Source organism: Macaca thibetana, chromosome 20 (assembly GCF_024542745.1).
Source record: "Macaca thibetana thibetana isolate TM-01 chromosome 20, ASM2454274v1, whole genome shotgun sequence".
Lineage (NCBI taxonomy): Eukaryota > Metazoa > Chordata > Mammalia > Primates > Cercopithecidae > Macaca > Macaca thibetana.
In genome coordinates, this window is record NC_065597.1 from 6,373,194 (window position 1) to 6,517,372 (window position 144,179).

Genomic DNA, 144,179 nt, shown 5'->3' on the forward strand with positions numbered 1-144,179 from the left:
CTTTATATTATCAATATTCTATATACTTAAGTGTGTGTGTGTGTGTGTGTGTGTGTGTTTTTAAATGTAGTCTTGCTCTGTCATCCAGGCTGGAGTGCAGTGGCACAATCTTGGCCCACTGTAACCTCTGCCTCCTAGGTTCATGCCTCCTGAGTAGCTGAAATTACAGGTGCCTGCCACCACACCCAGCTAATTTTTTAATTTTTAGTAGAGATGGGGTTTCGCCATGTTGGCCAGGCTAGTCTTGAACTCCTGACCCCGTGATCTGCTTGCCTCAGTCTCCCAGTGTGCTGGGATTACAGGCGTGAGCTACTGTGCCCTGCATTAAGTGTGTTTTTGTGGTGTACGGTAGTGGTCTTTCATGTGCATATTCAGCATTCCCTGAAGTACCTCTTGTAAGGCACGTCTGGTGGTGATGAATTTCTTTTAGCATTTGCTTATCTGAAAAGGATCTTCTTTCTCCTTTGGTGTTTTGCTGCATATGAAATTCTTTTTCAGAGCTGTGTGGGTTTTTGTTTTTGTTTTTATTTTTTTCTGTAAGAATGTAGCATACACGCTGCATTCTCTTCTGGCTTGTAGGGTTTCTGCTGAATGACCCACTATTAGCCTAATGGGTTTTCCTTTGTAGGCCACCTGTCCTTTCTCTCTAGTGGCCTTTAATATTTTTTCTTTCATGTCGCCCTTGGGGGATCTGAGGATTATGCAAACATTCTCTGCATCTCCTGAATTTGAATGTTAGCCTCTCTAGTGAGACTGGAGAAAGTTTTATGGATAATATCCTCAAATACATTTTCCAAGTTGCTTGTTTTCTCTCCCTCTCTTTCAGGGAATTCAATGAGTCATAGATTTGGTCTCTCTATATAATCCCATATTTCTCAGATATTTTGTTTATTCTTTTTTATTCTTTTTTTCTTTATTTTTATCTGAGTTACTTCGGAGAACCAACCAATCTTTGAGGTCTGAGATTCTTTCCTCAACTTGGTCTATTTTGCTTTTAATTCTTGTGATTGTGTTAGGAAATTCTGGCAGTGTGTATTTCAGCTCTATCAGACCAGGTCATTTCTTTCTTATAATGGCCATTTTGTGTATCAGCTCCTGTATCATATTACTGTAATCCTTAGATTCCTTGGATTAGGTTTTGACTTTCTCCTGACTCTCAGTTATCTTCATTCCTATCCTTATTCTGATTTTTATGTCTGTCATTTCAGCCTGGTTAAGAACCCTTTCTGAGGAACTAGTACAGTCATTTGGCAGAAAGAGGACACTCTGCCTTTTTTGAGATGCCATAGTTTTGCATTGGTTCTTTCTCATCTGTGTTGGCTGATGATCTTGTAACTGTGGCATAATTTGAATACAGTCAGTTGACTTCTTTTATAGATATTTTCATAGGGCCAAGCCTTTATGCAAGTCTTTATTTGTAGCCAAATTCATGTCCTTGATTTCATAGGAGGGTATGTTAGCAAAATATTTTTTAGTGTTGAAGTTTCGGCCATGATCCACAGATTAAGCATAATGGCTTGTAGGTAAGCTCTTGCTTAGCCATGTGGCTCCTCTGTATTTCCTCACATTTGTAGCTGTGCTCTCTCTGAATGCTCTGAAAGTGTGAGCTCCTCTCCCACTACAGTCTTGGCTGCAGATCTTGACTTGGCAATCCTGGGCTGCACACAGCAGCCCTGGGGCAGGCTCAGGCTTTTTGTTCCTTCCCCATTGTGGAAGCAGCAGGGGAAGGGACCTTAGCAGTGGCTGTCACAGAGGACCATTCACTTGTCTGCTGGAGTTCCACTCCAGAGAAATGTAGAGCTACTGCCAATCAGCACGACTGGCCTTGAGTGGGGCAGCTGTGTTGTGGTCCCGAGCCAGAGGGCTCTGCTTGGTGAAAAGCAGGAGAGGTGAGTTGCTTGCTGGGGAGACAAACTGTCCTCTTCTTACAGTGCCTGTGGTTTGCTGGAGGTGTGACTAAAGCACTCAGGGTGTTTGTTTCTTTCCCAGTACAAGGGCAGCAAGGGTAAGCAGTGGCAGAGGGGCTCTCAGTTGCCTCTGGGAACTGCATCTTAGAGAAACACAGAGCCTTGGCTAATGGGAATGTTCAGCCATGGGGTGGGGTTGCTGAGATGCTGGCCTGAGCTGAGGGTCTTGCTTGGTGAAGAGCTAGAGGTTGAGAGCTCAAATGCAAGAGATACTGGGCTCTTCCGCATGGTGGTTGAAGCATGCTGGAGGTGCCAGCATAGCAACCATGCTTTGTTCCTTCCCCAGCCCAAGGGCAGTAATGGCAGTACCACAGCAGCTACAATGTCAGAAGCGCTATGGGTTGTCTCTGGGATTTCCTCCTCAAAGAAATGTGGAGCTACCACCAACTGAGGTGTTCGGGCAGGGGCAGAGTGCTTGTGCTAGGGGCCCAGATGGAGAGGCCATGCCCAGAGAGGAGTAGTGGGGGTGGGGACCTGCGTGGAAGACAGTCTGGCCACTTTTCCTGAAGGCAGCTGTGGGTCCCTGTTAGTTCCTAATCACTGCACTCCATCCCAAGTCTGAGGGCAAGAGGAGCAAGGGCTTTAGGGCAGCAAAAATAGCGGCCCGCCTGCTACCTCTGGGAGCTCCATCTCACAGAAGGGCAGAGCTGCTACCAGCCTGACACCTCAGGTGGGGTTGGGGTAGCTAGCTGCACAGGGTCCCAGGCCAGTGGACCTTATCTGGTGAGATGCAGTGGAGGTGAGGCTTGCCATCTGTCCATTGCTCAGCCCTGTGGATTCCACCTCCGTCTTGGAGTCATATGAGGAAGCCATGGCTGGAGCTGCAGCCTCTGGGACTGGGGATACCTGGGGATCCAAGGTTCCTGGGACTCTGTGTTTGCCTGAGTGACGGCTCTGCTCAGACTTCATATAGCTCTCTGTCAGTCTGGAGGCCCTGGTGGAAGGAGGACACTGGGGATCTTCTGAGTCCAGGGTTGCAAAGTCCACAACAGAAGTGTGGGTACCCATGGAGTCTCAATCACTCACCATTTTTCCATAATGGAGGGCCTCCACTGGCTCTGTGCCATTCCTGGGTGGGTTGGTCAGCTGTCCTGTCTTGCTCTTCTCTGTTCTCTGTGGGTCACATTGCTTCTTTGATGAATCCCAATGTGTCCACCTGGATACCCAGTTGGAGAGCTGGTGTTTACTTGCCACTCTTCTCTCCTGTGAGCAGAGAACACCAGCTCCTTCTAATTAGCCATCTTGAGTGTAACCACTTTGTAAATTTTCCAACACGACTTTTCACAACTCCTCCTAATGATATTTATTCCCTAGATAGCACATGCCACATTCCTAAATTTATGAATGACATAGTCATAATTGGTTCAAAGAAGAATAGTATGTTTGTCCCAAAAACTAGAGTAAAAATTATAATTCTTTCAGCAACTAATTGTGCAACTTTGAAAAAGATATTGTGCCTATCTTTACATCAGTTTCTTCTTTAATAATTTGTTAACAAGACATTTGAGGATATATTGTTGAGATTCTAATTGAAATATGTGTATACCCAGCATGTAGTAGACTATTTCTAATGCCTGGTAATAAATAATCATATTAAATACCCTGACTTCATCACCATGCATTATGTACATGTAACAACATTTCTCATGTACTTCATACATTTATACAAAAAATCATATTAATAATAAGTATCAGTCTTTGTATGAAGAAACCACCATTTAATGTCAGGCTAATTTTTTTTTTTTCTTGAGACAGAGTTTCTCTCTGTCACTCAGGCTGAAATGCAGTGGTCCAATCTTGGCACGCTGCAACCTCCCTCTCCCAGACTCAGGTGATCCTCCCACCTCAGCCAACCAATCTCAGTAGCTGGGACTACAGGCCTATGCCACCATGCTAAGCTGATTTTTGCTTTTTTTTGTAGAGATGGAGTTTTGCGATGTTGCCCAAACTTGTCTTGAACTGCTGGGCTCAAGCGATCCACTCACTTCAGCTTCCCAGACTGCTTGGACTACAGGTGTGAGCAACCACACCTGGCCCAGGCTAAATTCCTTATATGCATAAATATCAACATGGGTGATATTACATATATTAACTCATTTTACATTCATTGTGACACTAGCATTATGTCTGATTGTTTTAAATAGGTACCCACTAGTTCTAGAAGGTGATATATTTATAATAGTAGCTAGTGTTTTTAGAGAATTTTAGTTTGCCAAATCTATGGCAAGTGTATTACATGAAAGATCTTGACCAAAATTTGCAAACACCCTTGTGTTAGGTGCAAATATTAGTACCATTTCATGGATGGTTAACCTTTGCTACCGACATTTTTGTTGAAATTTCCTTATTTCACAGAGCTTGATCTGATATTTAAACTCAGATCTGCCTAAATCCAGACCTTCTGTGTTTAAATACTATGCAAACTGTTAAACAAGAGCATTTTCCTTCTTCTATAATTACTGTGGGGTGCAAAAACATTTTAATAAAGTTTTCATCAATTAGTATGAAAGAAGGGAGATTTGTAGTTTAATCTCAGGTGACACAATATTATAAAGGAAGATCTCCTGTTGTCTGAGGATTTTGTTTAATCAACGATTTTTCTTTCCGTCTCTGTTCTGTTAATTTAAGAGTCTCAGCTCACTATTACAATTCTTTTCAGAAACTAAGAGAAAAACAGGCTATAGAGTGGAATTTGTTTATGGAAAAGCATTCTGCAATGCTGTCAGCTCAGCCGCTTGAGTTGAAGAACTTACTATGTGAGTGGGAATTTAATGCTAACACTTTGGGACTCATTGTCCAACCGTGGGTTTTGTCAGGCAAACATATGCAGCCACTGGGAGAATGCATGTACTTTAGCAAGAACTTTTTAGAGTCATAGTTTGAAACTTACACGAGTCTAAAAATGTCTTATTGCCTTCTCCTGTATTGCTCGGACAGCAGACATAATTCATTCATACTTGCTGCAGCACTCATTCATGATTTGTGTTACATTCGGTCGTAAAGCTTCTGACATACTTTTTATTGGACTTAATATAAATTTCTCAGTAAAGATTACACTCAGATTGCGAGATGGTAAACATATTTGGTCAAGATACCCATTTGTTCTTTTTGCTTTCTGGTCTGGTGTTTATTATTATTTTCTGCCTGCTCAAAATAATTTTGCCAATGAATATTTTATCATGCTATATGACTATGCATATCTTGAAGACAAAGACCAGGTGAGCATCATACATGAACAATGACTAGGAAGAAGCTAATAAGAATTCAACAGAGAAGTAAAAAGCAAATCAGTCTTGGATGGAGGGGACCTTAGATTTATGTTTAACTCAACCAGTAAGTAGATATGTTATCATATGGATGTCATTTTTTCTCATGATACCTTAGTCACTCCTTCTGTCTCCTCCCTCCCAACTATAATACAGACACTGATTGAGGTTATACTTTCCTAAATATGTCAAATAAAAGTGCTGCTACATCTTATCTCACTATTGCCAAGGTTCTTCTGAGGTTGTCTATGCATTCTAGCAGTCTTATCTTCTGATTACAAAAAACTCCTATTTCCTAACTCTACTGAATTCTTATTTTTTTGTCTTCGACCTCTCCTTTTGTGTCTTCAGCCTCCCCATCTTTTTATTAATCCAAAGGTAGAACCCATGCCCTTTTCCTGATTTCCACAGTAAAACAATAAGAGAAACAACATCAACAACAAAAACATAAACTTCAACAATAGATGGAAACATAATTTTTTCATTGCACAAATGTTTATAATGCCACAAAGTTTTTTGCAGGAGAAGATATAAAATTCACATCATTAAAAACCAACAACACAGAAATAGAAGTTAGGCTAAAATATTAGATAATCCTGTGCTTAGAAATCAGCAGAAAACATGCGGCAACAACTATCAAGTAATTTATCTACTTAATGGTATTTTCTCTGTAATTTCTCTTCCCCCGCAATTAATTTCTTTACTTTTTCTTGTTTCACCCCTCACCAGACGATGTATCTTACGTTTCTATATTCCTCCCTCCCAACTCTTTTCCCCACAGCATTAGTTACTTCTAAGATAGCACATAATTTATTCATTTTTAATTAGATTTATAGCTGTTATGTCTTCAATTCACATAGCTAGTCAAATTTAAGTTACAAGAAGACAAAGCTGTTTGTCTTTACATTTTATTGAAGGACCTAACCACCTATGGCAATTTTTTACATAAAATAGTCATTCAAGAAACATTTATTCAATAAAAGAAGAAACACTTTGATATTGGAAACTAAATTATTCTTCTACACAGAACAATTCAACACACCAATATACTCCATTAACATTGAAAATCCTCTTTTATTTCTTTCTTTGCGTTTTTTATGTATTTCCTTTTTTCTCAAATGTCGCCATTGTTAAAATTCTGCTTTGTTCTGAGTAAGTTTTTTCTCTCTTTATCCATTTCTTGTTTGTTTATTTGGTTGGTTGGTTGATTTTTGGCTATTCTATGTGTAGTATCTGCCTTGATCCATGATTTTGTTTTCAGGAGGCAGACACTCACCTCGTGTGTATCAATATTTACTTATACCTAAGCACGATTTCTTCTAGAGTACTTTCCCTAGAGGATTGACCACTTTCTAACCCACACACTGATAAGAGCTGGTTTCTCTACTCTTGCCCTGTTTTGCTTCTTTAGTCTCATGTGAGACAATACAACTCTTCAAAGAAAGAAGTAGATATTGCAGAACCAGAATATGAAGGGAATTCCACATGTATTGATCACCTATGCTGAAAAGTGGACTTCCAGCAAGAACCTCTCCCCTCCACAGAAGACAATGCTGAAGACCTCATCCACAGTCAAGCATGCTTCCATTATACCACCAGCATATTTCAAAGCACATTCTGTACCACCTTCATACATCTGTGGGCACTAATTGATTTGTTTTATGCGACCACCAGAGCAGGCGCCAGAGAAAAGGCAAGTAGGCAAGGTAAAAAGAAACTTTATTAGCTAGCCAATGTGAAGGAAGAAAGGGCGAGGCTCACCGGTCTCCGGCGGTGGAGGCTGAGGAAGTCGCTCCTGCATTCTCGGGCGAGGTTCCTAGGTCCGCATATGAGGAGGGGCCGAGGAAGTTCGCGCTGCGCACCTGCCGGGAGCAGCTTTTCTGTCTAAGGCTTGGGAGTGGGAGGGCAATAGGCGGGACAGGGCGTGTTGGGGGCGTTCGGTAGGTGCAGCCAGGTAAGTTTCGGTTTCCTCGATCAGACGCCATGTTGCGCCTGCGCAGTTGGTCTATTTTTCCTGGGTGCGGGCTGCATTTTCCCACATATTGGTGATGAAGAACCCGGAAATGCGCCATCTTAGTCGTCTTTGTCCTCTCCCCTCGTCCGGTCATTAATAAAGTTGTCTCGCATTTTTAAATTATCTGTTTCCAAAGACTGTAGTGCAGTGCTTAGGAATATGGGTTTTAAAAATGAAAAAAAAGTTAAAATTCTGTTTCTGAAACCTTGTTTTTAATTCTATATCAAAACTAGTGTAAATTGAGTATTACTTATCTGTGTGCCATTTCCCTAAAACATAATATAAGGCTAACAATGCTGCTTATATCAAGAGATTTTGTAAGAAATATGGATGAGACAACACATGTAAATTTCTTAGTGAATCACTTGCCATAGTAAAATCTCATTAAATAAAATCTACCACTTTTGTACATATGCAATGACCCCTCTGCATACCATTTTCAAAGCAGAGGTACAAATTTTATTTTGAAGTCTATCAGTAATTTAAAATGAGGAATCTGCCTCTTTGCAGCAAACGTGTGTGTGTGCACATACACACATGACAAAAACATCACCAAATTTTCTAAAATCTATTCTTAAAATTCCAATAGGCAGAAAGCAGAAGACCAGAATCTTGCCTATTTTTGACAAAATTTAAAAACTTAGTTCATGTATTAGAAATAATACATTTCTAAGACTTATATTTTAGAGGAGAAGATGAAGGATCACAAGGTACAGCAAATGGTCCAAGGCCGCAAAGTAAGCTGGAGGTATAGGCCTGTTTGTATCACAGTTTTTCCCAGTTGAGGCAAATTTCTCTTTGGTATCTTATTCTGAATCAACCTGATAAATAATTAATAGTTTTCTTCTCCTGTCCCATTCTGCCTGTGAAGTTAGTGTTTTAGTAAACCAATGCTAGTTCCATTAACCATTGCAGTGACAGTAGTAGGAAAGCTTCTTCCCCTTTGCAGTCTGGGAGGAATCCTTGGGCTTCTCTTATTTGTGAAAATGAGTTAACGTATGTAGTGTGCCTAGAAGAGGACCAGCCATATAGACAATAATGAGTAATATTAGCTATTAATGTGGTATATTTTGATATCTGGCATGGCAAGCTTCCCTGTCTTAGTATCACATTATTTCAATTAAAAATTGAGTATTCTATTTTCTTTTTATTTATATGAAATGTAACAATGTATTCAAGTGTCTTCCAAATCCCATTAACCCTTCTGTGATTTTCAGTGGAATTATATTAAATCCATGTATCAATAGTGAAGAGTACACTTTTAATTGCAATTAATTACCCCCAAATCTAGCAAGAAATATAGTGTAACTGTCAATTTATTAAAATCATTTTAAGGTCCCTAAACACATTTTATATTTCCTTTATACATGCTCTACATATTCTTTGTTATTTTTAATATATGTTTTACTTTTGCAGAAAAGTCTTTTTATTGTTTCCAAACCAATCCTTGTGGATGTTCAGGAAAGCTATTGCTTTATCTTTCTGTGTGTTATAAACCCTAAACACTCTGAATTTCATTTTCTTAATATAATTGGTTTCCAGTTGGTTCAGTGACATCCTCCAAGAGGATTATCATACCATCTACAAATATTGAAATTTGTCTTCTTTCCCTAGTTCTGTAATTAACATCTATTTCTTTCCTCACAGCAATTTAGAGTGTTAGAATAATGTAAATTAAAGTATATACCTGTATTAGCTACCATCCATTTTACCCCAATTCCAATATAATTATCCTGAGTTTTATTCCCCCATTGAATAAAACACAGAATTTCATCACTTGGTGTGCCTTAGAAATAATACATTTCTAAGACTTATATTTTAGAGGAGAATATGAAGGATCACCAGGTATAGCAAATGGTCCAGGTCACAAAGTAAGCTGGAGGTATAGGCCTGTTTATATCACAGTTTTCCCCAGTTGAGCCAAATTTATCTTTGATATCTTATTCTGAATCAATCTGATAAATAATTAATAGTTTTCTGCTCCTGTCCCATTCTGCCTGTGAAGTTAGCGTTTTAGTAAACCAATGCTAGTTCCATTAACCATTGCAGAGACTAGTAGGAAAGCTTCTTCCCCTTTGCAGTCTGGGAGGAGGCCTTCTTGGGCTTCTCCTAATTGTAAAAAGAAGTTTTATATAGTTATTGTTATAAAATGTTTTATAAATAGTGAAGTCTTAGGAATTTTCACAGTCTCAGTTGGTAAATTAAGATAACTCAAAATCTAAGGATTTAAAATGATCTTCCTCCCTGGGAGATAGAACAAGTTAATATAGTATGTGGTTTCCCTATCCAATAAACTTGGAAGGGCTTGTTGATAGTTAAAGACAGATTGTTTCATATGGAAGAGAATAATTTGATATCCCACTGATTTAAGTAAAGTACATTGGCTATGTCATCTACCTGAAGAGTGTGGCTATTACATAAATCAGAACAACGGAGGATAAGACATCTTTCCTTAAACAAACAGCGGAGGAACATAGTATTATCTATTAGTTCTTAGAGAGTTTCCAACTGATGACAAAAAATGATTTTTGGAAGGTAACCTATTAGTTTTTATTTGTGTTGATGATTGAGAAGACGGGGAAGTTTTGCTCCAAGGATACTTTTTAAATAATTTTTTTCTTATTTTTACCTTCAACCAACTCACCCCATGAAGGATACTTTTGTTTAATAAATCAAAGTGTACCCTTCAGAGCTCATGAGATGGCTTCTAAATATGTAGAGCAAATTGAGCCAGCTCAGTGCAATGAGTCTTTAGGGCCAACAGACTTATCTGAGATTTCCTCAGGAAATTGTACATAAAGAAAATGAGTTAAAAGTTGTAATATTTTATCCCTCTCAAATTCAAATTATTTAGTTGGCATGGAACTTTTTTCCCAAAAAATATTTGAAAATCCTACTATATGACATGGGCTTCTTTCCCCCTAACAAAGTGGGGGATGAGGGTTAGGAAAGTGATTTGACAGTTGACATGTCATCTATTAAGCCTGTGGGACTCCAGAGATTCATGAATACAGGATAGTTTGCCATGGATGCGGATATCCCATGCATGAGATAATATGTCTTCTTAGATGTATTCAACTATCCTATTCCTCTGACATAGACATATAAATAGCCACTCCAACCCTCAACTACAGAGAAAGGGGCAAAATAGAATTACTCCATGTAGGCAGTCTCTTTTTGTTGTTATTGCTATTTTTAATTAGGAATTTATTTTTCTTCCATTAGAAGCATTGATTAAAAAAAGGAGATTACTAAAAAATGCACTGCCTACTTACTACTTTTTTTACAAGATTGTCAACTTTGTGATGTTGTATTTATATCTTTGAATTATGAGAGAGAATGTTCTCCGAGAGATTGATAAACTCACTCCAGCAATGAACTTTAAAGTATTACAGGTGTCTGGATGAAGCAGAGGGTTCCAGACAGAATGATGTTCAAGTCTTTTTGGCGCATGTGCTTTCTGTCTCCATCTAGTTAAAAATGCTTGCACTTAACAGTCATTTGCATATTATATAGACATTTCCCTTGATATTTTTAATCTTTGACACCTCCTATCATTATTAAACCAATCACCATAACACCTACTTCAAAAATGATACATTATATCCCCTGAGTTTATCAATCATAAAACAATCTCAGTCCATCATCACATGAATTATTACAAAACTGTTTGATATGTGTACCAAAAAGGGAAAAGTAGTCTCTTGTCTTTGAACTTTCAAGACAATCGCATTAAGGGCTGAACTGTACAGCACTCTCATGTCAATTATAAAGACATTATTCAATGGCTTTACTCAATCCATTTGACTTACAGTTAACCCCACAACTTTCACTATTAACTTTCCTTTCTACTTCTTTTAATATTTGACACTTACACATCCTAAAAGAGTGGTAGGATCTTTGAAATAGAAGTAGATATTGACTACAGTCGTACAGAATTTGCCTGAGTGGGGAATGTAAAACTAGGATGTAAATCAGAGTGATTTTTATCGAAATAAGAGATGGTTTTAGACAGTATGCTGAAAAGGCAATAATTAACCTTGAATCTTATAGTGAGAAAGTTATTCTCATCTCAACTTTCTTTCATTCCCTCTGGATACATCAAGGAGAATGAATTAGTATGTTGCTAATGGGTCTTTAACACAACTTCAACACCTGCCATTGTAACCAAGATAGAGTGTATCTCAGGCTCAAAGCCTTTAATAGAGCATGACAAAGGTATATATTTTGTTCTTTCATTTAATTTTAGTATCTTATATTTAAGGTAAGTGAGGCAGCTTTCCATTTATTGTAATGATAAAAATTTCTTTTTAAACATATCAAGTTAAGCAAGGTTTTGATTGTAAAATATCAACAAATAATCGTTGATATAGTATGTAGAAGTAGCCCAAATCATAATGACAGTTTGCAAACACCTAAAGTTTGGGAAATACTTAAGTAAACAGAAAAAATCCTTTAATACTTGGTTACATTCCTTAGACTCTACCATCAATAATGCTACTGAATATCTACATATTGGTAATATTAACACATGTGAAGAGTAGGTGTATCTAAAACTGTTTTCAAATGTGTAATATAAGTCCATTAAGAAGTCAATAGATTTGTATTTTTCTAAGTTTTAGTGTACAATTTAAATGTACACACTATCAATATGGATTGGGAATATATGTACATGTGTGTATAAATGCATATGTATATGTGTATGAATATATGTGTGTGTAAGAAGTTCAGTGGCATAAAGTACAGCAATAACTTTGTGTGTGTATATATATGTATATATGCACACACACACACACAGTTTTACAAAATCATAGTTTTTTTTTCCCGACATTTATTATGTGCTTCACACTAGATGTTATACATAAAATTTTGCTTCATTTCCTCAACTATCTGTGAGGTTTTATGTGCACTATTCCCATTTTACAAATGAGAAAACTAAGTCAGAATTAAGTATCTTGCACACAGTTATACAGATACTAAGTAGTAAAACTTATATTCAAATTCAGAAAAAAAAAACATTCCTTAAATACAGTGAAAGCAACCAATGCATATTAACACTCCTGGGTTAACATCGTTTTAATAATAAAAATATAACAATGAAAAATTTGAAAATTTGTAGACTCTAATGTTGAAACATTTTCTTAGAACTCTAAAATGATCTCATATGTAGGGATGACAGACCTACATTTTCAGATATAATTCGTTTTCTCAGTCCATGCTGTTGTGCTGCTGTTTCCTGCTCTCTAGATGACAGTTCTTAGAAATTAAGCAGATAAATGGAAGCATCAGTCTTCAGTTTGAAAGTTATTAAGGAATAAAAAGATAAATTGAAAATTGTGTGCACCAGATGGATTTCTTGAAATCTGGGTTCCAATCCCGATGACACCATTTATTATCCTGTGTCTTTGGAGAGTGACCTTCAGTTTTCTCATATTAAAAACTGGCAATAATTGCTAATGAGATATTTGTGTGATGAATAAATGAATTGCTGTTTACTAAATGTGAAAACAAAACAAAGCAAAAGCATATTTTCTGACATACGTGTCAAGGACTCTAGAAATTTCTGGTATTTTCATGATTTCATACATCTTTCAGTGACTTCACAATCTCCTCATTTAAATTATGCTTGTATGTTTGGCAAGACTAATTGCCTCTTAATGTAGACACACTGCCAACATGGAGGTAACACATCAAAAGACACAATAAACCTTAAACTAAAATCACCTCTACCCCAACAAGACTTGCCCAGCAGCTACTTTTGTATGATTTTGGACAGATTTCTGCTGTCCCAAATGAGACACATAGCATTTAAAACCTTTGCCAACATTTGCTCACAATGTATCTTCTTTTGTTTTTCAAATCCACCATAGTAGTCAAACACTATATTTCTTAAAGCAGGAAGCATGGTATATCAATAAATTATTAGAAATACTTCAGTCAACTGGTTAACTGTTGCTGCCAGGGTGTTAGAAGGTATTCTTTCCCTTACAGAAGGGAGGAGTTCCCTGGCATAAGGTGTAGCAATAACTTTGAGGTGGTTTCACTTGAGGAAACATGATGGACCAGAAAGAAAATAGTCTTGGAGAATCAAGAACCCTGGGTTCTTATCCAGACATAGTTCACGGAATGATGAGGGCAAAAGGGAAATGATGAGGCCCCTATTGTTTAAGAACACAGGCTCTGAAGTCATGTTGCCTGGGTAATGTGTTGCTTCACCTTCTCATTATTTCTACGATTTTGATTAAATTCCTTAAAATTTCTGAGTTCAGTTTCCCCATTTAAGAAATGAGGATAGTTGATAGTACCCTCCTCATTGGTGTTTTGAAAGTCTAGAAAGCAACAATGGTTATAAAAATCTTAGGACAGTGCCTATAACAAGGGTATCATTCCATAAATAATAGTTTAGGTTGTTGCTCTTAGTATTATGGTTATATTTCAATTCTACTTTCTTTAAAATATGAAAGAATTGGGTTTAATAATTGCTGAGATAATTTGCCGCTGTCATATATTATGACTTCATTAATTTTTGCTATAGATTTTTATAAAAATCTTCTTTTAGTTAGCAGAATCATTGACAATGCATAGTAACTTGTCCTGTTTATTGATTATTTTCAGCCCTGAAAAGAGAATCTGGTTATGTGTTCAATGAATATTAATTGTATGACTACAACTTCATGAGCATCAAGTAGACCTAATCAAATCAGAGTCTCTGGGACTGAGATACAGGATTTTGCTTTTAAAAAAAAAAAAGTTTTAAATACAGTAAAAGTGTATTTTTAGGCTGTACTAATGAGTTTAATCTGTGGACTATACTTTGAAAAACATAGTTTTAGGAAATATATAGAGGTGATTAGAGTGCCCATATAATGTGTTGTCAAAATTAGGATAATTTTATCAGTAAACTGTGATATTAATAATAATTATGACAACAAAACTGACATGGATTTGGATTTTATTGATCAGTGGGGAAAGGTAGACACCCTCAAAAGAACAGTGCTGGAATGCATCAAGGGAATGTCTGATACCCAATTTTTGACTGATCCCCAGGATATGCCTGTATACAGGATTTTTGGAGGATTGTTTCCCTGGGCTGAGGTTTTCGGAAGCCAGTGGGCTTGCAAAGTTATAAGACCCTGATTTTGACCCAGAGAAGAGAATTCGCATATTACATTTATATTCAGGGAATATGTTGGATGATAAAAAAATAATAACGAATGCCAGGAAATTCAACCAATTATGTAAATTTAAACTAATACGAGAATTACTTTTTTCCAAAGTAGGATTAAGGATACAAGATTTCCAAATACCAAGAACTATTCATATAGATATGTGAACTTCCAAATCCCCACCCAGCATTTCTGAGAGTTTATTGTCCTACTGGCCCTTAGGCTAGAATAATAAATGTTTTCTGCAGTATACTCCCCTCACCATCAGAACCCATTGATGCCTTTGAAACTGTTTCTTGCTTGACACTTCTCTAAATACATTGGAAGTATCATCAGTCAAGTTACAAACTGTTTTCCTTCATCGGTCTTCATAATCTAGTCTTACCTAAAAAGAGGATTGTTCAGGTATTGACATCAGATGTAGTACTATATTAGTTATCCATACTATAGAGAAGATGCACTGGAGGGTGATACAACACTGCATTTACGGAAATCACCGAGTCAAGTCAAGCCTGGCATTGGGTTCTAAGTCAAGTGCTATTTATTTTTAATGGCAAGACAAAGGCAAAAAAGATAGGCAAATACAGGCATAAAAGTTCAAAATTGAGTCAGCATTCCAAAGACACTCTAGAATGTCTAAGATGTACACAGTGAGTTGGCCAGATTTCTTGCTGTTGGATATTGTTTACGTCGTGTGTGTGTGTGTGTGTGTGTGTGTGTGCGCGCGTGCATGCAGTGTGATTACTTTGGTTTCCTACAATCTTTCTTAAGAAAAACTGTTTCAGTTTTTCTGCTCTCAAGACTGTATTTCACAGTGAGCCAAAATAAGCATGGAGAGAAGGTGTTTTTATGCTCATGAAGCTGAAAAGAAAGAAGTGAAAAGTAAAGCATACTACATAAGGCAAGACACTGTGTGATACCAGGCGAGGCAGGGGTGATTGTTGGCCACTTCAGGAATCTGGATGTTCAGTGTTTTCAAATAGAATCATCATTCCTCTGCAGAGCGTCTCTCTTTATCTAGCAGTTACAAATGGATCCAACAGTTGCCAGAGTTTCTGTCTTCTCATCTCATTATACAAACCACTAAAATGAGAAAAAGAATAACTCCCAAAAGCTTTCATGTAGTTAATGGCAGCAGGGTGAAGTTTGCCTTTGATATTCACCTGTTCAGCACACCTAACTTATTTTGTGCTTTTCTATCAAAAGCAACATCACAGGGGTGTTATTGGCTGGTTTCAGTGTGTGTGTGTGTGTGTGTGTGTGTGTGTGTGTGTGTGCGCGTGCGCACTTGTACACGTGGGCACAAGAAAGAGAATTTAAAATAATTCTGACTTTTAGGACAAATATTGTTGTATTTGAAAAATCAATACTGAAATAAAACAACAATGTTGTTCAAAAACATAGGAATACATTCTGTGTACACGATTATGTATAATGAATTATAGATATACATATGCATAGATGTGCCTAAACACATAGAAATAGAGTTTCTGGGTGTGTAATGGAGTGCTGGGGTCAACCATCAGAATTAATTTTATTTTATGGTCATACATTTAATTATTTAACAAATAGTTCTTGTATTCTTAAAATTTGCAGCACCCTGTTGAAGAATGGAGTGAAAGTAAATCAAGAACTACACGAAAGTGTAAAACAAAAGTAGTCCGTTTATTATTGAATAGCTTACAACTGAATAGAGAAACCCTGTCTGCATGCAGCTATGATGAAAACTAGGATGAATAATTCCAACTATGCATCGAGGACAGTAGGATAATTCTAACTGGAAGTGGAAGTTAGAAGACAAAGAAGTTTTCTTTGCTTTTCAAAAGCAAAAGAATTATTGGGCCTTCATTACACATTCTGGGACTTGGCTTCCTGTGAGAACGTAATTTTTCATTTAGTCATCCTTTTCAAGTGCCAGGTATCATTTTACATCATAGCTAACAATTTCACCAGAATTGAAAGAACAAGTAAATGTGGCAAAAATACTAATACTAATACTACTACTACTACTAATAATAATGATGATGATGTGAGGGAAGAACAGAGATGCTAAAAAAATAGGTGTTTCTGCTCCTCTCAGTACTTCTGAGCATTTGCCAGATGTCAAATACCATTAATGAACTGAGTGGGTGCTTCTTGGTACTTTAATATTCAGCAGCCTTCTTAATTGTTAATAATTCCTAAGAGCACTGGAGTGAAATATGAAAGGGGTGGATGGAAAAAAAAATCAAGTTCACACTAGGAAGCCAAATCTCAGCATACTTAGTGAGGATCCAATAGAATGAAAGGCAAAATTGTAATTTAAAAGTTACATGAAATTTATAGGCTATTGATGCCAAACAGAGAATTACAAAAAATATTATTAGCAGTGCCTAGTACAAATATATAGTTTCTTTAGGTTCAGGGGTCTTTGTAATGACCTCAAATATTAACCCATGCTAGCCTTAAAATAAAGATGATGATGATGATGATGATATTTGTGACACTAGTTTCTATACTGTTGATACTTTAAGAGAGTTCTTTATATGAACATGAGATGCTGTCAATAACTGTATGAGGTAGATGTTATTGTTAATGTCTCTATTTCACTGATGAGAAAACTGAGGCACAAAGAGATTTCGTAATTTGCTGAAGACTTCATAGCTTTTAAGTTCAGAACCTGGAAGAAACGGGATTAGAATTTACATAGTCTGGTTCCAGACCATGCGTTTAAATCATATGCACTGCTGCTCTCAGTGGATGTAACTATAGGGATAAATGGGTGAAAAGTAGCTAACAATATAATGGTAGCTGAGATATAGGTAGTTGGTATATATGCCAGGCAGAGTGCTACAAATTCCACACACATTAACATATTCTATCTTCAAAATGAAACATTCCCTCTTCTCCTCCTCATTCATTATTCTCCCATCCTATTCATTAAGCATATGAGGTAATTGAGGCTCTGAGGCTCAATAATTTGCCCACGAGAAACAGAACCTATAGGATACACACACACATGTTTGAATATGCATATATATATATATGCACAAACATGTACATAATATATGCATATAAACATATAGGGCATACCTGTACCATGGTGTTTTGGTGACTATCGCCATATAGTATTTGAAGTCAGGTAATGCGATGCCTCCAGATTTGTTCTTTTGCTTAGAGTTGCTTTTGCTATGCAGGCTCTTTTTTAGTTCCATATGAACTGTAGGATTGTCTTTTCTAGTTTTTGAAGAATGATCTTGGTGTTTTTACGGGAATTGCATTGAATTTGTAGATTGCTTTTGGCAGTATGGTCATCTTCACAATGTTGATGCTACCCATCCATGAGCATAGGATGTATTTCCATGCATTTGTGTCATCTATGATTTCTTTTAGCAGTGTTTTGTAGTTTTCCTTATAGAGTCCTTTCACCTCCTTAGCTAGGTATATTCCTAAATATTATATTTATTTTATTTTATTTTTTGCAGCTATTGTAAAAGGGGTTGAGTTCTTGGTTTGGTTCTCAGCTTAGTTGTTGTTGGTGTACAGCAGAGCTACTTAATTGTGTACATTAATTTTGTATCCTGAAACTTTGCTGAATTCATTTATCAGTTCTAGGAGCTTTTTGGAGGAGTCTTTAGAGTTTCCTAGGTATACAATCATATCATCAGCAAACAGTGACAGTTTGACTTCCTATTTGCTGATTTGGATGCCATTTATTTCTTTCTCTTATCTGACTGCTCTGGCTAGGACTCCTACTACTATGTTGAATAGAAGTGATGAATGGGCATCCTTGTCTTGTTCCAGTTCCCAGAGGGAATGCTTTCAACTTCCCTCCCATTCAGTGTTATGTTGGCTGTGGGTTTGTCATAGACAAATGGCTTTTATTACATTAAGATATATCCCTTCTATGCCATGGAAAAAAATAGAGAACCCAGAAATAAGGCCAAATACTTACAGCCAACTGACATTTGGCAAGGCAAACAAAGACATAAAGTGGGGAAATAACACCCTATTCAACAAATGGTTCTGGGATAATTGGCAAGACACATGTAGAAGAATGAAACTAGATCCTCATCTCTCACCTTATAAAAAAATCAACTCAAGATGGATCAAGGACTTAAATATAGGATCTGAAACCATAAAAATTCTGGAAGATGAATTGGAAAAACTCTTCTAGACATTGGCTTGGGCAAAGACTTCATGAACAAGAACCCAAAAGCAAATACAACAAAACAATGATAAATAGGTGGGATTTAACTAAACTAAGATATGTCTGTAGAGCAAAAGAAACAGTCAGCAGAGTAAACAGATAACCCACAAGTGGGAGAAAATCTTCATCTGATAGTAGGAGAAAATCTATACATCTGATAAAGGACTAATATCCAGAATCTACAAGGAACTCAAACACATTAGCCAGAAAAAAACAAACAATCCCATCAGAAAATGGGCTAAGGACATGAATAAACATTTATCAAAAGGAGATATATAAATGGTCAGCAAGCATGAAAAAATGTTCAATATTACTAATGGTCAGGGAAATGCAAATCGAAACCCCAATGCGATACCACCTTACTCCTGCAAGAATAGCCATAATCAAAACACAAACAAACAAAAATAACAGATGATAGTGAGGATGCAGTGAAAAGGGAACACTTTTACACTGCTGGTGGGAATATAAACTAGTACAACCACTATGGAAAATAGTGTGGAGTTTCCTTAAAGAATTAAAAGTAGAACTATGGTTTGATCCAGCAATCTCACTACTGGGTAACTACCCAGAGGAAAAAAAAGTCATTATGCAAAATGATACTTGCACACACATGTTTATAGCAACACAATTTGCAATTGCAAAAATATGAAAGCAGCCCAAATGCCCATTAATCAATGAGTGGATAAAGAAATTTTGGTACACACACACACACACACACACACACACCATGGAATACTTTTCAGCCATAAAGAGGAATGGAATAATAGCATTCACAGCAGCCTAAATAGAATTGGAGACCATTAGTCTGAGTGAAGTAACTCAATAATGGAAAACCCAAACATCATAAGTTATCACTCATAAGTGGGAGCTAAACTATGAGGATGCAAAAGCATAAGACTGATACAGTGGACTTTGGGGACTTGAGGGAAAGGGTGGGAGGGGGGTGAGGGATAAAAGACTACAAATTGGGTACAGTGTATACTGCTTGGGTGATGGGTGCACCAAAATCTCTCAAATCACCACTAAATAACTTACTCATGTAACCAAACAACACCTATTATCCAAAAACCTATGGAAATAAAGATAAAATAAAATTTTTAAAAACCAAACATAAAGAGCACATATAATATATATGTATACACATATACTCATATATATAACATTAGCATGCATGGTGTATATATATATACACACTATGAGACATATATACTCTATGAATCTACATATTTATATAAATATCTGTCTATATATTTATATACATAAATAAATTTTGTATGGGGTTATGTGATTACAGAAGCTAAGTCCCACAATCTTCCATCCGCAAGCTGGAGACCCAGAAAAACTGGTTGTGTAGTTCAAAGTCCTGAGAGCCAGTTAATGGTGTAGATTCCAGTCTGATTATGAAGGCCTGAGAACCCGGAGGGTTAAACACAAAGGATGGAGGTCCCAGTTCAAACAGGCAGAGAGAGTGAATCTTCCCTTCCTCCACTGTTTTGCTCTATTTGAGCCCTGAACAGGTTGGATGATGCCCTCCCACACTGGGAAGGTCACTCTCACCTACTACATCTACCAGTTCAAATGCTAACCTCTTCTGGAAACACTGTCACAGACACAGCCAGAAATAACAACTAACAAGACCTCCTGGCACTCTGTGACCCAGTCTGATTGACACATAAAATTTGCTATCACTTATCATAACTTTTCAGAGTAAAAGAAAGGATTGTCACAATTTCTTCAGGACAATAAGCATACTAGATAATGCAGAATGTGTATATTTTCTTCATATTGACTGAACCCTAGTTCTTTAGATCTTTGTTAAAATAACTCACACTTAAAACCTGTGAGAAAGAAGTCATTCAAAGCTAGATTCATTTTTTTTTTTATTTGGATCCTAATGTTCTCCCCTGACAAGAGTGGGATGGTGTGATTACAAGTATGTATTTTTCCAGGCCCACAAATTCTTCTCCGGGAAGCCTTTTCTAAACTTTCCCTTTTCTTTCTCTTATTAGTCCCACACATCCTCTGCTTTGCTCTGTTCTAGCTTGAATCAGACAGTATTCTCGTTTTCTGGTTACTTGTTTGTCTTTTCTGTTAGACAATGAAGTTTGGAGTACAGGCAATGCCTATGTTTTCCTTTCTTCTGCCTAATGCAATGCATGGCATAGAGTAGGTACCCAAGGCAAGTTTAAATGAGAAAGGGAAGGAGTAAGTTTTCTTGGTACTAAGATTATTTTAATACATTAGCCAATTTTATTTTCAAAATTTGGAGTCAGTTTCCAAAGAGATTTTCTGATTAAGGAGTAAAAGTGCCATACCTTAATTTATTCAACTCTTCATTCATTAGGTCACACTCAGAATGACTGCTTGAAGGCTTTCAGGCAGTAAATTATAGAATTGATTAGTGAACACAATTTTGATTAATAAGGTAGTTTAATTTCAGAACGTGGTAGTGAATGTATCCCAAACTATCTGTGTTTGCGAAAAAGTCTCCAATCTCTTGGATAAAAATGTCATGATCCAATTGGCTGGGTCACTGAAATGACATTAAAGGAAAACTCTAGAAAAATGTTTAAATGAGGTAATACATTGAAATAAGTCTGCAGCCTCCCCAGGCACCTGTTTGAAAACAGCAACACTCATTTGGCTGTATAAGTTCTGGTCTATTTGTTTAACAATTAGTGATATTACGTTTCCTCATAAACTGTATTAGACCCCATTCAGGCATTTAATCAATGTGTGCTTAAAAAAGAGTATCAGGAGATTATGTACTGTTGCATGGCCGCTCTGGGGGTGGGACTGGCACAAGGCATCCCCCTAGGTATTCAGGTGTGTCCTTTCTTGATAAATGATTAGTCCTCATAAGACTTTTCAGTTGGTTGTATGAGTTAAAAAGCAACCACTTGCACATGGTTAAAGTCTCTTAAAAAGTTGTCTTCCCGGGGGTTATGAGTACCATGAGAGTATAAAGTAGTAATTTCACTTAAATTATTCACAGATACTAACATTTAAGCAAATTAGACTATTACTTCAACTTCCAAATTAGAGAAGAACTTTCCTTTAAAGTCAATAGAAAGTTCTATTTGTTTCAGATAATATAGTTAACTCGTTATCATCAGTTCTTTCTTTTAGTCATGTTGAATAGCTGAATCCAATAACACAAACACCTTTAAAATTTATTCCAAATGTCCAATGAGTAAATAGTTTAGGCATTCAGATTAATTTTTCTATTCTGTAAATTTAGCTTTGCTTTTACTTTTATTTGTATTTGTGAGGGTTCATTTTTATAGAGAAATCTCCTGCTCCCTCCCATCAAATCCACTATGTGCTTTAAAATTCTAGCAAATTAAATTTGTGCTGGCAAGTAGATAAAACAAATAAATGGCTTAAAAACATCACAATCAAGTATGATAATAGCAAAGTGTTATACTTTTAATAAGTGATTAGGAATGGTTGTAATGCAAAGATTTATTTCACAGAACAAAAGCACTTAAGCAGGAGTTGATATTACTGCTATGCTTCAGTGATGATAACATTGGGACTTCAACCTGCATAGCTACAATGATTAATTAAAGGCCTTGTTCGGGATGAGTGAGCACCATTATTGTTCTTAAATAGGAAAAGGCAGGTAACCATTACTGATTATTCCTCAATTCCCAGTCTTGTTAAAAACTAAAGAATACCAAAGTAGGTTGTACAATTTCCAAGCTGCTATGAGAAGTAGAAAATAACACAATTTCCATACCATATATAAGTGAGAGTTGGATTAGTTGAAAGATTTTAAGTTAACAACCAGATTTATCCCTGATGGTCTGAATATAAAATTTATGATGGTATGTATATAAAGTTCACTTATATCAGTAAGATATGAACATCTTTATGGGGAGGCAATATCCCAATATACGCTTCCAGCTATATATCTCTGTCTACAGCAAATACCCCTCATCAAAGAAAAAAGAATATACATACATATGAAAAAAATTTACAGATCAAAAGAATCACCATTAAATATCTAATGAAAGCATCTTAATGCATTCTGAATAAACAAGAACTGTATTATTTTTATTTTTCTAAGGCATAAATTGTGTCAGATTACGTCATTTGTTCTTTCTTTTTAAAAATCATACCACCGTGCTATTTTTCTAATATAAATAAGTATTTTTGAGTGTACTTGATATTTGGAGACAGTTTATTTCTGAATACTGGAAATACTTCTACCAAATCTTCTCTGCAAATATTCCTACCAATTTGAAGATATGAAGCAAATACTTTGGAAAATGTTCCAGGAAAAACATTATCGTTGAGATTCTGTGGCTTGGAAGACATATCGTTTGTAACAGTTTAATGTTGCCAATAAGCCCTGAAATACCTCTGATTTGAGATATTCCCTCTCTTTGTCTATTCCATCTATATCTTCTTTGGAATATACTGCAAAGAAGTATGTCTTTTGCTTTTGACCATCAGGCATAGCAAGGGTTAACTATAAGGTGAAGAGCGTTATTGTACTCTATACATTCCCTGAATTACAACAAGAATTCTGACTCGATACTACCAGAATACTCAGTAAAAAGACTCCAATGGGCAGAGTTTGCTTTTATTTTTTAAAATCATTCTTTCACTATGCTACTGCTATTTTGGGAGAGCTTATTTATACATTCATTTTGTTTACAGTGCTTACGCATGTATTAAACCATTTGCAGATGAGGGAATGGATACCGGGAGAAATCAATTTTCTAATGTTGTACAGTCAATAATGAAACAAGACTTAAACTTATGTCACCTTCTTAAAGTCTAAGATGAAGAATATGTTTTTCTTTTATATTACATGATATATCCAGAGAGGAGATATTTGTTATTCAAAAACCATACTCTCTTTAGTTTTAAATTTTTAATTGTTTTTTATTTTTTGAGAAAGAGTCTCCATCATCCCAGCTGGAATGTACTGGCACAGTCTCAGCTCACTACAACCTCCATCTCTGGGGTTCAAGCGATTCTCCTGCCTTAGCCTCCCAAGTAGCTGGGGTTACAAGCATGTACCACCACTCCCAGCTAATTTTTTTCTTTCTTTTTTTTTTTTTTTTTTTTTTTTTTTTTTTGTATTTTTAGTAGAAACGGGATTTCACCATGTTGAACAGGCTGGTCTCAAATTCCTGACCTCAAATGATCCTCCCGCTTCAGCCTCCCAAAGTGCTGGGGTTATAGGCATGAGCCACCATGCCCGGCCTTCTAAAAGTCATACTCTCTTTAATTCTAAAAAGTATCAGAAACTAATTGTAAGCTATGCATATTAAATAAAAATGTTGGCTATAAAAATAGCAAAGATTTCAAAACTCTTTAACTAGAATAATTTTTTTTTTTTTTTTTTTTTTTTTGAGACGGAGTCTTGCTCTGTCGCCCAGGCTGGAGTGCAGTGGCTGGATGGATCTCAGCTCACTGCAAGCTCCGCCTCCTGGGTTCACGCCATTCTCCTGCCTCAGCCTCCCGAGCAGCTGGGACCACAGGCGCCCGCCACCACACCCGGCTAGTTTTTTGCATTTTTTTAGTAGAGACGGGGTTTCACCGTGTTAGCCAGGATGGCCTCGATCTCCTGACCTCGTGATCTGCCCGTCTCGGCCTCCCAAAGTGCTGGGATTACAGGCTTGAGCCACCGCGCCCGGCCTAGAATAATTTTTAGAGGAATAGTTAATTCACCAGTATTCATGAAATGGAATTTTATGTCAGCATTACAAGTAAAGAAGTACATCCACATATGTCAGAATATAAAGATCTCACACATCTGAGGCATGGCCAGAAAAGCAAACTGCTTGATGAGACTGACTGCACAATCATGTTTATGTACTGTATTTTTCCTGCGTTTGTTTTGGTTTTTTTTTTTATATTTGACATCAAACTGGTTAACTATAGAATGATAGTGGAATGGGCCAGGGCTGTGAGGTTGGAAAGAGTAAGGATCGTTAGATTTAAGTCCACCTTCTATATTATTTGCATCTTTAAAAACAGGCACTTGTTTGTTTTGTTTGTTTTTTTTAACTTCTCTGTAAGAGACAGTTATGGTACAGAATAAAAGTGAGTTTACTTTCTCATTTATCCAAAGAAGCTTTGTGCCATTACCCCCTCCTCTTTTTCCTCCCTCCATTTCTGGCTTCCCCTGATTCAGTACTTAATGTGTAGTGCATTTTCCATATTACCAAAGTGAAAACTTCCCATAAACCCAGAACACTGTTGTAGGATTTCTGGCCAGCACATGAGTTTTCAGAACCAGCTGAAATAAGTCATTAAGAAGTTTGACCTTTGTCTACCTGGTCTGCCTCCCTACCATTGCTTTGCTAATGATATTGTGGGTATTGACCAATGATACCCAAGTTTGGCCATGCTTCAGGTTTATATGTATAAGGCTTATGGGAGCTACTAATTGTTCTGAGTACTTAGTAATTTAACTTTCTTACTGGAAGGACATTTTGAAATACAGGATTTTTTTTTTCTTTTTGAATACATCCTGAAATTCATTGCCTTTAAATTATCTGAGGAACATCAGATTATCCCCTTCAATCACTCAATTTGACAGATATTAAAAATGAGGTTCAGAGCAGTTAAGTGAATTTTCCAAGGTCACAGAGCACATTATTGGAAATCATTGTTGTATCTATCAGGATATTCTCCTGCCTTGTTAGTGACAATGTAATCAGTAAAATTTAATCTTCTTGTGATCCTTAGGGCTTTTGCTAGGACTGCAATTATTGTGATGAACATCGGTGATTAGCATGTACGAAAGTAAGCTGAAAGATGGGTTAATGGTTGGCATATTCTTCTTGTTTTTTTTTTTTTTTTCTTTTAATATTTAGGAGAAGATTTACTTTCCCTATAGCTACTTATTTGCTACTTACTCCTCTTGCTATTTTACTTTTTTGCTCAAAAATAAATAAAGTTTATAATGGACCATGTTCTAGAAATTTGAAATTCTACTCCTTATTTCTTTTCTTTTTAAGGTAGAGGCTCGCTCTGTCACCCAGGCTGGCGTGCAGTGGCGCAGTCTCCACTCACTGCAACCTCCGCCTCTAGGTTCATACAATTCCCTGCCTCAGCCTCCCGAGTAGCTGGGATTACAGGTGCCCACAACCACACCCGGCTAATTTTTGTATTTTTAATAGAGATGGGTTTTCACCATATTGGCCAGGCTGGTCTTGAACTCCTGACCTCATGATCCACCTGCCTCAGCCTCCCAAAGTGCTGGGATTACAGGCATGAGCCACCGTGGCCAGCCAATTCTACTGCTTTTAAATTCAAGTTCATAGAATTTAGAATCATCAGGTATTACATGAATCCGTAAGAATTTGCTCGGTCCTTTCAGCTCTTCCTCCTTCAGATTCTCTTTTCCAATCTTTTCCCAAATAATTAGTCTGTTTTTCTAGCACTCCCCTAGAAGTGCTATACATATTTGCTTCAAGCAGCAACAACGATCAGGTTTCGAAAGCAAGTTGGTTGAATCAGGAATGCAAGTCCTGACTCTAACTTGGGTTCTCTGCTAGTCAGAGAAGTCTTATGATCCCATAGAGTGAATTGCTATGGGAAAGTTTATGGCTTAATTTTGTTTGTTCAATAAGGTTTGTAATTAATTTTTCTAGATTATACAGAAGAGGAAAGGGCCAAGCAAATTTATATGAACGTATCTTTGAAAACAAGTTGATACTGTCTCTGCTTGGGGTCTCTGCTAGTCAAAGAAGTCTTGTGATCCCATAGAGTGAATTTCTATGGGAAGGTTTATATCTTACTCTCCTATTTAATTTTTCTAGATTATACAGAAGAGGAAAAGGCCAAGCAAATTTATATGAACGTATCTTTGAAAACAAGTTGATATTACCAGATACACGTGGAAGTTAATATTCAGGTGTATATCACTTACCTCTATTTGCAGGTACATGCTGCTAGTTGCAGAAACAAATGCTCAAAGTTTTAAAAGCACAGGAAATGAGTGTTAATGGTGTGTTTTATTTTCATTAATTATACAAATAATCTTCTAGGGCTGATATTCCAGAGCTAATCAGAGAAAGTGGCAGTCCGATGGGAGGATCGCCTCAGAGATGCACAGGCCAGGGACTTAAGTGCCGAGTGTCCAGTTTCCTGGTCCAGCTGGCGCTCATGGTCATCTGGCAGTTGGGTGCATCTTGACTGGGCCTTGAAGATGACAGGGTGAAGAATCATCAAGGCTCTTAGAAAATTTCATTCCACTTCTGCTCAACGTTCTCTTTGGTCGATAGGATGTTCTGTTGCATCTCTGTGTTCTTTAGTTTGGCCTTAGGGAAATGTGAGTCTTCCTCATATTGTTTGTGTGCCATTTTATAAAAGCAATCCGTGGTGTCTCACTCCATGCTCAGGTTCCTGGTCCTCCCACTTGCATTGACGCAACAAGAGACTCAATGAAAAAAAATATAATATTGGGCTGGATGTGGCTTGCGCCTGTAATTCCAGCAATTTGGGAGGCCGAGGAAGGCAGATCACTTGAGGTCAGGAGTTCAAGACCAGTCTGGCCAACATGGTGAAACCCTGTCTCTACTAAAAATACAAAAAGTTAGCAACCAGTGCATGGTGGGGGACACCTGTAATCGCAGCTACTTAGGAGGCTGAGGCAGGAGAATAGGTTGAACCTGGAAGGTGGAGGTTGCAGTGAGCTGAGATCATGCCATTGCACTCCAGCCCGGGCTACAGAACAAAACTCCTTCTCAAAGAAGAAGAAGAAAAAAAAAAAAAAAAAATATATATATATATATATATATATATTTATGCACACACACATATATATACACACACGTGTGTGTGTGTGTATATATATATAAAATCTTGTAAAACAGCCTCGTATTTTGCTGAAGTTATATTGGTTTTTGTCACTGAACTTTACACATTATTTTTACATTTTTAATTAAAAATCATTTATCTGCTGGGCGCAGTGGCTCACGCCTGTAATCCCAGCACTTTGGGGGGCTGAGGTGGGCGGATCATGAGGTCAGGAGTTCGAGACTAGCCTGACCAACATGGTGAAACCCCGTCTCTACTAAAAAATACAAATATTAGCTGGGCATGGTGGCATGTGCCTGTCATTCCAGCTACTCAGGAGGCTGAGACAAGAGAATTGGTTGAACCCGGGAGGCAGAGGTTGCAATGAGCTGAGATTGCACCACTGCACTCCAGCCTGGGTGAATAGAGTGAGACTTCCCTCTCAAAAAAGGAAAAAAAATCATTTATCTTTCCCATTATTGATTTTTTTAAAAAAAGATATATTTGTTTATATATATCTGAGAAGACCTCATCTACCAAGTCTCAGATAGTTTGCCAAATGGGCTGATAAAGTCTCACACCAACTGAAATAAGTAGGTATAAGGAACCTATAACCATAAACGCAACTTTCTCTTTCTCTCACAGTCCCACTTCTCTTTAGATTTTAATTAATCCCCACCTCCCTCATTCTTCCACACTATATACATTCTATAATTGTTATGATTATTATGTATGAGTACAAGCTTTGTTCAGGACAGTGGTTTGTGTGCTACATGAGACACACAAGAGAGCCAGGAAACCACAAAGCAAGGTTTCCCACCTCTAAGAAGCGTGTGAGCATTATTTGGTTCAAACTCAGGATGGAAATTAAGAAAGCACACTTTTTTTTTCCATCTCTCAAACTGTGTGATTTCTCCTTTCTTTGTCTTCTTTGCCTGTCAAGAGGAGGTGATTATATAAGGCAGTATTTAAAGACAGATTCAACTCTGAAAACTAGTCCATAGAAATACACTCTAATTTAATAGTACTTATGCTGTCTAAATTTTTGCCCAACTGCAATTAATGGACGTGAGTCAGTTTGAGTATTTTAGCAGTGACAATCTTGATATGTTAATACCCACACTTGCTACTCAGCCCCTTTAGTCTGTCCATTTAGAGTCTTTGACTCACATGTTATAGTTTTCACACAAAGGACGGTATTAGAGTAAATTAGATACTTATACTGTCATGAAAAAAAGTACTATTTAAGCTGCCTTTTAGAATTGGACATACTGGAGTTTGGTGCAGTTGCCAATGGAGAATGTTCGCTAAAAAACCCAACAGTAAGTAGGCAGGAGACATTCTATGGAAGATTGATTACCCCAGAATCTAGGAACTAGAAAAATCCACCTGCAAGTAATGGCCTTGGTCTATTTTTCTTTTACATTATCCGCTTATAAATCGCAGCATTCTAATCAGTGGAGAACAATGAGCAATTGTGCCCAGTGTACAGTGGTGATGGGATGAACAGGTCTGTGAATGAATAATCAGTGATGTTACCAACACCCACAGAGCATGACACAGATGGAGTGGCTGGGTCTCCAGGCACTGATTGCTGTGACATCCTGTTGGTCTGAGGATGCTCAGGCTGAGCTGTTTCTTGCTTATTTATATGCTTTAGCATGTAAGGTTTTTAAAGTGCTAATTCACATGTCAATATACTATATCATTTTTTCTTTCAATTTAGAAAATGAAGACAGAGAAAGAGATACATGATAACTCACCTAAAAAGTAGGATTCTGCACCAAATAATTTGATCATGGTGCTCTTTGTGAGTTAAACACTCTGGGAATAGTATTGCTCAGGCACAGGTCTGCTTTTATTGTCCAGGTAAACTATGTGAGTAAGACAGACAAACACATCCTCCCAGAATCCTCCGTGAATGACTCCTCCTCTGAGATTTAGGAAAACATCCCACGTCTTGTTTTTGAAACTAAGATATAACTTTGGTTATGGACTGCTACAGGCATTTGATTACTTTCTTCTTTTATTGTGTTCGAAAGGCAATCAGAAAGACTGTCTAGGCCGGGCACAGTGGTTCACACCTGTAAATCCCAGGATTTTGGGAGGCCGAGGCGGGTGGATCACCTGAGGTCAGGAGTTCTAGACCAGCCTGGCCAACATGGCGAAACCCCGTCTCTACTAAAAAAATACAAAAATTAGCCAGGCGTGGTTGCGGACACCTGTAAGCCCAGCTACTTGGGAGGCTGAGGCAGGAGAATTGCTTGAACTTAGGAGGCGGAGGTTGCAGTGAGTTGAGATCGCACTACTGCACTCCAGCCTGGGGGGCAGAGCAAGACTCCATCTCAGTAAATAAATAAATACATAAATAAATAATAGAGACTGTCTAATGCAGAGGCTAAAGGCATGAGCTTTGAAACTACTTCCGCAATTGGTTGTGTGACTTCAAGTCAATCTCTTTACATCTCTGAGTCTCAATTTTGAGATCTATAAAATTGGAAGTGGCTATCACATACAAGTAGGCATAGCGGCAATGGTGTGGAAATCAAATGACACTTATCACATGGGAATACCAACTCCACATATGCTACTATCATTATTGTTTTCATATTTTTACCACCTAAATAAAAGCGTTCATCTACCTCCAGTACTTCTGGTAACTTCCTGCTCCTTATTGGGAAAAAAATGACATTGACTATGTTTTTCAGTTTCAGTAAACTGAGCCTGAGTCATGCTTTTGTCAACCAACACAGCATTAATTATGGTCCTTGTATATATACTTATCACATCACATGCCCCCCGTCCCTGCATCTGGTACACATTCCTTTCATGTCACATGTTTCACATAGCAATATGTGAGATACAGCTATTGCATGTAACAATACTTTATAAGTATTTTTCTCTGCAATAATGATAGCTTCTGGGGGCAGGAGACATTTCCTTTTGTCTCTTTGGCATGATTTATTTAGCAAAGTTTTGAGCTCATAGTAATTACTGAATAAGTTCTATTGACTAATGAATGAATTTTAGTCTGTTTCCTAGACTGCGTGTTAATGGTACTGGGACTCTGGCTTGGATTTTTAGAGATAAAATAGGCCTAATCAGCATGGTGTATATCTTAATTGGAGTCACCATCTATTTTTAGTTCGGAAACTTATTTCATAGGAATAGGGACAGGCCACCTACCTTCTTTAGGTCCCATATAACTAACATAAAACAACGGAATTTTGCTAGACCAGGGTTAATACATGGTTTAAAGTATATGCAGACACTCATCCACCTTCCTTTCTGCATTGGAAATGAATTTTGATCCCAAATTTTGCCAATTGGGAGAAATATATCATGAAAAAAAAAATACTGGTGTCTGTCCTGGGAAGGAAAGAACACAGCAGCTATGCAGATGCTACATCTTTTTCAGTCCTGACTGTTTCTATTTCAATAATGCTATATTTCTAGTGTTAAGCTGTTTCTTTTAAAGATGACAAAAATTGGACTCCCAAAGATTAAACCTCTTGGGGAAAGTTACCTATGGAGTATGTAAGGATGGAGTTCTATATATATGGAGTATAACATGACATTTTTTTTTTTAAATTAACTGTTACTCTTTCTTTTATGAAAGAAAAGACAATGGTATTTTGGTTTTCCATAAATAATAAAATATTCATATTCCATTTTCTAAGGTAAACAGTAATAGGTGAAATGATGTAACAGACATAACAGCTGTGAAGAACACAGGAAAATATATTAATAGGAAAGAAATGTTACTTTTCCAAAACAGATCTTAAATGAAATGGTGTAATTAGATGAAGGGTTATGTGAAACATGGCAATATACACAAGCAAAATCACAATGCAGATCAATTCTGTTACTTTTACATTTTACTCTGCATATAATATATTGAATAATATGAACTGAACAATGAGATCACTTGGACTCAGGAAGGGGAACATCACACACTGGGGCCTATCATGGGGAGGGGGGAGGGGGGAGGGATTGCATTGGGAGTTATACCTGATGTAAATGACGAGTTGATGGGTGCAGCACACCAACATGGCACAAGTATACATATGTAACAAACCTGCACGTTATGCACATGTACCCTACAACTTAAAGTATAATAATAATAAATAAATTTTTTAAAAAAAGTTCAAATTCATTAATAAAAATGTAAATTACATCAAAAAAAAACATTGATTTTGAGGAAATCTTGATATCTTATTGAATTTAGATTAAACATGACATTTTTTCAGTTAGAAACAGTCTTTTTTTCCCCAACCATGGGTCAGTTATTTCTACCCTTCCACTGTACACATCACAAATAAAAAGAGCATCAACATAATTAGAAATGCTATTAAGACTATTTTTAAACATGTTCCTTAATTTGAAAACAAAGGTAATGAGAGGAGAGTAGGAATGAAAGGTGATCCGAATTGGCCAAGTGAATGCCTTTTAAAATATAGCTTCCTGCAAATTGGCAAGAGTCAGAGATACAAGTGTGGAGCTGATGCCTCAGGTTGGAGCCCTGCACTCACGCTATGAGTTGGAGTTTGTGACTGCTTAGCTATGAATCAGCAGCACCATCTAGAGGTGAGCCGGAATCCTGCACATGGAAGAAACAAAAGAAGGAAGCCCACCTGTTTAATTTGATCAATGACAAAATCATTACTTCACTTTTCAATATATAACCCCTTACAGGATATCTGAAAGGAATTACTTTCTAATCCCATTAAGAGACGACTGCAGAATTCGTTACTGGCAACATTCAAGACTTCACTTCAGTCCGGGAGCAGTGACACACGCCTGTAATACCAGCATTTTGGAAGGAAGAGAGTGGTGGATCACCTGAGGTCAGGAGTTCGAGATCAGCCTGACCAACATGGTGAAACCCCATCTCTACTAAAAATACACAAAAACTTAACCGGGTGTGGTGGCGCGCACCTGTAACCCCAGCTACTCCAGAGGCTGAGGCAGGAGAATTGCTTGTACCTGGGAGGCAAAAGTTGCAGTGAGACGAGATCATGCCACTGCACTCCAGCCTGGATGACAGGGGGAAACTCTATCTCAAATAAACGAACGAACAAACAAACAAAAAAGACTTCCTTTCAGAAGCCAAAGCTTACCTCCTCTACTTCTCTACTGAGAGGAAAGTCACTGATTTCCAAATCCCTTAATTTTTCCCATTCATTTTGCTGGATACCCGCCATGCCTCAGGCTTTTGGGCAAAGCACTAGGGATACAGACAGGAGTATATTATGATCTGTCCTCTACCCCAGCCCATGTATCCAGACCTAACCACATGTCTAAGTCTTCCTCTGTCTTATCTTTTTCAACAGTTTCTGGGTAGTGAGAACAGACCTGTCAAGGCAGCCACTGGATTTTCAAATATTTGTTCTCGGTGAAAACATTTTCATTGAAATCATGTATTCCAATGATTTTAAAGGGATAGAGATTCTTGCAATCTTAGAGTAGTCACTATCAAACTTGGGAAACTTGGACCTACATGAAAATTGTTACCTGGTGATATGGTTAGGCTTTGCGAAATGTGAGGACACGAGATTTGGGTGAGGCCAGAAGTAGAATGATATGGTTACGCTTTGTGTCCCCACCCAAATCTCATCTTGAATGTGTTTAGGGAGAGACCTGGTGAGAAATAATTGGATTATGGTGGCAGTTCCCCCATGCCACTCTCAGGAATTTAGGAGTGAATTCTCACCAAGATCTGAGGATTTTATAAATGGTAGTTTTTCCTGTGCTCATACATGCTGTCTCTAACCTATTGATATGGAAGGGAAGTGCTGGGTAGAGGAGGGCATGGTCCCTGGCTAGGGCTCCACACCTGGGCCTGGGCCCACGGACCTAGATGAAGACAGGCATTTTTGTTTTCCCGCCCAAATGTTGCACTTCCCAAGACCATTCTGGCCTGCCACGCCCCCATCTTGTGCCTAAAAAAACCCGAGACCCTCACGCCTGTAATCCCAGCACTTTGGGAGGCTGAAGCGAGCGGATCACTTGAGGTCAGGAGTTCGAGACCAGCCTGGCCAATATGCTGAAGCCCCATCCCTACTAAAAATATAAAAATTAGCTGAGTGTGGTGGCAGGCGCCTGTAATCCCAGCTACTCTGGAGGCTGAGGTAGGAGAATTGATTGAACCCAGGAGGCGGAGGTTGCAGTGAGCTGAGATTGCGCCACTGCACTCCAGCCTGGCGAGAGAGCGAGACTCCTCTCAAAACAAAAACAAAAACAAAACGCGAGACTCTAGCAGGCAGACACACAGGCAGCTGCACGTGGAGAGGAACACATCAGCGGAGAAACACACAAGCGGCTGGAGGTCTAGAGGAACGCACCAACAGACACTGGCACGCCAGGAGGCCACGACAGAGAGAAGGATGCAGAGTTTGGCTGAGGCAGTCGGAGGAAAGCCCAGGCCACTGAGCAGCCCGACTCCAGGGGAAAACCTTCCCACCCCATCCCCTTCTGACTTCCCCTATCTGCTGAGCGCTACCTCCACTCAATAAAACCTTGCGCTCATTCTCCAAGCCCAGGTGTGATCTGATTCTTCCAGTACACCAAGGCAAGAACCCAAGATACAGAAAGCCCTCCTGTTCTTGTGACAGAATAGAGGGTCTAATTGAGCTGGTTAACACAAGCCACCTATAGATGGCAAAACTAAAGGAGTACACGGTAGCACACGCCCACTGGGGCTTCGGGAGCTGTTAACATCCTGCCCAAGACACTGCTGTGGGGTCAGAGCCCACGCCCGTCTGTATGCTCCCCTAGAGGTGTGATCAGTGGGGCACTGAAAAAGCGAGCAACGCCCCCTGCCACATGCCCTGCGAGGGGGAACAGGGAACTTTTCCCATTTCACTGCCACCATGTAAGACGTGCCTGCTTCCCCTTCTGCCATGATTGTAAGTTTCCTGAGGCCTCCCCAGCCATGCAGAACTGTGAGTCAATTAAACCTCTTTTTTTATTACCCAGTCTCGGGTATGTCTTTATAGCAGTGTGAAAATGGACTAATACACCTGGTTTACTTTTTTAGTGTAATACAGATTCCCAGTTTCCAAACCCCAGGTTTCCCAATACTTTAGACATGTAGGATTATGGATTATATTTTAATATGTTTGTTTGGGTTTCATGATTGACATGAACAACATTTCAGGCTTTAAGAGGGGAATGTTCTAATTTGGACTCATCAAGGCAACTAATCCCAGGATTATAAATTAGAAGTATCTGGTTTTTTTTTTTTTTAATCACTTCCTCATTTAAATACTTCTGTTTAATTTTTAGACTAGGTGATAGCTAAGAACTGCACCAATGCTACATCACTGTAGTGCCAAGTATTTAAAATAGCAATCCCTTAACATCACATGAAAAAAAAATTAGATTTAATTGTCACAACTTTGTCATGGGTACATGTTTAATTAGAATAGCTTTAAGAACCATTCTGTGAAAATATAGACCCCTAAGTTTACTCATATCCATATTTTCATCTAAGTTTTATTAATATGAAAATACACCATGCAAGGATGTTTGTTTAGTGAGCCCCTTGTTACATTTAACTGGGAATCCATTATATTAGCAAATTCACAGCTGTGAGGCTGTGTAGGTGCAAGGAAGCTGAAAATTAGAAACTTGAGTGGATTTCAATACCTAATTCCACAGCAAACGTAGGAAAATTAGAGCTAAAAAAGAAATTCTTCTCAGTTGAAGGTAATTTAGATTTCATTCTTTCTCATTTTAACAGTCCCTGTTTTAAAAGATGCCCAATTGTACATCTGTGAAACAAACAAAAACAAAAAAAAAAAAAAACAAACTGAACTTTTTGAAACAAACTCATGTTCAACATCCTTGACAATAAATATCTTTTATATATTTTCTATTCTGTTCTTCCATTCATTATCATGGAAAAGGGCCTCTTTACATCTCAGTTGAACTATTATACTAGTCTAACAATGAAATACCCTGATGACATTCTCACTTCCTAAACTCTCCAAATTTAATTTCCATCCCTCCACCAGGGAGATCTTTCTAAACTTTTCATATGACTGCTACTTGTGTAAAATCTTCCAACAATACTTAACAACAGAGTCCAAATTTATAACATTCATGTGTGATTTGGTCTCTTGCCTAGTTCATGAATTTCACCTCAAACTCAAATTTCAGATACTCTGTATTATCCAACTCTCCAACTCCTTGACACTTCCATGACTTTGCAAGTGATGCTTTATCCTGCTGGATTGTGGTTTGCCATCATTTCCTGGGTAATTCAGCTAAGTAATGACCTGCCCTCTGAAATTGATTTTTTTAACTCCCCAGGCTGTGCTAGATGTGCCTTCTCTGGGGTTTTTGAAAACCCTATACATTCTACTATCATAGCTGCATAGCATACAAGAAGAAAAAACAAGACACAGGTCCTTTCCCTACTAGTCTTAAAAACCGCAGAATATGTGATTCCTACCTGTAATTATCATCAGAATGTGAGCCTCTCAAAAGCAGAGAATACAATTAATGTTGTATTCTCTAATTTTAATCTAGGTAATCACTTGTTAAATGTGTTCACGAATGTGTCCATTTAACTCTGTTTGCCCAACCACTAGTAATTCTTAAACAATTGAGATGATTTTCTAAAGGGTCATACTTGTTAATCAAATAATTTGATCTGTGACTGTCATCTATAATTAGTTTTGATAAATTGAGTACCATAAATACAAATTTAGGAAAAAAGTAAAAGAAAAAAATCCCTCAGGGCAATATTGAAATCACAATGAAAGAAAGACATTTTAATGCCTCCCGTTCCCCAAAATAAAAATGTATAATTGGCGCTATGTTGTTTAATTATTTGTTTTGTGTTTTTCAGTTTTGAAAATTAAAGTATAATTAAAGGCCATCATTTTTATCTTTATTGGGGCCATTTGTGACAGTAAAGAAATCAGTGTTTTGATGATTGCATCAAGGTTCAATTATTAGAATGTTTGATTGCACTGAGCTACCAAAACCAGCCTGAACACTGGTGGAGTCATTTGTACACATCTTGTGCGAGATGAGCCAGCATTTTGTTAGTTAATTTCAGCCCTGTTTCAAATGCATCTCAGTGAAACATACAGGTAACCTTTGTGTTGAAGGGTTGAAAGCCAGGAAATTCCATGAGCCTACACCTCAGTAAACACAGGATGCCAAACATGGGCTGTCAGGGATCTCTTCTCTGTTGTAGTTGAATGCCATGTTGGCAATCCTTTCACTCACTTTCTTTAAAAAAATATGTCTCAAATTTAAAAACCTTACACACTTTATGTTCTCTAGATTCTGGCTGGCTATGAATTTAAAATGAATGCTGATGGATATTTTCTAATTATTTTTCTAAGTCTTTCTGTACTTTAGTCCTACATTTACTGTCAAATTTCTTAATCTATATCCTGTCTTTTCCTTGCCTTTCCCATATTGCCTTTCCCTCTGAAACGCCCCTTCTCTTGAAGGCTCCCAACTATGACTATTGCATTTGCTGAAAGCAATTTAGTAATATATATTAAGATATTAAATATGTCCATTTGCTTTTTTAATATGCAATTATCAGGAATATATTCTATTGTAATAAAATTGATACAGAGAAGCTTTCAGTAAGAAAGGTATTTTTACGACAACTTAAATTATAATACGTATTATTTATAATTTGGAAACAACAAAAGGGTAATAAGTGAATTAAATCACTGTCAATATTCAAGATAGAAAATTATACATTTATTGTAATCTTATCAATGAAAAGTTTTTTTAATAAAATTGCCAAACACTAAACTGGAAAAAAAAAAAAGACCAGATGTAGGAATATCTAGATCAACAAAGAATAGAATATAGAAATATGCAAATATAAAAAAATAAACAGAGCAAATAAAAAGCTCATAAAATAAAGTGTTGAAAATGTAACAGTGGTTATGAATTTTTTGAAAATCTGTAAGTTTGCCTTCCATCTCAAATTTTTCCAAAATTTGCCATATTGAGCATTTGTAATTCTTGTAATGATTGAAAGGAAAAAAAAGAATATGTGATTATGAAACTAAGAACGTAGAGACATGGGACTTTACTGTAGGGTAAGAACACCCAAATTAATGCCACACTTTTTCAGGCTCTAGAACCTAGAATGATTTGAGGATTTTAACTATCTATATGTCTATGTAATAGATATACAGATCTCCAGCCATCCTCTTCGTACCTGTCTTTCTGTACCATTTGTCCATTAATTTAACCATCAATTATGCCATTTCTTAAAACACTCATTATTTTCTCGGGCTGGTGAATTAACTTGTTTGTTAGTTGTTTTACAGCATATTTAGGATGTGCCATATCCTAGTGGAAAGTGCCTGAACTCTGGAATCATTGAACTCTTCCATTTATTAATATGTCTATATGTAACTTGTTTTATCTCTCAGAGCTGAAAATTTGTCAGCCAAAGATGAGAAGGGATAATGTATTCTACCTCATAATATTATAGAGAACACAGGTTAAAAAACAAAACAAAACAACCAGTGCACGCAGGTGAAAGTTCCTGTATGGAAATATTGCATTAATGAATGAAAGTAACACCCTCTTTCTCATTGAGCCCAATGTATATTTAGGGTCCAGGGTCCAGTGTGTATTTTGGTAGGCAAGTAGAGATCAGGCAGCTTCATCATATTTCATATGCTGATCGTTAGGAATATTTGACATTATTCTTGTTCCTTTATTTTCATTTTATGTTCCCTCCTTAAGAGTAACCTGATGTCGTGGAGATACAAATGAGATTATTTGAAGGTTTTTTTCCTCCTGAGTTTAGGATGTTATTCCAGTCCTATCATATATCTTTCAGAATCATCCAAAACAAGAAATTAATAATAGCAAAAATTGAAGGGTTGGATTTGTAAGTACTTTGTTAGAGTCAGAGAACTTGAAATAATGTTATACTCACTTTTTATTTTCATCCTCAAAGAAATTGTGTAGGGAGAGCAATAAAGATTTAAATGCCCATTATGAGGTGGGAAAACAATTGATCTATTGAGTACTCACCAGCCAACTATGGTGGAAGTAATAGTAGCTCTATTAATAGTAGTAGTAATAATAATAATAGCAATGATAATAGTAGTAATAGTAGGGATGGTAAGTAAAATTGAGTGCTTACTATTTGCTAAGTCCTGTTGCAATAATTTATTATGTATTAATTTATTTAATACAGGCAACTTTATAAATTGTGTGCTATCATGATTTCCACTTTGCCAATGACTAAAGCACAGAAAGCTTGACTGATATACTCAAGCCTTACTAGTTCATAAGTACTGGGTCTGAGATTTAAAACCAAGCATTTTGATCCTACATCCTCCGCTATGTTGCCTCTCTCCAGAAATGACAGGGTTAGAATAAAACTTCAATCTAAAGCACAATGGATGTTAAAGTGGAATCCAACTGCAAGAAAGACAGTTTAATGGATATGAGTATGAGTTGTGGAGGCAAACTTCATAGTTTTGAAATCAAGGGATTTCACATTTATTAAGATATCATTGACAAATAAGAATTGTATATATTTATGTTATAAAATGTGATGTAATATCTATATACATTTGTAAAATGGTTAAATCAAGTTAACATCTCCATTAGCTTATATACTTATGATTTTTTGTGGTAAGAACATTTAAGATCTACTGTCTTAGCAATATTCAAATATAGAATAAATTATTAACTATAGTCACCATACTGTACACTAGATCTCCAGAATTTATTCATCCTGTCTAAAATTTTGTACCCTTGATTAACATTTTCCCATCCCCACCTCCACACCCCCCGGAGCCCCTGGACATCTCCATTCTACACTCTGATTCTATGAGTTTGACATTTTTATATTTGCATTACTCTGTGACTATATACAAATGGGTCTATTTATTGGAACTTTAGTTTCCTCATCTGTAAAATGGAGATTAATATCACAAACTACTCTATAGGAATGATGGGAGGTTCAGGTGACATAATGCACATTAAGGACTGACATAAATTAAATAATCTATGTATTTCAGCAGCTATTATCGTAATTAGTGTACATAATTAACCCAAGACCAAGGCCAATATGGCTTTTGTATTTTCTGTTTGTTTTTGCCCATTCTTACTGAAAGCACATAGTCAATGCTAAGTACAAAATAGATGGGTGCTATAATTCCTTCAACTGGAGAAGAGACTACTCTAGCAATGGCTGCAGAATTTATTGAGATTGTGGAAGAATGCTCAATTTAGGCCATATGCAGAAATTGGAAGACAAGCAACCAATAGCCTCTGGAGGGCTGCAGTCATGTAAGTTTTGAACTATGCAACAGACAAGTCTATCAGATTTGGGATACCATGGTATTGTCTTATAGGGTCTTGCATTTCTCCTATCATGTCAATCATTTCACTTTATTGTAATTGTTTGCTCTTGATCTTCCTCACTAGACACTACATGAGGTTACTGATTAGCATTTTGCCTAAGACCAAACCTACCCTTCACAGGAATTCCAAAATAAATTTTATAAAACATGTAAATGGATTAGTGCACCCTAAGATGAAAAGTATAGTTACAGCCACCAAAAGCTTGGGAAGCACAGGACAAGGCTGCCTAACATAGCACCTGGGATACTCATCACATACTTCCCAGAGAAAGTGACTCTAGGTTGAGTTTGAAAGAAAGACGGAAATTAGTCAGGTAAAAGGAAAGGAGAGATATTTGCATCATATTGCAGGCAAAGAAGAAACATGTGACGTCGTGGAAGGTGGAAGATGTAGAGTCTGGTGTCAATCTGCATGTCAGTGTGGCTGGAGTGTGCAGTCTACAGTGGAAACTCAACAAGAGGCACATGTGCAGCCGAGGAGAAGAATAAGCACAACTAAGCTGTGAAGACACAGATGAGATTCTGGAAAAAATACCTCTCTTGATTAAAGGAAGAAGGCCATTCCTCAGTCCCGGAAACTTGCTAAAACAAGCCCCACCCCGGCATATGTGGGTGGAGCAGGCAAGAAAATGGCCGGGGAGCTGCATTTTTGTTTTAAAAGTTTATCAAGTGATTCTGATTGAAACTGTTCAAAGATCACAGTTTGACAGGCACTGCCTGGTGAGATTTTTAAAAAGCAATTATTAACATTAACTGGTTAGTCTCTCTTTGGATATTTTGGAAATACAATCCCAACCCTTGCACACATTCACAATTAATCTTTCTATTAACTTATATAATTTGTTGTGTTTTTAATGTATTCTAGGGACTATACACTAAGATTCCTTTTATAATTCTCTTTCCACTTGCATAATTCCTTTAACATAAGTGATTCTTTTTCTTACCAAGTTACCATAAGGAAAACCTTGACTCTTTTTTAAATTTCCCACTCTCACAGCCCTTTGACTTATCTCAGCTTTCAAGTTTCAATCGAACTGGGCCCAAATGCTATCTCTGCAAATAGCCTGACCTTGCCAATCACTCGTCCTCCTTTTGGATAACATGTGGCACTTTCTCACATCTCCTTACATTTTGCCTTTGACAGGCTCACCAGGGGTTTCCCTTGGACTTTTTTCCACAACCCAGAAAGTCCCCCATCTTGCACTTCTTGCATTTCCCAAAATGAAAAGCACTCTTTGCTACCTGACTATATTAAGAATAAGATGGTCTCCACTTGAAGAGACACATTGATGGCATGACATTAAAGTGAATACAGATGGTGGAGGCAAAGCTTCAAAGATACAGTCCAATTGGCATATCTCCTTGACAATGTAGGTTACTGAATCAAAACAAGGTTAGAAACCCATTTCTGTTCTGGCAGCTGTAACATTCCTTAATAGACATATTAAGATGTGTTTCTTATTTAAGCATTGAATTTTCATTGGGGGCACATATGGAGAAAACGTGTTTATTTATGCTTTATTTTTCCTAAGGCAAATTATATTTATGTAGGACTTAGAATAAGAAGAAAAGTAGAAGAGAGAGGGAATTAATATTGAATAATACTTATCTCTGTAAAATTTAATATTGTGACTAGCTGGAATATAAGTTCCTTGAAACAAGGACATTATCTGTTCTGTTCATTGCACTATTCCAAATTCCTGGATTAATGCGTAAGAGTGTCCTGTAACAAATATATGTTGAATAAATAAATGAATTTAAAAAATTGCAAGTCACATATGTAGATTACCTATTAGAGTGCTTGCTTTATGTCAGATCCCCAAATGTCAGCCATTGTTCTTACCATAACTGAGACTAATAATAATATATAAATATCTGTCTATATGATGAATACAATATATCTATATGTAGATATATCAATAATAATATAGATATTTATACAGGCATATTACAGTATATGTATAACCTACATATCTGAAATATAATAATCACTGCTTCTTTGTTTGAAAAATAAATAAAAAGCAGTTCATAGTAACTTGAATACATTGTAATAAGTAAAAAAAGGATGTATGGGAGAATGATCAAGTACATGATATTAAAATAATAAAAGAAAATTTATATCAAGGTAAAACTATATAAGCTTTACTTTGCAGCAATGAAAACAAATTTACTGTGTATGCGTATCTTAAACATGTGGAAAGCACAGGAGAGGTATGCATAATAAAGATCACACTAGCAGTTATAAGGAGGAAGGAGGAGTAGGGCATAGTAGAGAAAACGGGACAGAGACGGAAGGGCACACTGAAGTCTGTGAGTCTGTGATAGACCAAGTGAAAGAGCTTATGAAAACTGAACCAAAGCACAGGGAGAAAACATTTACTTTGCATTTGAGTTTCTAGATAATATTTCATGTTATTTTTACAACTAATAATAAAAATATTTTCAGTCTTGCTATTTGCATAATCACTGGTAGAATAGAAACAAAGAGTGGCAAATCTTTTTAAATGGAAGCTCTTTACACACAGTTTATGCTGTTATGTGGCTGGTTACCACTTACAGGCAGATACCCAGCTGAATTGAGTCAGTCATGACTTGTTTTGTTTTGTTTTGTTTTTTGTTTTTGAGATGGAGTCTCACTCTGTCACCCAGGCTGGAGTGCAATGGCACAATCTGGTCTCACTGCAACCTCCGCCTCCTGGGTTCAAGTGATTCTCTTGCCTCAGCCTCCTGAGTAGGTAGGATTAGAGGCGCCTGCCACCATGCCCAGCTCATTTTTGTGTTTTTAGTCAAGACAGGGGTTTCACAATCTTGGCCAGGCTGGTCTTGAACTCCTGACCTCGTGACCCACCCGCCTCGGCCTTCCAAAGTGCTGGGATTACAGGCATGAGCAGTCATAACTTTTGTGCCAAAAAATTCATGCAAGTTTCTGAAGGTAGGTAGGCCCTCACATTGTAAATAAGATTTAACAATTTCATCAGAATTATACACAGAAACAAATTATGCTATTTCATCTCTAGTAATAGGTTGCTCAAAATTCAGCTTTATAAAGCAAAGGAAGGATCTTAGCATTCAATTTTACAGGAGCACACCTTGCCCAAAACTTCCTTCCAGTAATGGCATCAGCTCTACAATATCCAATAAATAAAAACATGTAAAGTCTCCTTGAATATATTCAGGGGCAGAGAACTGACTATTATATCGTTGACTATCTCTCCATATAATAATGACTCTGACATACTGAGTTGACATATGTCTCCTTGGAAATTCATCTCATTGTTTCTATTCTCTCTTTAAAAAGGCCTGCTTTCCCCTTGGTCTCTTTTTCAAGAGTAAACACGCCCCATTCTTTCCACAATATTTAAATGGCAGTGATTTCTGCAGCCTTGTCAAACATGCGTGCCCTTCTCTATTTGTACTCCACGTTGCCAATATGGCAGTCAGTGAATGAAATGTCACCACTTGGAATGTTTCACTCTTGCACCTCTATAATCTCTGTTGCATAAAAATCAAGATATTCTTCTGAAAACGTAAATCCTGTCATGGTACCGTCCCACTAAAATTTCCCTTAGTCACATCACATTTTCTAGAAGGACCTAAATCTCTCAGTGGCTATGCCTTGTCTTTTTCTTCAGCCAATTTTGCAGCACTGGTCCCTTTGTTTGATACATTGGGATCACATTGATCGTTTCTATGCCTGGAATGCATCCAGCTGTTTTTCAATCCAACACCTTTGCACCCACCCTTGTTCTTTCTACCTCTAATTTTCTTCACTTCGCTTTCATGTTGTCAACTCTTAAGCCTGATCTCGACAACAATTTCCTGGGCACCACTGTTTGAGTTGTTATCCTGTTTTACAGTGCCTCCCGTTAATCCTTAGTACTTCAGATTACAATTAAAATACAATTAAAAGTATTCTTAGTACTTAATAATTTTTAAATGTAGTTCTCACCTACTGGACTGATACACTTTATAAACATTAGAATTATGTGTATTATTTCCCACACAGCACCCTCAGCAAGAAACATAATCCCAAATGCATAGCAGGAGTCAGAAAATATTGATTAAATTAAATATATAAGTTAAAATTATTTTCCCCATATAACACCCAAATCATTACTTGTGAGACAGAATAGCATAATGCTTAAGACTTCAGGCTAGGGATGAAATTTTATCCTCCACCCAAACAGGTGTGTCATTTCAAGAAAAGGTATTTAAACATTAAATCTTCATTCTCTTCTTATACAGAATGGGGTTAATAATCCTTTCTCTTGCCTAACCATAGTGTGACAATTAGAAGAATTACACGTAAATCACTGAGCACAATTCCTGCTTGAAATAAACTATGATTCGCTTTGATTATTCGTCTTGCAGAAGCCCTACAGGTATTGGAAAATATTAAGTACTTGCTAAATGGTTGTTGGAATGAATGGATCCCAGTCACAATGTACTGAAGCGCAGGGAAAACCCTCTGAATCAAGGGCCAGACTATTTGTATTCAGTTCTGCTCCCTCCAAGGAGTGTCTCTGTGCTACCATGTAATAGCACTAATGATTGAATAAGCCTCAGTTTCTTCAAATATAACAAAACAAAATTAGAATAGAATCTTTCTTTCCTCTCTTTCAGTGTTGAAATATTATGGGTCAAATATGCTTTGTAGACAAGACCTCAAAATCTGTAATATTATTTGAGGCACGTTTAGAGTACCTGCTAGTCTCACAGTTGCCCTAAGGCTCTGTTTATGCAGGCAAATTGAAGAGGAGACATGAGGCTATTATAGAGTAGAATCTGGGAAAAGGGGACTCATTTGACCTAAACTGTCTCCATTGATACCTTTCCCAGGGTGATTGCTCAACTCTGAATTTGACAGTGTAGACAGAGCCTGAGGAAGGTTTGAGGGCAAATACAGATTGAGATGGTGAAACTTGCAAAATATATGCTCACTGCAAACTGTTTGATGATAAGGGACTGTATGCTGGCTGAGAGCGTCATGTTTTGATGTAATGTAGTGTAATTTCCTTGACTCTACTTAGCTGGCCATATCTGCCAATAGTTTTGATTACACAATCAAAATGAAAGTTTGCAAGAAAAGCACCAGATTGATGTGTGGAATACATGAAAATGTAAAGTACCTTTGAGTTCCAAATTTTTTCTATGGCATGTTGCATAAAAAAGAAAAATAGTTTTACGAATTAACAAACCATAGCTACGGAATGGGACTTAAAGGACCTAGTTTTGAAATAAGGTCTTACACAGACTGGCCTTTGCACTCATTACCAATATATTCTGATAGTATCCACCTATCTCAAAACTCTCAAGCTTTCTTTGTCTTCTTACACTTCTTCAATTATGTTGTCTTCCTTACAATTTGCAGGTTTGACATTGCTTTCTCTCTCTGCTTAGACTACGTTCCTATCATTCACTCAAGTTTTTGTTTTTCTTTTGTTTTGACCTACCCAATTTCTATTTAAATTTTAGGTTTTTAGGTGTATTTAAATTTTAGTTCAACTGTCGTTGTTCAAAATTAGCTTTTCATAATCTTTAGGCCTCCTCTGGCAACCCCCTTCATATCTCATTTCAACTTGTAATTATTTTTTTAAAACCTACCATAGCTATAATTCATAAGTAGATATTTACTCATAAATGCATCTTTACTCTTTCTCTCCTTCAATTAGACAAAAGATACTGTGAGCACAAGAATTATTTCTACTTTGTTTAGAGCTATATTCCCAGCAAAACACAGATGAGGCATTGATATCTCTGGTTCCTAATGTACTGGGGGATATGTTATGTGCAAGGCCCAGAGTGGGTCATCAATAAAACAACATTTTTTGAAGGCATGACGTGGGGAAGTCATTCTCCTGAATCTAAATTTTTGTTTCCTAGTATCTGAAAAGGAAGTTGAATGGAAAGATTCCTCACATTCTGTTATTATAGAGGCTGAAGGGGTGTTGTCTTCTGATTTGTGAAGAACTATTTTGGGTCTTTAACAGATTGCCTTCTATTCTTATTGTCTATTTACATCCTGCTCAGGTCTCTAATCCACTCACAAAAAAATCATTTAATCTAATCATTTTTCTAAATTTCAAAAACACGGAACAATATATTAGAAGATGTTCTATTCTGAAAATTAGGAAATACATTTTCTAAACTCGGTTCTGCCCCAAATGACTATTCAACTCAGATAAATTACTCGGCATCTTTGGTGCTTAGATGAAATGCATTCCATCACATGTAAAATAGAGGTGATAACAAAGGCACTGTTTCTTGCTCTAAAGTTCCCAAGTCTCACATTGTTTTGTAACTGGAGCAATCAGGCAAGAGAGAAAACACGAGCTTGCTTATGGTGACCGGGCCTTTGGAAGTGTCAGAGGTAATAGGACCTATTGCTAGTTAGAGGTTGCTCCTGGCAGTGCCATGCCTCTGGGGAACAGGGTGGAGGTTGAATATTATCATGGGCAATACTTGAATTTGGTATATTGCAGGGTGAGTGGGAGCGGGGTGCTGTCTAACATTTGTGCATCTGTTTTCTTCTTGAGATTAAAATGTTCCACTGGTCTATCACCTTCATGTTTATTTAATCATGGTATAACTTAAATATCTTAGAAAAGGCAGGTAAATCACATCCTAAACTAATGTGACAGCAAAGACAAATTACACATATCTGAATATTAAAGCTTTTTCTGATGAGGCAAGTTGTATGCAAAAATGTAAATTTGTTTATTCTTTAAAGACATAAATGTGGCAGCTTAATGCAAATTAAGTGAAAGAAAGTCCCATATGTAAAATCACAAGATTTTATAATTCTACCTACATTTTCCTCAAGAGAAGGGATGCTTTAAACAAAAACCCTTTAGTTAATTTAAGTGTAATGAGAAATGAAGAAAGATACCAATGTTCACTGCAAATTCCATTCTAATATTTACATTATAGAATAATTTGCTGCTGTAACAAATTTAAAAAAAAATCGGAATGAGTGGGTGGCCCTACTACTTTTTACACTGTTGGTTTTCCTGAAATTCAAGAACCAAACATTGGAGAAAGAGATTGCCCTGGAAGGCACCCAGAATTTAAATTTACTTATAGAAGCATTGTTTCATTAAAAAAAAAAAAAAATTATCTTACCTCACAGAGCTGTCTTGAAACTCTCCTGATGGAAGCAAAGAAAAAAAATGAATTGAGGCTTACTTATAAAGAGAGGAAATACTTACAGGTTTGAAAATGGCTTGTGTCTTACTCCATTTCAGTGTCCAACAAGCTCAGTTAGGATGTAAATGCAAGTCCTGGTGAGTAAATTAGAACAACAGTACACCAGTGAGAAATGAGAGAGATGGTCATTGCACACAGACCTGAGAATTGCAAAAAAGATGGCGATTGTTGTGCTAATGTTTGCCAGAGGTGTCCCACAAGCCTGAGTAAAGTGAATTTCACCTCTTGAAGTCTATTCTTTAATTGACACAAAATGCAAGTCCCTGGAATGAGATTTGGCTGCTACCTGAAGGGTCGTGGGTCCTTTATCTTAATGTTTTATTGATGGAATTCTGCCATGCCCATCACTGGGACAGCATCAGGAGACTCATTAGTGCAAACAGCTCTCACTTCCAAAGTTCCTTTACCAATCTTTTTTGCTGGTTTAAAAAACGCTAAAGAGAAAGGGAACAATTTGAGCATGGCTAAAGGACTGTTTACTACAGCGAGTCATAAACTGCTTTTGGCATTCCCCTTTTGTAATTCGTATTTTATTTCATTTTCTACTTTTACCTGTGGTTCCCCAAGAAGGAATTCTTGTACAAATTGAATCTCCTAGACTTAACAGGCTTCTTTCTAATTTTTTTTTTCTTTTTGGCCGCTTAAGCTGTGGCTAGTGTACACTGTGACTCAAATATTCCACAGACTTATAACATTCTGAATAATCTACTTTGTCATGTAGGAGTAGTATTCAAAAATGTAGACCAGGAGGGTTTTATTAATGACATAAGTTTTATATCCCACATATTCTGTAGGTATGTGTCCCTAATTTTTTTGGGGGGGGCACTTTTCACCCAATAAACATAGATAATTTTTGAGGATACTTTATTCAAGTGTCCTTTGACCAATATAATTTTGTAGGATTCCATCAGGACAGTTCAAAATTGAAAAATAAAATCCTCTTATAAGCCATTTCCAGAATTTTACTTCTAAGAAAGTTTTCATACCACAACATTGTACATAAATACCAATATATTTTAAAAAGGACCAGCCGCGGTGACTCACGCCTATAATCCCAGCACTTTGGGAGGCCGAGGCAGGTGGGTCAGAAGGTCAGGAATTCGAGACCAGTCTGGCCAACATGGTGAAACCCCCATCTCTACTAAAAATACAAAAATTAGCCAGGCCGGTGGTGGGCACCTGTAACCCCAGCTACTTGGGAGGCTGAGGTGAGAGAATCACTTGAACCCTGGAGGCAGAGGTTGCACTGAGCTGAGATCGCACCACTGCACTCCAACCTGGCGACAGAGTAAGGCTCCATCTCAAAAAAAAAAAAGACAACACACACAATGTACAAAGACATTAAGAACCATAAAATTATACATATATATACACACACTATATATATACACATACACATATATATGTGTATATATCTTTGGATTAGTGTTCAAGAAATGTTTATCACCGGGTGTGGCGGCTCATGCCTGTAATCCCAGCACCTTGGGAGGCTGAGGAGGGTGGATTACAAGGTCAGGAGATCCAGACCATCCTGGCTAACATGGTGAAACCCCGCCTCTACTAAAAAATATAAAACATTAGCTGGGTGTGGTGGTGGGCGCCTGTAGTCCCAGCTTCTTGGCAGGAGAATGGTGTGAAACTGGGAACCAGAGCTTGCAGTGAGCCAAGATTGCGCCACGGCACTCCAGCCTGGGTGACAGAGCGAGACTCCATCTCAAAAAAACCAAAAAAAAAAAAAAAAAACCCCCAAAAAAGCAACAAAAAAACCCCCAAGAAATGTTTATCAATATATTACCTCTATGTTGGCTAGGTAGCCATTGACAGCCAGGGTAGTATTTTCTCAATTAAATATGAACTGTTACCTACTCACTATTTTTCAGTGTTCGGGCGTTTATGAGCAAAAGGAAATGGAAAATTCATTCAAAGTATTTAGGGCCTATTGGACCACTCTGCATGTAACTCTGCTGAGGGTATTTGTGTTTCCAAGATTCATTTTCTCTCCACACTGAACACTGCACATGCTTGCTATAGGGCTTTATTCTTTTCATATTGCATAGAACATACTGATTAAGGGTAATAATTCTCATGATGTTGATTTCGTTTATTTAAAACTAGTCAAAACTTTGGCCGATGTACGTACTCTCTATGTCTTTCACTGTCTTGGTCTATGTTTATAAAATGAAAATAATAATATTGTCTATTTCATAGTGTAGTGGTAAGCGCTGATAGAAATAGTCATATTTTTATATCAGTGATTGACACATAGTAAGCATTACATATAGTATTGGTTGTTACCATGATTATTGTTACTGTCAATATTATTTATTATCATTGCTTACACATCCTTTCTTCAGACATTGTTTAGGCTTAATCTTTATTTCATGATCTGTCAAAACTTGTTAGTTTTTTTTTGTCTTCATTAATCTCTTTTAATCTAGAATATATTATTTCAATTATGGTATGTAACTCAAATGTTTACTAAGCTCCATTTCCTATGTGTCCTGGTTTTAGGTAAAATCACTCTAACAGTTTGTCCCAGGACTGCTGGAATGATAATAATGTCTTTGTGCTAATGATGGATAAAAACTCAGGGAACATATCTTACGTTGTGATTAAAAATTTTTTTAAAACAAATTATCTACTACAATATGTCCTATTCATATGAGCCTCATTATTCTATTGTGGGTTTTGTATCTTCAAAATTGCTTGACAAATAAAAAAATAACCATATGTGATTACTAATAAAATTATTTATTTTATTTTATTTATTTTATTTTTTTGAGATGGAGTTTCTCTCTTGTTGCCCAGGCTGGAGTTCAATGGTGCGATCTCGGCTCACTGCAACCTCCGCCTTCCCAGTTCAAGTGATTCTCCTGCCTCAGCCTCCCGAGTAGCTGGGACTTACAGGCATGCACGCACCAACATGCCCAGCTAATTTTTGTATTTTTAGTGGAGATGGGGTTTCACCATATTGGCCTGGCTGGTCTCGAACTCCTGACCTCGTGATCCACTCGCCTCAATCTTCCAAAGTGCTGGGATTACAAGCATGAGCCACCACGCCCAGGCCTGAATTTTTTTTTTTTTTTTAATAGTGTGTTCAAAGGGGAACTTCTCAGTGAGTTAGAATTGTGTTTCAGCTCTTGCTTTGCCAGCAAGTAGCTTTCCTATCCTGGAAAATGTTACTTCATTTCACTGAATCTTAGTTTGCTTATTTGTAAAGTTTATAGCTGGTAATTCTAATATCTGTCTAATATAATTTTAAATAGACTGTGAATAAAATTTAGAAATGTTAGGCATAGACCAGACCCCGTAGGAGTTTGATCCAAGTCAAAAAGTATTAGAGAAATGATCAAAGCATTTAAGAATTAGCAAAGGTATTGCCAATATAATTTGTAGTGGAACTGGTTTTAAAAAAAGATACACATTATGGAATGCGATATTTTGGAGTTTAAATAATCTCGAGTATCAACTCCAGGCCCGCACTGACTTCTCCTTCATAATTTACATCTATTATCAGATTCAGTTGACTTTCCATATTTGCAGGTTCTACATCCACAAATTCAATGAGCACAGATAATATATACTCAGAAAAAAATAAAAAATAAGACAAATAAACACATAACAACTATTTGTTTTTTAAATGCTATTAAACATTAATAGTCTTTATATTGTAGTAGGTATTATAAATAATCTAAGATAATTAAAGTACATGGGAGGATGTATGTAAGTTACATGCGAATAATACATAATTTTTGTATGAGAGACTTGAGCATTTGTGAATTTTGGTATCTGTGGGCGTTCTGAATATTCCCCAATTGTCAAATCTTACAAATATGTATTATCTCAAATTTAGAGATAATAATATTGAATTGACTCTCAATTTAACTAATTGTGCAAGCTAGTAATTGGTAGTGTTAAATTTTAAGCACTAATCTGACTTTGAAAATCCACATTTTTTTCATTTTTGCTGCAGTCTTATAAGTGATGAATCAATATGAAGAAGCAGTATGAAAAATCTCAGTACTATACCAAGTTATGAAGGCAAAGAGAGAGAAAGAAAATAGTTGAAGGTTATATTTTTTCAACTAAAATATTTCTGACACAGGTGTGCAAGAAAATATGTGACTCAGTAGTTATCACCTACCAAAAAATCCCATCTTTAAGATATTCTCCTTCAACATATCTATCTTGAGAAATAGCCCTCATCTTAAAAAAAAAAAAAGCGTGGGGGGTGGCTGACATGCTGAGAAGGTGTACCTAAGGAAGCAAATAATAGCACTCTGAGATTTTTGGAGAAAACGACTCAATTTGCATGAAGTCTTAACAGTGTCATACTTAAAATTTGATACCTGCAGCATATAGAATTTTTTAATGGAAGTTAGAAAAAGATGGTTTAGAAAGGAAACTTAAGAATATTGGCAAAGACTTTTTCATCCTCTTTTCAGTAAGAATTTTGCAGTAGAGCTGATTATAATAGCTCTACATAGATTATATTTATTTACAATAAAATGTACTTAATCTTCATTGGTGGACATATGATTCAGGTATCTTCACTTAATAATTATAAGGTATAAATAAAATTTGAAGATAAAGGATGCTCTAGTCATTGTGAAATATTTCTAGGCACCTGGGCTAGTTGTGTCCAGACTAATTTGCTCGCAAAATGTTGTCTAATGATAAGAATGGGTAAAATCTGGTAAACTGTTTGACATAGGGTTATATCTATATATAGGACCTGTGTTACAGGCAGAATATTGTTTCCCCAAGGATAATCACTTCCCAATGTCCAGAACCTATAAATATGCTACGACAAAAGAGAACTTTCCAGTTAAATGAAGTGTACAGATCTGGAGATGGGGAGATTACCCTAATAACATGAGTTTTTAAAAGGGAAAAATGATGGAAGAAGAAGAATGTGATATGAAATAGACTGGACTTGCTATTGATCACTTTGAAAATGGAGGAAGGGCAATTAGCCAAGGAGAGCAGTGAATGGCCTTCATCTTACAAGCAGCAGGAAAACTGTGGACCTCGTTCCCACCACCCTTCCAGAACGGAATTATGCCAACAGCTCAATGAGCCAGAAACAGATGCTCCTCTACAGCCTCCAGAATGGAATGCAGCTTGCTGACAGGTTGATTGTATTGCAATGCGGTATGAATCAGACCTCAGACTTTCAGAACTGTAAGATAATAAATGTGTGTTGATTTCAGTCAGTAAATTTGGCGTAATTTCTTATGTGGCAATAGAAAACGAATACAGCATGTTATGTATTTCACTTGTCTTGTAGGATAGACCTTACACAGTGTTTTCTGAATACCCAATGACAGAGAATTTTAATAAATTTCTACATAAAAATAAAAGCATAGACATGAAATACTGTTTTCAGACATATAAATTATTCAAACTGATAGGGTTTGAAGTATTGAATTGGGATAGAGTTTTCACTCTTAATTTTGTTTTGCCTTGCAGCCTATGGGTCAACTATTAGAACAATAAACAATATTTTCAAGTCAAGAAACAGAACTACAAGAAAAGTTAATTATATTGAAATACAATTATTGAAGTATTTTTATAATGATAAAAAAGTGCTTCCCCATTAATTAAATAAAATATACTTGTAGCTTTTTTCTTATTATTATTTTCTTCATTATCGTTAGTTTCTTTATTATTATAAGTAATATTTCAATGTATTTAAAACAGTATAATAAGATTGAAAAATATTTTTGGTGGCCAGAAATGGCAAATTGTATTGATAATGATTCTATGATTTGTTTCCTACGTGAAGCATAAAAAATGTTAAATTAGGTGCACTATTTCCCCCTTTTGAAGTTAGGGTCCCTAGCACATACTCATGGATAAGAATTCTTTCTCTAAGTCAATAGACTTATTAGGTTCCAAGTTTACTGGTGAAAAGTAACCTGTTCAAGAGAAGTCAAAGAACAGTGTGTTTTAAAGACTATTTACAATTTACCTCTGAGTAATAGTGAACCAGATTACATTCCTATGAACAGCTGGAATACTCATTTTCCTCAACTCTTACAGAAACAGTAGATTCTTCTGTGATATCAATAGATTAAGCAAAATGACACCTTGTTTTGCTTCTTGTTGTCATTGCTAAATTGCATTTTGAAAACATTAATGATCTTTTTTTAAACACCTGATTTGAATCAAATAAATAAGTGTCCTAAAATTGACAATGGAACAAATAAAGTTGCTGTCTACTATGACACATACAATAATTGCACTCAAGATGCTTACACATTTAAGGCAAATGAAGCATGATAAAGAAGTAATTTATCATAGAGCAGGTAAACAATGAGAATACTGGATTTGGTGTGTGGGGGGTGAGGAGTCGAATAGACAGAGGAAGCCAGGAACAATCAGGGTTGCTTAGGTGAGATTAGGGACTTCAGAGAAGAGGCAATGGCTGAGTTGGTTTCTGAAAACTACATGTTTTCTAGATCAAGGATTTTCATTTTCACACTGTTAACATTTTGGCCTGAGTAAGCCTTTGTCCTGGTTGACTCTGCTGGCCATTGTGAAATATTTGGCAATATCTCTGGCCTCTATCTACAAGATGCCAGTAAGAACCAAAGTTATGACACATAAAGTATCTTCAAGTATTTCCCAATGACACTGGGGAACAAAATCACCCACTGATTGAAAACCAGAGCTCAGAGACCATGCTACTCAAAGTGTATTACAGGTCTCAGCAGTATTCCCATCACCTAGAAGATTGTTATAAACACACAGCCTCAGGTTCCACTCCACAATTACTAACTCCAAATCTGCCTTTTAACAAGACTCCCCCCGCTAATTTGCACACAGAGATCTTGAGAAACACCTGGGCAGTTGAAGCATCTTGGAAATGGAAACAACCTACACATTCTCAAGAAGGAATAATACAGAGAATTTCAAGTGGTCAGAGGGCAGGGTAGGAATAAAACACAAGACTGGAGAATCAAGCAAGAGCCAGAAGATAACACACCTTTACAAGCTCATAAAGCATCAAGATGTTCTCTGGGCAAAGGACTTCAGTGAAGATTATTGATTAGAGAAGGAATGAGATATGATCAGATTTGCTTTAACATAATTTTATGTTTGTGCAATTTAATTGTCACTCTAATTGAATGATTAAAATAAGAAATGGGTAGTTAGTTTGTGAATTTATTTCATATCACCCTCCATATGAGTAACTGGCCATTTTCTGGTTAATTTGAAAATACGACCTGTTCCTCAAATCAAAGAGAAACCATAAGTCTACAAGCAATTGTCAGGGGAAAATGTATATATAGCATTCAATATTTCTTTAAGAAGAAAGTCATGTGTAATGGCTGGAGAGGCATCAAGTTAAGATTAAATCTTTATATCATATTTAGATAGGTTTCCTGCTGTTCTAGAAATTAATTTGAATTAATCATGATCTTTCCACCCTTTGTCATCTTTTATTCCATAGCTGAATTAGTCCATAGCACAGCAGCCTCACAAACTTGGAGGCCTGATTTTTTTTTGGTTTGGCCTGGGGATAGGAAGTCAAAAGCTGGCAAGAGACAAATGCTTTGCAGAAGTGACAAATTTAGTTTCCTGGAGAAAGTTGCTGACTGCAATGTTCCAATTGGAACAGCTTATCTGCTCCTCCAGATGTTGAAATAATGACAGATGCTCGCAGAAGCCTTGACAAGAGAAAGAAAAGAGCGCACTGAAGAGAGCAACCTGTTTGTATGAGAAAAATACCAGTAACACTTATCGAGATCCCCATTCTGATGAGGCGTGTATACATATTTACAGCCAAAACATGGTACGACTGTATGCAAATTCACTGTAGGAAATTAGAGGATTTTGTGCTGTTGGAGACATAGACAAAACAGAATTATGACTCTTTTTTTCACAGGGTTTATAAATCATGAGGTCACTTTATGAAATATGAAATGACCTCTGGGTACCTGAGCTGAATGACAGGACACTGGTTTATAACAACTAAAGGTGAATGATTGCATTTTCTACATTTGTGGCAGAGGGATGAGTATTCTATTATGTGTGACATTTCCATCAATTCATATTGAAGATGTGTTTTAAAATCATTAACTTATTACTTTCTAAATAAGGAATATGAATTAACACTTACCAAGCAAGGAAAATAGCTAATCTTTAAGCAACTTGAAATTTTGTACAGTAGCACAAAAACTCTCAAGATATTGATCTTGCTGGTACTAAAGAGTGACTAGGTGATATATTAAAGAGTGCATAATAATGAGTGATTAAGGGTCGTTTAACTTATTTGACACGCAGATAATTATATTGTGTTTGAAATGTCAAAGACAACTTACCTGATGTATGTGTACGTAGGAAAAACAAAAAGCAAAATTGTGGTATTTTGTGCATCTATGTCTTTTTTTGTCTTTTTGTATCTTTCTTTGTTTCTCTCTCTCTCTCTCTCTCTCTCTCTGACTTTCTTTAAATGAGGTCATTAATCTCCTGTGAGAGAGTTTACCAGAGGAAAACTACCCTATTGTAAAATATGGTTTGCAAGATGAAAGAAATGTTTCTCCAAACACTTCACCTTCCCTAAGAGATTTCTTTGCATCTTACTTGGACTGCTGAAGAAGCATTTTCACAGTACCCTTTGCAATAACTTCCCTTGCATAGTTGAAAAGCACTTATTATGAAATTATTTCTGCCTTCAGTTGAAATCTAATTCTTGACTGTGCACTCTGAACCACACTCCTCAAGTAAATCACTCTATGATTGAATCGGAAAGTTGTAAGCCAGCTGGATTTTTAGATGTACCAAAGGGGACATGAGGAACTCAGGAAGACAGAAGCATGCCGGAGTTGTCAGAGAACAGGCTGTTCACACAGAGCCTTCCATAGCTTCCTACCGGTGTCCTGGAATGTGACACACCTCTCAGTCTACTCTAAGTAGAGTCTAAACAAGCCATCGAAGAGAGATTATGTTTACATTACACACGTTTACACACAGCCCTGCTTTGAATGATTAACAAAAATAAGCTAGAACCCCAGAACTTCCATGAGCATGTAGCAAAGCCACAGATATAATTCTTTCAGAAATTCTTAATTTAGCATTTAAGAAACATCCAGGCATTCGAGTCTTCTGAAGATCCTCATGTAGTGAGTAATAGATAAACAAAATGATTCAGGTTTTTTTTTTTTCTGATGAGCAAACCAAAGAATATGCTTGTGCATTCTCTCTGCTGCTGATTATTTACATCATTGGAGGGAAGATAATATATGAGTTATACAAACTGATGATACATTTAAAATGATAGTATCCTTAGGAATATTTTAATTGAAGAATCCATATTCCAAATTTGACCAGTGAAGAAATCACATTTCCAATCTTTACATATGCCATTATACCTGTTTTAATATGTTGCATTTTTTTTTTTTTTTTTTTTTTTTTGAGACGAAGTCTCACTCTGTTACCTAGGCTGGAGTGCAGTGGCGTGATCTCGGCTCATTGCAACCTCTGCCTCCTGGGTTCAAGCGATTCTCCCTGCCTCAGCCTCCCGAGTAGCTGGAACTACGGATGCACACCACCACGGCTGGCTAATTTCTGTATTTTTAGTAGAGATGGAGCTTCACCATATTGGCCAAGGCTGGTCTCGAACTCCTGATCTCATAATCTGCCTACCTTGGCCTGCCAAAGTGCTGGGAGGCCAATATTGCATATTATTGGCATAAATAATGGAAAGTAGCATGGGGTTTCTTTAAAAAAAAACCATATTGCATATTATTTGGCAAAAATACATGTTTTACATTTTATACTTTTTGAATAAACAAATACTTAAATCCATTTTAATAATGATTATGTTTTTCTCTTTTTTAGTTTATAAAACATAATTTACCAATGTAACCATGTTAAGTGTACATTTCAGTAGTGCTAATGTATGCTCATTGGTGTGCAACATATCTTTGGAAATTTTTCATCGTGCAAAATTGAAACCCTGTATCCACTAAACATGAACTCCCCATTTCCCTCTCTTCCAGACCTTGGCAGTCATCATTCTACTTAATGTTCCTAAGAGTATGACTACTTTAAATATCTCATGTAAGTGAAATCATGCAGTATTTGTCCTTTTGGGACTGGGTTATTTTACTTAGCGTATTGTCCTCAAGTTTCATCCACGTTGTAGCAGAATTCCTAATTTTTTAAGGCTGGATAATATTTCATTGTATTAATGTACCATATTGTCTTTACCCATTCATCTGTGGATGGACATTTACATTGCTTTTACTTCTTGGCTATCGTAAATAATGCTGCTGTTTAGAAATATCACTTTTAGATCCTATTTTTGGCTGAGCACGATGGCTCATGCTTGTAATAAACCCAGCACTTAAAGTGAGACCTAGGCAGGCGAATCATGAGGTCAGGAGTTCGAGACCAGCCTGACCAACATGGTGAAACCCCATCTCTACTAAAAATACAAAAATTAGCTGGGCATGGTGACATGCGCCTGTAATCCAAGCTACTGAGGAGGCAGAGGCGGGAGAATCACTTGAACCCAGGAGGTGGAGGTTGCAGTGAGCCGAGATTGCACGACTATACTCCAACCTGGGCAACAGAGTGGGCGCGGTGGCTCAAGCCTGTAATCCCAGCACTTTGGGAGGCCGAGACGGGCGGATCACAAGGTCAGGAGATCGAGACCATCCTCGCTAACACGGTGAAACCCCGTCTCTACTAAAAAAATGCAAAAAAACTAGCCGGGCGGGTTGGCGGGCGCCTGTAGTCCCAGCTACTCGGGAGGCTGAGGTAGGAGAATGGTGTAAACCCGGGAGGCGGAGCTTGCAGTGAGCTGAGATCCGGCCACTGCACCCCAGCCTGGGCGACAGAGCAAGACTCCGTCTCAAAAAAAAAAAAAAAAAAAAAAAAAAAAAAAAAAAAAAAAATCCTGTTTTCAGCCCTTTTAGATACACACACAGAAATAAGATTACTGGATCATTGGTGATTATATTTTTAATTTTTTCAAGAAACCCCATGCTACTTTCCATAATGGCTGCACAATTTTACATTCTCACAAAGATTCCAATTTTCCCACATTTATGCCAACACTTGTTATTTTTTTGGCATTTGTTTTTGTTGACCATCCTAATGGGTGTCCAGTGATTCTTCACTGTGGTTTTATCTTGCATTTTCCTGATGATTAGTAATGCCGAACATTTTTTAATACGTCCTTTCGTCATTTGTGTATCTTCATGAAGGAAATGTCTATTTCACTCCTTTACCCACATTTTAATCAGATTAATATTGTCATTGTTGAGATGTAGGTGTTCTTTATATATTCTGTATATTAACCCCTTATCAGATATATCAGATATATGATTAGCAAATATTTTCTCCTGTTCTACATGTTGCCTTCATTTTTAATTTTGTAGTATATTATACTTTAGGAAGCATGATAATAAGCTTTTTCCCAAGCTTTTGTGTGCTGCCCAAAGAAAGTATAATCTAGTATCAATGTAATAAACAAAATCTGAAATCTTTACTTATCACTGTTACTTACAAACTGTGAGACTTAGAAGAGTTAAACTTGGCGAGTTACTTTATTTACAAAGCAAAGAATTTGGGTAGAAATGTATTTGTAGCCAAACAGCTCTGTGTGTCAGTTATAACCCTAGGCCTTGGCCAGGTCCTTGGCATTCAAATGCTTATAGGCTAGATGTGGAAGAAACATAAATAAATATATAAATAATTCTGAAATAATTAACCAAAGTAAATGTGCTTACTCTTCCAAAGAAATCGAGTTTAGGGGGCTGTGGCTTTCTGTGGATGGCAGGTTACAACAAAAGCCTGCATAATGGGGAGTACCAAGCTTCCTGGCTTAGCAAAGTGACAGTTGCACTACAACAAAATAACATGTTTAATATTGACATGTTTCTCCCCGGTAAGCAAAGCCAGCTGGGGTGAAGTCAGGGTGTTTGTCTAGCGTCCAGTGCCTGAGGACAGTTTCACACCCAGAGAGGAAAAATAAGAGCCGCAGACATGCTGTGGGAATTTGACGTAGTTACATTGCCTCTGTTAATCTCAGTTACCTCACCTTTCAATTCAAAGGGTTGGTGTGGTTGGATATTATTCGGCAAAAGAGAGGCAAACGACAACAACAAAACAACGACTTGCACATGAGCCTACTTCGTTATACCAAGTGACAGATGCCACACTCAAATGACGAAGCACTGAAAGATTTCGTTATCGAAAATATCCAGAATAGGCACATCCATAGAGAGAGAAGGTAGATTAGTGGTTATTGGGGCTGGGTGCGGAAATTGTTTGCAAATACACATGTGGAATCTCTGGGGTTGATTGAAAGGTTCTAAAACTTAACTATGGTGATGATTGTAGAACTCTTTATATTCACTAAAAATTATTAAGTGAGACAAACGAAATTGTGGATTGTATGATATGTCAATTCAAATTCAACAAAGCTGATAGAAAAAATGTATTTTAAAAAAACCCCTTGAACATGTAGGGATAAACTCTCAAAGGCTTTTCTCAGGTTGTAAGTATGCTGATTCTGTGATCTCAAGTATACTTTTTGTAAATTTGATTTTCTGTATTTTCTTTAACTTTTCAATTAAATTTAGATATTCTTTTTCTAAGGTCCTGATCCACACAAAGACGTTTATATTGCTGTTCTGTTGAAAGATGTGCCAAATCTTTATGCACTTTATATTGTCCTCGTATCCAGCTCTGAAAAGGCTCTTGGTAGTCATCACACTATATGCCACACAGTTCATTCTGAAGTTTGGCCAAAGAAGCATTGTTGTTAGAGATATAGAATTTGACTCGAACCAATCCTTTCCAATGCTCTACATAACACAAGTCTTGAAATGTTGGCAGGTTTACCCTTCTAAAATGACTTATATGCATCTACACCTTTTAAGAAAGGGATAATTTAGCCATTCCTACTTTGCTATTCCAAACAGAAAGGATTCTGCTCTATTTCACAATAATCAGCTTCCTCTAGGGAACAAACAATGAGAAACATGGATTATTAGTGTCCTTAGCAGAAGTTATTTTGCCTGTTAAACATATGCATCTTAGTTAACATCACCCTCTTAATCAGATTATTAAGACTTCTTGTCAGATCAGCCATAAAGTAAAAAAAAATACGTAAAGAGCTAATGGGTGGATTTTACAGTAAACTGCGGGTACACACACACACACACACACACACACACACACACATGTTGTTGGTTCCTCAAATGCTTCTTTCATTTATTAAATAATGTTTGAAATCCCTTGTTACCTGTAGTAAATCATAAGATATAAAAGTGAACATAACCTTGGTGGAATAGATAATTGACTTCAAGTTTCTTTCTTTCTCCCTGCGTTCTTTCATTGTTTCCTTCATTCTTTCTGTAGGTAAAGAAGTGTAAACTGTGAGGTGAGGGATGGGGTAACATTTTACTTTCCATCATCTTCCCAGCAGTTATCCACGAGCCTTGCTCAATAGATATTATGAGTGAATGAGTGAGAAAGAGAGTGAGCAGTCTACCCCAACCGGTTCACAGTAATGGATTCCAAAAAATAAAACTGTGTCTATCCCAGTACTTTGGGAGGCCAAGGTGGGTGGATAACCTGAGGTCAGGAGTTTGAGACCAGTCTGACCAACATGGTGAAACCCTGCCTCTACTAAAAATATAAAAAAAAATTAGCCAGGTGTTGTGGCGTGCACCTGTAATCCCAGCTACTTGGGAGGCTGAGGCAGGAGAATCGCTTGAACCTAGGAGGTGGAGGTTGCAGTGAGCCAAGATCGTGCCATTGCACTCCAGCTTGGGCAACAAGAGCAAAACTGCGTCTCAAAAAACAAACAAAAAAACTGTGTCTAAGTTAGATCTGGTTGCTGTTATTACGTGTCATAGTAAGGGAGACAAATATTAAACAAATAATTATGCAGGTGAAGATCGCAAAAGAGAGTAAATAAAACAGGTATCTACTCTCTTCAGTTACTGTTTATAGTTTATACCAGTGATTCTCATTCATAATATTAGAAATTTATTAGAAACTATGAGGAATTTATAAGAAAAATACCAAGGACTTACATGTGGGCATATTTAGAATCACTAGAAATATGTCCAGGACATTGGTATACATTTTAAAATATATTTTCAGATAATTATAATAGGCAGAAAATCTTCTGATTTGTAAATTGATGATAATGTCATCTGGACAGGGGTGCAGACATCTCTGCTCTCCTACAAACTCTGATAGGCTGCTAACCTGCTGGTTTACTCCACACAGGTAGGAACCTGACCCTTTACATACCATACTTCCCTGCCCCTCCTACAGACCTTTCATGTGGTCCTCAATAAAAAGCTTTAATGAACGAGCATATAACTTAGCAAATGCTGCTGCTATCTGCCTAGTCTTCAAAGTTATAAAGAAATGTCTCTGATTTCTCTCTGTCTACACTGATTTGCATAATGCTTTTAATCCCACCATATTTATTTTTCAAGTCATTTTTCCCAATCTCAACAGCTATGGTGAGACTCCATAATCTATGACCTAGTGATTGTATTGGTGTCCTAACTATTGTTTTTCCCCCTCTATAATTTATTCCACTTGCTCCTAGAACAAAGTTATCTTTCTACAATACAGATCATGTTATTCTCTGTTTGAGAAAAACAGTGAGTAGAGAAAAATTCCTTCAGAAGAGTCAAGTGTAAAAATTTTAGATTCTTTAAGATTTCAAAGACATTTTCTTACATAGCTTACAAACAGATATCTGTGCCATAGAATGGGGTATTTTTAAGTGTATATACAGTGTAATCTGTGGAAAAAGTTCATAGGTGTATATCTTGCAGTGGAACTGTCGAAGGCATTTGAACCGGAAAACTCCATCTTGAGTAGGGGCTGGATAAAGTGAGGCTGAGACCTAGTGGGGTGCATTCTCTTGGGGTCTGGATTCAGACCCCTTTCCAGTAACAGAGATGTTCTTATGAAAGATTATTATCTCAAATATTCATACTCATGCGTCTTTGTGAGATGCTGTTCTTCAACACTTTTCCAATCATTGTGACTGAAGAATATACACTATGTAATTACTATAGACAATTTACTAATGTAGTTAGAACTGGAGCTTTTTTGGTACCCGATTTATAACTTAAGGAGCCACTGAAACTTTTAATAAGCAGGAAGTCCACATATTATAAGCAACAGTCACTGTGAAAAGTCTGGGAGATAAGTGGTAGAAATGTAGTTTCCTCACATAATAAAGCAGATTATTAAATTTCCTAAAATAAGTAATCCCATAAGAATGGTCATATAACTTCATGAGTCACCCTGAAGACTCACTTCTATTTAGAGAGTGAATCTCCTGGATTAGAAGATTTGCATTTAAATGGTATTTTCCCCCCTTGCAGCTACAGGTTTCTGCATTGGATAATACTGCTTTTTCTTTGTGTCGCACATCCATAAAGGGTCCTAATAAATCCCACCATTGTGATGAACCTTGAGTTTGTCAAAAGACTTTCAAGCTGTTCTAACAGATGCATTTGAAATAGGGTTTTCTGTATTTCCTTTTGGGAGTTTTTAAGGATCTTTAGGATAATTAGCTATTTCCCCACAGGCCATTTTTATAAATTAAAAAAATAAAATGCCACCCATCTTCTTAGTGAATTAAAGAAAACAGGCATTTGAAATCTAGCCACTAATTTCAATAGCAAAATGGGCAATAGTTTAACAATTATAAAAATACTCTTCCTAATATTGTAAGCCTTTTAGTCCAAAGTATTTGAGAAGTTAAGTAAATAATGAACTAAAGAGAACATTACCAAGAATTGTGGTGTTGAAGGATTCTCATTTAACATCACAGAACTCAGGTTATTTGGTATAACATCTCCATTTTAGAAATGACTTGTCCAATGGCAAAAAGGAAGAATCATGGCTAGAATAATGTAAAGGATGTGGTAACATTTGTGGTAGGTTGTAGATATTTTGTCAATATCAAATGTTTTCTAGAACTGTCACAGACTTAGTTCAATGTGCTATTCATTACAACAAAAGACACATGTAATGGAAATGCCTATTTGAGGTAGTTGAGAGAGAGATGTAGAAAAACTTTGTACATATTTAAGCCCCTTTTACAAAAATCATGACAGAAAAATCTGACATAGGAAAAGTATGAAAGTCAAAGAAACGTGACCTAACTGATTCAATCTTGTTTCTAACCTCCAGGCTGTCCTTGTTCATTCCTGGGCATAGGCCAAGCTAATTATGGGAGGAAGTTACTTTATAGCTTAACTTTGAAATAAAAATGGTAACAGCCCCTCTCCCAAACTAACTCCCTCCTTGCTTGGGGATCAGACTGCCTTTGAAAAACAAACAGATTAACCACAACATTATAAATTATGTTTCGGGGGTCAAGCAGCCAGAGGCCACAAGAATCCTAACCTCCCCAGTTGCTCCTGTAGATAACATTATTATTGTGAAATCTATCATTGGTGTTTGAGGTATTTTCAGACCCTGCATTCTGATGGACCAGCTGGTACCACTCAGACCAGTTAACTGGCTCATCTGGTCTTCTGGCCTCCACCCAGGAACTGACTCAGCCCAAGAAGACAAGCTCCGAGTCCCTCTGATTTCATCCCCAAGCCACCCAATCTTTTGTAGACCGTTCTACACTTCCCATTCTCTAGGGCCTTGCCTACCAAACTACCCTTAGAAAGACTTAGCCTGTGAATTTTCAGGGAGCCTGACTTAAGTAATAATAGAACTCCAATCTCCCATGTAGCCTGCTCTGCACTTATTAAACTGTTTCTTTATTGCAATAACAGTGTCTCAGTACACTGGCTTTTCTGGGTGGTGAGTAAGATAAGTCCATTGGGTAATTACACATATCATATCTCCATATTCTACGTGTGCAGTATGTAGCATAAACCACTCTTGAAATACACAAAAGCAGACTTGAGCCAATGGAAAGATATGCCCCTTGCTCTTGGTTGAAATGTCTTAAAACATCACAATTTTAACTCTCCCTAATTTGGTTTAATTTATGATTTTATTTTGATTCCATTAAAAATACAATCAATACTTTTTTTTCTTTAGGGTAGTAAATTGATACTAAACCACACTTAGAAGAAATAAGCACACAAAAACTTTTAGAAAAAAATCTGCATAGAATAATTAATGGTGGATCCTGTCACATAGTAAAATCTGCTGGATAACTTGTTCAAAATAAAATAAAATTTAAAAAAAGTAGTATTTTCACAAAAGCAGACAAAACTGTGAAACAGAATACCATCCAGAAGAATACATAATGGTCTACAAAATCCAGCATAGCTAAATATCTCAAAGCACTGACTCAAAGTGGAACTTTTAAAAATAGTGCTGGAGAGCAATTAGAAAAATAATTAAATTCAATCGATTCCTCACATTATGCGCAAGAAAAAACCCTAAATGAATCAGAGACCTAAGAGGAGGAGGGGAAGGTGGCGGGGAAGGAAAGAGCAGCAGAGGGCGAAATTTTTAAAAACTTGGGAAAAAATGAAGAGAATGACAAGGACAGAATAACCTTAATATATAAAGAACGGTTAAATATTAAGAAATCAATAGCTCACAAATCATATAGAAAAGTGGGCCAATAACACAAACAAGTCTCAGATAAAGATATTACAACGAGCATTAAACATATGAATAGATAAGACTTCATATAGAATAAGAGAAATGCAAATTAAAACATTCATATACTGCATCTCACCCATTGGTTTGGCCAAACTAAAAAACTTGACAATGTACTGTCTTGTCTAGAATGAGAATCTGCACTGTTCTCCCACATGTCTTACCTGCAAAATGATAAAACACTTATAGGAAGAGTTTGTCAACATTTAACAAAGCTATATGTTCATTTGTCCTTTGCCCAAGCAATCTACTGTCTAAGAATTTATCCTGAAGATACACTTGCAGCAATATAAAACAAAATTAATATATATATATATTTTTATGTAATATAAAGCATAATACATTTTAATACATATAATACAATATACAAAATAAAAAAGGACAGTGTACAGTTATTATCTGCAGTATTATATGTGAGTGCAACACATTGAAAATAACCTAAATGCCCAAACATAAGAAATTTGTTGAACAAATTATTTCTATACACCATGTATTGTACACTACGTAGTACAGTGCTGCTTTGAAACTAATGAGAATGTCTATTTACTAATATAAAGTGTTTTCTAAAATGCATTGTTCAATTGAGAAAGAAAAGTGCTCAAAATTATGTATTGTATGCTGCCTTTTCTTTATAAAAGAAGAGAGGGAAAAAAGTAAAAATTAATGAGGAAAAAATCCTCTTTAAAAATGAATTTAAAAAATGTTCACTTTTCTTACTATGCTTAATTTTTATAATTTGGGGGGTATAGGAATTTGGAAACTTCCTTCAAGTACTGTACAATTGAACTAATGAGCTAAAGAATTGTTGTTAAAAGCTGTGGTTCTTACTGAAGAAGAAAATATCTGTGTCTACAAATACATAAAATCATGATTATGTGTGTATATATTATGTATGTGTTTAAATTATCTATGTTGCATTTTTTTTTTCCTATTCACTGAAGTGGCTTAGAAGCAACCCTAATTCTAGTAGTAATGAGCAAATCTAGTTTTCAGAAGTTGGTTTCTAAGAATCACTACCAAAAGAAACCAGAAATCCTCAAGACATAACAGATTGTAGACCGAGGACACCGAAAGTGCAAAATGAGCCTGGGACATCTAGTTATGCCAGCGGATCCAGAAATGATGGGGACATAACAAAAAGACACAAGAGATGCCTTGAAGGGGCCTCTGTAGCCAAATCTGAATAATTTTGTCATCAAAACAGATAAAGAAGATGACAGATTTTAACTGCTTAAATAAAAGGGGAATGTGTGATTTTGCTTTGACAATAAGCAGATAGATATAAAGATTGATAGATAAATCACATATAAGAAAGGAAACAATGAAAAAGAGAGAACACATTCTGACAGTGGCATTTCAGCTCTTCAAGGTGATGGGAGAAGAGGAGGTGGAAAATTGCTACTGTGCAATTCTCATGATTAAAATTGTACCAGGTAATTTTCGTGGGGAGTGAGGGTTGATGATGGTAGTACGGCCTCATCTCAAAAAGTTTCCCTGGAGATTGCTTATTATGTCGAAAGGCAAATATAGTTGTATGCAGTGGAGAAGCCTGACAATGACTTGAGGATCATGATAAATGTCACTTTGAGTGACAGCCAGATACCATCTACTCCTGAATGTGTGTGATACATGAGAAATGATTCTGGCTCATTTGTACCATAAGATGGAGAGGGATCCACAACTTGAATCTCATCCCCAGAAGCACCAGACAGCTCCAAAACTGAGGAACAGTCTGTAAGATAATTGACCTGTACTTTTCAAAGTGTCACTGTCATGAATGGTGCAGTAATCCTGAGAATCACTTTCAGATTAAAATACATCTAAACATACTACACAGCTAAATGTAAAACATGTCCCTAAACTATATGCTGTATCAGAGGGGCAATGCTATAATAAAACATTATTGGAACAATAAGTATCTAGCAAAAAAGTGGAAAATGTGCAGATTGTTGTGTCAAGATTAAGAATGAAGTAGTGTCCTTTGCATCACCTGGACCTGATGTAATATATGTAGTTGACCTAATAAGTGATATTCACAAAATGGAGAAACATGTACACATAATTTCTGTTATAATTAAATGCTTGCCAGGAGTCATGCTAGGCACTTCACATCTATCATTCCAGATAATCTTTATGATTGACTTAAGATATAGATACTAAGGGGAAACAGAAATATATAAATAATGCATCCAAGTGCCTGAGGTTCTTTCAAAACATCTTACTTTAGATAATTAAAGAAATTTTTAATTTCTACTTTTATACTGATGATTAATTTTCTCCTAATGAATATTAAAACCCAATGTTTTCACGTGGTATTAGAAAATTGCTTTAGAAAATTGGTCAATAGTTTATATCTGACTCATTTGAAACTACCTTTGTTATGTTTCTTATTGTTGCTCAAATATTTCTCACTCGTACCGAAAAATAAATCATTTCAATAAATGCATACTTACACCACAGGAATTCTCTTGAACTCTTGATGTGAAACACAACACATACACGACTTGTAGAAAAAATAATTTTAAAAAGCATATTTATAAAAATGAGACAAAGTCAATTTTTGATATAGTTTGTAATACTGATAGAAAAGACTTACAAAATGTGTATTTTAAATATGAATAAAGCATATGTCTTTATTTGATTGGAAAAGTAACCACCTATCACATTTTGAGTGCATTATAATGCTCTTTACATATAGAGAGATTTAAAATCTGGTTTAATTTCCAATAGGGTATCTAATTTGAAAAAATTAAACAATTATAGTTTATAGAGTCCAAATCATTCATTTTGAAAATTGTAAACTCACTTATTTTGACTTTCCTGTCAACCTCTAGGTGAAATGTTCCAAAAGTTTGCCTAGTGATTTTCCCATTAAAATGCAAATCAGTTTTCCTAAATGACAAATATGAAATTAAAACCCTCATACAAAGTGAAGACATGCCTTAATGACTGCAAATTTAAATCCATTCTTGTTAAGATCTGAGTTATGGGGTTCTATCATGAATAGGAGAAAGTTTGCCAAAGTGGTTTCTCACACTTTCTCATACTTGATAATGTGATGTTGACTGTTCAAGAAAGTATTTCCAATGGGAACAGATTTCAATTGATAATACTAACAAATTACTAATAAATAGACATTGAATTAATTATGTGACATTTTAAAATTGTATGTCTATGCTCAAACTTTGACAAGCATCAAATAATTTGGCACTGAAATCTCATATTTCTGTGATGAAAGGAACCTGAGATTTTGGATATGGGCGGTGTTAATAATACTACTTTACTATGATATCTTGTACCTGTATGGTATGAATGTATTTTGTAGTATTCTTTAAAAGCTCAATTATTATAATATGGTAGTCTGGATTGGATTCTGGTATAGAAAAGACACTGGTAGAAAACTTACAATATCCAAGAAAGTCTAGACTTTAGTTAATAATAATGTGTCAATGCTTTAATAGCCAGAACACTTGTGATTGATAATTTCTGATACTCAGCTCAGAGTTCTAGGCAAATAGAGTTATTATTGACTTTATATCAATGGGAAAATCAGATATGGTTTGGTAAAAATTTCCTTTCTTCCTTTCTTTCTCTCTCTCTCTCTCTCTCTCTCTCTCCTTTTCATATGTTTTTTATCCTCTAACATTACTATTCCAAAAAAAAAAAATTGTCTGCATTTCACTCAGACTGCCACTGTCAGCTCCAGCTTCAATACTTCTCCATTTAACATTCCAAGAAAAAAAAAAAGAAACTTTTCCCTTCTACAATGTCTATGTATTAAAATTGCTAAGGTACTAAAACCTGTTTTGGTTACTTACACCGTCCTTAACATGATAGTAATCAAATGAAAGACTGCTCATTTTTGAACAACCCAAGTCATGTAAGCTAACTAATACCAAGTTAGACTATATGAAAAAATATGTTTTCTTGGGAAAACCAAATCTAAACAAGCACATCACCAATACACCTGATCTCAAACATGAGATCTTGCACCGTGCTTCCACAGTATAATTTATATTCTTCAATCAAATTATTCTGAATCATTACAAGTCTGCCCTTCTTTACATTACTGGTGACTTAAGAAATCATGCATGATTATCTTTCTATCTCCATGTTTACCTGATGTTTGTAACTACAAAATTCTTGATGAACAGAAATAGAAAGACAATGAAATCAATCTGAGGCAAGTAAGGGAAATTTGGAGTTAAGTATGTGATAGGGTGATATTCATTTTTACTTGCAATATGTGATGCTCAGTCTTTGTCTTAGTTCCTGGATGCTAGATTTTTTTTTCTATATTAAAAAATGATTTTATAGATACTCTCCAACAAATATAGGGTCTAAAGTAATTGGGCTCTATAGTAATTTTTTAGGGATAACACGACAGGAAAACTTTCCTTTTACCCATTTTTATCACCTACACACACACACACACACACACACACACACACACACACAGAGTCTTTGTCTGTCATCAAATATTTAGCCTGGTATTCATCTGGTCCCAGGAGAGCCACTGATTGATAGATTGACTTGACTGTTTGTATAAAGGTCACTTTGGGCTCTGCTCTAGACCATTTTTGCTTGTATGTTTGTTTGTTTCCTTTGGGGAGACTAACTTTTATCTTTGGTAACATTTTCTCCTTCTACACCATTAGTTTCCTCCAGGGCTCCCTCTTCAAAACCCATTGAGGATATGCCCCATAGATCTTGGCTTTTTTTTTTTTTTTTTTTTTAAGATGAAATGTTTTAAGTAAGGCTTCACAAAAAGTACTGGAAGAAGGCTGTATAACTTATCATTAATATAATCAGTGTGTTGAATGTCTGCAGTAATTATATTTGTCATCCAATAGGATTGATGACTGCGTTATGGAGGCATCTGTGAAGTTCCAATTTTGGGTCCTTTCTCCTGAGAGAAATAATCAGAGGCAATACCTGATACACAGGAGACAATGCTTTCTGCCATGTGGCTCTATGAGCATGGCTTCAGTTCAGCGGAGCATGTTTCATAATGTAACTAAGGCAGAAGGTGGGGCAAACAGATTGTAAGCTTACAAGGTGACTTGTACACAAAGTCTGCCTGCGAGGACTCCTTTATGGGGAACATGAGAAATTCAGTGAAAAATATTTATTTATTTTCCCTGAACCATTCTGTTTGTTGGAGTCACAGAAAGAAGAAAAACACAGCAACAGAAAGAGTCAATAATAGAAAGGCATGTAAATATAAACTGATTTACAAAAACAATAATAAAAGGCTTACATTTACTGAGTGCAAACTATGTTGCTTTCAATAGACTAATAATTTCAAATGTATCTTTTCATTTAATACTCTAAATAAACCTCTGAGTTATTGTTATTTTCACTATTAGGTGAAAAAATTGAGTTTCAAAAACAGAGTAACTTACTTCATTTTACAGATCTAGACAGTGGTAAAGGTAAGGTTGAAACCTGGTAGTATGATCTGAAATATTTATTCCTGTTTTTTCAAATTTATTTATTTATGGATTTTTTTAAGTTTCGGGGTACATGTGCAGGATGTGCAGGTTTGTTACATAGGTAAACGTGTGTCATGATGGTTTGCTGCACCTATCAACCCATCACCGAGGTATTAAGCCCAGCATGTATCAGCTCTTTCCTTAATGCTCTCCCCCGACCACCCACCCCTGACAGGCCCCAGTAAGAGTTGTTCCCCTCCGTTTGTCCATGTGTTCTCATTGTTCAGCCCCCACTCATAAGTGAGAACATGCAATGATTGGCTTGCTGTTCCTGCATTAGTATGTTGAGGATAATGTATTCCAGCTTTATCTATGTCCCTTCAAAGGATATGATCTCATTCCTTTTTATGGCTGCAGAGCATACCGTTGTGTATATGTACCACATTTTCTTTAGCCAATCTATTATTGATTGACTGGGCTGGTTCCACATCTTTGCTATTGGGAATAGCACTGCAATGAACATATGCGTGCATGTATCTTTATAATAGAATGATTTATATTTCTTTGAGTACATACCCAGTGATGGGATTGCTGGGTCAAATGGTATTTCTGGTTTTAAATCTTTGAGGAATCACCACACTATCTTCCACAAAGGTTGAACTAATTTATATTTCCACCAACAGTATAAAAGCGTTTCTATTCATCCGCAACATCACCAGCATCTGTTGTTTCTTGACTTTTTAATAATTGCCGTTCTGACTGGAATGAGATGGTATCTCATTGTGGTTTTGATTTGCATTCTCCGATCATCAGTGATGTTGAGCTATTTTTGTATGTTTTTTGGCCGCATGTATGTCTTTTTTTTGAGAAGTGTTCATATCCTTTGCTCACTTTTTAATGTTTTTTTTTTTTCTTGTGAATTTGCTTAAACTTCTGTTTATTCTTAATGTTTTCAGTGTTAGAGAAAACTGCACATACTCCTGAGGTCACTAGGGACTCTGGAATCCTTGGAAGAATACCACAAGGGATAAATTCCAAGGTCTCCATGATCCCACACTCTGTGTTTTCTTTCCTTGTTATTCCTTTACTTCCTCAATGGCCTGACAATCAGGTTGACCACATCTCAGCAGACATATGTTTTGAAGAGCCTAAAACATGTAGTGTTAGTTTCAGTAATATCACTTCTCTTTTAAGTCCTGTAGATAATTTTTGTTAATGAAATTCTGCAAGGTAGAGGTGGTAAGGGTAAGTTTTCAATTTGGTTTAAATTCATGCTGTTTTCCTATTAGGCTGTTTTGCTATTAAAAAATACATTCATCCTCCTTGCTGGTTCCTTCCTGCACAACGTCTATGTTTGAGGAGAAAATAAGTGAAAGAAAGGAATAACAGTAGACATGATAATCATCAAGACATATGTGCATACATAGAGCAGCTAATTCATTCATGAAACTTGTGATAGCTACTATTTATCAATGTGCTAATCACGAGAATAAACTAATCTGTTTTGTCTTGGTGTCATCATATCCAGAAATCAAAGGCAGAAAAGGGAAGACTTATAGTTAGGAAAAAAATAATATGAGAGAGGAGCAGTGACAGCATATAGCTCTTATAGAGGATGGTCAATGTGATTTATATGATAATCAAAAGGAATGTGTGTCAGTTTATTGAATATTATCTACAAAAATCCCATTTTGACACCTTTGACAACCCAAAGAGTATGAACTTCAAACACTGTGTTAATGACTTTGATGATATACATCACAATAGGTCAGCTGACAAAATTCTGAAAATTCAGTTGATATTTGTAAAGGGAATTTTTATTGTCATTTGGGAAACCAAAGCATTTTATTTAAATACTTCTGAAAGCTGAGATGTGAAAAGGAAAATATCAGTAGTTGTTAACAGTATGACTTTTGAATCAGAATTATTAACCAAATAGATTTCTGAAAGAATTGGGGATAGATGCTATTGCAACAGCACGTCAGTTCAGACGGGTGTTTAGATTAAAGAAAAGAAAAGAGAGATTGACTGATGATTGAAGATTCAAACTCAAAAATATTGACTTCAAACTTTTAAGTAAATGAACACTAATGGGAAGACATAGGGAAAGAACCCTTTATGGGATCCAAATTCTTAGCCTATTCTTTCTCTTAGCGAAGTTGAACTGAACTCTGAGCTCATATTGAATCCCCAGGAGTTTCAAGGGAGTTCAGATGAGCCCAACAGGGGGCAAAGCAAGATCTGATCATGTCCTTTTACTGCTTTCAGTGTTCAGTGTCTCAGAAGTCAGTGGGGATGCTCAGTGTGAAGAAACGTTGTGGGAGCAATGAATAAGGAGAGGCATCTGTATCTTTTTTGCCCTCTGTGGCAGAACAAACCCCCATTTAATGAATGAGCTAATTTATCATTTGAAGTTCACTATTAGAAACCATTGTGTAAGCAGATTATTAGCAATTTAAAGTGTGTAACTTTTTGATAACCCCCCAAAGTGCTAATTTTTTAACCTGTTTTGAAATAGATGAACCCAGCTATAAAACCAAATTGCTCATTTTTTAGTTGAGAGATCATGCAACTTACCAACTCTGATATCAGTGCAGTCCTCTATAAAACAGGAGTAGCAGTACCTATTTCATAAGTGACACGGGAATATCAAATGTAATAACATACTTGTAGTGCTTCCATTGGTATCCGAACTGGACACATAACAAAGGCTAGGTGCTTTCCTGCTTTGATTCTATTGGACATTTCTGATACTGACAAGACTAAAATATGACTCATTTGTAACATCAGATAGGCAAAATAACTCTAACTTTGATTTACTTGATTATTTTGATAACTGACTAATTTTAAACCAAATAGCCAAATAGTGACTATATTGCCAAGATTTTCAGGAAAATAAAATGGAAATATCTAAGAACATAGCTTAATACTACTAAAATTTGTCAGTGTGCTCATGTGTGGACATTTTAGGAAAGATTCCAGGAAATGATATTTCGTTTTTCAATATTCAAACTCCTTTTTTTAATCTATATATTTTTGAGGACCTATAGTCAAATGGCTATGGATTAATTTACGTAACTATCAATTAATGCTTTTGTTGGTTGAGGTAGATGATGGTACCGTGTTAGTCTGGCTTATTTAGAAATTGGAACTGGAGAAAATTTTACAGTTCTGACATTGTATTGATAAAATTAAAAACCAGGACAGTAATGATGATGAGAATGAGAACCGAGTCAAGGAAAGCTAGGAAGCTGAGAGCTTAAAGAAGACACAGCCATTCTATTACTGCATGTGCTTATGTGATCTGCAGAACTTTATCTCAAAGGACTACAAAAAAAAAAAAAGTGATCCAGAAAAGAGATAAATGAGCAGGAATCGACCTACATGTCCCCATCCCACCTGCCACTTACTACTGACCAAGGTTTGCTCTGTTGTGACATATGCCCTTTGGTCGCCACTCATGAAGACTTGTGGGCTTATGTGTAAGTCTCAAAAAAGGTAAATACATAAAAAGTAAAACAAACAAAAAACAGTTAATTCTCTATTAATATAACTTGACACTTGGGGCCCTGAGTTTGAACTTACAGTCACCTACCTCAGGAAACTCAGAGTGGCTTTCAGAGGTTCCCAAACTTTCTCAGTTTTAATGCCCTTTGTCAGAAATCTCATGGTGCCCCTATGCCAAAAGAAAGACATAAAAATGCAGATTACTGCAGAGTTAGGCTCAAATAACCTAATAAGTACTGTACTTTTGTCCTAAGGACTTGATGGCCATTTTTTTAAAAAATGCATATGAATTGAAAGAAGATATAACATTTTAATTTCATTCTTAGCTAACCACAATGAACTACTAATGGGGTTTGTGCACCCATTAAATGAGGTACAATTTTTCAAACCTTGGAATGTAACTATATCACCAACCTCATTTCCTATTTTTGTGGCATTCTTATAAAGACATAATGTCATAAAAATATATAATCTAATATTTAAAATGTGAACTACCTTGGAGGTGTACTTTGCAGGTTGTCTAACAGACAGAGTATTGCTTGAAAATGTGAAATGCCCTTCAGAACTCCTGGGTACCATGTCACATAAGAAACTTGGGTGTCAGAAAAGGCAAAGGAAGCAGGTAGCACCTTATGAAATAGGAGTTTGGATGAAGGAATGAGAAGCAGTTTAAAGCTCTGTGTCCTATCAGAATCTTTTACAGACTTTTAAATCAAAATTCTCAGAAATATCAGGTAACCAAGTAGCCAACCATATAATTTTGTAGAATATTGACTCAGCTCTGGATTCTTACTCTTTGAGGAAAATCTTGATTCTAGGAAGATATCTCAAAGTCTGAGTTTGGTAATGTATGAAATGAAACTAGAAACTACTAGTTTCATTTCTGGGCTCTCCTTCATTAATTCTCTGAGAGAATTAAAAGAGCTTTTCATTTAAAACATTTTGTACATTACTTATGTCATAGCAATTGCTCAATGACTATTGTCCTGCTGCCTATGGTGGAATCCCAAAGAACCAAGGAATCTAATCAATTTCAAATGCCAACCCCCAATATCATCATTTCTTAGAATCTCTCCTTTGATTTTGTGTTACTCTTCCTTGAGACTAGAGAGCAAGGTTTTCCTAGGTAAGAAGATAAGAACATATTCTTGAGGCTTAAGAGAAGTTTTCCCAACATCTAAAGTGATTTGACCACAGTGTTTGTGAAAATCAATTTTAAGTTTTCTAGAAAAACCCAGCTATTTCAAATTACACATAATGGACAAGGTGCAGCAAAGAACAGATGTGGTCCAGTGACCCTTAAGCTGCTATTCCTCATATAGTTGAAAGCTACAGGTAAATCAGAATCTTCATGATATGTGCCTATCAAGTTTGTCTCCCAAGTTTGTTTCCCTCTGTACACATAAGTATCAGCCACTTCTCATGCTTTTGATCCTATACGTTAGATAAACCTTCACCCTTGGATTGCTGGTGTTGCTGCTTCTTGTCTTCATACATTGTAAGTTTTAACACCCAGATTATAAACTATGGCACTCTTTTCTTTTTCTTTTGTCTAGTACCCCAGTCTTAGACCATCCTGCTCCCAATTAGAATTGTTCATTTGAAAGATATGACAAGATTCCACACTTACATTACATACATAGTGATGGGCCAAAGGTGATAGGTATCATCATAAAATTTCGTATGAAAAAAATATATAGATCAACAGTTCAAAGTTCATGTCAATTCTACAAGCCTGTCAAATTCTCAGATATGCTCATTAAGGGAAAACAAGAATGGGTGCTAATCAAATAAAATAAGTGCCTTGCAGTTATTAATTAATTGAAAGATAAAATAATCTGTTGCATTAAGAAGTTGCTTTATATTCATCACTAAGTAAATAATTGCCTCATCTCACTCTTCTAAAATAAGAACTTTGTATTAGTCCCTTCTTGCATTACTATAAAGAAATACCTGAAACTGGGTAATTTATAAAGAAAAGACGTTTAATTGACTTCCAGTTTTCCAGGTTGTATAGGCTTCTGCTTCTGGAGAGGCCTCAGGGAACTTACAATAATGGCAGAAGATGAAGGGGAAGCAGGTACATCTTACATGGCCGGAGTAGGAGGAAGAGAGAGACGGGGGAGGTGCCACACACTTTTAAACAACCAGATCTTATGAGAACTCACTCACTGTCATGAGAACAGTAAGGAAGAAATCCACCCCCATGATCCAATCATCTCCCACCAGGCCCCTCCTCCCATACTGGGGATTACAATTCAAGATGAGATTTGAGTAGGAACACAAATGAAAACCATGTCAAATTTAGACCTTAAAAGATGATTGATGGACTTCTAGGTCCTGGTTTGCATGTAAGGAGCTTGAAAGTCACCACTCCATCCCAAAAATAAGTAAATAGCTGAACAAACTGAAAAATAAACAGCTCTTCTCAGATTTGTAAGAGAATTCAGGTCAAGTGGAAAACCACTCCCCCAAAAATGAAAGAGACAGATAGATAAGGAAAATTTCAAGTTACTGGTGCAGAAATCTAAGAGCTGAAACTTCCAAAGGAACCAGTGTCAGTGTAGGAAAGACTTACCTGCAATTGATGAATTGCTGGGGGCTCAATGTGGAAAATTCTGAGCTTTAAAACCTTCAGAGGAATCTCCACACTTTTGTGAAATGTATGCCCAGGAGCTCAACCAGGCTTTCATAATAAATAGTGAAGAAAACTTCCCTTGTGCTTCTGTCCAAGGAAGAAGAAAATAAACTATTTTGAAATAAGACAGATCACTCTGTTCTTCTTAATAAGGTCTGCCCTCAAGAGAAACTATTTTACCAGAGTCTACTGTGCAGGGTTTTTATCAGATTCTAACTGGTTTGGTGGAAGGGAAACTCCCAACTCCAGCTCACACTAGTCATCCTGTCCAACTGACAGTGTTTGGATGTTTGTCCTTCCAAATCTCATGTTGAAATACAATCCCCGATGTTAGAGGTCGGGCCCAGTGGGAGGTGTTTGGGCAATGGGAGTGAATGTCTCATGAATGGTTTGGTGCCCTCCCTGCAGTATTGAGGTCATGTGAGAGGTGATTGTTTTAAAAAGCCTGACACCTCTGCCTCTCTCTCTTGCTCCCACTCTCGCCATGTGACACATTGGTTTTCTCTCATGCTCTACCATGATTGTAAGCTTCTTAAGACTCTCACCATAAGCCAATGCCAGCACCATATTTCCTATACAGCCTCTAGAACTGTGAGCCAAAATAAACCTTTTTCTTTATAAATTACCCAGTCTCAGGATTTTCTTTATAGCAACGCAAATGAACTAGCACACCACCTAAGGTGCAGAAGTGGAGAGTGAGAAACACATAAAAGACTCACGGTACAGAAGAAAAGGCTCAGTAAAAGACTGAGACCTTAAAATAGTTCTACAGAATCTATATATTCCATATTCATGAATAGGAAAATGAAACATTGTTAATACATCAGTTTTTCCCAACTTGATTTTTTGGTTCAATGGAATCCAGATCAACATTGCAGCAGCTATTTTTTGGACATTAGTGTGATCATGACATTTTCATGGAGAAGGAAAAAACCTAACGCCAAAAAGATACTGAAGTAGAAGAGCAAACTCGGAGAACTAACATAGCTAGATTTTAAGACTTACTTTAAAGCTACAATAATCAAAATGGTGTGGTACTGGAAAAAGAATAGACACATAGATAAATAGAACATAACAGAGACCAGAAATAGGCCCACATAAATATTGTCAGCTGATCTGTCACAAAAGGAACAAATACGATACAATGGAGACAAGATAATCTTTTCAACAGATGTTGCTAGAACACCTAGACATCTACCTTAAAAAAATGTATCTAGACATAGAATTAACACCCTTCACGAACATACTCAAACAAATCTCAAGATGCATTACAAACATAATTGTAGAATGCAAAACTGCAAAAGTTCTAGAAGATAACAGGAGAAAATCCAAATGGTTTTGGGCTTCATGATGACTTTAAAAAATATAATTAGAATTTTTATTTTAGATTCAAGGGATATATGTGCAGATTTGTTACCTGGGTATATTGCATGATGCTGAGGTTTGTGGTATAATTGATTCTGTGACTCAAGTAGTGTGCATAGGACCCAATAATTAGTTGTTCAACATTTTCCCACCTCTCTCCCTTCACCCTTTTGTATTCCCCAGTGTCTATTTTTGTCATCTTTATGTCTATGAGTACCGCATGTTTAGCTCTCATTTATCAGTAAGCACATACAGTATTTGGTTTTCTGTTCCTGTGTTAATTCACTTTGGATAATGGTCTGCAACTGCATTGTTGTTGCTGCAAAGGACGTGGTTTCTTTATTTTTCTTTCTCTGAAGTATTCCATGGTGTATATGTACCACATTTTATTTATCCAATCCACAGTTGATGGGCACCTGATTTGATTCCATGTTTTTGTTACTGTGAATAATGCTTCAATCAACATATGAGTACATTTGTCTTTTTGATAGAATGATTTATTTTCTTTTGGATATATACCCAGTAATTATATACACAGGGATTCCTGTGTCGAATGTTACTTCTGTTTTAAGTTCTTTCATGATTGATGAAAGCAGTAATTGATAAGCTGAGCTTTATTAAAATTAAAAGTTTCTGCTTTGTGAGACACCAGGAAGAGAATAAAAAGGTCAAATACAGGGAGAATATATTGGCAAAAGATATACCTGATAACAGACTGTTGTAGAAACATACAAAGAACTCCTAAAATTCAACAGTAAAGAAACAACCCAAATAAAGAGTAGGACAAAACCTGAACAAACACCTTAGCACAGAAAATATGGTCATGATAAATAAACACATAAAAAGATAATTCACATCATACATCATCAGGGAAATGCAAATCTAAACAACACTGAGATTTCACTATATATTTGATAACAACAAACACTGATGAGGATGTGGAGCAACAGGAACTTTCATTTATTGATGGTGGGAATGCAAAATATTTCAGCTACCTTGGAGACACTTTGAGAGTTCCTTAGAAAACTAAACATAGTCTTACCAGATGATCCAGCAACTGAGCTCCTTGATACTTACCCAAAGAAATTGAAAACATATCTATACAAAAATATGAAAATATGTCTATAGAAGGTTTATTCATAATTTCAAAAACGTGAAAGCAACTAAGATGTGTTTCAGTAGGTGACTGTATTAATAAGCTCTGGTATATCTAGACAATGGAATATTATTCTCTGCTAAAAAGAAATGAGTTATCAACCCATAAAAATACATGGAGGAAATTTAAATGCACATTACTAAGTAAAAGAAGGCAATCTGAAAAGCCTATATACTATATGATTCCAACCATATGACATTTTGTAAAAGACAAATATAGAGACAGTAAAAAGATTTATGGTTGTCAGTGGTTGACGGGAGGGAGGGATGAAGGAAAGAGAAAGAAAGAACTGGAAAGAGATAATCTAAGAATATTCCTCTTTCTTGGTGAAGCTAATTGAAAATGTTTTATAGTTGACCACTCATGGTAGTTCAAACAGGAGCTGACACAGAACCAGAAGCAGCCTGGCTATGTGTGCGGAAACTCATTGCTAACGAAACTTGGATCATTGGCAGGTGACTCAGCCAATGTATTTCTCTGGAAATAATAAAATCTCATGTTTCCTTCAATGCTGGGATCAAAGGTTAATTCCTTTAAAATGTTCCTGGTTCTTTGTTGGAAATGTATTTTTATTCTTCTGGTCTTGATCTATTCCCAGTAGTCTTACTCTAAGAAAGTCCTCTCACAGAAGCGAAATGAACTGTAGGCAGATTTGTCATATTTATATATTTGCTTTATTTCTCTAGTATATTACACATTCGATTCAACTTGAAGTGGGGTGGCTTACACATTTGTCTTCCTCACTAGACTTGTAAGTCTCTTTTGGCCAGGGGCCGTTAATTTTTTTATTTCTTCTTGCATTTCAGGAAAATTCAGTCTCAGAAAAAAATATTTTTATTCTGTTTGTTTGATGTGTAACAGCTTACAAAGTGCTTACATGTACATGAAGAGTTTGGCACGCTCCGTTTTATAATATAGTAAGTGGAATATGTGTCACTATTTTCATTTTGTTAATGGTATAAGTGTGGCTCATGTGAACTTTCCATAAATATACTGGAGGGGTTGTGATTCAAACTCATCTTTCCAGAAACTAATCCAGTGTATATTTTGTTAGACGGTGTTTATCTCAGCACTCATGATTCCAGCAGCGCCACATTACATATGCCCTTAAATATATTCAAATATACGCAGTGGGAATTTAAAGGAATCCTTAAAGTATTTCTCTGAGAAAAAAGAAATGAATATAATGTTTTTGAAGAAGAGACGAGGTCTTTAGACATGCATCGCCAATAATAACAAAGAAGACACTGGCAAGAGGGTGAAACTGCCCTAGCTTTTCCAGTGTTCCTGGTTTAATTACACATGAAATATGCAAATCACAACTTTCTGAACGTACGCACATTTCACAAACAAACATAAGTGCATTTTCAAGAGCGACTTTAATTTTCCTTCTTTTCATCCTAATTGACAACATTTGGAGAAAGAGCACAGTTTGAGCAGTAAAAAAAGAGCCGGGAAAATTAAATACAGAGACATTCTGAACTGCATAATATGTCTCCTCTTTCATTAAGAGAATGAAATATTGTCAGTGCCCTTTATAGTTTTAATTAAGTATGTCAGTATAATACTTGAGAGAAATATGCAAATTATTGTTTCTTTATAAGGCCAAAGCTAAATAAACACAGCGTTCTGCAAGTTCCCGTCTCATTATGTATCAATGCAGAAGTCCTGTGCAGATTAAGTTATTGCAGGCAGTTCTTTTTACCTAGAAATTTGTCCCAAATATTTTCATGCTTAGTTATATGTATAAAAATACTAGCAAATTTGATTTTTGTCAATATCAGCCTGTAATATCTCTTGGAGAAATGCAGTGCCCTTCTTAAATAAAACTAATGCAACTAATACCAATGGCCAGCATGTTCCCTGTCCATGGTGTAGATACTTTTGTCTATGAAGACTAGATCAGGTTGCTCCGCTATCTCTCCTTCAGTGCCAATCCAAGCATTTGGATTTAATCCTGAGAGAGTGAATGTGCCATACTGTCTCCATATTAACAACAAGCAGACATGTGAGATACTGAAAAACTCTGAGGACTAGAAAGAACCTCCTTAAACCACTCCTTATGGTTATTGTATCTAAGCCATCACAGGCAGATGGACACATATCACAAACACTAATGTCTTTTTCTGCTTGTTCTCAGACATCTTAACACTCAACAGTTCACCTGAGCCATATTACTACTCTTGAATATCTGCGTTTCTCTGACTTTATCCTATGTACAAGGGGTAGTCTTTTATGGACATGCCCTTTTCTTCCTCTGTGTCTTGAAATTTTAATCATCTTTTGCACTAATTTAAATTTTTTTTTTTTCTGTCAAGTTTTCCCTGCTGTTGTTAGGGATTGTTTGTTGCTCACTCTTTATGACGTCAGCTCTTTACACATTTATTGGAGGTATCAGTTATTATAATACATTGCCATTAATTTGTAGTGCTGTCCTCGACGTCTCCACATCTGCCCCCAGATTGTGATTTCTTTATCACTCTAAACCTATTGTTATTCATCTTTTATGGCCCATTTTCCCAATCCCTTTGAAACTTAATAGGCATATTATAGATGTTGGCAATTTAAAGTTCCTTTGTGTGACAACTTTATTGCTAAGTGTCTAAGATATATTATTGATAAAAATTGCATTAGGTATTGTTTTGGGGAAATATTTAAATATTCATTGGACAATATATTCAGCAGGATTAAAGTGATTCTGTAATTATGCAAATGATGAAAGAAATGTGTTTTTGACCTTACATTTTAAAAATTGTTGATGACAAGTTTAAACATTACCATACTTGCCCAGCCTTTTTCTCATCAGTGAAATGCCGTGTCCTATGTGAATTTAATGAGGGTTAACTGAAAGAGAAATAGAAATTATTTACCCTCTGATTATAAAATGATATAGCTGTCTGTTTATAACCACATATAAAATGAACCCTTTCATTAATAGTGAATTTTAATCATTATGTATGGATTTTTATTTATTTCTGCTTGTCTTCATTAGGTATACCTAGTCCATTATTTTCAGCCTGGGACAGACACACTAATTTCTGGAATGCATCCAGTTTCTTCAATCTGGCACAGGCTTGCTCACCTGTATGTCCCAGTACATGCATTTTCTCAGCCTTGGTTATTGTATTAGTCCATTCTCACATGGCTATAAAGAACTGTCTGAGACTGGGTAATTTAATAAAGCAAAGAGGTGTAATTAACTCATAGTTCTGCATGGCTGGGGAGGCCTCAGAAAACTTACAACCATGGCAGAAGGCACATCTTCACAGGGGAAGAAAACTTGGACCTTCTTATATGGTGACAGGAGAGAGAAGAGTCCAGAGCGAGAGGGAAAGAGCCCCTTATAAAACCATCAGATCACATGTGAACTCACCATCATCAGAACAGCATGGGGGAAACCGTGCCCATGATCCAATTACCTCCACCTGGTCTCACCTTGATACGTAGGGGTTATGAAGATTATAGGGATTATCAGTCACCATGAGAACTGCATGGGGACACAGAGCCTAACCATATCAGTTATTTTCTCCACACTTCTTCACTGCACCTTTCCTTCTCTGTCAAGGCATCATCACCATCACCCTTCTCTTCCATATCTTCTCTGTCCCTATTATTAAAATAAACACCCACATCTATGCTCCAATAATACGCTACTCCTTCTTTTGACTCATTTATTAATCCTTCCATTTAATAATTGTTCACTGAACACTTCCTTTATGTTTGGAACTGAGGATATAATTGAAAGTAGTAACACCCATGATGTTTTTCCTCCTAGAGTTGAGTCTGGTTTAAGAATTGCTCCTGTATTAGACATTTCAGACATATTAAATGCATATGTGTTTGTCTCCTGATTAGATTCCGAACACTCATCTGGGACAGGAGCTGCATATTTTATTATACTCTGAGCATTTAGGGCTGGGGAAAGTGGTACTCAGTGAAGTTTTGACTGAATGGTAACCCAAGGAACTTTGCATTTGTTAAGTCTTATTCTCAATCAACTGACCAGTAAATCATTAGAAAACTCTTCAATTATCTTGGTAGAGTTGGAAATATATTTTAAGTGTTCTTGCAATGTGGTGTTCTGCATAAAATTGGAGCTCACTAAATGTTCTTTGATTAGTTGAAGGCCACTATGGATTCACCCCATGCCATAATACATATGAATGAGTCCAATAGTAAGATAAAGCGGTTATGTGTCACTATTTCTGTTTACTGAGTATATTTGATTGAGTATTTAATCACACCTTAGCTCTAATGACATCAGGTCTGTGAATGTAAGGTTCTCTGTTCAGTGTCAAGGGATGATCATTAACACGAACAATATGGATCAGAGAGCATCATATATAACTGCAGCTTCCAGTATCTTGGTTCATGTTTTTAACACACATTCCAATAATTTCTCTCTTGACCCAGTAATAATAAGATTATCAAAAGCCATTCATTCAATGTTTGAAAGATATTAAAGATGCCTCCCAATACATACTCAATGGGCAAAGGTGATGCTACGTTTGTTTTGATGGGGATGTTTATCTGCCATTTATAATGAGAGCTCAGCAAACACGTGGTTGGCCTGTTACCAGGGCATGAGATAAAAACCTTCTGGAGGAAAAGCAGTCCTTATACCTCACTGGTACAGTCTCTATCAAGTAGACACCAAAATGCTTGACATTAGAGAGAAGAGGCAAACATAAGAAAATACAAGAAGATATGACAACATTTTTTTTTTGTTGGACTGCAAATTTTAAATCTGATACAACTATAAGCTCATGTATTTTGCAATCAACTAAGGAATTACAATCATCTCTCACTTATTATTTTTACTGTATCTTCTTAATATAACACTTTAGAATAATTTGTATCTGTTATTACAATTAACAAAATGAGTTTGCAGTTCCCAGTTGACCTAAAAGTAAGCAATTCTTGCATGACCTAAAATAAGCAAAGAAAAAAGGACGCATTTTTTCACCGTGTTATATGTGGAGAAAGCTAACCTTACACAAGGTTAATAGACACATACATGGTGGTTAATATACTGTGGTAGATAAAAGTTTAGCAGGCCCAACTTTCATTTTCTAAACATGTTATCCTGTGTCTACCTTGACTTAAAAGGCTGGAGAAATTTTATACACGTAGCCCCACCCTATCTTCAGCAGAGGTAACTGGTGACATATTTTACTAGTATTATGGTTACCAGTATGAATTCTGAAGGCAAATGCTTGAGTTTAAACCCTGTCTCATCTCTCTACCAGCTGTGTGATTTGGGGCACAGAATGACTTCACTGTATCTCAGTTCCTTCTCCTGTTGAATAGGAATAATCTGAATAGGTACCTCTTAGATATGTACACGAGTTATTATATGTGAAGTACTTAGAAAAATACCTGGCACGTAATACATGCTCTAAAGGGAAAAGCCAGTATCATTACTTTTGTTGTTGTTGTGAATGTAGGCAAAGAAGATGGGATTGGAAGTCAACTTTAATATTAAGAAAGCTTTTACTTTGCTAATAAAATCAAAAGTTGTGGTTGGTACTACATCACCTTTTGAATAGCTACAGTGAATCTGGAATGGAGACCTGCAGCTGGAACCCACAGGATGGGCTTCTTATAAAAATGTAAACATTGGAGTAAAGTTCAAGATAATTGAAGAGAAGAAGCATTTGACATCAAGTTCTTACTGAACCCAAACCCATTATGTGTTTAAGACACTGTAATCTACTTATATGTTAGCTAAAATAGAAAGCATTCTTTACTGACATGCTGGTGAAGGGGTCCAAGAGCCAAGACTTAGTACCACCACAATTATCAAAATGTGCTCTAGTTATCATTACTCAAGGGATGGACCAACTGGGAGTTGTGGAGACTCAGCTCCCATTTTCCAAACACCTTATCCTGTGTCTATCTTCACTTAAAAGGGTGGAGAAATTTCATACATATACCCTCACCCCGTATGTAGCAGAGGTTATTGGTGACACGTTTTTCTAGTGTCACTAAAAAGTTTCAAATGTAGCTTCTGGGAATCTTATAAATCTTTTGGGGCCTTTTCTCAAATTTTAAATGTATACATGTCATTGTTTTTCTATTTTTTAAAAAGGAGTTTGTTCTACAGATAACATTTATGTATTATCATTTATTTTGACTGTGACATTATGGTAATTGTCCAGTTCTTACATGTTAAGAGACCAACTTCATTTCTGAACCACTAATGATATTGCCAAGTTTAGAGACAAGATTTTTTTTTTCTTATAGACTCTTTTATATTACCTGTGACATTTTAGTTTTGCTGTTGAAATGTATCAACTTGATACTCACGGTAGCCAGCCTTCAAGATTATGAATGCCTCACAGTATCCATGCCTTTGTACAATTTCCTCTCATATTGTACAAGACGTTGGGCTGTGTGACCAGTAGCATACGGCAAAAGTGATAGTATGCTACTTTCAAGATTAGGTCATAAAAGACAGTAGTTTCCGTCTCAGATGTTGTCTTGCTAGCTAGTTCTCTCTCTCAGATTACACATTCTTGGCAAAGCAAATTGCCAGGCCTTGAGCACACTTAGGCTGCCTATGGAGAGGCTCACATGGCAAGGAAGAGAGGTCTATGGCCAAAAGTCAGTGAGAAACTGACACCTGCCAACAACCACATGAGTGAGCCTAGCAGATAATTATCCAGCTTCTGTCAAACCCTGAGAAGACTGAAGCCTCAGCCAACACCTTAAATGTGACCTTGTGAGACCCTAGACCAGGCTCCTCCCAGATTCTCAACCTTAGAAACTGTGTAATATATACATGTTGGTTGTTTCAAGCCATAAACACTTTATATTTTATTTATTTATTTAGCAACAATGTCAAAAGGAAAAAATAATATGACAAATGTAAATTACCCAGGGCAAAAGCCGGTGCATATTTAACATCATATAAATCGATATCACCTTCTTTTTAAAAACATAAAACAGAAAACAAAACCCTGAAATCAAGTTTAGAAAGGGTACAAAACTACTTCTCTCAAATTTTAAATGTATGCCTGTCAATGTTTTCTATTATTAAAAATTATTTATTCTTTTAAAAAGATACCTCAACACTCATGTACTATATAAAATATATAGCCATACTCTGAGGACAATTTATTTTCATTCATATAATATTGTATGTTAGGGGCCTACTCAGGCAAAACATAGTTGTAGTTTAATCTAACAGTGATGAATTACTGGAGTGAATTCATGCAAACAGGGAAATTGAAATTAAATTCATCACACCAAGGAAAACACTTCCTACCCATGTAAATTAGCAGCTTTTCCACTAAAATCAATTTGTTTTGGTAAATTATGCAAAAATGCTCAAAGGGCTTAGGTAAGTAATTTATTATACTCTTGGCTGTTTTATAATGTTTGGAAATAAAATGTATTCACACAGTATTAGATGGTATAAACTGAGAACTTTAGTGACAATTTTTGTTTATTACAATTCATCTAACTTGACTGAACTGTCAGAACACCCACATTATGTCGGACATACAATATTTTTTGTGCTGGTACTTGCTTAGAAGTTGGTGCATTAAAAACCAAAACAAAACTTTTAAGAATGTAACTCTTTATGTTTAAAGTACTGATTAGTTCCTATAACATATTATGGCAAAGGTCAGTAATTTCAATTTTAAAAAAGCCTTGAATTTTGTAGTTACAAGATGAGAAATTACCTTCTTAAGCCTGCATGAGAATACAGTTTTTCACAGGACTTTTGTAGAATTAGTGGTGTAATTGAACAAGAATGTCTTTGTTTAGCAAGAATTATATGTTGGGATATCACCAAATCTAATGTGTGCCTTTAAATCATATGGTATTTTCAATTACTCTTTTTAGCAGTGGAGTAGGGGGGTTATATTTAATAATTTTTCTCTCTCTTACCCTATGTCCAGTTGTTTAAGTCATCTGCATTCTTCTACTTCACATATCTTTGTCACTCTCTATCCCACTGTATGAAATCAGTTGTAGAAACATCATTTATTATCCAAACTACAGAAATAGTCATCTAATGGTCTCATACATCTCAACTTAATTACCGCAAATTATTTCCCACCTGGTGGGCAAAAATGATCTTAGCGCACATGAAGTTGGAATGTCACTGCCTGAAATCATTTACTGGTTTCCTTTGCCCTCACTATGAATACTAACCTTATAGGCTATCACATGAGACCTTATGCATCTTCATATTAAGCTACTCATACAGTCTTCTCCCTTCCTCTAGGCCCTTCTTTCCTGATACATCAAAGCCCTTGCCTATTGCGGAACATACCATCAATTTCCCAAAATATGTCATTATTACTACCCTGCTTATGACAACATGTGCTTCTCTTTGTATGGTGCCTCTCTTTTAAGATTAATAAAATATAGATGACTTTACCCTTTCTAATCTTAATGTGTTTTTAGATCACTTACAGTTATATCACTTGTTTGTTTTCTCTTCTTGCTCACTAGTATGTAATCTCCATTAAGGCTAATACCATACTTCTTTGGTTCACCAGTAATTATATGTGTGTGTGTGTTTGTGGCTATACATGTGCACACAGATAGGCATTTTAAATAGCATAAACTCTTTTCTACTAGCTGGTATTTTTTCTTTATCTTGGCTTCTAATCCACCTTGCTTTCTCTTTGATCAAGGTTTTCACATTCCATGTATCTGATTACTTTCTGTATTTCTCACGTTATTTGCTATCTATCTTAGCTAAATAGATAGGTATAGATGCATACAGATAGAAAGAAAGAAAGAAAGAAAGAAAAAGAAGATAGATATCACATTATTATGATGGCAAATAAAAAAATAATTAGTGTCTTGAAATTTACTACTGGAACCATCTTAGTTTATTCATATGTTAAGATCATTATGAATGATCCATGTTATCTGATACTTTGGAAAATAGATGGGGATAATCTATTTCTCTGTATATTTGAGAAAGCAAATGGTTTTTAAAATAAATTACCACTTGGGAATGACCCCATGATTTCTAATTACATTGGCATCCATTCTCCCAGTGATTCTTAGGAAGATACGGGGATTGAGTGAGGCAAAATTTCCTTCTTCTCTACCCTACCTCTGAATATCAGGGAAGTGATCACAAGTGAAGATGACTTGCAGGCTCAAGCCCATGGCTCCAAGCATCACATCCTCTGTTTTTTCCACTCCATCAGGAAGCCACAATCTAAATGTGAGTTTGACTTTATTCCACACATGTACTTTTTAACAAGTCAATGAAATTTTGGCAGATAAAATTGAATCACACTTCAATAAGGGACTCTTTCATTTCAAGAAATGAGTTGGTTCTTTCTTATGTAATACGAGTATTTCTTTTTTGATAATTAGAAAAATTAAAACATATATTAATGTTGTTTTTGGGGTATACAAGATTTTATATATACATCTTACATAACAAGTCTAAAATATTAACATGAGAAGATTTCAAATTCAAAGAACCATGATTCGAAATCAAGCACTCAGGAATTTTTGCTGTTGTGATTTTGTTGCTGTTGATATTTGTTTATCTTTGCTTTTGGTTGAATGTACTTTTTAATATAGTCATTTTTAGAAATGTTTACAGTCTAAACATGTTTTTCCTTTCAGAATCACTACATCCAACACATTAATCATAATAAGTTATGTCCTCAACAAAATTAGTATGTACAAAATGTGATTACTTCACATAAAAGTACAATTTAAACATTTAAGGAAAAAGAGTCTTAATTTTGAAGGTATTTAGAATAATAGTAATATCAGGTTTATTTTTTATTTTTTTAAATTTATTTATTATTATTATACTTTAAGTTCTAGGGTACATGTGCATAACGTGCAGGTTTGTTACATATGTATACTTGTGCCATGTTGGTGTGCTGCACCCATCAACTCGTCAGCACCCATCAACTCGTCATTTACATCAGGTATAACTCCCAATGCAATCCCTCCCCCCTCCCCCCCTCCCCATGATAGGCCCCGGTGTGTGATGTTCCCCTTCCCGAGTCCAAGTGATCTCATTGTTCAGTTCCCACCTATGAGTGAGAACATGCGGTGTTTGGTTTTCTGTTCTTGTGATAGTTTGCTAAGAATGATGGTTTCCAGCTGCATCCATGTCCCTACAAAGGACACAAACTCATCCTTTTTGATGGCTGCATAGTATTCCATGGTGTATATGTGCCACATTTTCTTAATCCAATCTGTCACTGATGGACATTTGGGTTGATTCCAAGTCTTTGCTATTGTGAATAGTGCCGCAATGAACATACGTGTGCATGTGTCTTTATAGCAGCATAATTTATAATCCTTTGGGTATATACCCAGTAATGGGATGGCTGGGTCATATGGTACATCTAGTTCTAGATCCTTGAGGAATCGCCATACTGTTTTCCATAATGGTTGAACTAGTTTACAATCCCACCAACAGTGTAAAAGTGTTCCTATTTCTACACATCCTCTCCAGCACCTGTTGTTTCCTGACTTTTTAATGATCGCCATTCTAACTGGTGTGAGATGGTATCTCATTGTGGTTTTGATTTGCATTTCTCTGATGGCCAGTGATGATGAGCATTTTTTCATGTGTCTGTTGGCTGTATGAATGTCTTCTTTTGAGAAATGTCTGTTCATATCCTTTGCCCACTTTTTGATGGGGTGGTTTGTTTTTTTCTTGTAAATTTGTTTGAGTTCTTTGTAGGTTCTGGATATTAGCCCTTTGTCAGATGAGTAGATTGCAAAAATTTTCTCCCATTCTGTAGGTTGCCTGTTCACTCTGATGGTAGTTTCTTTTGCTGTGCAGAAGCTCTTTAGTTTAATGAGATCCCATTTGTCAATTTTGGCTTTTGCTGCCGTTGCTTTTGGTGTTTTAGACATGAAGTCTTTTCCCATGCCTATGTCCTGAATGGTACTACCTAGGTTTTCCTCTAGGATTTTTATGGTATTAGGTCTAACATTTAAGTCTCTAATCCATCTTGAATTAATTTTCGTATAAGGAGTAAGGAAAGGATCCAGTTTCAGCTTTCTACTTATGGCTAGCCAATTTTCCCAGCACCATTTATTAAATAGGGAATCCTTTCCCCATTTCTTGTTTCTCTGAGGTTTGTCAAAGATCAGATGGCTGTAGATGTGTGGTATTATTTCTGAGGACTCTGTTCTGTTCCATTGGTCTATATCTCTGTTTTGGTACCAGTACCATGCTGTTTTGGTTACTGTAGCCTTGTAGTATAGTTTGAAGTCAGTAGCGTGATGCCTCCAGCTTTGTTCTTTTGACTTAGGATTGTCTTGGAGATGCGGGCTCTTTTTTGGTTCCATATGAACTTTAAAGCAGTTTTTTCCAATTCTGTGAAGAAACTCATTGGTAGCTTGATGGGGATGGCATTGAATCTATAAATTACCTTGGACAGTATGGCCATTTTCACGATATTGATTCTTCCTATCCATGAGCATGGTATGTTCTTCCATTTGTTTGTGTCCTCTTTTATTTCACTGAGCAGTGGTTTGTAGTTCTCCTTGAAGAGGTCCTTCACATCCCTTGTAAGTTGGATTCCTAGGTATTTTATTCTCTTTGAAGCAATTGTGAATGGAAGTTCATTCATGATTTGGCTCTCTGTTTGTCTGTTACTGGTGTATAAGAATGCTTGTGATTTTTGCACATTAATTTTGTATCCTGAGACTTTGCTGAAGTTGCTTATCAGCTTAAGGAGATTTTGGGCTGAGACAATGGGGTTTTCTAAATATACAATCATGTCATCTGCAAAGAGGGACAATTTGACTTCTTTTTTTCCTAACTGAATACCCTTGATTTCTTTCTCTTGCCTAATTGCCCTAGCCAGAAATTCCAACACTATGTTGAATAGGAGTGGTGAGAGAGGGCATCCCTGTCTTGTGCCAGTTTTCAAAGGGAATTTTTCCAGTTTTTGCCCATTCAGTATGATATTGGCTGTGGGTTTGTCATAAATAGCTCTTATTATTTTGAGGTACGTTCCATCAATACCGAATTTATTGAGCGTTTTTAGCATGAAGGGCTGTTGAATTTTGTCAAAAGCCTTTTCTGCATCTATTGAGATAATCATGTGGTTCTTGTCTTTGGTTCTGTTTATATGCTGGATTATGTTTATTGATTTGTGAATGTTGAACCAGCCTTGCATCCCAGGGATGAAGCCCACTTGATCATGGTGGATAAGCTTTTTGATGTGTTGCTGAATCCGGTTTGCCAGTATTTTATTGAGGATTTTTGCATCGATGTTCATCAGGGATATTGGTCTAAAATTCTCTTTTTTTGTTGTGTCTCTGCCAGGCTTTGGTATCAGGATGATGTTGGCCTCATAAAATGAGTTAGGGAGGATTCCCTCTTTTTCTATTGATTGGAATAGTTTCAGAAGGAATGGTACCAACTCCTCCTTGTACCTCTGGTAGAATTCAGCTGTGAATCCATCTGGTCCTGGACTTTTTTTGGTTGGTAGGCTATTAATTATTGCCTCAATTTCAGAGCCTGCTATTTCAGGTCTATTCAGGGATTCAACTTCTTCCTGTTTTAGTCTTGGAAGAGTGTAAGTGTCCAGGAAATTATCCATTTCTTCTAGATTTTCCAGTTTATTTGCGTAGAGGTGTTTATAGTATTCTCTGATGGTAGTTTGTATTTCTGTGGGGTTGGTGGTGATATCCCCTTTATCATTTTTAATTGCGTCGATTTGATTCTTCTCTCTTTTCTTCTTTATTAGTCTTGCTAGTGGTCTGTCAATTTTGTTGATCTTTTCAAAAAACCAACTCCTGGATTCATTGATTTTTTGGAGGGTTTTTTGTGTCTCTATCTCCTTCAGTTCTGCTCTGATCTTAGTTATTTCTTGCCTTCTGCTAGCTTTCGAATGTGTTTGCTCTTGCTTCTCTAGTTCTTTTAATTGCGATGTTAGAGTGTCAATTTTAGATCTCTCCTGCTTTCTCTTGTGGGCATTTAGTGCTATAAATTTCCCTCTACACACTGCTTTAAATGTGTCCCAGAGATTCTGGTATGTTGTATCTTTGTTCTCATTGGTTTCAAAGAACATCTTTATTTCTGCCTTCATTTCGTTATGTACCCAGTAGTCATTCAGGAGCAGGTTGTTCAGTTTCCATGTAGTTGAGCGGTTTTGATTGAGTTTCTTAGTCCTGAGTTCTAGTTTGATTGCACTGTGGTCTGAGAGACAGTTTGTTATAATTTCTGTTCTTGTACATTTGCTGAGGAGTGCTTTACTTCCAATTACGTGGTCGATTTTGGAGTAAGTACGATGTGGTGCTGAGAAGAATGTATATTCTGTTGATTTGGGGTGGAGAGTTCTATAGATGTCTATTAGGTCTGCTTGCTGCAGAGATGAGTTTAATTCCTGGATATCCTTGTTAACTTTCTGTCTCGTTGATCTGTCTAATGTTGACAGTGGAGTGTTGAAGTCTCCCATTATTATTGTATGGGAGTCTAAGTTTCTTTGTAAGTCTCTAAGGACTTGCTTTATGAATCTGGGTGCTCCTGTATTGGGTGCATATATATTTAGGATAGTTAGCTCTTCCTGTTGAATTGATCCCTTTACCATTATGTAATGGCCTTCTTTGTCTCTTTTGATCTTTGATGGTTTAAAGTCTGTTTTATCAGAGACTAGTATTGCAACCCCCGCTTTTTTTTGTTCTCCATTTGCTTGGTAAATCTTCCTCCATCCCTTTATTTTGAGCCTATGTATGTCTCTGCGTGTGAGATGGGTCTTCTGAATACAGCAGACTGATGGGTCTTGACTCTTTATCCAGTTTGCCAGTCTGTGTCTTTTAATTGGAGCATTTAGTCCATTTACATTTAAGGTTAAGATTGTTATGTGTGAACTTGATCCTGCCATTATGATATTAACTGGTTATTTTGCTCGTTAGTTGATGCAGTTTCTTCCTAGCCTCGATGGTCTTTACATTTTGGCATGTTTTTGCAATGGCTGGTACTGGTTGTTCCTTTCCATGTTGAGTGCTTCCTTCAGGGTCTCTTGTAAGGCAGGCCTAGTGGTGACAAAATCTCTAAGCATTTGCTTATCTGTAAAGGATTTTATTTCTCCTTCACTTATGAAACTTAGTTTGGCTGGATATGAAATTCTGGGTTTAAAATTCTTTTCTTTAAGAATGTTGAATATTGGCCCCCACTCTCTTCTGGCTTGGAGAGTTTCTGCCGAGAGATCTGCTGTTAGTCTGACGGGCTTCCCTTTGTGGGTAACCCGACCTTTCTCTCTGGCTGCCCTTAAGATTTTTTCCTTCATTTCAACTTTGGTGAATCTGGCAATTATGTGTCTTGGAGTTGCTCTTCTCGAGGAGTATCTTTGTGGCGTTCTCTGTATTTCCTGGATTTGAATGTTGGCCTGCCCTACTAGGTTGGGGAAGTTCTCCTGGATGATATCCTGAAGAGTGTTTTCCAACTTGGTTTCATCTTCCCCCTCACTTTCAGGCACCCCAATCAGACGTAGATTTGGTCTTTTTACATAATCCCATACTTCTTGCAGGCTTTGTTCATTTCTTTTTCTTCTTTTTTCTTTTGGTTTCTCTTCTCGCTTCATTTCATTCATTTGATCCTCAATCGCTGATACTCTTTCTTCCAGTTGATCGAGTCGGTTACTGAAGCTTGTGCATTTGTCACGTATTTCTCGTGTCATGGTTTTCATCTCTTTCATTTCGTTTAGGACCTTCTCTGCATTAATTACTCTAGCCATCAATTCTTCCACTTTTTTTTCAAGATTTTTAGTTTCTTTGCGCTGGGTACGTAATTCCTCCTTTAGCTCTGAGAAGTTTGATGGACTGAAGCCTTCTTCTCTCATTTCGTCAAAGTCATTCTCCGTCCAGCTTTGATCCGTTGCTGGCGATGAGCTGCACTCCTTTGCCGGGGGAGATGCGCTCTTATTTTTGGAATTTCCAGCTTTTCTGCCCTGCTTTTTCCCCATCTTTGTGGTTTTATCTGCCTCTGGTCTTTGATGATGGTGATGTACTGATGGGGTTTTGGTGTAGGTGTCCTTCCTGTTTGATAGTTTTCCTTCTAACAGTCAGGACCCTCAGCTGTAGGTCTGTTGGAGATTGCTTGAGGTCCACTCCAGACCCTGTTTGCCTGGGTATCAGCAGCAGAGGCTGCAGAAGATAGAATATTTCTGAACAGCGAGTGTACCTGTCTGATTCTTGCTTTGGAAGCTTCCTCTCAGGGGTGTACTCCACCCTGTGAGGTGTGGGGTGTCAGACTGCCCCTAGTGGGGGATGTCTCCCAGTTAGGCTACTCAGGGGTCAGGGACCCACTTGAGCAGGCAGTCTGTCCCTTCTCAGATCTCAACCTCTGTGTTGGGAGATCCACTGCTCTCTTCAAAGCTGTCAGACAGAGTCGTTTGCGTCTGCAGAGGTTTCTGCTGTTTTTGTTATTTTTACTGTGCCCTGTCCCCAGAGGTGGAGTCTACAGAGACAGGCAGGTTTCCTTGAGCTGCTGTGAGCTCCACCCAGTTCGAGCTTCCCAGCAGCTTTGTTTACCTACTTAAGCCTCAGCAATGGCGGGCGCCCCTCCCCCAGCCTCGTTGCTGCCTTGCCGCGATATCGCAGACTGCTGTGCTAGCAATGAGGGAGGCTCCGTGGGCGTGGGACCCTCCCGGCCAGGTGTGGGATATGATCTCCTGGTGTGCCTGTTTGCTTAAAGCGCAGTATTGGGGTGGGAGTTACCCGATTTTCCAGGTGTTGTGTGTGTCAGTTCCCCTGGCTAGGAAAAGGGATTCCCTTCCCCCTTGCGCTTCCCAGGTGAGGCGATGCCTTGCCCTGCTTCAGCTCTCACTGGTCGGGCTGCAGCAGCTGACCAGCACCGATCGTCTGGTACTCCCCAGTGAGATGAACCCAGTACCTCAGTTGAAAATGCAGAAATCACTGGTCTTCTGTGTCGCTCGCGCTGGGAGTTGGAGACTGGAGCTGTTCCTATTCGGCCATCTTGCTCCACCCCCCGCCCAATATCAGGTTTAAAACTTTGTAAAGTTCATTGACAGTAAGTGATGTGTCTAAAGTGTGTACATTTTTTAACTCTAACATTAGTAGTCAAGTTGTTGCTCTATGTAAGTGGCATGGGAAGCTTTCTCAAGCCCAAACCTATGGTTTTGCTCCACACTTCTGGCTTTCTCAGCTTCTCTCATTAATCTTGCAGTAAATGATGCTAATGCAGGAGTTGCAGGGTGTAACAGAGTCTGCTTATTCTCTGTTTGTGGTTCCCAGTGGGTGTGAGGTTGTAGCAATTAAGGCAGTGTGTGTGCTGTTTTGAGGCACCACAAAGATAGATTAATTAGGTTGCAAATGGTCCCAGTGACATTGCCAACAGAGCCTTTGATGGGCCTGGTCCAAGGTGATTTAGTCTGATGATATTGATGGATAGACAATCTTAAAAGAAGGGAAATGACTATGAGAAGTAAAGGGGGAGCATCTGGTGTCTGTAACAATGAACACACCAGGGCTACAGTTGCCTGAGATGAAAATCCTTCTTGTTAATGAAATAAGTCTTAAGGAGAATATCAAATTACTGATAATCAATTTTGTAATATTTTTGATCTTACAAGCTAATTTAAAAGCATAACTTAAACAGTTAATATTAGTTTATAACTAATAACTACTGTGAATAAATTATCTTAAATCTGTAAGCTCATATATACAACTGAATATTTTCCCATTTGAAATAGTCCCTTGAAAGCCTAGACTCTTATTTCAAAGACACAGATATCATTGACATTTGATCAGAAACCAGTTTTGTTATCCTTATCTCAATACAAATGTCATGGTATAGAAAGTCTGAGGTGGTTAGTAATTTAAAGGGTAATTCTTTTTTCAGAGTCCATGAGGCATTTTATTTCTAAACATATATTACATCTCTAGAAAAAGAATCCCAGGACTTTTCCTCCTGTGTGTTTTCATCTTGCTTCTTCATGGTCCATGACACCCCTTGAGGTTTGTACAATGAAACCAAACTGGCGGACTGGGAGCGCATTATTCTGTCATTTTTCTAGACCTTTGAGTTTTACATCAACTCTGGGGCTAATCACTCCACACTTGTTTAGCCTGCCTGTGAGGGTCACGACAATTTTCCCAGCTCTGCAACTATCAGTGATTTCAGATTTGCCAGTGTAGCCATGCCTCATCATCACAGTTGGAAACTGAATGATGACTTTGGAGCACAACCTAATGAGAAACTGGCATTTGCCTCTCTTTTCGGCATTGTTGATGCTCTTGAGAGCATCAGCCAGGATATTCATGTGGCCAGGACATTCATGTGCACCATTGTGGCACAGAAAGATGACAGAAAGAGTTAAACAGTAATTTTTAAATGAGAAACTAGGTGGCTTTGGAACAGAGAGAGTAGATGCTTCCTCACTCAAACCTAGAGTGATGGCCTGGAGTGAGAGAACACAACTATCTGGTTTCTAATTTATGCCCTCAAATTCTAGAGTTACAAGGCAAGCCCATAGCAACAGCATAACAAACTAAAATGTAGGAAGTAATTTTTTGCCCACTGACCATCTACATCATATTTCCAGTTTTAATGGTAGAGAAGAGGCTGGGAAAATGCTACAGGGATCAATGGATGTTGAGAGAGGCTATGAGGGCCTGAAAAGGGGAATTATGTTTCATATGGGTCTCTAAGAACGAGAGACCGAGAATCAGAGGCTTCCCAAGAGTGTATTCCCATCTGATACATTGATATGAAAGTGAGATAGTCATAGTGATGGTGGTTTAAAACAGACTTCAAAGATCACTCCATGGAAAACATAGTCAATGTTAAATTTGCCTCCAGGAAGATTTTGGTGACAAAAACTGCAGCAGTGTCAATCAAGTTAGATCTTTTTTTTTTTTTTTTGCCTTCTTAACTACCATGCATGACCTCCCTACTCCCAATACACAAATACATATTCAGAACCTGGTGAAATTAAAACAAATGTGCCACTAAAAACTTAGAAGATGGCAATAGGGAAAGAATGCAAAGGAAGTAGATAATGTAAACCCAACCCCAGGTCACAATGCAGACTTTCTACCTATCATGAGCCAGAGTTGGGAGAGTAGAGAAGATACCACTATAAATTAAGACCGGAGTGCTGGTTATTACACTCGTGTCAACATTTTAATTCTTAAACTATTGCTGTGGAGGCTTGGAAATGACAAGCTAACTTATTAACTAAGATTGAACAGAGAAGAGCAAGACTTATGCGAGACTTCAAACAGGAACAGGGGACAAACTAGCTTTAATAAAAGGGTTTACAAGCACAGTGAAAGGAAAAAAATCATTGGCCTACCTACACGAAAATAAATAGGGAAGGGAAATCTCTGGTTTGAAAGGGTATGATACCAAAATGAAAATATGATCTACTGAAAGGAAAGATCACAACAATGACAAACATGTAGATAATATAAAATTATATTTTTGTATCTTTTCTTAACTTCTTTAATTTTTTTAGCAGTTTAAAACAAAGCTAACATATATAGAATAGTAGATTACATAAAACAATAATAGAACAATTATGTTATAAGGGTACCCAATTATACTAAAAAAATTATATCCAGATAAGTAGGTTGGAATAAATATATACATGTGTGCATAAATACAGTAGTAGTAATAATTGTTGCTCTTTGGAAGAATTCAATATATAGCCTTATTTAATCCAATCAATCTAAATTGGAATGTGAAGTTCTATATATAAGTGTGTACATAATTAGTATAATATAATTATAATTATATAATATGTTTTATATTCATAAACTTGTAATATTTATATTTGTATACTATGTGCAATATATAAAATATAAATGCATTTTATCTGCATATATTAATGTATGGTTTGTATGTTTCTATGTGTTTATGCATGTGTATATAACCAATAGAGGAAACAGAATGTGATACTAATAAATAACTTGGAAATCAATAAATTATTAGAGCTGTAAATACCATAAATAAATATTAATAATATATTCTGAAGTAAATGAAAATTAAAATGCAATATATTAAATAACATGATCCAGGTAAAGCAGTCCTTAGAGGAAAATTTATAGCTATATATTTATACATGAAAGATAAAAGTTCAAAATAATAATCTAAGCTTTTACATTTGGAAACTATCAAAAGATATTATGCATATTCCAAAATAAGAAATATAATAATTTGGATAAAGAAAAATTTCATGTAACAGGAAAAAACACAATAGAGAAAAATCAACAGAGCTTCAAGTTATTTGAAAAGGTCAAATAAAGCAATAAATATATATTTTGAATAATCAAGAAGCAATAAAAGAGAAATTAATTATATAAAAACAATAGAGGGGAATATCACTACATGTGCTATATAAAGCAAAAGAATAAAAAGAAAATGTTATGTAAAAATATGTACTACATTTGATAAGTTACATTAAATGTATGTATTCTTTGAAAATCCAATTTAACAAAACTAATATAAGATGAAATGGATAATAATAGTATTAAATAACTTAAATTTTTATTACAAACTTCACAAAGAAAGTTTCTGTCCAAGATTGAATTTATTTGGGATTTATGTCAAATATTTATGGAAGAAATAATATTTAATTTACCCAAATACTTTTGTAATATAGAAAAGGAGGGTATAATTTCTTACCATATTTTTAATAACACACTGCTAAATTCTAACAAACATTCAGGGAAGAAAAAGAGAGAATAAAGGAGAAAAGTCAACAGATAGAAAAAGCATTTTAAAAAATTCAACACCAATTTATGACAAAATTTTCAGCACACTAGATATAGAATTGAATGAAACTTTCTCAAAATATATAAAGGCAACTATGATTGCAGCAAAAATCATAATCTACAGTTAATTTTGATCACTTTCTTTCTATTACCAGAAGCAAGGCAAGGCTATTTTTCTTCATTTCTATTCAGCATTGTACTAAAGTTTATAGCCATTTCAATAATGCAAGAGATAAAACAAGGCCTTCATAAAAAGAACTAAAACATTATTTGCCAAGTATCTAGTAATTTACATTGAAAATCTAGTAATCTAAAAATCTAATAAAATACAAAGCTATGAATAGGAAACAAATGAATTTAGCAAAATTCTAGGATGCAATACCAATACAGAAAAGCATGAAATATATATGTAAATATATGTGTATAAGTATATGTATGTACATTTAGGTATTCAACAACATAGGGAAGTAACATTAAACTTAAAATATATTTAAAATATATTACAAAGAAAGCATACGTTTTAATAGATAATTAAAGGAACTAATAACATTTTTGTTAGAGAGAGAAATTGCAGAAGATGTATGTAAGTTGAGTTACCAACCATGTATGTGTTTTAAAAGTCTCAATATTAAGATGCCAATCCTTCCCAAATTTAAATGATATATTATACATCATTCAAATTACATTTCCAGAAGTTTGTTTTGTGAAAATTGACAACTCAATTCTAAGACTTGTATGGAAATTCAAAGATCCAGATTAGCAAAAATAATTTTGCAAAAAATAATCAAAAGGCCTTGAATTATCTTATTTCAAGGCTAAAATAAAGCTACCATAATCAAAACAATGTGGCATTGATGTAATGAAAGACAAATAATTTAGAGTTACAGAATAGTGTCCAGATAAATACATGATCAATGAATAGTGAGTAAAGGTATAAATAATTTTGAGTGCTTACTTATATCATAAAACAGCTTGAGATATCAACATCTAAATGTAACATTTTAGAACACATAATATAATGTGCTTGCAACCTTGAGGTAAAGAATGCTTTCTTATGTTGAACACAGAAATCACTGTACATAAACATTTTATAAAATGAAAAATTTGACTTTAACAAAATTAGTAAGATTTGCTCTCAGAAAAAGCAAAACTTAGAAAATAGAAATGGAAGAACTTAACTTGAAACAATAATCAAAACAGAACTGGATCTTGAATTATAAAGTACTTTTACAACTCAATGATAGGTACACAAACAGCCCAATTTAAAAATGATTAAAGACACAACTTAAACACATAGGAAAGGCTTAAAAATGAGTGTATGATAAAGCAATTATAGTATAATTAGTAGAATATGGGTGTTGGGTACACACATGCTCATTATATCAATGTTCTTTCAATTTTGTCATATATTAGAATTGTTTATAATAATAATAATCCAATAAAAATATTGAGCTGTCCATTTACAATTGAAGTACTTTATTTTGGTAAAGAGTGTTTCTAGAACAGTGGTCCATTTTTACTGCACATAAAAATGATTTGTGAGTTACAAACAACTGCAACAACAACAAACAATGCAACAAAACAGAAGGCATTGGCTCTACTTTGATTCTAAACTGATTGGTGTAAGAGTCATTTATATTTCTAGAACCTTCCCAGCTTATTAAAATGTATCTTCAGATTTTGGAACTATTGATGTAAGGCTTTGTACACAAATAATTCACCTGGACTTGTAGTAAACACACATTCTGATTTAGGAAGTCCAGGTTTTAAAATTGTACATTTTCAATAAGCTCCCAAGTGATACAGATATTGATGAACCAGGGCCACGCCTTCTGTTCCCGGGTTCTGCCATCATATATTGCAACATTAACTGTGCATCAGAAAGTCCAGGAGAGCTTGTTGAAAGTGAAATTGCCAAACTGTATTCCCACCACCAACCACTTTTGATTGGATAATTTTGGAGTACGACTCAAGGATGTTCGCATCTAGAAAGTTCTCAGGTGATGTTGGGCCTCTTGGAATAAGAACCAAACTTTGAGAATCAGTACTCTAAAGCTGTGCTGTTCAATGTAGTAGTCAATAGCCATATGTGGTTATTAAATATATGAAATGTGACCAGTTCAAATCTAGACATCCTTTTAGTATAAAATACTAAATTCTGGATTTAAGTAATTTAGTTGAAATTGAAAAAAAGTGTGAAATATCTCAATAATTTTTATATTGATTTAATGTATAGTGTTTTAGTTTTTTTAAAGTAAATTATACTGCTAAATTAATTTTACTTCTTTTTAAACTTTTAATGGTGCTAATATAAAAATTAAAATTGCATATATGGTTCAGTTTATTGTCTTGCATTTTATTTCTATTGGCCAGCACTGCTGTAGAGTCTTATCAAGAGTTTGTGCTAGATCCCTGAACTGAGTTTTGCTTGTCCACCTAATTTTTTGTATCTGTTAGATGAGACGTGATCAAAGGGATTCTCAATATTAAAAATGTTAAGAAATAACCTCTTGTAATTTCTCCTTTTATTATTTTATAACTGGTTCAGACAGGGACTTTTATTAATATTCAGTTACAAAAGTATATGGACCACTTTTAACTAAAGTTGTAAACATTTTTTCAGGTAATTTTAACGTCAAAACTTACTCTCTAGCCCTACCTTTCATAATAACCTCTGACAACCTGTGGCCTCACAGAGAGGGTCTCGTTTTTCCCGATCTCTTTTCCAAATGCCTGCTTTTGTTCTATTTCCTTTATCTGAGGTATTCTTTTTCCTCTTTTGCCTATGAAAATCCTGGTACTCCTTCAAATACCAGCATTACCCATCTGTGGGACCTGATCATTCACTCTTCTGACTCTACCTGTCTTGCCCCCAGTTCTATGCCTATCCCTTTAAAACATAATTTTTCTCCTTACTTCAATAATCTAGTGTGATGTCCTATGTCTATCCCTGCACTAACGAGCTCTGTGACTACTAAGACCATAAAACTTCCTGCTTGCTTCATCTTTAGTGCTTAACTTAGTTTATGCATGGTGGCTGCTCAGGGCTTGTTTGCAGGATACATTCTCATTTTTGTATGCATGTGTATGTGTTTGTTAATTTATAAAAGCAATTTGTGAAGATGTGATGTAGTTTTGGGTTTTATTTAAAATGCCACTTTGGAGCTGGAGTTGCCTCATGAGCAATTCACTAGGGTAATAATTGCATGTGATAATACAAAAAACGTATTGTGTCCTATTTTCTAAATCCTTGGGTGGAAATAAAAACAAGGGTTAGATCTTAAACAAACATAAAATAGAGAGATATTTCCTTCCTGTGTTATAACTCCTACTCTGACAAGTTAAATTATAATGTTCCTAACTTGGAAAAATGTTTTCCCTATTTATTTTGAGAATTCACCATAAGTAATATTCCCCTGCAGCTTAAAATTTGAGCCTTAATGTGACTTAAGAAAAAGTCTTCCTTTAAGCTAGCATTAGTATCTTTGCTTTTAATATTATTAGTTAAACATAGTCTTTTTAGAATAAGCATTGATAAGAAATGGAGGTTGCACATCTAAATGGAGTGATGGAAATAACAGGAGATAAAAGTAGCTGTTTTCTAGGTATTCTTCCAGTTGAGAATTATCCTGTGTGACTCCCCCTATCCACAACCCCTAAATCTAATACAGGCTCACAAGGAATATTTAATTTCATTTAAGTAGTTGTCTATTTCAAGCACAGAATATACCCATTTGTTGCTTCATGAAGGCCAAAAGCATGAAAATATAACCAAAACGAAGTCCCAAATCACTTGAGCATGCTAGATTCCCATCTTAACCCTCTCAGCATCCAATTTACAGTCAGACAACATAAAACCACAGAAAAGTTGAGTAAGTAACCATTCCAAACCATTCAATATATATTTGATGAAACTTTTCTGGAAAAGTAAAGTGTTTTTCCAATATTAACTCATACTTAAACAGAGTTTAATTATCAACAATTTATCTGGACACCGTTCCAAGTCCTTTTTAACCACCAAACAATGTGAGGGGCCCTCTATTCTTTCATATCCCATTTATTCTCTTTTTCCAGTTCGCTTCTGACTCCAGAATCCCCCTTGCACATTGCAGACACAGTTCAAAAGTAGGTCAGTAGTTTTCTTGTTGAGTAACACCTTACTGTCATCAAACAGAAATTAACATGAACCTAAACGAAAAGGCCCTATAATTATACTTCAAAAGCCAAGAGAAGGAGGATCGGCCTGAAAGACCCTTTGACATACCTAAGTTCTTCAATCAATTTTTCTATTTATTAAAATAGTTAAATATCAGGCCGGGCACAGTGGCTGATGCCTGTAATCCCAACACTTGGGGAGGCTGAGGCAGGAGGATCACCACGTCAGGAGTTCAAGACCAGCCTGGCCACTAGGGTGAAACTGTCTTTACTAAGAAATACAAAAAAATTAGCCGGGTATGGTGGCACGTGCCTGTAGTCCCAGCTACTCAGGAGTCTGAGGCAGGAGAATTGCTTGAACCTGGGAGGCGGAGGTGAGCCGAGATCGTGCCACTACACTGCAGCCTGGGCAACAGAGTGAGATTCCGTCTCCAAAAAAAAAAAGAGAAAAGTTAAATATATTTGAGGGGAAAAACTTTTAAACATTGTTGTTAATTAAAGGAACTTCTATAGTCTTTTTTATGCTAATTAATGTAAATTGTGAAAGTCCATGTTGGGGATATTGTTTGCTACTTTTTCAACTTTGACTAAAAATCTTTTTTTTTTTTTTTTTTTCAAAGATAGAGTCTTACTCTGTGGCCTAGGCTGGAATGCAATGGCTTGATCTCAGCTCACCTCACCTCAACTTCTGACTCCCGGGTTGAAGTGATTCTCCTACCTCAGCCTCCCCAGTAACTGGGATTATAGGTGCCTGCCACCACGCCCAGCTAATGTTTGTATTTTTAGTAGAGAGAGGGTTTCACTGTGTTTGTCAGGCTGGTCTCGAACCCCTGACCTCAGGTGATCCACCCGCCTTGGCCTCCCAAAGTGCTGGGATTATAGGCATGAGCCACTGTAAAAATCTTTACACATACACGAATACATGTGCACACGTGTGCACAGATGCACAAACACCACATTTACAAATATCAAGCAGCTAGTGCCAGTGCTCCATGGAATATATTTGGGAAATGCAGCTTTACAGAGAAAAAAAAAAACAAAAAAAAAAAAAAAAAAAAAAACAAAAAAAAAAAAAAAAAAAAAACAGGGGAAATGCTTTGTTTTGGGTCACATAAAAGCGATTGTCTAATAAGGGAGGTTAAATTTTTCCAAGAACATAAAATCAAAGAGTAAATATTATTAAAGAGCTATGGGCATTTATGGATCTTCAGAAATTTGAAGTGTTTCTGCAATGAATATGAGAGAAAGACGTGAGCAAAAAGTCAAGGAGAGTTTGGAAAATAAGAGACAGAAGGGGATGTATTATGAACATAGCCAGAAGTTTGGTTCTGAACAGCAATGGTTCTCAACCAGTGACGAATGATCGCCCCACTCTCTCTTCCCAAAGGCATTTTGTCATTTTGTAACACCTGGTGACATGGTGTGGCTGTCTTGAGAGGTGAAACCTCTGGGCTCCCTGGTGGTGTGAGGACTCCGGGAACTTCTCTGTGTAGCTGAAGGATTGTACACGCACCAATCAGTGCTCTGTGTCTAGCTAAAGGTTTGTAAATGCACAAATCAGCACTCTGTAAAAACGCACCAATCAGTACTCTCTAAAATGGACCAATCAGCAGGATGTGGGCGAGGCCAAGTAAGGGAATAAAAGCTGGCCACCTGAGCCAGCAGCAGCAACGTGGTTAGGTTCCTTTGCTGGTTGTGGAAGCTTTGTTCTTTAGTTCTGTGTAATAAATCTTGGTGGTGCTCACTCTTTGGGTTTGCACTTCCTTTATGAGCTATACACTCATTGTGAAGGTCTGCAGCTTCACTTGTGAAGCCAGAGAAACCATGAACCCACTGGGAAGAAAGAACAATTCTGGACACCCTACCTTTAAGAGCTGTGACACTCACTGTGAGAGTCTGCAGCTTCACTCCTGAAGTCAACAAGATCACGAGTCCACGGGGAGGAAGAAACAACTCCAGAAGCTCCACGTTTAAGAGCTGTAACACTACGAAGGTCTACAACTTCACTCCTGAAGTCAGGGGAGACCACAAACGCACGGGAAGGAAGAAACTCCGTACACATCTGAAGATCGGAAGGAGCAAACCGCAGACACCATCTTAAAGAACTGTAACACTCATTGTGAGGGTCTGCGGCTTCGTTCTTGAAGTCAGCGAGACCAAGAAACCACGGAAAGGAATCAATTCCGGACACAGTCTCACTGGTGTGAGGGTGGGAATGTCATTGGAATCTAGTGGTTTGATGCTAGCAATGCTGCCAACCATCCCTAGCACTTGTAGTGCAAATGCTAGCCCCACCGTCACCACCACTGCTACCACTGTAGAGGCTTACCTCTCTTCATATGTCAATAGTGGCACTGTTGAGAAGCCTCGCTCTATAGCCTCCTGTGTGTAAGGGCATGCCAGTCTTGGCATCATGGTTAAGGTTATATGGAGGATTTAGAATTTTAAGAAAAATAATGCATATTTTTCAGTTGTCAAAAGAGAATCAGCATTTTTTTTCCCTAGGCTAGATACTGGTCGTTAAACTTGAACTGACAAATTTATAAATACATAGGTGGATGCAGGGGTAGGATGAAAAGAGGGAAAAGTTGAGATGAGGCTAAAGTGAGAGGTGGAGGGCAGTTATACATATGAAAAATAACAGGCACAGATGGTCTTATTACCTCTATCATGAGCAATATTTAGGCATATGTCCTCTTAGAATTTTTAAAATAATTTATGATACTGTATCACTGTATATTATATTATAGCGCATATCATGAATTTATTAGGCAGGGGACCCTACTATGTGCCATTTTGTAAGTTACAACTAAATACTGTTTCAATCTATAAAAATCATATATGTATATACATGTATATACATATGTATGTATATAAAACATATACACACACACACACACACCAGACCAAGGGATGCCACTCAGTAGAAGGAGGGCAACAGAGGCCTACATAGTTTCTTTGAATCTCTGCAGTTTCTCATTTTCTAACTCTTAACTCCTTGAAGACATCAGTTCCTTTGAATCTCTGTAGTTTACATTTCTGACTTCTAACTCCTTGGAAGACACCTTGTGTCTTTGATTTGGCCAGAAGAACTGCATGTTAGTATCCTGGCCACTAGATGGCAGTAGCAAGACAGTGTTTGATGATAACAGGTTCTTGGTGTGTAGGTTTAAAAAAAAACAAAAAACTTTTTTGTTTGTTTGGTAATTCAATTTGTGTCTGTCTATCAGAAAAGGATAAGGAGATTTCAGAGGCAGACGACAAGGGGAAAGAGGAAAGAGCATTAGTGGTACAATTTTTTTATAAGAAACGAGAAATAGAGCTGCTTCTCTGTACCCACAAACCTGCCCTTTCTCCAAGTGAAAATATGTCACACAATTGCAGCCCCATATTAATAGCTGTGCATCCCCTACCAAAGGCAGGTCCTTACAGGTCAATCGCCATTATTCTCCTTTCCCACATACGAATACTTGAAAGCGGTGTCTGTTTTGTTTTTCATTTACTGGTAAGGACAATCCCATTTTAGTTTACAATTTTATCCGCTATAGACCTTTCTCTGCTGTAAAACGATAAACATTTTTTATTCATCTGCAGTAATGTGTCAGTAATGGTGTGTTGGCCAGCCTAGGAATCAGCATCAAGATCTGAATTCTATTTTTTATTTGATCCATGGCAAACATTTCATAAATGGCTTGTCTTTGCCTGTGTTTTAGCCAAGCATGCTACCACCTTCATTTAACCGCCTAAAAGGAATCCAAACATTTCTGCTCTCTGTTCTTATTTTCCCCAAATTTGCTAACAGGTTGTGCTACTGTTAGCTAAAGTTATCAAAATATCTGATAAACAGAGTGGCATGTGGTACAGTGTAAAATATTTTTATGGAATGGATGGGTGGATGGGAAGAGAAGCAATAGTTACGGTGAGGTGACCAAGAATAATAAAGGATTGAATAAATTAAAAAAAAATGTTTAGTTACCATTCAAATGTACTTCCAAGTTCATTGTTGGTATAAAAAAGACTCTATTTCTGCATTTTTAAAATGTGTGAGAATGTAGATATTTATGTAGATATCATATTGTCTCCCCCAGACATTCTGTTCTCAGGATGGATGACTTTTTGGAGATTAAAGTATTTTTTTTTCATATGTATTGAGAAGACATTTTGAATGTTCTGTTTCGAGGGAGAATAGCTTGTTTCACTGATACCCTTGCTTGTTTTCCCTTTTTTCCTTTCTTTTTTCTTTTTTTTTTTTTTTTGGTCTTTTTTCTCTTCCTTTCTTCTTTTCTTCTTTCCTTCTCTCTCTCTCTCTCCCTCATTCTGTCTCTCTGTCTGCCTCCTTTTTAAAAAAGAATCTATAAAACCACTTTTCTGTGTGAGGTGCTTGTGATAGAGGGACATTGCTGTTACTCATATTAAACTTGCTTTAAAATTTTGAGGTATCAAAAGCCAGGATGTGTGGTGACTCTTCAAAAAGGTAATATTTAGGTTGAGACTTGGAGAATGACTCTGAATATTCAGAGATGGGGTGGGTGGAGGCATCATGGTGGGGAGGGGAGAGATAGTGTGGCTGTTCCAGACTGTGGAGCAATGAAGGCAGAGTATTTAAATATATATGGAACTTTGTTTCTTCCGCAAAATTAAATAAGATTAAGTGTCTGAAACCCAAGAAGAAAGTAGGAAGAAATACAAGTTGAATTTGGATAAGCACATCACATAAAATCATACATTTTAACAACAGAGGAGACTGTTGGATTTTAAAATATATGTATATTTTTATGTATATGTATATTATAGGTTGCCTCCTGTTCTTCACTGAGAATCTATGAGAATCCTAAAGGCCAATTAAATGGTAATCAATACATTACCCAGAAACACTGAAACAGAAAAATAAGGAAAACAAAATCTTCTCTAAATAATAATGTTAACACACAAATTTAAAGTTACAGTGAATGTAAAACCTGTTACACATTTAAATCACATGTTGGTTTAGAAACATATCATGTTAAGCTGTCTTAAATATGCAGATTTAATATTGTGTATCTCTAGTGCTGCTAAGTTATTCGTGTTTGTTTTCAGATAGTTATAATGTGCAATGAAGATTGAGAAACGTGGTACCAAGGAGAAGGCATATACCTTGCTAACTGTGGGACTGGTCCCTTTTTAAAAATTAGTTCAGCCTGTGTGTCCTTGTGAAGTATATTTACTTAAATAAGTTCAATATTTAGAGGAACTGGCAGACCTCTAGTTCATCCTGTGGGAATCTTAAAAGGAAATGTGAGGTCACATGATAAGACACCGTGATGAGTGGAACCTGACACCAGCTGCCCCTTGTCCACCTTTCCTTCTGCAGTCGGAGAGAACATTAGTCCTGTAGACACAGGCACACCTGCAGACTATCTGAGCAGAATTCACACTGCAGACCTGCTCCCAAGGGAGTAAAAGAGGAAAGGATTTGGGAAGTTTGATTTTTTTTTCTTATAGAGTGGGATTTGAGGGATGGAGAGGCTTTGGGGTGAGACTATACATTTTTGTTTTCAAATATAGAGCTATTTCATATGTTGATTGTTTGCTTGTATATGAGAGAGGTAGCCATGAAGTCTGAACAGATAAAGTGAAAACAAAGAGAAGAAAGGTAAAATAAAAAATACAACACAGACAAAAAGGAAAGAAATGCCACAGACAGTGCAAAAATAGTTAATGTTATAAACGAATTAGCCATAGCCACGAAGAGGCAAGTCTGATCATCTTACATTGTCGAGGCTGACTGGGGTTCCTCATGTAGAAAAGATAATCATTAATGTATCCTCTGAAGAGCTTTAGGAATGTGACTGTGATGTGTATGTACATGGCACACCCTTCTATGTAGCAGATCACATTGTTCTTCTCCTTAACACATCCACATACAGGGCATCAGCCATGTCTTGGCCATTTCTCACCTCAAGATACGGTGAGTGATTTATTGGGTCCCTGTCTTAGTAAGGACACACGTCTGTGGCACCTCCTTCTCATTCAAGACCTATTTTATTAAAGGTCTTCAATTATGAGATTGCAGAATATTGCCACCTGCTAGAGACTTGACTTCTCATTTTCCACCCTCAAATCCTCCTCGGAATTCTTCAAATCCAACTGCAGAGCAATTTGCATAGACCTGACTAGTCTAGTGGGCTACTTTTAGGAACTCTGGAGAAATAAAGAAGTAAGGTGAGTGGATACTCCATACCCTATTTTGTATGGGATTCCTCATAAAAGAGGGAGCCACCAAAACTGGTAATTAAGTGTGGAGGAGGAGTCACCCTCCTGAGGCCATGAAGGGTAACCCATATCCCAGCTGAGAGCAGCAGGAAGGATCAAGACACAAGGGGATGCCCTGGTTGGCTTGTAGATTTAGAAATGAAGACAAAATTCTCTGATTCCTACTTCAGGTTAAAGCATAGATTCTCAAAGTATGGGATATTTATCACTGGTAATTTTCAATTTTAAAATGCTAGGTAATTTTAGAAAAGTGTTTTCTTATACTCACCTATCAATCTACCCATTTATTTCAAGAAGAATGTCTTGATGTTATGTGGCTATTTTTACCATTTCCCTAGTATGTACTAATTCATAAGTTTGGCAAAAAAAAAAAATCGGCTTCAGGCTCAAAATCTCAGACAAACAGTTGTATTTAGCCAATCTTTAATAATATTGTCTTGGTTAGTTTATATTTCAGATTTTATAACAAGGGTTGATTGTTTATAGTTTATAGTAATCACATAAATTTTATTTGAAAATAAATTTATTTAGGTTAAATATTAGCTAAAGGGAGGAACACATTGAATAATTAACAGTTTATGGCCAGCACAATGTCTCATGCCTGTGATCCCAGCACTTTTGGAGGCCAAGGAGGGCAGATTGCTTGAGCTCAGGAGTTTGAGACCAACCTGGGCAACATGGCGAAACCCTATCTCTACAAAAAAAAAAAAAAAAAAAAAAAATCACCAGGCATGGTGGTGCACATCTGCAGTCCCAGCTACCCTGGAGGCTGACAGGGTGGGAGGATTGATGGAAACAGGCAGACAGAGGTTGCAGTAAGCCAAGATCGTGTCACCGCATTCCAGTCTGGGCAAAAGAGCGAGACCCTATCTCAAAATAAATAAATAAAATAATAATAATTAGCAGCATAGAGAGCATATGCATATGGGGAGGTTTATGAACAACTGAATCCTGATTATGATGCGAGATCACAGCAGTTGTTTTCTGTCCTGAATTGGCATCAGAATCACCTTAGGAATTTTGAATATATAGAAGCTAGGATCCCATCCTAGACCAATTAAATTAGAATCTCTAAGGAGTGGAGCCTGGACATCGATTTTTTGTAAAGTTCCCCGAGTCATTTTACTGTGCAGCCAGTTTAGAGAACCACTGGGTTGAAGAATGCTGATTAGAAAATAATAATAAAAAGTAGATGTTTTCACTCCAGCACACACTCAAACACAGAGATAGTCACAAATAAATAGGCACAATGATATAGCCCATATAAAACACTTTACTTAAAATTTAAAAGGCTTTCTTTTTAACAGAATAACAAATTGTAATTGAAAATAGACTACCCACCCTTCCTCTGCAAATTCAAATGCCTGGGCATCTAAGCACATTCTACTGGGACCAAGCTCAGGTTCAGCCATTAGCTTAATTTGTCACCTTGGGCAAGCCACTTGACTTCTCTGTGCACCAATTTCCATTTTTACAAAACAAAGGGAGAAAGGATGTTTGACGTGGATAATCCCTAAAGACCCTTCCAGCTATAAATCTGTACAGCTTTTTATTTCAAATGGAAATGGCCAGACACTAAGCATTTCCTGTTTGGTTTAGCATTAATGATGATAATTAAAAGTAGAATCATAGATGTGGTACACGAGGTTTTACTCTTTTTTTTTTTTTTTTAACTAATTTTTTTTTTTTTCCCCCTGGGCTGACAGTTCAGCCAGCAAGCAACCTTTTAAAAGCCTTACTCAGAGCAAGGAAACCAACTTGAGTATGCACAGAGAAGACATGGTTGACCTAGTAATGAGGACTGTGTAAAATTGCATCGATTTTCTTTTTTGACCTCCCTTTCCATTTAACCATTTGTCAATACTGGAGAAAGAAAGCTGTAGAATGTAATTTTTCAGCAACTGGAAAAAAATAGCACTTGTCCAGGAGAAGGAAGTTGCAATACGATTTTGACGTGGAATCAGAGCTTCTTACAGAGTGACTTTTCTGGAGTCTTGTGTTGAATATAAATCCGTGAGCTCAAATGAGTTTTTTGCATTCAAGTTTCCCTGAATTTTTGACTGATCCTACTCAACTCTGGCCTCCACATGTATCCTAGACTCCCTCCCTCCCTCCCTCCCTCCCTCCCTTCCTTCCTTCCTTCCTTCCTTGCTTCCTTCCCTCCCTCCCTCCCTCCCTCCCTCCCTCCCTCCCTCCCTCCCTCCCTCCCTCCCTCCCTCCCTCCCTCCCTCCCTCCTTCCTTCCTTCCTTCCTTCCTTCCTTCCTTCCTTCCTTCCTTCCTTCCTTCCTTCCTTCCTTCCTTTTTGGTTATTTTTTAATCCAAATGTCTTTCAAGACAGTTTAGGGGCCTCTTCTGTAAAGTATCTCATAATTATTTCAATAAAATCTTTACCCGTTGACAAGGTTAGTTGTGTACCACACACCTATCAATACCCTAACACCCATATCATCTCACAATTAATTTATTTGTCTCACTTGTGAGAATGTTAGTTCTTCAAGGTCATGGGAATGTCCTCATTCATTTTTATCTCTCCAGGAGCTGACACTATGCCTGACACACAGCACAGTTGTGGAAAATGGTAAAGGACACTGATTCCTCAAAGATAAAAATGTTCCCAAACATCATGGACTCCAAAGTTGTTATTTCTACCATGGAAATAATATGTCTATCAGACAATCCACTTATGATTTTTTCTCAAATAATCCATGCTCAATTCCAGAAGGTGGGACTGGCTACAATGTGTCATATTATGAGCCAGCACTGATCGATTGGTTATGCCTGGCTAAACTATTGGGTTGATAAGAATTTTGAAAGTATGTTTGTGGTGGCTAAGAGTGTCTTGATTATTAGCAATATCCAACATGGGTACTGGTACGAAGATTGCCAGTAAACAGATTTTGTGCTCGTTAAACCTAACTAGTTACTGGAATAGAAACAGGATTTAGTTAGCTGAGGTGTGCAGATAGTAGCTAAGCAAGCCTTTCAGAAGTAGGCCAGGAACAGAGAAAACACGCCGTAAGTATGAGTTAACATGTGAGCCTACTGTGAGTTATATATCACAGTGTTCTCCTATTTGAAGCAATTTTTCTCAAATGAATCTCACCTTTGTTTGTGTATGTGTTCCAGCTGCAATGGTAAGAAGATGAGGCAAAGTATTTATGCTCTAGAGAGATGAATTGCTTGCAGTATGATAGGACCTTTTGGAAAACTTATATTTAGATGTAAACACTGATGTCAGCCAAAGCCCCCTTTTCCACTTAAGGGTCAGTCAACTTTAGATTAAGATTCCCTGTGATACGATAATTATCTCTTTATTTATCTGTCTCTCCTTTCGGAATAGGAGCTGTTCAAGGTCAGAAACGATAAATCATATTCATCTTTGTTTCTCTTGCATACACAGAAATTCTATAATGTGTGTGTTTGTGTGTGAATGTATGTATAAGTGTAGGTGTGTATGTAATGATTTCCTGAATTCATGAAAGTGAATATAAAATATTATTTATATCTCTAACATCCAGAAGTCTCCCTTTTACATATTTACTTCTAGATAGGACTTCAGTGATAAATGTCTTTCCGAGTTTTGGAGATAAACTTTTCAATTTGAGCCAGAACTTCTAATTTTACATAATTTTTTTCAGTTGCTATATTGACCTACTTTAGATTAAAAAAACAACATGCAGGGCAGAAAATCCTGGTTTGGCTGCATCTAAGAATGGAAACTGCAGAAAGTGCAGAAACTGTTGCAAATATTCGTTTTTTAAAATGTGTCAGTGAAAAGCAGAAACGAAATAAATACTATGCTTCACATCCCCAATACAGTCATAAACGCATTATAGACAGCACATTAGGTGATAGATAGGTTGATAGTTTCATAGATTTTAAAAAGCAGACATTTCTGCCTTCCTACTCAGAGTGTCCCCATCTTTACCCTATCAAATGAACATGGAAGGGTTCACTAATACCAAGTATGCAGTTCAAATAGTGCTCACACTGACTGCATACACCCTAGTACCTAGCACCTAGACCAAGAAAGGGAACACTACAAAGAATTCCTTCTGTGCATTAACCTTCAACAGTGACCACTATCCTGAATTCTAGCACTCTACAGTGATTTCTGCCTGTTTTTGTATTTCATATATGTGAAGTTGTATAGCACTTTTTCATTTGCGCCTGAAGCCTTTTATTCAGTAGTGTACTTTTGAGGTTCATTCATATAAGCCCTTCTATGAGTAAAGGACTTATTACCCCTGCTGCTGGGAGCATTGCCAGGAGACAGCCCTCAGCTGTCAGCTCCCTTCTGAAATTGATTCAGTTGAGGAATGCAACCTCACCTAAGGTCTTGGCCACTCTTCAGGGTGGCCAGCATCATGACTGATGAACTTAGGGGTAGACAGAATCAGCCCTCTTTCCCCATTTCCAGAAACCTTTAACAGCCATATGCTCTTCAAAACTCTTCGCAGTGTTGATAGAATAATCTGTTAGAACTGCCTCAACTAAGTGGGCTTCCCCTTCTGTCCAATCCTGCTTCTTCCCTTACTTTACTCAAGTACCAGTCTAAGCAGTACTTTTAATACCAATCCATTAAAATGCATTTGGTTTTGTTTCTATTGCCCTTGCTGTATAGTATTCCACTGTGCACATAAAACATGATTTTTGTATACATTCTACTGTTGATGATTATATATGGGTAGTTTCCAATTTGGATAATTATAAATAGTGCTACTATGAACATTCTAGTATATTTATTTTGGTAAACATAGGTATGAGCTTGCATTGAGTGCTTATGTAAGAGTGGGATTGCTGGGCTTTTGAATTTGTATATTTCCAGTTCTTGAATATGTTTATGTTCTTGTTTAGTACTGAGACTATTATATGAAATGATAGTCTTTTTCTTACCCAAAGGAATGAGGGAGATATATTATTCAATTGGTAATGGGTTATTTCAGGTTGGAATATAAATATATGTTTATAATATTATCTGTGTAATATATGATATTATCTGTGGTCCCTTAAGGAAGCCTTTCTTTCCTAGGCGACCACAGAGAATATTCAGAGAGTGAGGTGAAGAAGGAATGGTCTTTACTTTGGTGATTAGAGTAAGTAGCAGCTCAGGGGGAATGAGGTGGAGGAGACTATCTAGAAATCTGGAGCCAAACTCTGAAGTGTATTCAATGTAGGATCTATCTCTTAGAGACTGTCAGGAAAAGAAACGGACATAGTTGAGCGCACAGTTAACTTTTGGGATTTCAGTGTTTAAGCTATGGTGATACAAAAGACACTCTGTAGAGTGGTGGGAAGGAACATCTCAGCATGAGATTTAATTCGTAGTGAACCTGTTGCAATAGGAAGTCGGTGGGAATATATCCCATGAGAAAGGAGCACACTTAACCAGTATGATTTTAAAAACAGAAATAAACCAAAAGGAAATTTCAAAAAATGTACATCCCACAAAAATGTCTACCAGAACGGAGTCATGTTCTGGTTTCTCTTGCTGATTTTTGAAAATATATTTCTAGAGTTGAAAAGCTCAATTCTGTGTGGAAAGTTAAACTGACATTGTTTTACCTTGGGCCATACTCAGAAGAAAAAAAAAACTGTTCCTATGATTAAAATATTATCTATCTGGTGCAGTTTCTTAAGGATTAACTAACAAAGACTAGATCATAAAATTGCTATAATTACTTTTTAAGATTTTATGGAATTTATTTTTTAGAGTTGTTTTAAATTCACAGAAATTCCTCTAAGATCTGGAACAACAAGGATGCCAACTTTAACTATTGTCATTCCACGTGGTAGTGGAAGCCCTAGCTATAACAATCAGACAAGAGAAAGAAAAGGCATCCACATTGGAATGGAAGAAGTCAAATTATCCTTGTTGCAGATGACATAGTCTTACATTTGCAATAACATAATGACTCCCACAAAACTATTAGAACTGATAAATTCAGTTAAATTTCAGGATACAAAATCAACATACAAAAATCAGTGGTATTACGCTATGTCAAGAGTAGACAATATGAAAAAGAAAAAACGGAATCCCATTTACAATAGCCACACATAAATTTAAATACCTAGGAATTATCTGAACCAAAGAAGTGAAAGATGTGTGTAATAAAAATTGTAAAACACTGATGAAAGAAATTGAAGAGGACACCACAAATGGAAAAATAGTCCACGTTAATGGATTGGAAGAATCAATAGTGGTAAAGTGTCCATAGTATCAAAGCAATCTATGGATTCAATATAATTTGTATTAAAATACCATGACTTTGTTCTCAGAAATAGAAAAACATATCCTCAAATTGATATGGAACCAGAAAAGATCCAGAGTAGTCAAAATTATCCTAAGCAAAAGAACAAAACTGGAAGAATCATATTACCTGACTTCAAATTTTACTACAGAGCTATAGTAAAAATCAGCATGGTACTCATATAAACACAGACACATAGACCAATGGAACCTATAGAGAACCTAGAAACCAATCCACATGCTTGCAGTTAACTCATTTTCAACAAAGTTTCCAAGAACATGCATTGGGTGAAAAGACAGTTTCTTCAATAAATGGTGCCGGGAAAACTGGATATCCATATGTGGAAGAATAAAACTAGACCCCTACCTCTCACTATATACAAAAATCAAATCAAAGTGGAATGAAGACTTAAATCTAAGCCCTCAAGCCATGAAACTACTACAAGAAAACTTTAGGGAAAATCTCTAAGACGTTGGTCTGGTCAAAAATTTCTTGAGCAATATTCCACAAGCATAGGCAACCAATGCAAGAATGGACAAATGGGATCTTATCAAGAAGCTTATTCACAATAAAGGAAACAATCAGCAAAGTGAAGACATCCCACAGAGCGGGAGAAAACATTTTCAAACTACCCATTTGGCAAGGGATTAATAACCAGAACATATAAGGAGGATAAATAACTCTGTATGAAAGAATATATAATCTCATCAAAAAATGGGCAAAATTTTGAATAGCTGTTTCTCAAAAGAAGATATACACATGACAAACAGGGACATGTAAATATGCTTAACATCACTTACCATCAGAGAAATGCAAATCTAAACTACAATGAGGTATTACCTCACCCCAGTTAAAATGACTTATATCCAAAAGATGGGCAATAACAAATACTGGTGAAAATGTGCAGGAAATGGTACCCTTGTACATCGTTGGTGAGAATGTAAATTAGTACATCTACTATGGAGAGCAGTCTGAATGTTTCTCAAAAAAACAAACAAACAAAAACAAAAATAGAGCTACTATATTATACAGCAATTGCTCTGCTGGGTATATACCCAAAAGAAAGGAAATCAGTATATCGAAGACATATCTGCACTCCTATGTTTGTTGCAGCACTTTTCACAATAGCTAGGATTCAGAAGCAATTTCAATGTCTATTAACAGATTAATGGATATGTTAATTAATCTGAATAAATTATATGTGGTACATATGCACAATGGAGTGCTATTCAGCCAGAAAAGAAAAAATAATTTGAGATCCTCTCATTTGCAACAACATGGATGGAACTGGAGGTCATTCTGTTAAGTGAAATAAGCCAGGGACATAAAGACAAATCCCACATGTTCTCACTTACTATGGACATAGTAAGTGGAATGATTGTTACCAGAGGCTAGAAAGGGCAGTAGGGGTTTGGAGGGGAGGTGGGGATAGCTAATGGGTACAAAAATGTAATTTTAAAAAATGAATAAGATGTACTATTTGATAGTACATCAGGGTGAGTGTAATCAATTGTACCTTAATTGTACATTTTAAAATAACTAAAAGAGTAGAATTAGACTGTTTGTAACACAGAGGAAAAATTCTGGATGTATACATTATTATCTATGATGTGATTATTACATATTGCATTACCATATCAATACATCTCATGTACCTGATAAATATATATACCTACTATGTATCCACCATTAAAATTAAAACAATTTTAAAAAGATGTACAATTGGCAAATCTTTGACACAATTATTAAACTATAAAGCCTAATCCAAATCTCCTTGTAATATTTCCCAAATACAAACAATAGATCCTAAAACATTTCCCTGCTAGAAGAAGCAGATATAAAAAAAATCATCAATATTCCAATCTGCTGGCAAGTATGGCCTAATAAGTATTGTGAAATCAAATTTGATGTGCTCTGATTTATAATTCTTTTCCTTAGTGAGCACATAACAGAAAAGGACTATTTGACAAAAATCGAGTCACAAAAGACAAAAATGAAGAGCCTATAACAGTATAAAATAGACTAAGGAGAGTTGAGGAGAAAGGCCTGCCAGCGACCCTAAAAACAATAAATTTAGGATTGGGTTCCTGGAACTGGCATATGCTGATATAAATTCAGAGTGCTTAAAGGATGGAACTATAGTGCAGGGTGATTCATCAAATGACAGAGTTGAAGGAGAATATCTTTAAATTTCCTTCTCATGCCAGATATCTGTGAATCTAGTTCTGTGTCCTGAAGCTCATAGGATGATCTGTCTACAACAATCTAGGATCCAATATGGGATATGTTTCTAACAACTATGTGGAGTGCATGTTGCAGACAGAAGTGGAAACGTAGCTGAGAGTATTTTATCAAAATTTTTTCCAATTCGGTTCTCACAGCATATAGATACTGTAGAGGCATTTCAAATGTTTGTGTTATTTCTTATCTTCCCATGATTTGTGTCATTCCCTGTGCTTACATGCAAAGAGGCCAGAGTGTCAATGACATATCTTATCCTTAGAAGTCATTGTATATCTTATCCCAGCCAGAGTAGTATGGGATTTATGAATCATTCTTCTTGGAGGTATATTTTCATGATATCAGTAACTGCTGATAATCCATTAGCATGTGAACACTTAAGACAATAATTAACCTATCATTCTTACACTAACATCACACGTGGTTAGCATCTTTATCTGGTGATATTTCCATCTGGTAAAAGTAGAGAGAATTTAAACTGAAGTCAAAGAGATTATAAACTGAAATCAATTTCTTTTATTTGGGATGCTGATATATCAGAGAGCTTGAAATGTGAAGGCAATACTTTTTTAATTTAAAATTTACTTTGATGTTAAAAAATGAGTTTAGCTTCAAAATGTACTATAGGTTAAGCTTGTAACACAGGTAAATGGTAAACTTTTGTTGAATCAGACACACTGACTTTCCACATAGAAATCATTTGATAAAGTAATCTGCTTGTTGAGCCAAAGGTAAAGTTCACACCAAGAAGCCTAAATAAATAATGCCACATATGTAACATGCATTCCAGAAACTGAACTGCTTTATTATCAACTTAATGTTTAATAAGCAACGAAGTCTGAATGGCATACTTGAGAAAAAATTCAAGGTGGAATTAACAGAGCCGGAACATATTCCTAGACACTACCTAAGTGTCTTGACAAAACCATCTAATCCTTCTGAATTGACTCTTCTATATAATGAGGAAAATAATACATGTCAGTTTAACAATGGCAAACTTCTAATTTATAAGAAGTTGTAAAGCTGACTCCTACAGAATTTTAGGATTAACCAGTTAACTATAGAAATGAAATAAGGCAGTAGTTCATCAGTCTTTTATCCTATATCCTGAGAAAGGTTTGAAAATGACTAGAGACCAGAACCATCATCTGTTAGCAACAGAGTACATTTCCCAAATAGAATCCAATCCAGAACTTTTGCATTGCTCCATGTTGTATCAATGGAATATATAAATTCTCTGTCTGCATGACTACAGAAAGAAGATATTTGCTGAAGCTTCATCAGAATAAGGTGACTTTGAAGAAGATTAAATTGTAAAATTATAGTTTTTTAATACACAAGATAAAATTTTTGTTAAAAAATGGTGCCAAAGTAAACGACAGAACCTGGACGCATATTCAAATAAACTTACCGGCGTCTTCCAAGTTACATAAGCTTGGACAACTGAGGAATGGGGCCACTTGGTAAAGTTACCTGAAAACAGCTGGATAATCTGAGGTTAAATACTCATGGAAGAGAGGAAATATAAAAAACATGGGCTTTGGAATCATTCCAATCTTTGCACATATTCTGACTCTGTAGTTGATTAAATGTGTGAGTTTGGACATCCAACTGATCACTCTGAGCTTGTGTCTTCATTTATAAATTGAAAGTCTAGTTTTCATCAAACATACCAGATCCTATGGATCTCATCATTAACTCCTGTCCCAAGACATATTAAAATTTTCATCCAAAAAATCACATCTTGGAAGACTTACGCTAAACCATTTTGATGCAAAAAACCAGTTTCTCTTTATTGCTTGTTACATATGCAATGTTTTACCTTTTTATTAATATGTTTAATATTTGTTAAAGTAATGGTGATTTATGAGTATTTTTGTTTTTAAATTTTTGTTATTTATTTTTGAGACAAGGTCATGCTCTGTCTCCCAGACTGGAGTGCAGTTACAGGATTATGGCTCATTGGAGTCTCAATCTCCCAGGGTCAAGAGATTCTCCCACCTCAGCCTTCCAAGTAGATGAAACCACAGGTATACACCACCATGTCCAGCTAGTTTTTATTTATTTATTTTGTTTCGTTTTGTTTTTGTAGAGGTGGGGTCTCCCTGTGTTGCCCAGGCTGGTCTCGAACTCCTTGGTTCAAATGATCCTCTTGTCAATGAGTACAGATTTAAAAATTTAAAAAGCATGAACCAGAATAGAATAGAAGTGAAGGTGTCCCTCCCAAAGCAAACATCATTAAAAAGTTTCTTGACAATCCTCCTTCAAAGAAGAATCACAGTCCAGTGTATACATGTATGTTTTATTTACATAAATAATGTATAGTGTACACTGTTATGCATCTTACTTTTGGTACAAAATGGTTAGAAAATAACTCGCTTCATCAGGATAGTTTGGAAAGTATCAGTAATTATTTGTATACAATGTTTAATTGGATCTCTTGATTTAGATATTTTGAAAACAATGGAAACCATTAAGAATATATTCAATCAAAACAAGCAGGAGTTAGTACTCAATATTCTTGATTTACTCAGAATTATGATGGAAAGTAGATTCTCTGCATCTATTGCTTAATAAAGGACTTCTGGTTAAGGAAGCACTGTGAGGTGAAAAGCACAATAAACTGAATTCAAACCACATCTCAGTCACTTCCTTATCTTGTATGTTGACAAGTATTATACTTCCCCAGGCCTGAGTTTTCACACATTTAAAAAAAAATGAGAAGACCTACTCAATTGTCGCTTCCAAAGCAAGCTACGGAGTTGGATAATATATTAGCAAACCACATAGGTCTAATGTCTAGAATATACAAAGAACTCTCCAAATGGAGTAGTAAAATCAATAAATAATTCAATTCAAAAAATGGGCAAATGATATGAAAATACTGATTTCACTGAAGAGGAGACATAGAAGGGAAAAAATCAAATGAAAATATTTTCAGTATCATCAGCTATTTGGGACATGAAAATCAAAATCACAAAAGTTATCACTACATTCTTACCAGAATAGCTAAAATGAAAACAAAAATATTTTTAAGTGGCGATCCAAAATGCTGATGAACATGAAGAGAAATTAGACCATTCATCTATTGTTGGTGGAAACGTAAAATGATGTAGCCCCTCAGGGTACATGTTTGAAAGTTTCTTTTTAACAGTTAATATGCAACTACCATGTGATCCAACGATTGCACTAATGGGCATTTATGCCAGAGAAATAAGTATGCTCACACCAAAGTGTTTATATGAATGTTTATACATTATCAGCTTTATTCATAATGGCATAGACGTGGAAATGACTGAAGTTCTTCAATAAGTGAATGAGTAAATAAACTCCGATCATACCACAGAACACTAGTCACTGACAAAAAGGTACAAACACTATTTTTTTTTTTTTTTTTTTTTGAGACGGAGTCTCGCTCTGTCGCCCAGGCTGGAGTGCAGTGGCCGGATCTCAGCTCACTGCAAGCTCCGCCTCCTGGGTTCACGCCATTCTCCTGCCTCAGCCTCCCGAGTAGCTGGGACTATAGGCGCCCGCCACCTGGCTCACGCCCGTAATCCCAGCACTTTGGGAGGCCGAGACGGGCGGATCACGAGGTCAGGAGATCGAGACCATCCTGGCTAACACGGTGAAACCCCGTCTCTACTAAAAAAATACAAACACTATTGATACACTCAACAGCCTGGATGACCTCACGTAACTATGCTAAGTGGAAAAGGCCAAATCTCAGACCTACTCTGTGATTCCATTTATGTAACATCTACAAATGTCAAAAATACAGAATAAAAAAACCAATTCATTGTTGCCGGAGTTTAATGGGGGAGGGAGGATAGGAGGGAAGCGGGTATGGCTGGAAGAGTACACATAGAGCATCCTTGTGCTCATGGAAATATTCTGTATCTTGACTCTATCAGTGTCAATATGCTAGTGGTGATATTGTACTGTACAGCTGCAACCTGTTGCCATTGGTGAAAAGTGGATAATAGCAACGTGGGTTCCTTAGAATCTTTGTGTATTATATTCGACAAGTGATAAAATTACCTCAAAATAAAAAGATTAATAGTAATAGCAAAAGCAATTTTGTTGCACTGTCTCATATTCTTTACTTTTTATTTAATTTATTTTATTTTATGTTTCTTTTTTTTTTTTTTTTTTTTTTTGAGACGGAGTCTCGCTCTGTTGCCCAGGCTGGAGTGCAGTGGCGCGATCTCGACTCACTGCAAGCTCCGCCTCCCCGGTTCACGCCATTCTCCTGCCTCAGCTTCCCCAGTAGCTGGGACTACAGGCTCCCGCCACCTTGCCCGGCTAATTTTTTGTATTTTTAGTAGAGACAGGGTTGCACCGTGTTAGCCAGGATGGTCTCGATCATCCTGACCTCGTGATCCGCCCGTCTCGGCCTCCCAAAGTGCTGGGATTACAGGCTTGAGCCGCTGCGCCCGGCCTATTTTATGTTTTTTGAGACACAGTCCTGCCCTCTCGCTCAGGCTGGAGTGCAATGCACAATCTCAGATCACTGCAACCTCAGCCTCTTGGGTTCAAGCGATTCTCCTGCCTCAGCCTCCTGAGTAGCTGGGATTACAGGCCACATCGGCATGCCTGGCTAATCTTTGAATTTTTAGTAGAGAGAGGGTTTCGTCATGTTGGCCAGGCTGCTCTCAAACTCCTGACCTCCGGTGATCCACCTTCTTCAGCCTCCCAAAGTGCTGGGATTACAGGCATGAGCCCCCACACCCAGCCTTCATAATCGTTACTCCATTGTTTTTGATGAGAAATTTATAGTATATAAATCGTTTCCTTATATAAAATATGTTTCTTTTCTCTGGCTGTTTTCAATACTTTTTCCCTTAATAGTTTGGTTTTCAGCAGTTTTGTTATGATGTGTGTAAGCGTGATTTACTTTACATTTACCTCTACTCTGCTAGTCTCTTTTCCAGCTTCCTGCCCCCCACCATCAACTACTCTGCCTGCTTTTGTATTTTTCACAGAATCCTTAGTTATTTTATTGGTATACTGCTCAGTATTTGTGGTTGGAATCAGAATTCTTTTGAAGGGGAACTGAATACTATTCTGATAAAAGATGTTTGAACTGTTAATATTTTTTTTTTTACCCAAAGTCATGTTACAGTAATATTCTAATTATCCTAATTCAATATATACATGTTTATGTAATGGGCAAAAGTTACATTCTTATCAGAATGGCTATATAACATATAAATTATATATAAAATGTTTACATAAAGTTTTATATATAATACATATACAATATATAATTATACAACTAATATATTTATGTAAATATGTATGTATACTTATATAAATATAAAAATTATTTATGTAACTATATCCATTCCTTCTCTTCATGTACCTTACACTAATATGCAAATAAAAGAATATAGTTCAGAAGAGTATGTGGAGCTGAATTTAATTGGGAGTTTTTATAATAATTATCTATTTTAGTCAACTAGGGAAGGGCAAGTATTTCAGACTCATTTTCTCTAGAAAATCTTATTTGCCAACCCTTTATTTTTTTTTTTTTTTTGAGATGGAGCCTCACTTTTGTTGCCCAGGCTGGAGTGCAATGGCACGATCTCGGCTCACTGCACCCTCCACTTCCCAATTGCCAAGTTCAAGCGATTGACCTGCCTCAGCCTTCTGAGTGGCTGGGATTACAGGTGCCGGCCACCACGCCTGGCTAATTTTTTGTGTGTTTTTAGTAAAGACGGGGTTTCACCATGTTGACCAGGCTAGTCTCAAACTCCTGAACTCAGGTAGTCTACCTCCCTCAGCCTCCCAAATTGCTGGGATTATAGGAGTGAGCCACTGCACCTGGCTGCCAAACCCTATTTTTTAAGACCATCACTAGACTAAAGATTCTAATAATCTTTAATCAGTCTTTATTGGAATTACAAAGAGGGACTTTATTTGTGACTTTTTGGCTTTGAGGCATAGGAACTGTATGAATATAAGAAAATTATTTATTCCTTGCTGGGAATAAACAACATTATCAGATGATGTTTAGGTGACCCCAAGCACCCAGAAAGCAACAACACGTGTGGTTCCTTTCAAGGTCATTCCAAAGCTGTGATTTCTGTGATTTGCCATCCAATATTCCCTAGTTCCTCTTTGCACCTCATTATGGTGCCTGTAAGTTCAGAGAAGCTGATTTTGTTTACCAAAGAAGAGGAGAACAGACCATAGCCAATCCTCTGATCAGAGCATAAACAAAGTCTCCTAATTGACTGATCAAAAACTACTACGGCTGTGTTACTCAAGTCTCAACTATAAACTTGATAATACAGCACAGCAGTGCTTGCACTTTCTCACTGCCTCTGAATTTTTTAAGAACTGTCTTCATCTTGCATGATTTGCTACACATCCCTGGCAGGCCTTGCTCTTCCATGCCCCCATGCCTTTGCAGCAAGTTGTTCTCTCCATGTGAACTTCCTTTACCACCTTTCACCATCTCTGAGATTTGTCTTTGTATAACTAGTATAACTACTAATTTTGGAGTGAGCAAATCCAGTTTTAAGCATTTCTCCTAAAGTAGTTATTAGATAAATACACCAGGATATGTGATCATGCGTATGTGAGAGAATGTTCACTGTGACAATGTTTAAAAAGCATTGTGTAATGTATAATGACAATGTATAAAAAACCATTTGTATAACTACTCTGATAACTACTATTGCATATCAATGCAAACTGCATAGATCTAAAGAATAGCTAATATTATTCCATCATGATTTATTTCAGTTGTTGAATTCAACAGAACTTTTCCGAATAACTACCATAACCAGGCACTATGATAATTTCTATAGCTATGACTCCTTCATTTATATATTCTACAAATATACATGTAGTGCCTACTATGTGCCAAGAAAATTCTAGTTTCTAGGACCATGGCAGAGAACAGAGAGACAATCACTCTGCTAACATGTAGCAAACATTTTCAGAAGGTAGATACAAAACCTATGAGCCAAAGTAAAATATTACAGTAGCTGGTAATACATACACTGAAGAAATAAAAAAGGTAAGGCAACTGTATTTATCTCTTAAAGAGCTCACAATTCAATGGATAGATAGATTTAAGAAAATGAAATACAAAGAAGTAGAGCAAGCGTTTTTGGAAGTTAACCATAGGATAATACAAAATAGCAGATGAGAACTATAGACTAATTATGGAGTGAAAAGTGTATGAATGAGATTAGCTGGTTTATGAAGATGTGAAGATGTAGAACTGAGAGAAATGAGAGAGGAGAGCCACTCAGCCTGTGAGACTAGCCTAGGAAAGGTCCTAGCAGTATCCCCCTGCATGGAAAAACACTATCAGCACAATCCTAATAAGAAAGCATTATTCATGAGATGAGGTATAGCACCTCTGCAAATCAATGACATGAACAGTTTTTGGTAGGATTGGCTTAATTTTCATGATATTTCGTAGTAACCTGCCCTACACTGAACATGTAAACTGTTGAGCACCTAAACCTGGGACTTGTAAATTGTTTCCATTTGTCTCTCTATTTATTAAACCTTCCTTCAATCTGGGGGATATGGATGCTCTTTCATTTTGAACATGTCACAATCTAGCTCAGTGCCCTCATGTGAGAATTTCTCTTGCCACAAGAATTTATCTAAATGCCCACTGATATTTGATTATACAATTTTGTAAACGTATCTAGATAAGCAATATATTTTCATCTCTATCTCTTCAAAGCTAGATTGAACACTGTTATCACTTAGAGTACATAAAATGCACATCATTTATTGTTTACTCCAACCTTATGTATCATTATTCAAATTTAACTGATGAAGGCACAGGCTCAGAGAAAATAATCACGGTCATAATTATAGGAATAACAGCTACTGTTTACGGAATGATTAGTGCATATCATTCACTCTGGGTACTTCATCAATATCATCTCACTTAATGCTTACCACAATCATATCAGGCAAATGTTATTACATCTATTTTATAGATGCGGGTGCTGAGTATGTAACTTGTGTAGGGATGTAGAGCTAGCAAACAGTGGAGGGCAGCATCCAACCCAAGTTTCTCTAGCTCCAAAAGCCATCCCTTTTCCAGTACAAAATAGTACCTTCCTGATGCTGCAAGAAGAAAGGGATGGATAACATGATTGCACATGTCTTTATATCAATGCCAGTTCTCACCTATATAAAGTACAGGGGCAATTCTCCATCCTCTATAATTATGCTAAGTCTTCAACATCAAGAGTACTAAGTGTGGGGGGTTGGCTGGACAACACTATCAATCCTCTATCTTTGTAGATTTTTCATTGTCTTGTAATCATATTCTGGTTGTTGCTATCATGACCTATTTTGTCTAGGAGATTCTGTGTTTCCGTTTTCCTCTTTTTCTCTCTCATCTTTCCTTGTCTCTGACCCAGACCTTTCTATTCAGATAGGTTATACGTGATAGACCAGAGCATAAAGGTAAAATTTGTCTGAAACATCAGGGATAATAAAAGAATGATAGACAGCTTTTAGCCAAGGTTCTGTTCTGTCCTCTCAATTATATATAATGACTTTGCCTGACAAAAAGACTAAGTGAGTCCCTCTTCAACCAAATACACAAAAAAAGGAGATTTTTTTTTTTCTATTTATTTCAGTCTGCAGTCACAACTTAGTGAGTGGACTAGTTTCTATGTAGTGTAATTATTACCAAGGATGATTTTATTCTTCCATTATTTTCTTTCCTTCTTCATTACATTTTGTGTTATTCATTTATATCTTATGAGACTTAAATTCAATAAATGAATGGAAAATCTCTTACCACCAACTTTCTATTAAACACCCAGCTAATAGTAACTACAACATCCAGGAAAATAATCAAGTAATAAAAGCAATGTTTTCATTGGAGCATGTAATAAAGACTGGAATAAAGGAACAATGAATGGATGAATAAAGGAAAGAATGCATTGATAGCTAAATGAATGAACAGCAGCTTACTTGGCAGTCAGAAATACTGAGGAAGTCACTGCCGCTAAATTGAAACTCATTCCTGACACGTATGCACCCTATCCAACCACCTGGGTCACATCTCTGTGCCAAGAGCCAGCCACAGGTGGTGCTAGCTTTCTTGTATCATCTTTCTAAATGCTTCCTCGTCTGCCATCGCCTGTGCTTGCTCCTGGTGTGAGCAGTCTCACCCTCTGGCTGTGATCATTTGCTTCTGGACATGCTGTTTTTCTGCTTGTCAAGTAGACCAACATTACTACGCTTGCATAAAATGAATAATCAGCACTTCGAGAAGCCATTTTTTGCTCCTAAAATGAGTTTATTACGGGTTTATTTTTCATTGCCTATCAAACAGATGTTGCCTGCTCTCGGAGGAATTTTCTGCGCTTCCCAGTCACTCTGGCTGGGTGGGTTGCCAGATGCTCCAGCACTCTGCAGAGCTGCTCATGAATGCCAGAGAGGTGAGCAGATCTGCCTCAGCCATAGGAATGGAAATCAAAGTGTTGCTGAGCATGGTGGGACAGGGGGTGGCTGCTGCTTCAAAATGGGAAAATGCAAACAAGTATAGAACAGATGCAGACAAGTTCCAACTGCTGTGGAAGCAGCTTGATTCAGTAGAAAGAGCATCAGATTTGGAATCAGACCGACCTGGGTTGAAATCCCAAATGTGCCACTTTCAGGCTCTATAAATTGAACTCTTTGCCTCAACTCTAAATCGTAGATGTTAACACTCATACTATAGAGTTGCTATATGGACTAAATATGTCCCTAGTGTATAACAGATGATCAGTAAATAGTAGCTGATCCACTCTTTTCTTAACCAATGTTAAGCTGAATGGTTGGAGCAAGCCATTTTATAATCACCACGTTTGTTAATAATCTATCTCGGACATATCTATCATCTATGTATCTATGTATCAATCTGTGTATCCATCTAACCTGTCTACCTACCAATCCGTATCTACCTACATACCTACCTACCTATCTGTCACATTCCATTGTTATTTAAAACGGTTAATTTTTATGTAAGCACCATAATTAATATAAATTTTCAATTAATAAATTAGTTTTTTTTTTTAACATTGTCACAGTGAACATTTTATCACACATGCACGCTCACATATCCTGGTGTATTTATCTAAAAACTACTTTAGGAGAAATGTTTAAAACTGGATTTGCTCACTCCAAAATTTATAATTTTACACTGTGTTTCATACAGCCATTTATTTTTCTAAAAGATGTATTCATCTGCATTCTCACCAACGATGTCTGAAAACTGTTCTCCCACATTCTAGTAACTACTGGATGTTGACGATAATTTTAAATACATCTCCACATAATTTTATTAGGTGCAAGAATAAATATCTTTCATGTACTCATTGGTGATTTCTCTCATTTCCTTTGTGAATTGCCTCCAAAAAAGTTTGCAAGTGCAATGTCTTTTCTGTTGGTTTACAAAGGGTGAGGAGGTCTCAGAACTAAGTAGGGAAAATGACAGCTGTGGCAGAGAAAAGTTACTGCCTACCAAAAACCTATGCGAAACTGTGTTTTCTCACCTCCCTTGTAACTGCATGGACTTTGAATGAGAAATAATCATACTGTGTTAAGCAACTGAGATAAGTGGCAGCTAGAATTAATTATGCTCATTTAAATCAATGTCAAAATGAAGCTGCTTAACCCATGATTTAATGATAATAAGAGATTATCTCAGCTTTGAAGGGGTGGCCTGCCCCTCCACACCTGTGGGTGTTTCTCGTAAGGTGGAACGAGAGACTTGAGAAAAGAAATAAGACACAGAGACAAAGTATAGAGAAAGAAAAGCGGGGCTCAGGGGACCGGCGCTCAGCTTACAGAGGACCCACGCCGGCCCCGGTCTCTGAGTTCCCTTAGTATTTATTGATAATTATCTTTACCATCTTAAAGACAGGGGAGTGGCAGGACAATAGGATCAAAGAAAAAAGAGGAAATCGGCAGTAAGACATATGAACAAACACCTCTGTGACATGAATAAGTTCAAAGGAAAATGCTGTGCCTTGAGATGCATATGCAAACATCTCCATAAACCTTTTAGCAGCATACTTTCAGTCTATCACATGGGGAGAAACCTTAGACAATATCTAGCTTTCCTAGGCAGAGGTCCCTGCGACCTTTGGCCGTACGTGTCCCTGGGTAGTTGAAATTAAGAGAATGGTGATAACTTTTAACCAGCAAGCTACCTTCAGGCATTTGTTTAACAAAGACACATCCTGCATAGCCCAAAATCCATTAAACCTTGAGTCACCGCAACACATGTCTCTTGCAAAGGACAAGGTTGGGGGTAGGGTCACAGATTAACAGCATCACAAATACAGAACAAAATGGAGTCTCTTATGTCTACTTCTTTCTATATAGACACAGTAACAGGCTGATCTCTCTTCCTTTTCCCCACAAGCTTCACCAAAAGTAAAATCGTGGTGTGCATACATGTATTTATGCACATGTACGTAGTACATGGTATGCAATGTAAAACATAAATTATTCTGAAATTTCAGTTTAACATTTTCGGTCTATGGTTGAATGCAGGTAACTGATACTGCTCAAAGCAAAACTGCATATAAGGGGGGGACTACTGTAGACTCTAGTCTACAGCTTAAGCTAAAAAGTAAAAGACAGCCTCATGCTTCATAGCTTATTGCTTCTTCGATATTATTAATTTATGAAATCAAAGAAGAACCTTAGCTATGATTCCTAATTATATTATTATTGATAATAACCAATATACTTACCCCTTACTACTTATTCTCGGTACTTTACATAGGTTAGTTATTTCATCCTCGAAGGTGCCTTATGAGGTAGGAACTCTTATTATAAATGTTTTAAAAGTATGACAGGTATGTATTAGAGAGGTTCTATTTTTGAAGCCAGAATTGAAACACAGGCAATCTGGCTTCAGAGTTGAGAGACCGGTTATGTATTGCTTGGAAACACTTCTGTGTCTTTTCTTTTAGATGCAATCTAGTCTCCTTCTGGATGTGATGTATTTACCAGATTACTTTTTTTCTTCAGTTTCCTCACCTTTCCACTTAGACAATAACAGTTACCACTACAGCAGATCATATAGGTAAAATACTTAATACATGTCCTAGCACAAATCAAGTGTTTGAGAAATGATAATTATTATGAATACTTTTATTATTGTTACTGTGATAAGATAGTTTGGAAATAATAAAGCTGATATATAACCAGTCTGACTTTATTAGGAGGGATTTTAGAACTGAGAGTCTTTGCAATCATTGTAAAAGAGGAAGTAATGTTCTTAGAGATCATAATACAGGTTAAAATTACGTAATACAGAGGTACTATGTATTGTTCTAGATAAAGTTAAAGGCGGTCATAGAACACATCCATATAGAAGCCATGCGGCCTTGAGGAAGGTTTTCATGTGTGTTGGCTTTGGGTAGAATAACTTCACCGAAAGAAGGTCATGTCTACGGAAATTCAGTCAGTGCTTTAAAGGAGGACGATATTTTGCTGGCATTCACGTATTGATGCAAATGAATATTCAGAGTCTACTAAAGTTGATGTGGTATGTGGATATAGCAAAGAAAGAAATGAATAAACGTTCTTGTCTCCTCCAGGTATACACAGATTTGAGAAGTTACTAAACCACAGAAATTACATCATTAGAGATAGCATAGACTTTTTGTCTTTACCAACTTCCTGCTACCACATTAAGTAGAAGTGGCAACATCTGTTCTCCATGCAGGTAGCTAGCACTTCCCATGTAGGGCAATTGGATCCCCACCAAGTGAACAACTCAGCTGTCTAGTGTCTCTCTTAAGTGCATCTTTATTAAAATCGTGAGCTGTAAAAATAAATTTGCTTATTTTCCATTCCCTACAGGTAGGATTTATGTCTTTTATTTTTCAGGTCTAACATGGATTAATAAAGGTGTAATATTTCCAAATCATTATTTCATTGATTTTTTTTTCTTTATACGGTGGAAAAAATTTATTGAAATTTTTCTGGTCAACAGAGATCCATAAAATATATTTAATATAATCATAGATTCAATATTATTTCATAAGAACATAATTTTATAGAAAATGTATCATATGTCTAATATAATGTTCATGACCTTATATATTTATTGATATACAATGTCCATAGGTTAACATTTTTCCTCATAGAAATGAAGGGTAAATCAGCTTGTCCAAAGTAACACAGCTGATTTCTCATTGCCCTTTTTTGTTTCAATGTGCTCTCTATTCATTATATTTATGAGTAGTTTCAGAAATAAGCCTAAGTGTTACTTGTTCCTTTGGAAGGTAGTTTACCATATGTTTGTTTTAAAGATTTCAGATGTATAAGTCTTAAATTGTACACAGAGCTGTATCTAGAGCTTTTAATCTTATAGGAGATGGGGTCTTCATATGTTTTCTTTTTAATTTTATTTTCATTGTCCTTGTTTGGATCTTCATTATCTCTAGCCCGAAGTCCTTCCAGCAGGGCAGAAATATTCAAATTGTAACATCTGATGCAGTGAGAACTGCTGGTTCTAAGAGGCCTAAAATTTTCTTCCAAAGGAAAGAAACGCTGTTTTGGGGAGATTGTGTTTTACAGTGAATCCAGGAAATTGGAGGACCTGGCATTACCTAAGAAATTACATTCGTACAATGTTCCAATCAGCTTTCTCATCTTGTCTAAATGGCCCTCCCAAAAGGTACACGATGGCTAAATTAAATCTGATGAAGCATGACTCTTGGCTCTTGACAGAATAATTTTGGCTACAGTATAAATTTCAGCCACCTAGGGCTCATTTTAAAGCCATTCATTATCTAACTTTCTAATCCTATCTCCATTCTTTTCCTAAATACCGTATATTTAGAAAACTTGACTATGTTCGCTCCTGTGTCCATATCCGAAATTATCTTTTATTCATAGATACTTGATGCTTTGGTTATATTAATCAGTTTATACTTTACATTTGTGCAAATTTTAATTGTAGCTTGACTTCTCCTCTCACATCAAAGCCTGTGGCCATGGGTTATCTCTTTTCATCTCCATGATTACCATGCATTAGTAGAGGGCAAGCAGCTGACTGAGTTTGGGTATGACTTACATAGGAATTAGATTTTAAGCCTCAAAAACACCTATGATGTAGTTATTAGCTCTGTTTTATAGTAGGAACATGGAGTGTCTGAGTGTTTAGTGAGGCTCAGAAATTGATTACAGATAACCCACTCCTTTGGAAGGTAGTTTATTACATGTTTGTTTTAAATAATACAGATATGCAAGTCTTAATATTTACACAGGGCCCAATCCTAGCATGATCTGAATATTATGTCAGAGTGCCAGTCATAGTCACTTGGATACAGCAGGTGATCAACTAAAATGTATTTAATCTTGAAAGAATGGGATTAATATAATAGTATACTGTGTATTTCTCACTAATAATTGCCTCATAAGTTTCAAGTATAAAATTTGTCCAAAATATACCAATTTCAGAGGAGAAAAGGGCTATTCCCAGTATTTCATAATCGTTTATGTCAATGTAACTTTTCCACCACTGAGCCAACTTGCTTGTTACAACGAAAAGGCAAGTAATAAAATCAGACTTCTTCCAAAGTGAGGCTGCCTCCCTAATTGCAAATGTAAATGTTGCCAGGTGTTCAGCTCCCTTGTCCTAATAAATAAATAATTAGAAAACATGATTAATATGAAGCCTTGCTGCCTAGCCGTGTAGAGTGTTCTTAGAGAGCAATGTTGGGAATTGGACTTGGAGGGAAGAGTGGATGCTTCCAAGTCTTCCTGGCAAGAAAGTATCACATGAGTATGCACACTGTAAGTGCCCTACTTGGGGCCAGAACAGAATTAGAGACTTGGGAGAAGCAAACAAAGGCCCCCTTGGCTGCTAGAGATGGGAGTTAGAAGAAGCATCATCTGAAATCAAGATACTTTGATTCAGTTGTGTCCTGAGTCAGACCATATTTTCTTTACCCAAATCTATCATTTTTAAGAAATATGAAATTTGGCTAGTTAACTAGCTTTTCTTATCTTTCATTTTATCAGTTTTCTAATGACTATAATAACACCTGTCTCAATTGTAAATATTGAATTAGCTTGTGAACATGCAAATGCCTAAAACAAGTCTTTTTCAAATGATAGTTATGTAGCCCTTATTTTCTTCATCTGCAAAATGGAAATCATGTTTAGAAAACAATGCATATTATATTTCCTCATTGGAAAACTATAATGCTCATCAGCATATTAAAATCTCTTAAGCATTTCTACAATAAAGAAGCCTACATAATTTTAACTCAGTAATCCACATATTTATGCAACCACAAGAATGTAACCATTCACTTTGCTAAATACATTTTGGAAAATATAGTCTTAAGAAATATTGTGATGAATAATTAAGACATTATACCTGTAAATAAACAATTGAGCATCTATCCTCTTCTGCTGATCCAGAAATATGGGGAAACAAATCAGGATGTTTAGAGAATAACAACAACAAAAAGCTATCAATACAGAATTCTGAAAACTCACATTGGGTTGAATACTTCTTGCACCCAGAATCCTCTAATTAGTGCCCATGGTTTTGTGTTAGATTGTGACTTTTTAGAATGAGAAGATATTTTGAAATTGAAATCCGAAGTGACAAGGGATTTTATCAATGGAGCAATGTGGAAGATTGTTTTTTTACAAATTACCAAATATTTCTTCCTGTCCCTTGCGGCACTGCTGTTCCTTTCACGTGGAGTTGGACTCTATTTCTCTAACTTTTGAATTAGTTCTTTGCTGTGTGACTTGCACTGGCCAATGGAGTATTTACAAATAAAATGCAAGCAAAAACTTCCAAAATATTTGTTTGTTGGAACCTCTCCTCCCTCTGGCTTTTGTATGGAAATCCTCTGCAACTGTGTTCACAAGCCCAGGCTGACTTGCTACCGGAGAATAAATTATGCAAAGACAGGCTGCAGCCACTCCAATCATCCCAAGAGTTCCAGCACAGGATACATAAGCAAGTCAAATCCCAGCGAAGCCATAATAGACCTTCCAAAGTTTCCTCAGGTCTCTTTCTCACCTTTATTCGTAATCAGAAAACTTACAAAATACGTACCCAATTATTCCATTTTTAAACACAGCACATTGTTAAATTTAAGAACTATTGTGTGTGACAAATCTATAGAACTTATTCATCTAGTATAACCGAAAGTGTACATCCATTGAAAAATCCTTCATTGCCCCCAGCCCTCAGCACCTGGCTATCACTGTTGCATTTTCCACTGTAGTTTTTTTTTTTTTTTTTTTTCTCTTTTTTCTGAATTGTAGGAGTTTCTTACGTATTTTGAAAATTAACTCCTTATCGAATATATGGCTTGCAAATATTTTCTCCCATTCCACAGGTTGCCTTTTCATTTTGTTAATTGTTTCCTTTGCTGTTCAGAAGCTTTTTAGTTTGATGTAGTCCCATTTGTCTACTTTTGCTTTGGTTGCCTGTGCTTTTGGTGTCATATCCAAGAAATAATTACCAATATGATTTTATATACTAACAATGCCCATCTAAAAATAAAATTTAGAAAACAATCCCATTACAAGAGCCTCATAAACCCTGAAATATTTAGGAATAAACTTAAACCAATAAGGTAAAATACTTGTACAGTTAAAACTACAAAAAACATTGATGAAAGAAATTAAATACATATGGAAAGATATCCTAGGTTCATAAATTAAAAGACTTCACATTTTTCAAATGTCCATTTCAACCAAAACAATCTAAAAATTCAATGCTATCCCCTTTAAAATTCTAATGGATTTTGTTTTACAAAATAAAAAAAAATCTTAACATTTATATGGCATCCCAAAAACCTAGAATAGTTAAAGGAATCTTGAAAGAGAATAAAGCTTGAGACATAGCATTCCTGATTTTAAAATATACTGCAAAACTATGGTAATCAAAAGATTACTGGTTTAAAACAGAATAGTACTAACAAAAAGAAAGACTTATAGGCCACTGAAACAAAATATAGACCCCAGAAACAAATCTAGACATCTATGGTCAGCAGATCTTCCCAAAGGGTAACAATGGGGAAAGGAAAATCTCTTCTTCATGTGTTTTAAAAAAATGAATAAGAAAAGAAAGAAAGAAAGAAAGAAAGAAAGAAAGAAAGAAAGAAAGAAAGAAAGAGAGAGAGAGAGAGAGAGAAAGAAAGAAAGAAAGAAAGAAAGAAAGAAAGAAAGAGAAAGAAAGAAAGAGAAAGAAAAGAAAGAAAGAAAGAAAGAAAGAAAGAAAGAGAGAGAAAGAAAGAAAGAGAAAGAAGCAAGCAAGGAAGGAAGGAAGGAAGGAAGGAAGGAAGGAAGGAAGGAAAGGGGGAAGAAATTGGGCCTCTTCTTTGCACAATACACATAATAAACTCAAACCTAAACGTGTCCTGAAACCACAAAACTCCTAGAGTAAAACATTAGAATAGCTTTAGTGCCAGAATAGTTAACTAGCACACGCAAAAATAAGAATTACAGAGCAACTTACTGGTTTATAGCATCAAATATTTCCAGAATAAAACAGGTCAAGGTTTTACTGCCTAATAATTGCATCTTCAATATTCCATAACCAGATTCTCTCTTATTAATTTTGTTATATCATAAGACTAGTTTAGAATAATAGCTTAATGTATATACACTCATGAAATTTTATTCTTATACTAAAATATATTTATTGTTGGCTTCTTGTTGCCAGCACAAACATCGTCTCTTTTCCTCTAATAAATACCAATATGTTTTTGTCTTCATTCATGTTATCACTTTGCTTTTTAGCTAGCTTGCTCTAAATAAGATGAGAAAAATTATAGTGAAGAGAAACCTTAGAAAAAAGGAATCAGAATTTTGAGATGAAAGGATTATTTAGACTTATATGTTGAAGTGAGCCTTGAGGCAAAAGCAGATGAAATTGATCAATATGGATGTTGTAGATTTCTGGGCAGAAAAGTTGTTGAGGAACTCAATTCAACATATGGCTCAGTGAGAAGGAAGTGGGAGGAGTTCTCTTCTTTCTGGTTCCCAAGGTTTTCAAAATTTTAGAGCATCTAGAGAGATCTCATTTGGATACGATCAGAGAGAGCCACTCTCACAAGCAGTTGTGATCTCACAACTCAGAGGAGTTACTGCTCCTCAAATGGTTTTATAGCCAGCAAATGTAGGCAACTGGCAAACAGAGAAGTAATTTTAAAAAGGTAGAATTGACACCATGTTCAATATACTTGACAGACTTGTTGAATGTCACACGCATGGAACCACTTTGATGACTCTCAGGGTTAACTAAGAGTGGAAGGGGGAAAAAACAAAGTTAGGGAATACAAAGGTAGGTGAGAAGTTTTGCTCCTATACCAATAAGGGGAGCTAGACCACAGTGTGCCTATCATGCAGGGAAAGAAACAAAAAACACCTGTTTAAGAGAACACACTTTCTCCTGTCGTTTTCTAGATCAACTTGCACAGAGACTTGCCTCTCCCCAGTCATTACTGCTTAGTCACTCACTGTTACTTTATTATTTTTTTTGTTTTTTAGTAAGTTTAATCAGGGTGTCTTCTTTTAGCACTTTAGTTCCAAAGATAGAGGCAGAAGAGCACAGAGGTTCAGGGTGCAGGATGTAAATACTGGTAGGAATTGTGACTACTCACTTACTAGTTTTGTGAAAAATTTGACTAGTTTTTTTTTTTTCTATTACACTTACGAGGCTTCTTATTGATAAGCTGGTATGATACCAAGGTGGCACCTTCTTATTGGTACACTGATATCATACCAATGCAGTATTTTATACAATAACATGCTTAAAATGCTAATTTCAGTCATTGGTAAACAGCAATAACTCACAAAATGTTAGTCATTATCGTCTTTATTATAAACAGGGCTGGATTTTGATCATATTTTTCATCAAGAATACTTATTTTTACATCTTTCATTTATTTATTTATTTTTAACTTTTTTTGAGGCAGAGTCTTACTCTGTGCCCAGGCTGGAGTGCAGTGGTGTGATCTCAGCTCACTGCAACCTCTACCTCCAGTGTACAAGGTATTCTCATGCCTCAGCCTCCCGAGTAGCTGGGATTACAGGTGTGCACCACCATACCCGGCTAATTTTTGTATTTTCAGTAGACACGGGTTTCACCAAGTTGGCTAGACTGGTCTCAAACTCCTGACCTCAGGTGCTGACTGCCTGAGACTCCCAAAGTGCTGGAATTACAGGCATGAACCACCAAGTCCAGCCTATTTTTACATCTTTATTTAGATATTATTTATATATCATACACTTCCCCTATACAAAGTGCATATATTAATATATATTTAGTATATTCACAGAATTGTGCCATTATCACAATCTAAATTTAGAACATTTTCATTACCTCAGAAAGAAATCCCATACCACCAGCCATCATGCCTGGACCCTCTAAGTCTTAGTCAAACACAAAACTACGTTTTGGCTCTATGAATTTTCCAATTCTGGACACTTATGTACATAGAATCATATAATATGTACCATTTTCTTTCATTTAGCATAGTGAATTCAGGTTCATACATGTTAGCTTGTACCAGTACTTCTTTCCTTTTTATGGCAGAAAACTCCATCGAATAGAACATTTTGTTCATCAATTCATTACTTGATGGGGATTTGAGTTGTTCCCACTTGTTGATTCTTGTGAATAATGCTGCTGTGATAATTTCTGTACAATTTTTTTGTCTGGAAATATGCTTTCACTTTCTTAAAAATATAACAAAGAGAGCAATTGCTGAGTCATGTAATATCTCTGTGTTTAACAATCTGTGGAACTGCCAAATTCTTTTCCAAAGTGTCTTCAACATTTTACATTCCCAACAGCAATGAATGAATGACAAGTCTTTTATCATATATAATATGAATTGAAAACATTTCCTTCTATTCTTGGATTTGTTTTTTTACTTTTCTGATAGTATCATTTACAGCACAGATTTTGTAAATTTTGATGTAGCTCAAGTAACCTATTTTTTTCTTTTGTGGTTTGTATTTAGTGTCGTATCTCAGAAACATTTGCTAAATCCGTAGTCACAAAGATTTACTGAAATATTTCCTTCTTTGAGTTTCATACTTTTGGCTCTTACATTTAGACGTACAATTCGTTTTTAGTTACTATCTGTGTATAGTGTGAGGTAGAGGCCCAGCCTCCTTTACTTGCATATAAATGACATCCAATTGTCCCAGCATCATTTGTTGGAAAGACTATTCTTTGTCCATTGAATTGCTTTTCCTTCATTCTTAAAGATCAATTGACTATAATTTTGTGGGTTTACTTCTTGGCCTCCCGATCTATTCCACCATTCTGTGGGTCTATTATTTCACCAAAACCATGCTATCTTAAATAAAGCCTGGAAATCATAAAAAGTGAATCCTCCAACTCTCTTCTTCTCCTTCTCCTTGTCCTCCTCCTCCTTCTCTTCTTCTTTTCCTTCCCCTCCTCTTCCTCCTTCTTCAGTATTATGTTAACTATTCTAAGCCTTTTGTTTTTAAAATATTTAATTTTATAACTGGTTTATTGATATCATTGATTCTTGTTTTGAGTCTTAATATACCTTTTATTCAATTTGCTTAGCCTTAAATTTATTTTTTTTCCCAGTTTCCTAAAATGGAAAAAATGGATTTTTGATTTTAGATACTTCTTTTTTGTCTATTATTTGTATTTAACACTGTAATTTTTAAGTGCTCTTTTTAGTGTACTCCACTAATTTTGATAAGTTCTGTTTTTATTTCTTTTAGTTCCAAGTAGTTTTAATTTCTCTTTAGTCTTCTACTTTGACCCACACATTACTTAGAACTATGCTGATCATCTGCAGATATTTTGGAATTTTTCCAGGTTTTTAAAATTTTAGTTTATTTTCATTATTTTAGTCTGAGATTAAATGTTGTCTTGCATGTATTTCATAATACATGTTAAGGTGCATTTTATAGTTTTCATTGTGATCTGTCTGAGTGAATGCTCTATGTGAGACAGTGTTTCTCTTTTAATTGGTATATTTCAACTACTCTGTTTTAAAGTTAGCCCTGGGGTTTCTGGATTAGTATATACCAGGTGTAACTATATCCAAATTTGTTGTACCGGTTCTTTTGTTTTGTTTTCCTTTTTTTTTTTTTCTTTTTTGTCTTCTCCGATTTTAATTGACCCTTTCGTATGGTTTTTAAAAATGCTTTCCAATTGCAATTTGTTATAGTTTATTTTTATTTTTTATTTTGGTTTTGTACTGGTGTTTGCAATATACATTTTCAAGTAACCTATGTCTACCTCAAATATTACTATACACTCTACTTCTAAGACAGTAGCCTTTTAACAGAGTATTCCACATCCTTCCCTCCCATTCCTTATGACACTGCTGTTATTTATGTAACTTGTCCATAAGCTATAATCATTCATTACATTGTTATTATTAGTTTTAAAACAGTTATCTTTCAGATCAAGAAGAATAAAAATAAAACATTTAATTTTACCATTATTTATTTCTTATCCAGTGCTGCTCTTCTTATCTTATGAATATTTAAATAGCTAGAACACCACTTTTCCACTACCTGAAGAATTTATTTTACCATTCCTTGCAAGAAAGATCTAATGGTGTTGAATTTCCTTTGCTTTTAAGTTTTTGAAAAAGTCTTTATTTCTGTTTCACATGTGAAGGATAATTTCACTGGGCACAGAATTTTAGAGTGTTTTTCTGTTTCAATTCTTTAAATGTTTTAGTTCACTCTTTCCCTGCTCACACAGTTTCTGATGAGAAAAATCCTGTGATTTTTTTACTCATCATTTAATAATAAACATGGTGTTTTCTTTTCTTTCTGCCATCTTTCAAATTTTCCTTTTGTTTTTAGGATTTTTGCAGTTTGAAAATTATATGCATATATGTCATTTATGAATACATATATGCCTAGTTTTTAAATATATGTTCATATATAAATGTATATATACATATTTTATATATATTTATGCATATTTGTATTATATACACATACATATATATACACTCACACACATACATATTTATGCATATATATATATATATGCTTGGTATTCTGTAAGCTTCCTGAATCTGTTGTTTGCAGTCTGTCATTAATTTTCAAAAATTTGCAGCCCTAATTACTTCAAATATTTGTTCTGCTCTGTTCTCTTTTTCCTTTTCTTCCTGGTGTTTCAATTCTGCATATGTCATAGCATTTGAAATTGTTTCACTTATTGGATATTCTAATTATTTATTTATTTATTCTTTTTTATCTTTGCTTTTCAATTTGGGAAGTTTCTATTGACATATCTTCAAGCATACTGATTCTCTTCTTGGCCATGTCCAGTCTACTGATGAGCTCAAAGCCATTTTTTGTTTCTGTTACAGTATTTTTTATTTCAAATATTTTTTTCCTTGTTAAAACTTGGTATGCAAACTGATTGACTATGGACCGCTGCAAAAAGAAACATGTTTTCATAACGTGTTCTCAAAGTTTGCTTACTTTTTTATTTCAAGTTATGGGGTACAATATAATTTTGTTATATGTATACATTACATAGTGATGAAGTCAGGGCTTTCAGATTAGTTGTCATCAGTCAAATAGCGTTCACGTTCTTTTTTTTTTTTTGACAGAGTCTTGCTTTGTCACCCAGCTGGAGTGCAATGGCGCAACATTGGCTCATGGCAGCTGCAGCCTCCCGGGCTCCAGCGATTCTCCTGCCTCTGCCTCCCGGAATTATAGGCACATGCCACCATGCCTGGCTAATTTTTGTATTTTTAGTGGAGACGGGGTTTCACCATGTTGGCCTAGCTGGTCTCGAACTCCTGACCTCTGGTGGTCTGCCCACCTCGACCTCCCAAAGTGCTGGGATTACAGGCATGAACCACTGCGCCTGGCCTCTATTAAGTTTCCATAATCCAACGCTTCCAACTCGCCACCCTCCTGTCTTCATTTTCTATCATTCCACACTCTGTGTCCCTGCGTACGTATTATTTAGCTCCCACTTATACATAAGAACATGCATTTGTTTTTCTGTGTTTGAGTTGTTTCCCTTAAGATAGTGACCTCCAGTTCTATTCACATTACTACAAAACACATACCTTTATTTGTTTTATAGTTAAATAATATTCCATAGTGAATATTTACCAATTTTTAATCCATTCATTTGTTAATAGACACAAGTTGATTCCTTACCTTTGCTTTGCTTTTGTGAATGGTGCTGTGATAAATATCCAGGTACAGGTGTTATGTGTATGTATATGTGTGTGTGTATATATTTATATATACATACAAACCATTATATATAAATATATATAAGTACAAACCATTATATATGTATGTATATATACACATATACACATATTGATACACAGTCAATGTGTATATGTGTGTATATATGTATATATATACACATATATACATATGTATACATATACATATATACATGTATACATATACATATATATACACACACACAAACCATTATATATGTGTATATATATAAATATGTATGTATATGTGTGTGTATATATGTATATGGTCAAGGCGGGCAGACCACCAGAGGTCAGGAGTTTGAGACCATTATATATGTATATGTGTGTGTATATGTATATGTATATACATATACATGCTAAGATATGTGTATATGTATATACATGTATATGCTAAGATATGTGTACATATACATATACACACACATATACATATATACTGGTTTCCTTTGGGTGTATACTCAATACTGGGATTACTGGATCAGATGGTAGTTCTATTTTGGGTTCTTCATGAAATCTCCACACTGTCTTCCAAGAGGTACTGATTCATATTCCCAAGAGTTCCCTTTTCCTCACATTCTCAGCAACATCTGTTATTTTTTGACTTTTTAATACTAATAATAGCTGTTCTGATTGGTGTAAGGTAATATCTCATTGCAGCTTTAATTTGTATTTCTCTGATGGTTAATGATCTTGTGCATGTTTTCATGTGCTTATTGACCAGTGGTATGTATTCTTATGAGAAATGTCTATTCAAGTCATTTGCCCATTTTTAGTGGGATTTTTTTGTTTTTTTGTTGTTGTTGAGTTGTATGAGTTCCTAGTAATTCAGGCTATTCGTCCTCTGTTAATTACATAGTTTGAAAATATTTTCTCCTATTTTGCAGGTTGTCTGTTCACTCTGTTGATTATTTATTTTGCTGTGCAGAAGCTTTTTAGTTTAAGTCCTATTTGTCTATTTTTGGTTTTGTCATCTGTGCTTTTGAAGTCTTAGTCAAGTATTATTTTCCTAGACCAATGTTCAGAAAAGTTTTCCCTAGGTTTCCTTCCAGTGTTTTGATAGTTTCACATGTTATTTTTAAGTTTTTCATCCATCTGAAGTAGATTTTTTTTAATATAATGAGAAATAGGGGTCCAGTTTCATTCTTCTGCATATGGCAATCCAATTGTTACAGCATAATTTATTGAATAGGGTGTCCTTTCTCCGGTCTATGTTCTTGTTAACTTTGTCAAAGATCAGTTGACTATAAATATGTGGCTTTATTTCTTGGTTATATATCCTGTTCCATTTATCTATGTGTCTATTTTTATGCCAGTACCATGTGGTTTGGGTTACTATAAACTTGTAGTATAATCTGAAGTCTTTCTTTTGGACCTTTCTTAAACTTTTCAGATCTTTGTTCACATTACTCATGTGCTCTTACATGTTTCCTGATTTCCTTCACATCCTTTATTATACTATCCACTGGCTATTTCAACATCTGTATCCTTTCTAAATCTGACATTGATATTCACTTGGTCTCTTTATACTGTATTTCTTCTTGTCTTTTCATCGTCTTAAATTTTTGGTTGAAAACCTGGTGTAATCTGTAGGGTAATAACACAGATGAAGGCCTTTACATTTTAATCTGGCTGTGGTTGAGCTATGTTTAATTATTTCTGTAGATGTAGGTACCAATTGCTTCAAATTTGTTTGATGTTTTTAATTTTACCTCCTTCTTAATCAGATTCAAGACCTCTCAGTCCTTCTAGCTATCATCCACCATTATAATACTGGATCCCTGATGATACAGTGCTATGATTTTGAGAGGAGATGAATTCTATAGCCTTTAATTAAATCTCAGTCTTTAAGTGGGCATGTGTCTTGGCACTGCACTTCATAAGCATCTTTTTTCTCGCCTCTTAGGTGACACAGGACAGCTAGAGGGAACTGAAGCTGGGTACATGTCTTTTCACTCTAGTTAGGATAAGACTCTGGAAAATTCTTTTATTCTGGGTACTAAGACTTTATTGCAGAGAATATCATGGACATATTTCAAAGTGGATATTTTTACCTCTCCCTGATACAGCCATGAGTGAACCTTGTTTGGCTCTTTGCTGTGAGAAACTATGGTGTTTTCTGGTTATACACTGCACAGAAAGTGTGGGGCCCTCGACTACTGTGGTCCCAAAGAGTTGGTAATTCTTATGCTAGTCTGCATTCAGCTTTCAGCAATTTTTTAGAAAATTACCATTTAAATGTTTTTATTATTTCATGGCTCCAGTAGCTTCTGCTCAAGGTAAGAATATCTTTGTTGTGATTATGTCTATTTTCCTATCACTCCAGATTTCCTCAGGGTGGCTTGCCCTACCTCAATTATTTGATGAGTTAGTTTATTCTGCTTTTGTATCCTTGCAAGGATGACAGAAATGGCTTCATATGGAGCTGAAACCATAACCCTTTGCTTCATTTTTGAAAAATTGTGTTGCTCAATGTAAGATTATTAGTTGATTATTTTTTAACTTTCAGCCCTTTAAACATGTTGTCCCACAACTTTCTGCTCTCCATTGTTTTTGATGATCTTATTGAGTTCCCCTTGTACATGATAAGATTTTACTCTTTTGTTTGTTTGTTTTTCCTGCTTTCAAGATTTTATCTTCATCTTTATAGCTTCACTAATTGAATATGATGTCTCACCATGTGGGTCTCTTTTACTTTATCCTACCTAGAATTTGTTGAGCTTTTAGGATATGTACATTAATGTTTTTAAAAATCAAATTTGTGATGTTTCTGTCAATATTTCTTTGAATATTTTTCTTCCTTTTTCTATCTCTTCTCTCTTCCTAGTATTTTTATTATGACTGTTACTGGTGGCGAGTGGAGAAACAGCAGCAAGTCCCAGGGAGCCTCTCCCTTGTCTTCCCGCAAGAAAGATTTCGACTGACAGACCTAGGCAAGTTTTAAATCAGAGGCAAAGGGTTATTAAAAGAAGTGGAGTACAATTGGAAGAGGCCCAAGTCGGGGACTTGAGAGTGTACCACTTATGGCTTGGAATGTTTCTATTTTGTTTTGTTCTGTTTTTTGTTTTTGTCGTTGTTGTTGTTTGTTTTTGAGGCAGGGTCTGGCTCTGCCACCCAGGTTGGAGTGCAGTGGTGCCATCACAGCTCACTGCAACCTCAATTTCCTATGCTCAAGCGATACTCCCATACTCCCACCTCAGCCTCCCTTGTAGCTGGGACCGCACGCACGACCCATCAGGCCCAGTTAATTTTTTGTGTTTTTAGTAGAGACAGGGCCAGACGAGGGGAGGCGGGGCAAGGGGGTTAGGGTTGGGGATTCGCCATGTTTCCCTGCCTGGTCTCAAACTCCTAGGCTCAAGAGATCTGCCAGCCTTGGTCTCCCACAATGCTAGGACTACAGGCATGAGTCACTGTGCTTAACGCTTGGGGTTTTTATACATTGGCTTTCTTATGGGGGTTTGCTTCTCTTCCCGTGCTCCCTCCCTTGGGCCTTGGGGCGGGCTGTTGCTCAACTGCCACATGGCAATGGTCGGCCAGCACTTGGGAGGGTCCACACGCGCAGTGTGTTTACTGAACTGCACATGCTCACTTGGGGCGAGTTTTCCTTTCTGGTCCAGCGCCCGCAGAGGAAGGT

General features: G+C 36.3%; 1 long non-coding RNA gene and 1 pseudogene across 1 annotated transcript; both read right to left on the bottom strand.

Moving 5' to 3' along the window:
- Positions 1 to 7,335: 7,335 nt before the first annotated feature.
- Positions 7,336 to 73,676, bottom strand: LOC126944160 (uncharacterized). Its single transcript, XR_007721964.1, has 3 exons — positions 73,622 to 73,676; positions 46,954 to 47,025; positions 7,336 to 7,384 (listed from the first exon to the last, which is right to left on the bottom strand). It is a non-coding gene; the product is annotated as an uncharacterized LOC126944160 (long non-coding RNA).
- Positions 73,677 to 95,563: 21,887 nt separating this feature from the next.
- On the bottom strand, positions 95,564 to 95,981 carry LOC126944374 (40S ribosomal protein S15a-like; annotated as a pseudogene).
- Positions 95,982 to 144,179: the final 48,198 nt, after the last annotated feature.